The 144179-nt window shown below is 39.4% G+C and overlaps 1 long non-coding RNA gene across 1 annotated transcript; it reads left to right on the top strand.

Moving 5' to 3' along the window:
* Positions 1-36832: 36832 nt before the first annotated feature.
* Positions 36833-134935, top strand: LOC133631389 (uncharacterized). Its single transcript, XR_009821459.1, has 3 exons — positions 36833-37136; positions 88588-88798; positions 133562-134935. It is a non-coding gene; the product is annotated as an uncharacterized LOC133631389 (long non-coding RNA).
* Positions 134936-144179: the final 9244 nt, after the last annotated feature.

Here is a 144179-nt window from a genome sequence, read left to right as displayed (position 1 = left end):
CTACTTCCGGTAGGGGCAAGCCTTTTTTTTATCAGATACCAAAAGTTGCAATCTTTATCGTCGTTGTTCTATACCGGGGGTCGGCAACCCGCGGCTCTAGAGCCGCATGCGGCTCTTTAGCGCCGCCCTAGTGGCTCTCTGGAGATTTTTAAAAAAATGTATGAAGAATGGAAAAAGATGAGGGGAAAAAAAATCTATTTTTTTGTTTTAGTATGGTTTCTGTAGGAGGACAAACATGACACAAACCTCCGTAATTGTTATAAATCACACTGTTTATATTAAATATGCTTCACTGATTCAAGTATTTGGCGAGCGCCGTTTTGTCCTACTTATTTTGGCGGTCCTTGAACTCACCGTATAGTCTGTTTACATGCATAACTTTTTCCGACTTTCTAGGACGTGTTTTATGCCACTTCTTTTTCTGTCTCATTTTGTCCACCACACTTTTAACGTTGTACATGAGTGCACAAAGGTGAGTTTTGTTGATGTTATTGACTTGTGTGAAGTGCTAATCAGACATATTTGGTCACTGCATGACTGCAAGCTAATCGATGCTAACATGCTATTTAGGCTAGCTATATGTACATATTGCATCATTATGCCTAATTTGTAGCTATATTTGAGCTAATTTAGTTTCCTCTAAGTGCTCTTAATTAAATTTACATCTCATGACACATGTAATATGGCTTTTAATTTTTTGCGGCTCCAGACAGATTTGTTTTTGTTTTTTGGGTCCAATATGGCTCCTTCAACATTTTGGGTTGCCGACCCCTGTTCTATACTAAATCCTTTCAGCAAAAATATGGCAATATCGCGAAATGATCAAGTATGACACATAGAATAGATCTGCTATCCTCGTTTAAATAAAAAAAAATCATTTCAGTAGGCCTTTAATATCTCCCTTGACCCTCGTAGTTACTAGCACGACGTGCAGTTTGTGTCAAGTTTTAAGCTGGGGAAAAAAAAAAGTTGTCTTTTACTGACCAGTTCCTCCAACTAAGACCTTGTTTATTCGGTTTTGGACGACTGACTGTGTGAGCTAGGAGGAGTAGTGCTGCAGCCCCGCTCCCCCTGTGCATGTTGCAGGAGGGAGGGACACAAAGATTGATCGGTGACACTTCCGTGTCAAACACTTGTCCATCTGGTTATGGTTATGGTTTAAATTTGTTTCAAACATGCTATGCAGATGGGTGAAAATTTTACTCTACAATTTGGAGGAATTTATTTTAGGAGCAAAATGCGATGAAAGGGTTGAAATTCATATTCGCACATGTGCAATAGTTTTTTTTTTCAAGTTGCCCGGCCTATTTTTAGGCGCAATTGCGGGTAGATTTATCGCACCATACAGCCCTGTTATAACAAACTTGTGATGCTCAACAGTAGTACTTTTTTTCTCAGATGATCTATTGCCTAGCAACAGCTGTTATGTCTCACTAAAAAATACTATTCAGGGGAACTGCGCAATTTTTGGGGAATTTTGCCAGTCGTTCACAATCATGACGAAAGAAAAGAAGACAAACGTTTTCTTTAGGTTATTTTTCCGCTTTGCTAACCTGTAAAAATTAAAGTTAAAGTTCTTGGTGGCGAGCAATCAGTTAAATCTCTAAATCACTTTAAAAATTCATTCAAAAACCTTCAAGAACACTTAATTTACGTTCCGTAACCTGTATAATAACCAAGCTGTAGCGGCATTGTTATTGTAAAAGCGAACACTGAGGAACTCTTTTTTTCTAGCGTACTAACACATCGGCGTGCTACGGTATTAGCTGTAAAAGCTAACTACCGCAAGAAATAAGCTAGCTTTTACGCCAGTACGAAACGCGTTTGAGTTTATAATACGCAACACAATGCGATAATAAGCAAACTGTATTGACTGAAAAACATGAACAATCATTTTACAGTATCTGTAAAGTATTAGCCCACATTTCATGTTTTGTTTGTAAACAGCTAGCCCAGGGGTCGGCAACCCAAAATGTTGAAAGAGCCATATTGGACCAAAAAAACAAAAACAAATCTGTCTGGAGCCGCAAAAAATTAAAAGCCATATTACATGTGTCATGAGATACACGTTTAATTAAGAGGACTTAAAGGAAACTAAATTAGCTCAAATACAGCTACAAATTAGGCATAATGATGCAATATGTACATATAGCTAGCCTAAATAGCATGTTAGCATCGATTAGCTTGCAGTCATGCAGTGACCAAACATGTCTGATTAGCACTCCACACAAGTCAATAACATCAACGAAACTCACCTTTGTGCACTCATGTACAACGTTAAAAGTGTGGTGGACAAAATGAGACAGAAAAAGAAGTGGCATAAAACACGTCCTTGAAAGTAGGTGAAAGTTATGCATGTAAACAGACTATACGGTGAGTTCAAGGACCGCCAAAATAAGTAGGACAAAACGGCGCTCGCCAAATACTTGAATCAGTGAAGCATATTTAATATAAACAGTGTGATTTATAACAATTACAGAGGTTTGTGTCATGTTTGTCCTCCTACAGAAACCATACTAAAACAAAAAAATTAATTTTTTTTCCCCCTCATCTTTTTCCATTCTTCATACATTTTTGAAAAATCTCCAGAGAGCCACTAGGGCGGCGCTAAAGAGTAGCGGGTTGCCGACCCCCGAGCTAGCCAGACAGCATATATAGTTGTACTAACACGCGTGACGTGCTGCGTGTATCATGATCTATTTTAAAGTGACTCACTCAATAGACAATTGTCTAGGTTAGGTTAGGTCTAACTGGCCGGGGAGGTTTTTTCCGGATTATTTGGGGGTAAGCACGCCATTTATGTCGAAATAGCTTGTCTCCAAATTCTTATTTACGTGGCTCACCTTTGATAGCGTCTTCTCCCCATCATCTCTGTTGTACCGGTGTAGCTTACAAGGATGGGAGTGGAAGAAGTGTCAAAAGATGGAGCTAACTGTTTTAACGACATTCAGACTTTACTTCAATCAATAACGGAGCAGCATCTCCTCATCTCTTCACTAGTGCAACAACAACGCCGGAAATGTGTCTTGTGAAAAACCGTCCAACCGGAACTCTGTAAGTTACGTGGGTCAATTATGTAAACCCACTTCACCGGTAGTTTTTAGTGCTTCCATAGCGAGACTACTGACAGATTTAAGTTAGAACTTTACGCTACTTTATATTAGAAACAGCTACAGCGAATGCCCCATAACAAGAAGATAGAGAAAAAGAAGAAGCTTATCGACTACGGTGTCGGCACCGACTACAATGGCGGACGCGAAAACATTTTCAACACTTACGCATATCCCAAATACACATAAGCAGGTACCAGAAGGTAAGAACAGTTGGTTTTGCATAATTTTGCAAAACAAAACGCCAGATAATATGTCTGCTAATAGGTGCCATTTTGCGGTCCTTATACACACACTATAATAATACATGTATGTTGACAATCCATCAAGCGGTGCAGCTTCTTAGCTTACCAAAGTCGTACTAAAACATTTTGACAGATTCTTGGGCACCGTGTTTAAAGGCCTACTGAAATTATTTTTATTTATTTAAACGGGAATAGCAGATCCATTCTATGTGTCATACTTGATCATTTCGCGATATTGCCATATTTTTGCTGAACGGATTTAGTAGAGAAAATCGACGATAAAGTTCGCAACTTTTGCTCGCTGATAAAAAAAAGCCTTGCCTGTACCGGAAGTAGCGTGACGTCACAGGAGCTAGTATTCCTCACAATTCCCCGTTGTTTACAATGGAGCGAGAGAGATTCGGACCGAGAAAGTGATGATTACCCCATTAATTTGAGCGAGGATGAAAGATTCGTAGATGAGGAACGTTACAGTGAAGGACTTGAGAGGCAGCGATGGACGTATCTTTTTTCGCTCTGACCGTAACTTAGGTACAAGCTGGCTCATTGGATTCCACACTCTCCTTTTTCTATTGTAGATCACAGATTTGTATTTTAAACCACCTCGGATACTATATCCTCTTGAAAATGAGAGTCGAGAACGCGAAATGGACATTCAGTGCCTTTTATCTCCACGACAATACATCGGCGAAATGCTTTAGCTACGAGCTAACGTGATAGCATCTTGCTTTAACTGCATATAGAAACAAAAGAAATAAACCCCTGACTGGAAGGATAGATAGAAAATCAACAATACTATTAAACCGTGGACATGTAAATACACGGTTAATGCTTTCCAGGCTGGCGAAGGTTAACAATGCTGTCCTAACGACGCCATTGAAGCTAACTTAGCAACCGGACTGCACAGAGCTATGCTAAAAACATTAGCTCTCCACCTACGTCAGCCAGCCCTCATTTGCTCATCAACACCCGTGCTCACCTGCGTTCCAGCGATCGGCAGAAGGACGAAGGACTTCACCCGATGCGTTTGGCGGCCCGGAGACGTAGGAAGTCAAGGTGAGGTCGGCGGCTAGCGCGGCTAGCGCTCCAACAAAGTCCTCCTGGTTGTGTTGCTGTAGTCCGCTGCTAATACACTGATCCCACCTACAACTGTCTTCTTTGCAGCCTTCATTGTTCATTAAAAAAATTGCAAAAGATTTTCCAGAATACTGTGGAATTATGAAATGAAAACAGAGCTTTTTGTATAGGATTCTACGGGGTACCATAACTTCCGTTACTCGGACTTCGTCACGCGCATACGTCATCATACCGCGATGTTTCAGCCGGATATTTCCTGGGAAGTTTTAAAAGTCACTTTATAAGTTAACCCGGCCGTATTGGCATGTGTTGCAATGTTAAGATTTCATCATTGATATATAAACTATCAGACTGCGTGGTCGGTAGTAGTAGATTTCAGTAGGCCTTTAAAGTTTTGGCGTTGTTTACTGACGTTATTTTCAGTCTACACGTTTCTCTTCTGTGTGATTGCCATCTACCGGTCACCTTTATCATTACACCATGACCAAATAAATTAGCTTCGAGGTCAGTAAGCACAACCAGAAATATTCCGTACATTAGGCGCACCGGGTTATAAGGAGCACTGTCGATTTTTGAGAAAATGAAAGGATTTTAAGTGCGCCTTATAGTCCGAAAAATATTGTATGTGTTCTTCTGTCTCATAATGATTGGGAACAATAAGCAAAATCCCCCAAAAATTGCAGTTCCCCTTTAAGTTTGTTTACATATTTTAACGAGAAATTTGAATTATATACCTGTGAGATTGTGAGTTTTTCCAGTGTGTGATTCCGGGCACAAAACCACTGCACTGTGAGGCACACAATTGGTGGATTGAATTGAATTGTATTTACATAGCGCTTTTCTCTTAAGACTCAAAGTGCTTTACATAGTGAAACCCAATATCTAAGTTACAATTAAACCAGTGTGGGTGGCACTGGGAGCAGGTGGGTAAAGTGTCTTGCCCAAGGACACAACGGCGGTGACTAGGATGGCGGAAGTGGGGATCGAACCTGGAACCCTCAAGTTGCTGGCACGGCCACTCTACAAACCGAGCTATGCCGCCCAAAATGATGAAACATACATGGAAGCACACCAAAGCCTATTTTTATTCTATCTGTGTGTGAATCAAAGTGTGTGTAGCGGGTGTGCTTGTGCATACATGTCCAGTGCGTGATGAGTGTGTATTCCCAAGCCGTGCCATTGAAGTTAATGTGCTCGTAATGACTTAAATACAATAAACTATAAAAGTTTATGGGGGAAAAGTCACACATGTGTAGCATATTTCTGGTCTCTTATTATTATGTCAATAAACGGACCGTCACTGGCCAAGTCTAGCCCGTCCAGAGTGAGCCTTAACAGTTACAACTGCAGCGTTAAAACACACGCAATAAACACGTGCTCACTGCTTACATGGTTGCCATGGATACGCCTCATCAACCTGTCCCATGTTTAAGTTGAATTTGAATTGAATTTTTTTATTTTTTTTATTTTTATTTTTTTATTTATTCCGGCAGACATATATAGCAACACTTCATCACTCTTTGTAATTTGACAGAACCACCGAAAAGGGATACGGGAAAAGAGCAAGAATGCTTATCCATGTCCCGGCCCCTAATTTACAATCAATTTAAATGCTGGTTATATATGTTGGTTATATAGTCCAAGATTCAACAGCAGAATTGATGGATACATGACAATTTCAGAACAAGTATAACATATGATAATGGATGATAATGAATGTTTTTTATTTGTATTTTTTATTTTTTTGTTGGTTTCTGAGTCCACATGATGCCCAATTCATGTTTGTCTTGTTCCAGCCGTCCATCGTGTAGCCGGCCAAAGGTCCCATCAGGACAGGTCGGCTCCCCCGGGCCCACACGCCTGCTGGAAAACACTTTGTCAATAGCATTGAGCGACCATGAGATTAGCTCTATCTTGCCTGGGTTTCTTTCGTCTTCTGAAGCCTTGTCTGGTGTGTTATGTCCCTTATTCCATAGTGAGTTATTTTGCACCTGTGTCCCACAGTTGAGATAGTCCAAACAACTGGTCATGTTTTTGATAGTTTCCCAACAACACATTTTTTACCGCAAGGTTGAACACTCTTAGGCTAGAAGACAGTTTCATTTCTCCGCTCACATTGTCCCACATTTTGACCCCCGCTATAGATAACGTTTGAGCCTTAAAGGCCTACTGAAACCCACTACTACCGACCACGCAGTCGGATAGTTTTTATATCAATGATGAAATCTTAACATTGCAACACATGCCAATACGGCCGGGTTAGATTAGTAAAGTGCAATTTTAAATTTCCCGCTGAAAACGTCTCTGTATGATGACGTTTGCGCGTGACGTCACGGATTGTAGCGGACATTTTGGGACACCATTGTGGCCAGCTATTAAGTCGTCTGTTTTCATCGCAAAATTCCACAGTATTCCGGACATCTGTGTTGGTGAATCTTTTGCAATTTGTTTAATGAACAATGGAGATAGCAAAGAAGAAAGCTGTAGGTGGGAAGCGGTGTATTAGCGGCCGGCTGCAGCAACACAAACACGTAGCGGCTACGTCGTAGCCGGTGTTTCATTGTTTACATTCCCGAACGATGACAGTCAAGCTTTACCATTGGCCTGTGGAGAACTGGGAGAACAGAGACTCTTACCAGGAGGACTTTGAGTTGGATACGCGGTACCGTGAGTACGCAGCTGCGGCTTCCAAACATTTGATTGCTTGCCCGTACGTGCGTGCCGCTATGTGCATGTCTCGTACGTAACTTTGGGCAAATATATGTGCTCTGTGAACTTTGCGGAGGTGAACGGTACTTTGGGCTGTGGGATTGAGTGTGTTGTGCGGGTGTTTGATTTGTATTGGCGGGTTATATGGACGGGAGGTGGGAGGTGTTTGTTATGCGGTATTAATTTGTGGCATATTAAATATGTGCCTGGTTGTGTTGTGGCTATTAGAGTATATATATGTCTTGTGTTTAATTACTGTTTTAGTCATTCCCAGCTGAATATCAGGTCCCACCCGCCTCTCACAACATCTTCCCTATCTGAATCGCTTCCACTGCCCTCTAGTCCTTCACTCTCACTTTCCTCATCCACAAATCTTTCATCCTCGCTCAAATTAACGGGGAAAACGTCGCTTTCTCGCTGCTTGTGGCCATGATTGTAAACAATGTGCAGATGTGAGGAGCTCCGCAACCTGTGACGTCACGCTACTTCCGGTACAGGCAAGACTTTTTTATCAGCGACCAAAAGTTGCAAACTTTACCGTCAATGTTCTCTACTAAATCCTTTCAGCAAAAATATGGCTATATCGCGAAATGATCAAGTATGACACATAGAATGGATCCGCTATCCCCGTTTCAATAAGAAAATCTCATTTCAGTAGTAAATGTGGAATTCACCATGTTATGTTTGAATTTCAGGACACCCCTGAGTTCATGTGGACCATCTCTGAGTTAAACGTGCTATTCTGAAAGAACAGGGTTCTTTATGAAAAGCAGTAGAGCTCATGCTTTCGACACTCAACTAAAATGTCGATGCGCCACAAAACATGAAATATCATTTTGTGAATATGGATGTGATCACATTCTGTACCTAATGAAGTGTCTAGTGGTGTATTTATTTACAGGAATAGTTGAAGGCTGAATCATTACACACACACACCTGCGTTGTGTATACATTAGATGACTCACCATCATCCTCAGCGGAGAGCACGTGCCCCGAACGCGGCGCTACAATGCATTGTGGGCCTGCGCGTCTCACGGGAGCGGCAACAGAAGCGAGGAGGAAATGAACGGCGGGAAGAGATAAGGGCGCCAAGTGTGTGTGTGTGTGTGTGTGTGTGAAAGTGACGTCAAAGGTGATGTCACACCTTTGAACTGTGAGGCTAGTGTGTGTACCGTAGAGATGCACCGAAGAGAACAACTCAAAACACAACATGCCGGCCATGACTTCAGGTGCCTTTGGAAGCTGAGCAACTTGGAATTCAAGCTAACATGAGTTTAGAAACTAAAACATTCCAGAACCTGAACAAAAACGAGACTGGACAGAAGAATTAAAATGACTAGGTAACATATTTTCACACTTACATGACAAATAATAATGCCTTAAAACTCCTGTAAAAACAAGTCTACCGATCATTTTAGATCAGGGGTGTCAAACCTATGGCCGAACAGGTTTGATGAGTTTGTCAAGTATTAAAATTTTTTTTTTTTAATGAAATAAACTGCTGTTCTAAATGTGTCCACTGGATGTCACAATAGCAATTCCGTTAGGCAAGTAAAGGGGGACTCTGGCTCCTCCTCCTCGACCCACATGAAACTTAAAACCTGCCGTTTAATGTCTTCTGCTTCGAAAACATCGTCATTAAACATGAGAAAAGTGAACTTAACCCTTTTGAATAGTTTTTACCTCCGTTTCTTACGGTTTGTTGAGTTAGCCCTGTGTTGATACGTGGACACGACAAAGGAGGCATTTGATACCTAGAAGAGTTTACATGTTGTGTTTTTTGTTCAATCTCAGAAAAACTGTGACTTGAAGTTTGATCCTGGCTTTGTAGATGCACTGAGACCAAGTCTGAGCTCATTGTGTTTTTGAAACTGCACCAATTTCCTCAGAATTTTCAACAAAATAAGTGTTTTCTCCAGAAGATTATTTGAAAAACTCAAAACACAACATGACTTGACCATGACTTCAGGTGCCTTTGGAAGCGGAGCAACTTGGAATTCAAGCTAACATGAGTTTAGAAACTAAAACATTCCAGAACCTGAACAAAAACGAGACTGGACAGAAGAATTAAAATGACTAGGTAACATATTTTCACACTTACATGACAATTAATAATGCCTTAAAACTCCTGTAAAAACAAGTCTACCCATCATTTTAGATCAGAGGTGTCAAACCTATGGCCGAACAGGTTTGATGAGTTTGTCAAGTATTAAAATGAGCTGCTTTTTTTTTTTTAACGAAATAAACTGCTGTTCTAAATGTGTCCACTGGATGTCACAATAGCAATTCCGTTAGGCAAGTAAAGGGGGACTCTAGCTCCTCCTCCTCGACCCACATGAAACTTAAAACCTGCCGTTTAATGTCTTCTGCTTCGAAAACATCGTCATTTGGCACACTTACTCCCCCAAAATGTCTTTGTAAAACATGAGAAAAGTGAACTTAACCCTTTTGAATAGTTTTTACCTCCGTTTCGTACGGTTTGTTGAGTTAGCCCTGTGTTGATACGTGGACACGACAAAGGAGGCATTTGATACCTAGAAGAGTTTACATGTTGTGTTTTTTGTTCAATCTCAGAAAAACTGTGACTTGAAGTTTAATCCTGGCTTTGTAGATGCACTGAGACCAAGTCTGAGCTCATTGTGTTTTTGAAACTGCACCAATTTCCTCAGAATTTTCAACAAAAGAAGTGTTTTCTCCAGAAGATTATTTGAAAAACTCAAAACACAACATGACTTGACCATGACTTCAGGTGCCTTTGGAAGCTGAGCAACTTGGAATTCAAGCTAACATGAGTTTAGAAACTAAAACATTCCAGAACCTGAACAAAAACGAGACTGGACAGAAGAATTAAAATGACTAGGTAACATATTTTCACACTTACGTGACAATTAATAATGCCTTAAAACTCCTGTAAAAACAAGTCTACCGATCATTTTAGATCAGGGGTGTCAAACCTATGGCCGAACAGGTTTGATGAGTTTGTCAAGTATTAAAATGAGCTGCTTTTTTTTTTTTTTTTTTTAACGAAATAAACTGCTGTTCTAAATGTGTCCACTGGATGTCACAATAGCAATTCCTTTAGGCAAGTAAAGGGGGACTCTGGCTCCTCCTCCTCGACCCACATGAAACTTAAAACCTGCCGTTTAATGTCTTCTGCTTCGAAAACATCGTCATTTGGCACACTTACTCCCCCAAAATGTCTTTGTAAAACATGAGAAAAGTGAACTTAACCCTTTTGAATAGTTTTTACCTCCGTTTCTTACGGTTTGTTGAGTTAGCCCTGTGTTGATACGTGGACATGACAAAGGAGGCATTTGATACCTAGAAGAGTTTACATGTTGTGTTTTTTGTTCAATCTCAGAAAAACTGTGACTTGAAGTTTGATCCTGGCTTTGTAGATGCACTGAGACCAAGTCTGAGCTCATTGTGTTTTTGAAACTGCACCAATTTCCTCAGAATTTTCAACAAAGTAAGTGTTTTCTCCAGAAGATTATTTGAAAAACTCAAAACACAACATGACTTGACCATGACTTCAGGTGCCTTTGGAAGCTGAGCAACTTGGAATTCAAGCTAACATGAGTTTAGAAACTAAAACATTCCAGAACCTGAACAAAAACGAGACTGGACAGAAGAATTAAAATGACTAGGTAACATATTTTCACACTTACGTGACAATTAATAATGCCTTAAAACTCCTGTAAAAACAAGTCTACCGATCATTTTAGATCAGGGGTGTCAAACCTATGGCCGAACAGGTTTGATGAGTTTGTCAAGTATTAAAATGAGCTGCTTTTTTTTTTTTAACGAAATAAACTGCTGTTCTAAATGTGTCCACTGGATGTCACAATAGCAATTCCGTTAGGCAAGTGAAAGGGGACTCTGGCTCCTCCTCCTCGACCCACATGAAACTTAAAACCTGCCGTTTAATGTCTTCTGCTTCGAAAACATCGTCATTAAACATGAGAAAAGTGAACTTAACCCTTTTGAATAGTTTTTACCTCCGTTTCTTACGGTTTGTTGAGTTAGCCCTGTGTTGATACGTGGACACGACAAAGGAGGCATTTGATACCTAGAAGAGTTTACATGTTGTGTTTTTTGTTCAATCTCAGAAAAACTGTGACTTGAAGTTTGATCCTGGCTTTGTAGATGCACTGAGACCAAGTCTGAGCTCATTGTGTTTTTGAAACTGCACCAATTTCCTCAGAATTTTCAACAAAATAAGTGTTTTCTCCAGAAGATTATTTGAAAAACTCAAAACACAACATGACTTGACCATGACTTCAGGTGCCTTTGGAAGCTGAGCAACTTGGAATTCAAGCTAACATGAGTTTAGAAACTAAAACATTCCAGAACCTGAACAAAAACGAGACTGGACAGAAGAATTAAAATGACTAGGTAACATATTTTCACACTTACGTGACAATTAATAATGCCTTAAAACTCCTGTAAAAACAAGTCTACCCATCATTTTATATCAGGGGTGTCAAACCTATGGCCGAACAGGTTTGATGAGTTTATCAAGTATTAAAATTAGCTGCTTTTTTTTTTTTTAAAGAAATAAACTGCTGTTCTAAATGTGTCCACTGGATGTCACAATAGCAATTCCGTTAGGCAAGTAAAGGGGGACTCTGGCTCCTCCTCCTCGACCCACATGAAACTTAAAACCTGCCGTTTAATGTCTTCTGCTTCGAAAACATCGTCATTAAACATGAGAAAAGTGAACTTAACCCTTTTGAATAGTTTTTACCTCCGTTTCGTACGGTTTGTTGAGTTAGCCCTGTGTTGATACGTGGACACGACAAAGGAGGCATTTGATACCTAGAAGAGTTTACATGTTGTGTTTTTTGTTCAATCTCAGAAAAACTGTGACTTGAAGTTTGATCCTGGCTTTGTAGATGCACTCAGACCAAGTCTGAGCTCAATGTGTTTTTGAAACTGCACCAATTTCCTCAGAATTTTCAACAAAATAAGTGTTTTCTCCAGAAGATTATTTGAAAAACTCAAAACACAACATGACTTGACCATGACTTCAGGTGCCTTTGGAAGCTGAGCAACTTGGAATTCAAGCTAACATGAGTTTAGAAACTAAAACATTCCAGAACCTGAACAAAAACGAGACTGGACAGAAGAATTAAAATGACTAGGTAACATATTTTCACACTTACATGACAATTAATAATGCCTTAAAACTCCTGTAAAAACAAGTCTACCGATCATTTTAGATCAGGGGTGTCAAACCTATGGCCGAACAGGTTTGATGAGTTTGTCAAGTATTAAAATGAGCTGCTTTTTTTTTTTTTTTTTTAACGAAATAAACTGCTGTTCTAAATGTGTCCACTGGATGTCACAATAGCAATTCCGTTAGGCAAGTAAAGGGGGACTCTGGCTCCTCCTCCTCGACCCACATGAAACTTAAAACCTGCCGTTTCATGTCTTCTGCTTCGAAAACATCGTCATTTGGCACACTTACTCCCCCAAAATGTCTTTGTAATACATGAGAAAAGTGAACTTAACCCTTTTGAATAGTTTTTACCTCCGTTTCTTACGGTTTGTTGAGTTAGCCCTGTGTTGATACGTGGACACGACAAAGGAGGCATTTGATACCTAGAAGAGTTTACATGTGTTTTTTGTTCAATCTCAGAAAAACTGTGACTTGAAGTTTAATCCTGGCTTTGTAGATACACTGAGACCAAGTCTGAGCTCATTGTGTTTTTGAAACTGCACCAATTTCCTCAGAATTTTCAACAAAATAAGTGTTTTCTCCAGAAGATTATTTGCGATTTGTACGTTTTCATAATGTGCTTGTTCTATTTTTGGCCAAAGAAAACAACCTGGAATTGTCTTTATTTTTAAGTTATCATGCCATGATTTTCCCCATTTGGTAATAGATTTTCCTCCATGCGGCCCCTGAGCTAAAATGACTTTGACACCCCTGGTTTGGATCAATTAGATGTTGAAAATCCGACATCTTTCTAGAACAGTGGACTGTTAAATATTCATAACTCTATTGTAGCTTCCTTTGAGATAGTTGGCGCTAACAGGAGGGTTACCCTGGCAACCAGAGGCTGTTGTGTGAAAGAATGTCAAAGCAAACCATTTAGCACTGTACGCGCTTTTGCATTTGCACTATTCATTTGATGTGTGTGTGTGTGTGTGTGTGTGTGTGTGTGTGTGTGTGTGTGTGTGTGTGTGTGTGTGAACTGACAAGGGAGTGGTCCCAGCTGATGATGAGTCATCTTCATCTCATGACGGTCGGCTGTGCGCACAAACAGCAGCCCGCCTGCTACTTTGACCGATACACTGTGAAGCGTATCAATGAGCCGCACGTCGCTTGCCAAAGCAGGACGGCACAAGAAAGTCACAAGTTGGACGCTCGGTGTGTTTTATTTTGTTCACACTTCATAAGACACACCCGCACCATCCCACAACGTCTAAGACCAGAATCCCGTCTCCATGCATTGAGGCCTTACATGACTCCATGACTTACAGTGTCGACCGGACGTGTGCAGACACCCAAGTCCTGTAGGTGGCCGCAGGGGTGTCGAAGTTGAAAGGGGGGAGGGACTTAAACAAGTTGAAAAACTTATTGGGGTGTTACCATTTAGTGGTCAATTGTACGGAATATGTACTGAAATGTGCAATCTACTAATAAAAGTTTCAATAAAAAACCCCCCCCAAAAAAACAGAATGGACATCTCGGTTTCAGACGATCCCTAAATGATTGGTCAAAAGTTCCTCAAGTGACTACCAGGCACCATGTTGGGAACTTAATGTTAAAGTTTTCACGGCCCTCAGTGCACAATCATCTGTGCAGTGTGCTGGGCGCACCTACAAGCGGCTGCATTCAATCGGCTCAATCAGCACTCTGCACACCTGTCGCTGATGAGCTTCCTCGCCTTCTTAAGCCAGTGCAAACCTGCATTCCGGGTCAGAACGTAGCGACCTGTTCCGGTACAGTAAGCCAAAAATCTCCAAGCTATATGCACACACACTCTCTCTCTCTCTGTGTTTCTCCCCCTCCGTGTTCATTGGTCTCGTGTCCCCTTGTCGTCTTCCAGCAGCATTCCTCCGTTCCCGCGTTACGAGTTGTGTGTCTCATCTCCCCGTGTTCCTTTCTGGTTCACTGGCTGCCGCTCTTGGATCTCGACCTCCCGCCTGGACACAGACTTTGACGCCTCGCTCCTGCACTTGACCTCACGCCGAGCCTGCCTTGCCCCCTCTTGGACTTCCGCACCTCGCTCGACACTTCCGGTAACACACTACAGATACTCGGTACACATAGTCACACTCATACACCTTTTGGATTAGTCACATTCCATTCTATTGTATATCAAAATAAATATAGAGTTAAACGACGTCCCTGCATTCTGTGCCGTCTTCTTCCCCTGTACCGTAACAAAAGTGGCCAAAAATATTAAATGCACTTGTTTTTAATGAATACTTAAGCCTACTGCGCTACTGTATTTTAACGTTAATGCTTTAATGTTGGTCACTATGGTGGTACTTGGTGAGCCAAGTGGTTTAACTTTCTAAGGTGGTACTTGGTGAAAAAAGTTTGAGTACAACTGTTCTAGGCAGAACCTCTTTTTAATCTTTTAATAGCATGGTTCCTCTTATTGCTATTTAATTTGTGCATGTTTTTTTATATGTGCAATGTGACAGCAAACTGTTTCAAGATTTTATAGAAATGTTTACATGTAAATTAATTAAACTGTTCATAGAAATGTATTTGATTTCACAAATCTTGTTCATCTATAAACTATTTTTTTATTTTTATTTTTTTTTTTAGAAAAAACAACATTGTCTAGATCAGGGGTGTCAAACTCATTTTAGATCGGGGGTCACGTGGAGAAAAGTCTACTCCCAAGTGGGCCGGACTGGTAAAATCACGGCACGATAACTTAAAAATAAAGACAACTTCAGATTGTTTTCTTTGTTTAAAAATAGAACAAGCACATTCTATAAATGTACAAATCATACATTTTCAGCAAATTTACAAAAAACGTTTGTCATCACTTCTGAGAATGAAGAGCATAGAAGAAAAGGTCATTTCCAACATCAGTATTCAAGGACAACTTTAAAACAAATGTGTATATCAGTGGTGGGGGTTCAACTATGGAATTCTCTTTATAATGAGATAAAAGATTGTAAAAATATATTCCAATCGAAAAAAATATATAAAGACAGAACAATAAAATCATATGGACAGCCATAAGTGTTTACATTTTGCCTTATATTTATTAATTTACTTGTTTTTTGCCTGGTTTTGTATTTGTTTTGTATCATCCCGTGAGGTGTATATTACTTATTTTGTTTTTTTGTTCGGTTTGTACTTCATGAAGTTTTCACTTGTGTTTTTTTTTTGTTTTTGTTATATTTGGATGTAATTGTTGGTTCACATATCATTAAGTAAGACTATGTACTATGTGAAGGGGGCAGGAAAATATACGATTTTTCTTCATCCTGCTCCTTCTCAGGCATTGGTGTGTAACGGTGTAACTGAATAATTGTGTTATAATTGTCTATCAAAGATGCACATCAATGAAGGAGATAAATAAAAATGAAATGAAAAATGAAATAATGTTTTTTTTTTTTTTACACTAACATGTTGCAGTTAATAGTATTCTATCTTTATTTGTCGTTATTTATACTTCCTGATTCAGTCAACTCATTGGTGTTAATTTTCAATCCATCATGATGAAAAAATAATATCAAAATCAAATTACAGGATGTTATTTATGTACTTTGATCATTTTCTTCGACCGATGTACTAAATCATGTGGTTTAATTTGTTTACATATGTAGCATCATTTACATAGATACAAATAATTGCTATTGCGACATCTAGTGGACACATTTAGGACATCAGTTTCTTTTATTCAAAAATGTTGGCTCATTTTTATACTTAGCAATTAGAGATGTCCGATAATATCGGGCTGCCGTTATTATCGACCGATAAATGCTTTAAAATGTAATATCGGAAATTATCGGTATCAGTATCGGTAAACGCCACTGTACGGAGTGGTACACGGACATAGAAGTACAGAGCGCCAATAAACCTTAAAGGTACTGCCTTTGCGTGCCGGACCAATCACATAATATCTACGGCTTTTCACACACACATGTGAATGCAAGGCATACTTGGTCAACAGCCATACAGGTCACAGTGATGGTGACCGTATAAACAACTTCAACACTGTTACAAATATGCGCCACACTGTCAACCCACACCAAACAAGAATGACAAACACATTTCGGGAGAACATCCGCACCGTAACACAACATAAACACAACAGAACAAATACCCAGAACCCCTTGCAGCACTAACTCTTCCGGGACGCTACAATATACACCCCCCGCTACTCCCTAGCCCCCCCTCCCCCCACCTCAACCCCGGCCACCTCAACCTCCTCATGCTCTCTCAGGGAGTGCATGTCCCAAATTCCAAGCTGCTGTTTTGAGGCATGTTAAAAAAAAGTAATGCACTTTGTGACTTCAATAATAAATATGGCAGTGCCATGTTGGCATTTTTTTCCATAGCTTGAGTTGATTTATTTTGGAAAACCTTGTTACATTGTTTAATGCATCCAGCAGGGCATCACAACAAAATTAGGCATAATAATGTGTTAATTCCACGACTGCATATATCGGTATCGGTTGATATCGAAATCGGTAATTGAGAGTTGGACAATATCGGAATATCGGATATCGGCAAAAAAGCCATTATCGGACATTTTTATTAGCAATATATTGTCCAGCAAAGTGTGTTATTGGTCCAGGCCTAATGTCTAGCGTACATATTAGTTGAAGTTGCTCATTCTCACACAATTGGGGCAGCGTTCCATTTATCTCCTTCCCTCACTGCCTCGCAGCATGAGGGGATAAATGTGTAAGGACTAAAGCTGAAACATCTGACCTCAGCCGTGCTCCTCTAAAGTGGAATCAATACTTTATCTTCCACATCAAACCGTCCGTCAATGCCTGTCTTGACTCACACTCAGCATCCTGTTGCAAGCGTTGCAGTCGTACCTCTGAGCGCTCGAAAGCATTTCGGAAAACATTTCCAGGCTTCCTAAAACGTGGAGTATCTGACCTGAGGAGCATGCATCCTGTTTTTGAAGCGAGAGAGGAAGCAGCAGCATCCTCTCCAATGGGAAATGCATTTTGGTTATTAATAGCAAAAACAGCTACGTAGATGCAGGAGTTGTTATCTGGCGTGTGTGTGTGTGTGTGTGTGTGCTGTTTGACTGACATCTAGGGATGATGTTTGATAAGAAATTATCGAGTTCGAGTCTATTATCGAATCCTCTTATCGAACCGATTCCTTATCGATTCTCTTATCGAGTCCAGATAGGTTGTTGTATATGGAAAAAAACGCACAATATTTGGTTTAACAAAAGCTCACTTTTATTATATAAGAAAACAATTTAATCTAATAAATAAATAAATATTGACTGTTACCCCCCTAAAAAAATAAAATAAAATAAATAAACATTGACTGTTGTTACCCAAAGTATATTAAGTGGGATTTTTCAGAAAAACAAATATATACAGTAACACAAAAACAACCTGTCTCTGTGATCACTATAGGTGTATAAATAATAATATAGTGTTAAATAAAATCAGTCCCTTGGGCACAAAACTGGAAATAATACAGCTCTCCAAAAAGTGCAATTCTGCTGCTATTTGACATAACTGTTTGTTATGATGCTTTGACATTTTTGCACTTTAAAGAAAGAAAATTCTATGAAGAGAAAAGTTGTTTGCAAATGTGGTTACAATGCTAAAAAATGAAAAGTTAAAGCTAAAAAAAGAAATACACTTTATTGAGTTAACATTATTTCTTTATAGGGGGAAAGATGTTATGAGCTAGGGAATATAACAACTACACTACCCATCATGCAACGGGAGTGACGAGCATGCGCGGTAGCCCCGAAAAGTGTTGTTGCATGCCGTCACCCGTGAAAGTAAACGTCAAGAACTCAGCCAACACGCCTCGCCTGCATTATTTATAATTAGACAGACAACACATATACAGTGTGAAAAACAAAAGTTAAAAAAGGGAGATGTGTTGTATATATATGTATGTGCTGCGGTTGTTTTAAGAACGTTGCGACAGCTGCCGTAAAGGAGGTGAGTTGCTAGCCTGGTTGCTATGTTTCCGGTTGGTGGTAAAAGTGTTCTTCATGTGTTTGTACCCTGCTAAAATCTCTCAGTAAAGTTATTCATTGGATTATACCTTTTGTTTTGAACTTTATTGCACCTTGGAGCGCTTTTTCCCGTCCATTGTTTTCCTGCTTTCGCTATCTGCGCCTAATGACTGAGCTACGTGACTGATTTCTTGTGATGTCACACGGAGCATTTCTGGTCGGGACGGGATTCGTTCCGAGGGATTCGAATAAAGAACCAACTCTTTTCTTTACTATAGTGGTCTTGATAACGGGTACCGGTTCTCAAAAAGGGATTCGAGTCCGAGGACTCGGTTATTTTCTTATCGAACAACCGGGAAAACCGGTTTCGAGTATCATCCCTACTGACATCAGATGTCAAATCAGTTCAGTGGGTCACACTGACAGTGTTTTGTGGTCTAAATGCACATCGTTGGACAAATAACAGAAAAAGTAAAATAAAAACTAGTATATATTTTTTTTACATTTAAGTGGCCAGAAATTTGATCCACTTTTTGTACTATTGCAAGACAACATTGTTTATCGTTTGGACATACAAACACCCTATAGTCACTTTTACACTTATTTAATCCAATATAGCCGGGTTCTGCAACCTGCGGCTCTGCCCTGGCTCCCTTTGGCTTTCTTTAACACAAAGTTTCAATAAATAATGTTTTTTAAATTTTTTATTAATACTATTTTATTTAGTTTACTTTAATGTTACAGTTGTTATTTTTGGAGAGTTCTGTGACCTTGTAATATAAAAATAGAACATATTTTAATATTTTGTCGATTGAAATGTATGTCACACCCCCCATGCGTCATCTTTTGTTGCCAAGCCGTTGTTTTTTAGCGGTCAACGTCCGGTAAGCTAGCAATTGACGGAAAATACAACATTTAATGCTTTATGGACAGAATAATTTGCCTTCACTGTTGACGAGGTTGGTTCATGTGTGTGCTTAATATGTGGTTAATAAAATAGCACAAAAAAAAAAATCTAAATGTTCAAGACATTTCCAGAACAAACACACAGCATTTGCGAAAAATAACCCAGCTGGAGATGACCGAAAAAGAGTAGTTTTGGAACTGATCTGTTAGGTTCAAACACTGATGACATCTATTAAACAAGACAAGAAGCAAGGAATTAAACAGAGACATAATTAAATTTGGCTCAATGAGGAGAAACGCGTACACCTGTACCCTTGTACAGTGTTCCACGCTCTGACGAAAGATTGTACCCCTCCTCTTTTATTTGGACTTTCCCTGATTACATGGCAACAGCTGTTTCTAAGAGACGGGGGTCGTAAACAGCCATCGCCTTTGTCACAAACAGTTCAAAGAAAAGGTTGTAAAACAGTTCAAAGAAAAGGTGCCTTGAGGGGAGTCAGGCCCTGCTTCCTCTGCACTTTGTAGTTCTCGGGTCAAGACAAAATCTTTCTGTGGATTACAATACATGAAAGAAACAGAACACCTTTATGTTGCTTCCCATCCTACACAGTGGAGTTTTTCAAGCCTTCTTCTTGGTAGGATCAAAGACAGCTTTTGTCTTCTCGCCGGGAACTCATGGCAACACAAAGTTTTGTGATAACTTAGATACAATTATTCTAACATGATCAGAGAAAAAAAAAAAAAAATTCATGAGTTGTTTTCTGTCTATTGTTTGAGTTCATAAATGCTATTTCATAAGTGTAGAGAAACTATAAGTGGCGTTATCGGAATTTTAGGGATCAAACAAGGTTTGCCGCTCTCGGTGGGTTTTATTTCGTGGGAAATGGGCTCAAATGGCTCTTTGTATGGTAAAGGTTGCCGACTCCTGCAATATAGTAATGCTGCCTGAAGCTGAGCCAATCAGTGGCCAAGATACTGAACAGCGTGATCTGATTGCTTTGGTCTCATCTAGTGGCCAATAATACTGTAATGTTATTTTTTATGCTTGAAAATGCTTAATAATGGAGAAAATATAAACTAGTCTGCAATGTGGGCAAGCTGCAGTGTTTGAAGCGCAATGTGGCAAGGGACGACTGCAAATTGAAATGTATCATTTAAATTACACAGTTTTTTTTTTACCTACTTTGTCCAATAAATTATTATTTCCATTTAGTGTTCGTACACACGACCTGTATTTTAAGCAGTATTTTTTGTGGATCCCATTGAGTTGAGTTTTTTCTTGCCCAGGGGCCGTACTTATCAAGCTTCTTAGAATTACTCCTAAGAAGTCTGCTAAGAGTTGACTTAAGAGTAAATAAATTCTTCGCTGAAAGCTGCACTTAAAAGTTAGTTATCAAGCGTCTTACTCACACTTTCAGCGAAGTGTAGGACTGAATCTTAAGTGTCACACTCAGAGCTGAATTACGACATTACTATGTGCCGTAAACGGAATTTTAGGTGACGTCATTTCTGTGTCCATAGAAATGACCAATCACGGAAGGGAATCCGTTGTCTAAGAATAAAGAAATATCTTGGAAATATTTAAGTGGACAATGGGAGTGTATATTTTGACAATAAACTACAAAATAATACAAAACAAACTAGTCCCCGCCGGCACTCACGCTACCGCTCCCTCTCTTCTATCGCCCACACACTCACTGACGTCACTCACCTCACGGCCACACACATACGCTACTGTCATAACATTTTCTTTCCAATTCATTAATTAGGCAACTAATTTGAAACTGGTGTGGGTGGCTCTATATATACTAGCCCACTGCAGCCACATGCAGAAATCAACAAAGAATCGAAAAGTATTAAATCTGTGACAAAAATAATATCCGCTCTGTCTAAACGATACCGTTTGATCAGCTGCTCGTCATCAAAAAAAACAAAAAACATTGTTCCGTTCCCTGAACGTTCGCGCACGTCTCTCTCGCCTCAGTGCCATCCCCTGCTGGCAACTCCTAACCACTTAAGACACCTCTGAAGGTCTCTTAAATATCGTGGAGAGTAGGAGTGATTCTTAGACTTAAGAACGTTGATAAAAAGCTTTTATTCTGAAGTTTGAGAGTAGGACTACATTTCGCAAATTCTCAGGACTTAAGTGTAAAATGGCACTCTAAGAAGCTTGATAAGTACGGCCCCAGATCTGAGCCAAGGATGTCGTTGTGGCTTGTGCAGCCCTTTGAGACACGTGTGATTAAGGGCTATATAAATAAACTTTGATTGATTGATTGATTGAGAGTCAAAACACACACATATAAGAGTTGCCGTTCGCCACCACTCGCGCTCAGGCACTACACACACAGACACCGAAACTATTGCGTGACTCAGTTCACTCTGCCGCTCTCGCACATGTCACACCCAACAGCACCACCTCTTAAAAGCCCACAGACACACATCACAAATGTTATACCATTGTCTTGTGGCGTTGGCTGTACACCATTTTTGTTTGGATGACGCCAGAGACGAGAAAATAGACTTAACGTTTACTGTTGATATTATTAAAAGTGCAAGACTTCAGATAAAGTTTTTCCTTTTTATAGTATCGATACAATCGATCTTGGATCAACACCTGTCATTTGGAAGGCAACCTTGCCGAGAACGGATTGATATACTTGAAATGTAGGAATATAAATGGATAAATCGATCAACCGTGACACCCCTACCGTCTATATTCTGTTTTCCCAAAAAAAAAGCAACAAGCGACAAATCTTGCAACTTTTTCTGGTCTTATCGGAACCTCTGCTGTGAGACCCCCCACCATCTCAAAACAGTCACAGAATATGAACATTTGATAATTAAAACATGTAGAAGATTAGGTTTTCATGTTTTTTGCCTCATTTCTTATCTACCAGTTTCAGTTTCAGGTTATTCCGAACATGCATACGATACAATGTAGTCAGGGGCGCCGCTAGGGATTTTGGGCCCCATGAAAAGAATCTTTACAGGGCCCCCAAACACAGCGGCAACATTATAATTTCATCATCATTAGGGGCCTCTCTGGGCCCCCCCTCCATCATGGGCCCCTAGAATCCGTCTCCTTTACCCCCCCTTTTCGGCGCCCCTGAATGTAATGCATCACACAATTCCAGTTGTTTCATTACAGACTTAGACTTAGACTTAGAAAATCTTTATTGTCCCTGAGGGGCAATTTGGTTTGCAGCAGTAGTCATTAAAAAACAAGGTTCAACAGTAAAACGGGGTACAACAGTAAAAACCAAGGTACGACAGTAAAACAAGGTACAAATACATAAAATACATACAACATACAAACCATCATGAAAGCATTAAACTAAAAACTAAAAACATTTGTAAAACAATAAAAACTAATCATCACACGTCGCTTCCCACTAAAGTGACTGCATAGCAGCTAAGCTTGTTTAAGAAGCTCATTTATAAAGGCAGCAGCTGAGGGAAGAAAGGATCTTATGTATCTGTTGTTTTTGGCCTTTCTATTAGTAGGGGCGTACCTGCATCCTGAGGGCAAGAGTCTAAACTCTGAGAAGAGAGGGTGCTGAGGGTTGACCAGAATTGCCTTTGCCTTCTGGATGACTCTGGCCTGATAGATCTGGTTCAGGGGGTTCAATGTAGTGCCTATGGTCTTTTGGCACACCTTGATTATACCACCCAATCTATTTTAACAGCACATCCGAAAAGGAGTAGGAAGAAGCAGAACTTATTTAATCTTACCCCTTTTCATACCATAGCAATTTTATCCCATTTCTACAGAGCCTCTAAAGCAGGGGTGTCAAACTCATTTTAGCTCAGGGGCCGCACGGAGGAAAATCTGTGCACACGCGGGCCGGACTATTACAACCATAGCATTAAAACAAAAAAATAACTTCAGATTGTTTTCTTTGTCTTACTTTGGCCAAAAATAGAACAAACACATTCTGAAACTATTACAATAAAATATGGAAATAAATACAAGCAGCGGTAAAGTTTAGATCAGGAGTATCAAACTAATTTTAGATCGGGGGCCACATGGAGGAAAATCTATGCCCAAGTGGGCCAGACTGGTAAAATCACGGCACAATAACTTAAAAATAAAGAAAACTTCAGATTGTTTTCTTTGTTTAAAAATAGAACAAGCACATTCTGAAAATGTACAAATCATAATGTTGTTGGGTTTATTTACACCTACATGTTGTAGTTAATAGTATTCCATCTTTGTTTGTCGTTATTTATACTTTCTGAATAAATTATTAGATAATGTTCATTAGTCAACTCATTGGTGTTCATTTTCAATCCATCAAGATAAAAAAATAATATCAAAATCAAATTATAGGATGTTATTTATGTAGTTTGTTAATTTTCCTCGGCTGATGTACTAACATCATGTGGTTTATTTTTTGTATTGCGACATCTAGTGGACACATTTAGAACAGCAGTTTATTTCATTCAAAAATTTCGGCCCATATTTATACTTACCAAACTCATCCCGCGGGCCGGTTAAAACCAGTTTGCGGGCCTGATCCGGCCCTCGGGCCGTACGTTTGACACCCCTGCTCTAAAGGGACATGAAGGGAAAAAAAATGTTTTGCGAGATCTCGCAAAAGTTTTTTTTTCCTATGTCAGTGAACCGGAAGTAAAACAGACACCGCGATGGTGAACCAGAAGTGAAACAGACAAAGCAATGGAGGAGCCTACCCATCATCCGTGGGAGAAGTTTATTGATTTCTATTTTAGTATTGGCATAACATTAAAGACATCAAATTGTATTATGGTCCCACAAGAGAGCACAGATGATGGGTAGGCTCCCGCATGCTCCCGCTCCTCCATCGCTGTGTCTGTTTCACTTCCGGTTCACTGACATAGGAAAAAAACCTTCGCGAGATCTCGCAAAAAGTATTGCGAGATCTCGCAAAACGTATTGCGAGATCTCGCAAAACATCCATGTCCCTTTAGGGCAGGGGTCGGCAACCCGCGGCTCTAGAGCCGCATGTGGCTCTTTAGCGCCGCCCTAGTGGCTCTCTGAAGCTTTTTCAAAAATGTATGAAAAATGGAAAAAGATGAGGGGAAAAAAAACAATTTTTTTGGGTTTTAATATGGTTTCTGTATGAGGACAAACATGACACAAACCTCCCTAATTGTTATAAAGCACACTGTTTGTATTAAACATGCTTCACTGATTCGAGTATTTGGCGAGCGCCGTTTTGTCCTACTAATTTTGGCGGTCCTTGAACTCACCTTTAGTTTGTTTCCATGTATAACTTTCTCCGACTTTCTAGGACGTGTTTTATGCCACTTCTTTTTCTGTCTCATTTTGTCCACCCAACTGTTAACGTTGTGCGTGAAGGCACAAAGGTGAGTTTTGTTGATGTTATTGACTTGTGTGGAGTGCTAATCAGACATATTTGGTCACTGCATGACTGCAAGCTAATCGATGCTAACATGCTATTTAGGCTAGCTATATGTACATATTGCATCATTATGCCTCATCTGTAGCTATATTTGAGCTCATTTAGTTTCCTTTAAGTCATCTCAATTCAATGTATATCTCATGACACACTATCTGTATGTAATATGGCTTCTAATTTGTTGTGGCTCCAGACAGATTTGTTTTTGTATTTTTGCTCCAATATGGCTCTTTCAACATTTTAGGTTGCCGACCCCTGCTTTAGGGGCTCCGTACATTTCCTTGTTCTCTGTAACAGAACAGTGAACACATAAATAATAAATAAATAATATACCATAGTAAGCAAACACATATTAAATTCATATATAATCTTTGTCTCAATAAAAAAACCAAAAAACAAACAAAGAGAAAAGGGTTCAAGATGTTCAAGATGCATTGCAAGATATGCAAGATGCAAAATACAGTGGCCATTTTAAAATGAGGACGTCAAGTCTAGCTAAACAGACTTTTATATCACTTAGAAGTTACGTCATTTAACTTTCTAGATCAATAGTTATCTAGTTAGTTTAATAGCTATGAACTAAATGAATATTAATTTAGTTTAATGAAATAGATATATATATATATATTAATGTTAGCTATTTATCTAGTTAGCTTAGTAGCTAATAGCTAAACAACTAATTTATGTAGTTAGCATAATAGCTAAGAGCTAAATAAATATCTATTCATCTAGTTAGCTCCTGATGCTAAAGCTAAAAAATCTAACTGTCATGTCTGTGTTAATCATGTTTTTGTTTGGCCATGTTTTGCTTGGTTTTTGGACTCTTTTTTTTAGTTCCTGGTTTCACTTCCTTGTTTTGTTTGATTTCCATGGTCACCCATTAGTTTTCACCTGTCATGTCACGCACCTGTTTCACGTTTTGAGTCACAAACCTGTTGTTAATCATGTCTGTGTTATTTAAGTCTTTCTTTCTGTTCTCCCGTTCTGCCTGCATCGTCTTTATGTCACACCGGTTCATGTCTCTTTCTGACCAAGTAAGTTCATAGTCCATGCCAAGTAAGTTCATAGTCCATGCCATAGCTTCTGCTAACTAGCAGCTTCATTTGTGTTTTAGGCACGCTTGCCTTTTTTGTTGTATTTTTGTGGTTATGGTAGTGAGTTATTTATGTTAAATAAATCCAAGCCTACCTTCACGCTGTCGTCCGGAGCCGTTTTTGCGTTGGAAGAACAACCCCGCAGCAAGCTGCGACCCCCACCTGACACTAACTGACTAATGAAGTAATAGTAGCTAGTACGGGGGTCGGCAACCCGCGGCTCTAGAGCCGCATGCGGCTCTTTAGCGCCGCCCTAGTGGCTCTCTGGAGATTTTTCAAAAATGTATGAAGAATGGAAAAAGATGAGGGGAAAAAAAATCAATTTTTTTGTTTTAGTATGGTTTCTGTAGGAGGACAAACATGACACAAACCTCCCTAATTGTTATAAAGCACACTGTTTATATTAAACATGCTTCACCGATTCGAGTATTTGGCGAGCGCTGTTTTGTCCTACTAATTTTGGCGGTCCTTGAACTCACCGTATAGTTTGTATACATGTATAACTTTCTCCGACTTCCTAGGACGTGCCACTTCTTTTTCTGTCTCATTTTGTCCACCACACTTTTAACGTTGTGCGTGAGTGCACAAAGGTGAGTTTTGTTGATGTTATTGACTTGTGTGGAGTGCTAATCAGACATATTTGGTCACTGCATGACTGCGAGCTAATCGATGCTAACATGCTATTTAGGCTAGCGATATGTACATATTGCATCATTATGCCTCATTTGTAGCTATATTTGAGCTCATTTAGTTTCCTTTAAGTCCTCTTAATTAAATCTCATGACACATGTAATATGGCTTTTAATTTTTTGCGGCTCCAGACAGATTTGTTTTTGTATTTTTGGTCCAATATGGCTCTTTCAACATTTTGGGTTGCCGACCCCTGAGCTAGTACAACGAATATAACGCTTTGATTGATTGAGACTTTTATTAGTAGATTGCACAGTACAGTCCATATTCCGTACAATTGACCACTAAATGGTAACACCCGAATAAGTTTTTCAACTTGTTTAAGTCGGGGTCCACGTTAATCAATTCATGGTATAAATATATACTATCAGCATAATACAGTCATCACACAAGTTAATCATCAGAGTATATACATTGAATTATTTACATTATTTACAATCCAGGGGGTGGGGTGTGGAGGGGGTTGGGGCGGGGTTAGGTTTGGTCGATATCAGCACTTCAGTCATCAACAATTATATCATCTGAGAAATGGACATTGTAACAGTGTAGGTCTGACTTGGTAGGATATGTACAGCGAGCAGTGAACATAGTGAGCTCAGAAAGTACAAGAACAAGTACATACATTTGATTATTTACATTTGATTATTTACAATCCGGGAAGGTGGGATGTGGTGGGGGAGGGTGTTAGTCTAGGGTTGTAGTTGCCTGGAGGTGTTCTTTTAGTGCGGTTTTGAAGGAGGATAGAGATGCCCTTTCTTTTACATCTGTTGGGAGTGCATTCCATATTGATGTGGCATAGAAGGAGAATGAGTTAAGACCTTTGTTAGATCGAAATCTGGGTTTAACATGGTTTATGGAGCTCCCCCTGGTGTTGTGGTTATGGCGGTCATTTACGTTCTGGAAGTAGTTTGACATGTACTTCGGTATCAGGGAGGTGTAGCGAATTTTATAGACTAGGCTCAGTGCAAGCTGTTTTACTCTGTCCTCCACCCTGAGCCAGCCCACCTTGGAGAAGTGGGTACACTGTAAAAAAAAATCCTATTTTTATGCTTAATTTACTCTAAATTTCTACTGTAATTTTTCTATTTTTTAAAAATAGTTTATAAAACTGTAGAATTGAAGACATTATCTGTAAATAAACAATCCCCCTGTTATTTTAAGTAATATGCCAGTAATGACAAACTATGTATATTTCTATTTATTTTACAGAAAAACACCAAATTAATTATACATAGCATTTTCTGTTTTCTTAAATTACTTTCAAATTCATGTAAAATTACAGTAATTATCTTTCATTAAATATGTAGCTTGTTATATAAAAGTCTATGTCCATACTATCAATCTGTAGAATAAAGGTGTTTTTCTGCAGAACTGTTTGCATCGTCACTTTATTAAAGGTGGTTGATCTTAACAATTCAGAAAAAAATCTGTAAAATAATGTTATTTTTCTGTGGAACTGCCAGCATTGTCACTTCATTAAAGGTGTTTGATCTTAATAATTTGGAAAAACTCTGTAAAATAAAGGTATTTTTCTGCAGAACTGTTTGCATCGTCACTTTATTAAAGGTGGTTGATCTAAATAATTTAGAAAAAATCTGTAAAATTACGATATTTTCCCGCAAAACGTTTCATGAAAATGTCTGTAAATATAATGTTTTTGATCATTATTTGGTTTACAATGTTTTACTTTAATTTTATGGTTTTCGTTTGGCAGCCGTAGCTGCCAGTAGATGACCGTTTTTTTACAGAATTTTTTTTAACAGTGTAGGAGTGAGGTGTGATCTGGGATGGAGATCTAAAGTAACCTAGCTTGTTCTGGGATGTTTGGAGTCTAGATTTGAGGGTTTTGGAGGTGCTGGGAGATTTGACTTCGTTTTTATGTGGCGGATGTCTTCTGGACGCAAGACACCCATTTGTCCGGGCTTGGGAGCGGCACTAAACATCTTTGAAGGCCGGGATAAAATGAAACCCATGCTAAAAAGAATACAAAACAGGAAGTTACGTGAGTTAAACATTCACGTCCTCACGTGTGTAACGCTCCGAATGATTTCCCTTATTTTTGTGGCACTGTACGTCCAATCCAGCATGATGTCATTCGCTCTCTCTGAGTTCTGTGGTCAAGTTGGAGCCTGAGCGTGCATGCCTGAAGGAGTGCATCGTGGGAGTTCTCCGTCCTCCCACGCAGCTCGGCCCCCGGCAGCTGTGAATGCCATGAGAGGCGAGGGAGCGACCCCGGAGGACATCGAGTAACCCGTGCCCCCCCCCTTTATCCCAGCCCCGCCTGCCATCCCATAATGTGAACAAACAGGAACGGGACCCCTTCCTTCCCACTGTAAGCCAGACTTGGAATCCAACCCGCACCCCCCACCCCCACCCGTTCCTCTTTCCTTCCTCCTCCGCACTCCGAGGGGAATCCTCCGCCCGGCTCACGGCATTCCACATCCTGTCCTACACGCTCTCATGAAGACAACGTTGTGCAAAACAAAAGAAGACCCCAGTAGGGGACTCGGAGGCTCCCCCAAGGCTTGAAGACGTGTCCCACGTTAAACTAGTGAGTAGGATCTCAACAGCAAAAAAAGGACATGTTTATGTTATTGCTATTATTTATTAGCCACGCTGTCCCATACAAAATCCAGATTGTTATATTACGCTGTGAACATAGAGCGACCACGGACTTATAGGACGACGTGGTTGTGGTCCTGGACACAACTCTGTTGTCCTCCACAACACAACAACACAAGTACAGTCACTCGCAAGCAGCTCCGCACAGAGCTGGAGGCCAAAAAAAAAAAAGCAAATGTACAAACACATGCACTAGGGAACACTCTGCGGCTCGGTCGTCATGGTTACGAGGATAACAGGAAGTGGAACTAAAGAGTGCGATGCTTTTTTTTTTCAATACTCGCGACTCGTGACTGCGGTCGGAAACTGAGGTTGTATTCACTCGCAAGCGTTATGGCCATGACTCACCCACACCGATACCATCATACAAGATATATATAAGAATATATTATGTCAATGAATCATTTCTTTTTTTTAAATTACATTCATTAATTTATGGTTATATATATATATATATATATATATATAATATATATATATATATATAATATATATATATATATATATATATATATATATATATATATATATATATATATCGTGGTCAAAAGTTGACATACACTTGTAAAGAACATAATGTCATGGCTGTCTTGAGTTTCCGATAATTTGTACGTTTTGGTTGTTTTTACAAATTTATTATGGGTCTACTACAAATGTGAGCAAATCTGCTGGGTCAAAAGTATACATACAGCAATGTTAATATTTGGTTACATGTCCCTTGGCAAGTTTCACTGCAATAAGGCGCTTTTGGGAGCCATCCACAAGCTTCTGGTTGAGTTTTTGACCACTCCTCTTGACAAAATTGGTGCAGTTCAGCTGAAATTTGTTGGTTTTCTGACATGGACTTGTTTCTTCAGCATTGTCCACACACACGTTTAAGTCAGGACTATGGGAAGGCCATTCTAAAACCTTAATTCTAGCCTGATTTAGCTATTCCTTTACCACTTTTGACGTTTTGGGGTCGTTGTCCTGTAAGAACACCCAACTGCGCCCAAGACCAAACCTCCGGGCTGATGATTTTAGGTTGTCCTGAAGAATTTGGAGGTCATCCTTTTTCATCGTCCCATTTACTCTCTGTAAAGCACCAGTTCCATGGCAGCAAAACAGGCCCAGAGCATAATACTACCACCGCCATGCTTGACGGTAGACATGGTGTTCCTGGAATTAAATTGATTGATTGATTGAGACTTTTATTAGTAGTAGTACATATTCCGTACAATTGACCACTAAATGGTAACACCCGAATAAGTTTTTCAACTTGTTTAAGTCGGGGTCCACTTAAATTGATTCATGATACAGATATATACTATCATATATACTATCATCATAATGCAGTCATCACACAAGATAATCACATTGAATTATTTACATTATTTACAATCGGAGGGGGGGTAGGATATGGACAGCAAGTAGTGGACATAGAGAGAGAGAGAGAGAGAGAGAGAGAGAGAGAGAGAGAGAGAGAGAGAGAGAGAGAGAGAGAGAGAGAGAGAGAGAGAGAGATCAGAAGGCATAAGAAAAAGTATCTGCATTTGATTGTTTACATTTGATTATTAGCAATCCGGGGAGGGTGTTAGTTTAGGGTTGTAGCTGCCTGGAGGTAAACTTTTTTTGCCGTTTTGAAGGAGGATAGAGATGCCCTTTCTTTTATACCTGTTGGGAGCACATTCCACATTGATGTGGCATAGAAAGAGAATGAGTTAAGACCTTTCTTAGTTCGGAATCTGGGTTTAACGTGGTTAGTGGAGCTCCCCCTGGTGTTGTGGTTATGGCGGTCATTTACGTTAAGGAAGTAGTTTGACGTGTACTTCGGTATCAGGGAGGTGTAGTGGATTTTATAGACTAGGCTCAGTGCAAGTTGTTTAACTCTGTCCTCCACCTTGAGCCAGCCCACTTTGGAGAAGTGGGTAGGAGTGAGGTGGGATCTGGGGTGGAGGTCTAAAAGTAACCTGACTAGCTTGTTCTGGGCCTCACCTTTTCTCCTCCAAACATATTACTGGGTATTGTGGCCAAACAGCTCAATTTTTGTTTCATCTGACCCCAGAACTTTCCTCCAGAAGGTCTTATCTTTGTCCATGTGATGTCTGATGAAACAAAAATTGAGCTGTTTGGCCACAATACCCAGCAATGAGTTAATTAATCTTGTGAAAATAATTAAAATTAAATATTTAAATATATATATATATATATATATATATATATATATATATATATATATATATATATATATATATATATATATATATATATATTATATATATATATATATATTCACTACACTATCTTCAACATCTGAACTGATACAAGTACCAGGAATCGATACTAGTACTCAGCAGTGCTACTTTTCAGTACTTTTGTGTATGTTTATGTGATGCAAAATATTATTTTGGTTTATAATAAAATATATATTGTTTTATTTAACATTTAAAAGGGAGTTGAAAATGATAGTTGTGATGTACAGTTCTACCTTGTGTCATAATCTCTCATCAGTCACTTTGTTTTATTTCCTGCCCAGCACTCTTCATTGTTCTTCCATTTCCTGTTCGCCTCCATTTTTATACCACTTTTCCTCTGGCCTAAGTGCTTTCAACCTCACCTGTCCCCGATTGGCAATCAGGAATGCTCGTTAGCCAGCTTCGTCAGCGTGATTGTTTTGCCATTGTGTATCGAGCTTTTTCCTTTGTGCTCATCCATGTTGCTCATAGAATTATTTAGCAAAACCAGTTTTTCCTATACCGGTTTTGTTTTTGTCTAGTCATCCGTGATACACTCCTGTCGCTCACGTTCCTTTTTACTTAGGCATTATTAAATATGTTTTTTACCTTCAATTAATTGCTGTTTCTGCATCCTGGGGTCATGTCAATAAAGCCAAGCCAAATCGTTACATCTCGTTTTATTTCTGAGTCTTATTTGCAAGTACGCATTGATTTCAGTTTGTCCTCGGTGTGTTGTAGTCGTCTTTGCAATTAAGATGAATGTGCCAGTGTTGTCTTTTGTTGAGTCCCACAAAGTGTTTATACTGTAGGTATTTACTTATTACACACCAGCTGTTTGATTGTAACATGCGTTTTACTGTAGTTGTAGTTTTTACTACCACATTTTTTAAAATTATTATTTATTAGGGGTGTAGCGATTCGTATTAACAACGATTCGATTCTATTCAGAACCTTAACCTTTGGGCACTAATACACCCCCATACCATCACAGATGCTGGCTTTTGAACTTTGCGCCAATAACAATCTGGAGGGTTCTTTTCCTCTTTGTTCCGGAGGACACAACGTCCAGTTTCCAAAAACAATTTGAAGTGTGGACTCGTCAAACCACAGAACACTTTTCCACTTTGCATCAGTCCATCTTAGATGAACTCGGGCCCAGCGAAGTCGGCGGCGTTTCTGGGTGTTGTTGATAAATGGCTTTCGCTTTGCATAGTGGAGTTTTAACTTGCACTTCTAGATGTAGCGACCAGCTATAGTTACTGACAGGGGTTTTCTGAAGTGTTCCTGAGCCCATGTGGTGATATCCTTTACACACTGATGTCTGTTTTTGATGCAGTACCGCCTGAGGGATCGACGGTCCGTAATATCATCGCTTACGTGCAGTGATTTCTCCAGATTCTCTGAACTGTTTGACGATTTTACGGACCGTAGATGGTGAAATCCCTAAATTCCTTGCGATAGCTCGTTGAGAAATGTGGTTCTTAAACTCTGCGACAATTTGCTCACGCATTTGTTCACAAAGTGGTGACCCTCGCCCCGTCCTTGTTTGTGAATGACTGAGCATTTCATGGAAGCGGCTTTTATACCCAATCATGGCAACCACCTGTTCCCAATCAGCCTGTTCACCTGTGGCATGTTCCAAATAAGGGTTTGATGAGCATTCCACAACTTTGTCAGTCTTTTTTGCCACTTGTGCCAGCTTTTTTGAAACATGTTGCAGGCATCATGAGCTAATATTTGCAAAAAATAACAACGTTAAGTATCTTGTCTTTGCAGTCTATTCAATTGAATATAGGTTGCAAAGGATTTGCAAATCATTGCATTCTGTTTTTATTTACGATTTACACAATGTGCCAACTTCACTGGTTTTGGGTTTGTATATATATATATATATATATATATATATATATATATATATATATATATATATATATATATATATATATATATATATATATATATATATATATATATACACTACCGTTCAAAAGTTTGGGGTCACATTGAAATGTCCTTATTTTTGAAGGAAAAGCACTGTACTTTTCAATGAAGATAACTTTAAACTAGTCTTAACTTTAAAGAAATACACTCTATACATTGCTAATGTGGTAAATGACTATTCTAGCTGCAAATATCTGTTTTTTGGTGCAATATCTACATAGGTGTATAGAGGCCCATTTCCAGCAACTATCACTCCAGTGTTCTAATGGTACAATGTGTTTGCTCATTGGCTCAGAAGGCTATTTGATGATTAGAAAACCCTCGTGCAATCATGTTCACACATCTGAAAACAGTTTAGCTCGTTACAGAAGCTACAAAACTGACCTTCCTTTGAGCAGATTGAGTTCCTGGAGCATCACATTTGTGGGGTCAATTAAACGCTCAAAATGGCCAGAAAAAGAGAACTTCCATCTGAAACTCGACAGTCTATTCTTGTTCTTAGAAATGAAGGCTATTCCATAAAATTGTTTGGGTGACCCCAAACTTCTGAACGGTAGTGTATATATATATATATATATATATATATATATATATATATATATATATATATATATATATATATATATATATGTATATATATATATATATATATATATATATATATAAATATTGGTACCTTTTAAACGTATATAATTCGTTAACCACTATGCATTGTTTGGCAATATGATTCAAATAATTACTGTAGGTATTACAGTGTATTTGCAAAAATTTGCATATTTCAGACCTTGCAGATTATTGGTAAAAGAACAATAGAATTCAACTACCTTAAAGTCTCCATCCCCTTTATCTTTTTCCTCCACAAAAAATACAATTCTTCCCCTTTAAAATCAACTGGTTGACTGATTTGGTGTTTTTGGTATCTTCTTATACACAATACGAATGAGTCATATCCATTGCGACACAATGGCACAACTTCCTTACATGTGACTTTGCAACAAAGACTCTTTGAAGTCTTGAACGATCAATAAGACGGAGCTACCGTCCATCTTTAAGAAATTACAGGACAACTTTTGTCTGGCGACAGCCTGGCATCCATTTCAAACACGGGAAGCCAATCAGAGCGCACGGGTTTTTAGCGTGAGACGTGAGTGGAGCTTGTGAGTCACTCTGATCCTCAACGTACTAACTTTGGTCATCTCCTTGCTTTCTGGGAGCTTTGTGAGTCATCCTCCAGCATGCTGTGTTGAGGGAAAAGACGCTATATTAGGAATACGAGTGTATGAGTTTGTGTATGTGTGTCCTAGTGACCACTTCGTGTCTGTCAATGTTTGATGTATAACGACAACTTCGGCCAATGCAGCTTTGTTTGCCCACAAAGCCCAAAATATGTGTGTCTGTGTGTGTGTGTGTGTTTGTGTTTGTGTGTGCTTTCTTGTATTTCTACGCTTCTTGAGACACCAACAAGGAAATGTACCTTCCATATGAGGACCGGTGAACAAGTTAGGACCCAAATCATGGTCCCAATACGGAAAACCATTGCATCTAATAGAGAATGTCTCATTTGCACCCCTGGTGGTGAAATCCATCAAAAATAGGGTGGTCTCAAACTGGAGGAATTTTTCAAATGGGTTTTAAAAGTGCTCCCCCTCTGGTCAAGATATGCAATAACAAGTGTGTGTAAAAATTGGAAGTGCTCCCCCTCTGGTCAACATATGTAAAAACAAGTGTGTGTAATAAATTGAAGTGCGCCCCCTTTGGCCAAAAATTATTAAAAATAAAATATAATAAAAATTACATTAAATTCTAAATATTTTTTGGAGTATAAGTCGCACCAGAGTATAAGTCGCACCTGCCGAAAATGCATAATAAAGAAGGGAAAAAACATATATAAGTCGCACTTGAGTGTAAGTTGCATTTTTTGGGGACATTTATTTGATAAAACCCAACACCAAGAATAGACATTTGAAAGGCAATTTAAAATAAATGAAGAATAGTGAACAACAGGCTGAATAAGTGTACGTTATATGACGCATAAATAACCAACTGAGAACGTGCCTGGTATGTTAACGTAACATATTATGGTAAGAGTCATTCAAATAACTATAACATATAGAACATGCTATACGTTTACCAAACAATCTGTCACCCCTAATCGCTAAATCCCATGAAATCTTATACGTCTAGTCTCTTACGTGAATGAGCTAAATAATATTATTTGATCTTTTACGGTAATGTGTTAATAATTTCACACATAAGTCGCTCCTGAGTATAAGTCGCACCTCCGGCCAAACTATGAAAACAACTGCGCCTTATAGTCCGAAAAATACGGTAACTAAAAGCAGTCTTTTTCTCACAATGTGTCGACTTTTTTCTCATAAAATTGGGAACAAAATAATTTTTTTAATGTAAATATTACTTTTCAATGCAAAATGGTGACATTTGTCATATAAAATTCTGACGTTTATCACAATATTGCCAATTTTTTTTTGTTGTTCTTGTAAAATAGTGACATTTTTTTGCAATAAAATTATGACTTTTGTCATAATTTTGCCAAGTTAAATTCCGATTATTATTGTAATAATGCAGCTGAGATAGGATCCAGCATCCCCCGCCACCCCAAAAGGGACAAGCGGTAGAAAATGGATGGATATTACCAACATTTTTAAGTTTTCTTATAAAATTGGGACTTTTGTCGAGTAAAATTACGACTCCTTTTATAAAATTGCCAACATTTTAAGCTTTTCTTGTAAAATTGCGACGGTTGTTGAGTAAAATTCCAACTTTTGTCATACTATTGCACATATGTTGAGTTTTTATTGTATAATTTTGACTTGCGTTGAGTAAAAATTACGACTTTTATTCTAATACCGGCAAAATTCCACGTTTTTCTTGTGAAATTGTGACTTTCTTCCTGTGAAATTCCAACTCATTTTTCACAACAAGATTTTTGTATATTTGCATATAGAGATGTCCGATAATATCGGCCTGGCGATATTATCGGCCGATATATGCGTTAAAATGTAATATCGGAAATTATCGGTATCGGTTTTTTTATTATCTGTATCGGTTTTTTTTATTTTATTTTTTTTAAAAATTAAATCAACATAAAAAACACAAGATACACTTACAATTAGTGCACCAACCCAAAAAAACCTCCCTCCCCCATTTACACTCATTCACACAAAAGGGTTGTTTCTTTCTGTTATTAATATTCAATACAGTCTGCAAGGGATACAGTCCGTAAGCACATATGATTGTGCGTGCTGCTGGTCCACTAATAGTACTAACCTTTAACAGTTAATTTGACTAATTTTCATTCATTACTAGTTTCTATGTCACTGTTTTTATATTGTTGTACTTTCTTTTTTATTCAAGAAAATGTTTTTAATTTATTTATCTTATTTTACTATTTTTTTAAAAAGTACCTTATCTTCACCATACCTGGTTGTCCAAATTAGGCATAATAATGTGTTAATTCCACGACTGCATATATCGGTTGATATCGGTATCGGTTGATATCGGTATCGGTAATTAAAGAGTTGGACAATATCGGAATATCGGATATCGGCAAAAAGCCATTATCGGACATCCCTATTTGCATAGTATGTATATATTATTAATGTTGTAAATACAAATATTTATATATCTAGAAAGGGTTGGCCTAAAGAGGGAGGCATTTTTCGGAGGTCTCAAGAAGGTAACAAATACAATAATGTGTGTGTGTGTGTGTGTGTGTGTGTGTGTGTGTGTGTGTGTGTGTGTGTGTGTGTGTGTGTGTGTGTGTGTGTGTGAGTACAGGGACAACCTTCCTCGACCTTTATAACTGAAGCAAAGTGATTTATTTATTGTTTTTTTTTTAGTGCTGAAGGACTTTTTGGAAGCTGTCTAACCTTCCAAATGCTTGCTGGAGTCTTTCGAAGACGAACACAACATTGTGACCGTCCAAGTGCCTTAGCTCCCTCAGCCTGGAGGTATGTGTTGGATATTCTTTAAAATCAATAGGACTCCTGTTTTACCATTGGTTGAGAAATGTGACTGGTAGAACGATGACGAGGACCATGCGCTAGTTTGCCCTTTGACGGGGCGGCATGGCTCAGACGGAAACTTGATGGTTGCTAGTTCGAATCCAGCTTCCGCCATCCTAGTCACTGCCGTGGTGTCCTTGGGCAAGACACTTCACCCACCTTGCTCCCAGTGCCACCCCCACTGCATGTAGTTTAAATGTAGATTATGGGTTTCTCAATGTAAAGCACTTTGAGCCACTGCAAAAAAAAAGCGCTATATAAAATATGATACACTTCATTTCCCTTCCTAGTGCCTCAGTCATAAATATTCAGGGGGCCAACAGTCACATTGTGGAATAAAGACGTGCTAAAAAGACAGTTAGAGTGACACAGTGTATTAATATCACAACACTACGCTTCGCCAGGAAAAAAAAACTTCTTTATTAATTCTTTAAGCATGCCTCCTTTCTGTGAGCCAGAGTACTGCGCGCTACGCTGATTATGAATCTTGCTCGACCATAAATTGCCCCATAAATTATTGCAGATAAACGTTATTATTGTCAGCATTATTTTGAGACCAAATTAAGCACTAATGTAATTTTGTGGTACCAGAACCTAAGTGCACAATACTTGTGTCCTAAAGCAGCCCAGCCCCATTTAAAGGCCTACTGAAATGACATTGTTTTATTGAAACGGGGATAGCAGATCCATTCTATGTGTCATACTTGATCATTTCGCGATATTGCCATATTTTTGCTGAAAGGATTTAGTAGAGAACATCGACGATAAAGTTTGCAACTTTTGGTCGCTGATAAAAAAAAAGCCTTGCCTATACCGGAAGTAGCGTGACGTCACAGGTTGAAAGGCTCCTCACATTTCCCCATTGTTTACACCAGCAGCGAGAGCGATTCGGACCGAGAAAGCGACGATTACCCCATTAATTTGAGCGATGAAAGATTTGTGGATGAGGAACGTGAGAGTGAAGGACTAGAGTGTAGTGCAAGGTGTATCTTTTTTCGCTCTGACCGTAACTTAGGTACAAGGGTTCATTGGATTCCACACTTTCTCCTTTTTCTATTGTGGATCACGGGTTTGTATTTTAAACCACCTCGGATACTATATCCTCTTGAAAATGAGAGTCGAGAATGCGAAATGGACATTCACAGTGACTTTTATCTCCATGACGATACATCGGCGAAGCTCTTTAGCTACGGAGCTAACGTGATAGCACATCGGGCTTAAATGCAGATAGAAACAAAATAAATAAACCCCTGACTGGAAGGATAGACATAAAATCAACAATACTATTAAACCATGGACCTGTAACTACACGGTTAATGCTTTCCAGCCTGGCAAAGCTTAACAATGCTGTTGCTAACGACGCCATTGAAGCTAACTTAGCTACGGGACCTCTACAGAGCTATGCTAAAAACATTAGCTATCCCCCTACACCGGCCCTCATCTGCTCATCAACACCCGTGCTCACCTGCGTTCCAGTGATCGACGGAGCGACGATCATAGATGCGGTCGGCGGCCCGGAGACGGAGAAAGTCAAGGTGAGGTCGGCGGCTAGCGCGTCTGCTATCCATCTCAAAGTCCTCCAGGTTGTGTTGCTGTTGTCCGCCGCTAATACACCGATCCCACCTACAACTTTCTTCTTTGCAGTCTTCATTGTTCATTAAACAAATTGCAAAAGATTCACCAACACAGATGTCCAGAATACTGTGGAATTATGTGGTGAAAACAGAGCTTTTTGTATTGGATTCAATGGTGTACCAATACTTCCGGTTCAACGATTGACGTCACGCGCATACATCATCATACATAGACGTTTTCAACCGGAAGTTTAGCGGGAAATTTAAAATTGCACTTTATAAGTCAACCCGGCCCTATTGGCATGTGTTGCAATGTTAAGATTTCATCATTGATGTATAAACTATCAGACTGCGTGGTCGGTAGTAGTGGATTTCAGTAGGCCTTTAAATGAATTGAAATCAATTTAATCTGTGCTTGGCTCTCTCAAAACAGCATTTTAACATCTAACATTACTTTTGAATGGAAAAACAAACTTCTAGATTAGAAATATTATTTGAAAATCAATACAATAATAATACAAACAACAACAGTACAGTTGCAGGTAGGGTTGTACGGTATACCGGTATTAGTATATGTGGAGGGGGGCGTGGCCTGCGGGCCTGCCGCGGAACGGGGTGTGTCAGGATCGGCCTTGAAGACAGCGACAGGTGCGTAGATGGCCCAGGTGGACCTTGTTATCTAATCACCTGTCGCCTTTATTAGCAGCAGCCGTGAGGAAACGAGTAGTTTGAGTTGGAGGTGCTGCTGAGAGACGTGGACCCAGAAAAGACCCTGTGCTGAAAAGCAAAAGACTTTGCACCATTGAAGGAAAATAAAACAGTGTTATATCCTGAATTCCTGGCAGTCTGTGGTGGTCTGAAGAACCCACTAGAGGGCAACCTCTACAAGTATAGTACCGCGATACTAGTGAATCATATTCGGTACTACACCACCTCTGAAAAATACCGGCCCGCTACCCCGCCGCGTCCCCGTCGTCGTCATGTCGTGTCATTGCTGGTTTTACAAGCAGAGGAGCATGTTCGGCAGCGCACAATCACAGAGTACTTACAAGCAGACACAGTGTGTAGACAGAAAAGGGAGAACGGAAGCATTTTGGCTTAAAAACTAACGATAAAGGTGACGTTATAACACTGAAACGGCCACCGGAAGAGGTGCTTTAAGACAGTGGTCCCCAACCTTTTTGTAGCTGCGGACCGGTCAACGCTTGAAAATTTGTCCCACGGAACGGTGGGAGAAAAATTTTTTTTTTTAAAATTTATTTATTTATTTATTTATTTTTTACATAAATAAATCATGTGTGCTTACGGACTGTATCCCTGCAGGCTGTATTGATCTATATTGATATAGAATGTATATATTGTGTTTTTTATGTTGATTTCGTAAAAAAAAAAAAAATTAAATTCTTGTGCGGCCCGGTACCATTCGGTCCGCGGACCGGTACCGGGCCGCGGCCCGGTGGTTGGGGACCACTGCATTAAAACATGGCTAGCTAGCGACTAAAGTCCAGCCCCAGTCGGCAGTGTTTTAGCTACTTCTAAATCACTAGTCATCGCCTCCATGGCGACAAATAAAGTAAGTTTCCAACAAGTATTATCCCTGCAGGACGAGGAATATCTAAACATGCTTCACTATGGCTACTGTGCAGCAAACAGAGTGCTAACTATCTTGAGTACGCAAGGGGCCTAGCTCTTCCCCGACTAAAAGCAGAGACGAGCAAAAAGCCAAATTACGCAATAGAATCCATCCCTATAAATTATCAAAAAAAGATTTGTTGTGTGATCTCAAGGATTACCCGTCGGTCGCGTTCCCAGACATATCGCAGTATCTGATGCACCAGATGTCGGTTCTACATGACAAAACAGATGGAAACTTGGTTAAGAACACACAACTTCTTTGTGTGTGGCTGGGTCAAAGACATTGGTACTAAGACTCTCCTAGATAAATATGCATCGTTTTTGCTCGGGTAAGGTTGCATTTCATGTTTTAACTTAACTGTTTGTTGCCCTTTTGTTGTTGCATGCACCGGTACGAGCACGCATGTTTTTCCCTGTCTTTATCAAATATAACTAGAGATGTCCGATAATGGCTTTTTTGCCGATATTCCGATATTGTCCAACTCTTAATTACCGATTCCGATATCAACCGATACCGATATATACAGTCGTGGAATTAACACATTATTATGCCTAATTTTGTTGTGATGCCCCGCTGGATGCATTAAACAATGTAACTTTACCATGAATTGATTAACGACTTAAACAAGTTGAAAAACTTATTCGGGTGTTACCATTTAGTGGTGAATTGTACGGAATATGTACTGTATTGTGCAATCTACTAATACAAGTTTCAATCAATCAATCAGAAACAAGGTTTTCCAAAATAAGAGAACAACTTCAACTCCACTTATGGAAAAAAGTGCCAACATGGCACTGCCATATTTAGGGTCCGCCCTGTACCCAGTACAAAGGAACCTATTGTATTTGTAAGGTTTTATTATTCTTTATTATTATTATTCCGCAGCTTTGCGGAGTTCTTTGCCCCCCTTAACATGCTTCAAAACTCACCAAATTTTTCGCACACATAAAAAAACGCGAACAAAACTCTTTGGTAAAAAAACCAAACCCAAAAATCACAATTGCTCTCTAGCGCCCCCTAGGAAGAAAACTGCCTGTAACTCCCGGTAGGAATGTCGTAGAGACATGAAACAAAAAGCTGTATGTAGGTCTTGCTTAGACCTACTTTTCATTAATTAAGTTCTTCGGGCAAAAATTAACAGGAAGTTGGCAATTCCCCGTTCAAGACAAAAAATTCCCAAAAAACACTCATTTTTGATTTTTGAGCTGTAATTAACAAGTAGTTGGCAATTCCCCGTTCAAGACAAAAAATTCCAAAAAACACTAATTTTTGATTTTTGAGCTGTAATTTGACCCCCTTAAAATACTTCAAAACTCACCAAACTTCTCACACACATCGGGAATGGTGGAAATTGTGATCTAAAAAAAAAACCGAACCCCAAAACTCAAAATTGTGCTCTACATAATTTTTGAAAACAAACAGAGAAAAAACTGCTCCTCAGAGGAAAACTCAGACAAAACTGCTTATAACTTCCGGGAGGAACGTCTTAGAGACATGAAACAAATACCTCTATGTAGGTCTCGCCTAGACCTACATTTCATAGATTGACATCCTTCAGCGAAAATCAACAGGAAGTTTGCTATTCCTCCTTCAAAACAAAATTTTTGTTACAACCGGTCACCAAACATCAAACGTTATCTCCTCTGAGCGCGTTTGTCGTTTCGGCTTCAAACTGCTACAGGAGAGAGATTGAACCCTTCTGATTAAAAGTTGACGAAAGAGTTTAAATACGTGCTACCGTTTTGATTTTACAAGCCTTCAAAGACCCGCAGCACTGATGCTGCTACGGTGCCAAAAATGACAACGGAACATGCAATTTCTTCTTTTTTGTCCTCAAAATTCTACACACAATACCCTATAATGACAATGTGAACTCAGACACAACTTCCTCTAACTCCCAGTACGAATATCGTAGAGACACGAAACAAAAACCTCTATGTAGGTCTCACTCAGGACTACCACTGGACAAAAGTATTGGGACACCTAGGACTAGCACCTGCAAAAATGCGGACCCGACCAACGCTGCTTGCAGCTTTAATTAATTTTACTTTTTGAAACCGATACCGATAATTTCCGATATTACATTTTAAAGCATTTATCGGCCGATAATATCGGATCTCTAAATATAACCATGGATGTCAACATTGTGTATGTGCTGAACGCTTCATTTATGATAGCTGCCTTTGGTAAAAGCTTAACATTTGCTTTCTTTTATTTCGACTCGCTGAGTTGGAGGTTTATTAAGCGCTCAAAGGAAACATTTGTTTTAACAACTCTGAAACAAGATCAAATACAAATAATATAAAGATAATACTTAAATGGAAATACTACATGTTAAAATTATATCAAACAAACTTTTAACGAAGTGGTCACTGCAAGATCGTGCGTTCTTTGACTCTGCTCTCTTGGTCTGGAGTGAGTGCCCCTTTTCTCCTCATCTTTTGCAAACTCTTGACATCTTTCGCCCTTTTTGATTACCTCTTGAGGAACTCTGAAGACACTTTTATACTTTTAGCGATTTGAACGGCTCCAACAGCCTAAAACAGGGGTCAGCAACCCACGGCTCTCGAGCCGCATGAGGCTCTTTAGCGCCGCCCTAGTGGCTCCCCGCAACATTTAAAAAAAAAGGATTGAAAATGGAAAAAGTTTCAGTATGTTTTTTTATTTCAGGACAAAGATGACACAAACCTTCCCAATTGTTAGAAAGCCCATTGTTTAATATGTTTGTGTGTATGCTTCACTGATGACAATATTTGGTGAACATCGTATTGTCCTACTAATTTCGGTGGTTCTTGAACTCACCATAGTGTGAACTGTGATGCAACAGCTTGTTTACATGTAAAATATTCCACTCCTTCTTTGTCTCATTTTGTCCACCAAACGTTTTATGCTGTGCGTGAATGCACAAACGTGAGTTTTATTGATGTCATTGACCTGTTGGAGTGCTAATCAGACATTTTTGGTCACTGCATGCCATTTAGGCTAGCTGTATGTACATATTGCATCATTATGCCTCATTTGTCAGTATATTTGAGCTAATTTATTATCATTTACTTTTATCCTCTGTATATAATTTAGTTTTGCATGTCTCATGACACATTATCTGTATGTATTATCGGCTGCATTTCTGGTAGTTGTTTGTGTGCCATGTTGTTCCAGACCACAGCCAACATTACCTAGCTTGCCAAAGATTGTAATAAATCTATTAAAAGAAGACAGCCTGATGTTTCTTTTAACTTGGACACACACATCTATACCTTTGGCCATTAAAAGCCAGTCATTTCCAGGAGTTGTCTCACCTTCTGAGTAGCCTCTGATTTACTAATGGTTTCTAATGTTGTATAAATATGTAGAATACATATTACATTTCAACATTTCTGTCAACAAAGATTTGTGTCAGCCAGCAACACAGTCATTTTGATAGTAGGCTATTATAGCTAATATAGACACGTACATCATGTGTTGCCTTCATTATAAGACTTATATACGGCTTTTCATTTTTTGCAGCTACAGATTTGTGTTTTGTATTTTTGGTCCAATATGGCTCTTTCAACGTTTTGGGTTGCCGACCCCTGGCCTAAAACAACGCAAGAAAAAGTCAATTTTTGTTCGAGAAAGGCAAAATGCCGCCCGGACTGCTATGATAACAGACGCTTGCTGGCCCACCACTTCAAGCCTCGCATAGTTCATGAGCCAGACGTGACATCAGGTGAGTACAACCTATTACTAATAATTAGGGATGTCCGATAATGGCTTTTTGCCGATATCCGATATTCCGATATTGTCCAACTCTTTTATTACCGATACCGATATCAACCGATATATGCAGTCGTGGTATTAACACATTATTATGCTTAATTTGGACAACCAGGTATGGTGAAGATAAGGTACTTTTTAAAAAAATTAGTAAAATAAGATAAATAAATTAAAAACATTTTCTTGAATAAAAAAGAAAGTACAACAATATAAAAACAGTTACATAGAAACTAGTAATGAATGAAAATTTGTAAAATTAACTGTTAAAGGTTAGTACTATTAGTGGACCAGCAGCACGCACAATCATGTGTGCTTACGGACTGTATCCCTTGCAGACTGTATTGATATATGTTGATATATAATGTAGGAACCAGAATATAAATAACAGAAAGAAACAACCCTTTTGTGTGAATGAGTGTAAATGGGGGAGGGAGTTTTTTTTGGGTTGGTGCACTAATTGTAAGTGTATCTTGTGTTTTTTATGTGGATTTAATTAAAAATAAAAAATAAAAAAAACCAAAAAAAAAACCCGATACCGATAATAAAAAAAAACGATACCGATAATTTCCGATATTACATTTTAACGCATATATCGGCCGATAATATCGGCAGGCCGATATTATCGGACATCTCTACTAATAATGCATGTAAACCTTTAAAACCAATCAATCAATCAATCAATCAATGTTTATTTATATAGCCCTAAATCCCGAGTGTCTCAAAGGGCTGCACAAGCCACAACGACGCAATACAATTTTATTTTTCATTAGTATTTTTTACCATTGAAATTGGAAATTGGAAATAAGTAAACAATCAATAAAATAAAATGGACTCTCAATCTTTCTTGGACAAAATGCATTTTCTATAAATATAGAACATTTTGAATTTCAGTTTTTTTTCCACTGTTGGAAAAACTGGGCCAGGGTTGTTTTTTTTTGTAATTTTTTTTTGGCTCCCGTCACTTTCCAACACATTTGGCGTGCTGGTTTGTTCGTTGTTTGCATTGATAGTGTTATGATCCGTCGCCCGGATCGTAGTTTGTTTACGTTTCATGTCACTTGTTGGCTTAGTTCTGTTTTGTGTCTCCTGAGTTGCCATGGTTGTTTATTGTTTTCACCTGCCTCTGATTAGTGTTTGGGACGCTCACCTGTTCCTGGGCACCAATCAGAGAGCTATTCGCTTCACTCAGTCTGGTGCTTTTGTTGGCTCACATGCAACTGTTACGTGTGTATTCCTTGTGTTTCATACCCTGATTTGAGTAAATAAATCATTCTTCTTACCTGCAAACTGCTTCCTGTCGTTCGGCCGCATCCTGGAAGGACGACCCCCGGCATCGTCATGCCACAACCACGTTACAGACAGGCTCTTGTTTTGCTCATTCGGTTGGAAGCCGAAATATTCCCGCTGTTCCTTCTCATATTTGTCACTTTGCCGTGATCTCACTAGCGAGTAGCAAATAGCGAGGCTAGGTCCGTGCATCCTGTGTGTGTGTAAGCCAGCGGTCTCGCCTCCACTTTCAGAGATAAAGATTGTAAATGACTGATAAGAGGGTTCCCTCTGTTCATCTGATTGTGCTATTTGATAAACGCGCCGAGAGAATTGCACAGAGTGAACCCTCTTGCGCCGCGGTTGAAGACGAGAAACGAAGGGGAGAAAAAAAGCCACACACAGACATTTGCAATTTAGTTAATTTTCATTTCTCATTTGTTTAATTTTTTTCCAGGCTGAGTCATTGTCGTACAAGGTCATGCTGTGTAATAAATATTTCTATGCAGACATGCTGACAAACTCGCCATCCGGCCTAGTTGATGAATGATTGCACAATCAAAGTGTAGGCTCTGCTCAAATTTTTGAGGAAAAAATGTGCAAACTCAGCCGTTTTTTCTTAAGAAAATGCGGAAAAACGATTGGAATATTATAGAAAAATATAACACAATTCAATGCACAAATAGTCTTATTTATTTCTTATCATTTTTTATTTTTTCAGTGAAAAAGCTTCCGCTTTCACACGTCATCGTTCTGCACTAGTGTTGTCCCGATACCGTCATTTTGGTACCGGTAACGGTACCAAAATTATTTCAATACTTTTCGGTACTTTTCTAAATAAAGGGGACCACAAAAAATTGCATTATTTGCTTTATTTTAACAAAAAATCTTAGGGTACATTAAACATATGTTTCTTATTGCAAGTTTGACCTTAAATAAAATAGTGAACGTACAAGACAACTTGTCTTTTAGTAGTAAGTAAACAAACAAAGGCTCCTAATTTAGCTGCTGACCTATGCAGTAACATATTGCGTCATTTTCCATTCTATTATTTTGTCAACATTATTAAGGACAAGTGGTAGGAAATGAATGATTAATCTACTTGTTCATTTACTGTTAATATCTGCTTACTTTCTCTTTTAACGTGTTCTATCTACACTTCTGTTAAAATGTAATAATCACTTATTCTTCTGTTGTTCGAAACTTTACATTAGTTTCGGATGATCCCACAAATGTGGGTATCAATCCGATACCAAGTAGTTACAGGATCATACATTGGTCATATTCAAAGTCCTCATGTGTCCAGGGACATATTTCCTGAGTTTATAAACATAATATACATTTAAAAAAACCGAAAGAAGATGTTGTGATGGCAAAAAATATTGATGTAATCATAGTAGTATGGACTAGATACGCTGCTGTACTTGGTATCATTACAGTGGATGTCAGGTGTAGATCCACCAATGGCGTTTGTTTACATTGTGACCCTGGTGAGCTACGGTGTGTAGTGAAGCATGTTTAGCTATTCCTCGTCCTGCAGGGATGATACTTGTAAGAAACTTACTTTATTTGTCGCCACGGAGGCGAGGATTAGTGATTTAGAAGTAGCTAAAACACTGCCAACTGGGGCTGGACTTTAGCCGCTAGCTAGCTAGCCATGTCTTAAAGCACCTCTTCCTGAGGGCGTTTCAGTGTTATAACTTCACCTTTATCGTTAGTTTTTAAGCCAAAATGTGTTCGTTCTCCCTTTTCTGTCTACACACCGTGTCTGCTTGTAAGTACTCTGTGATTGTGCGCTGCCGAACATGCTCGTCTGCTTGTAAACCAGCAATGTCACGACGTGACGACGACTGGGGCGGTATAGTACCGAATATGATTCATTAGTATTGCAGTACTATACTAATACCGGTATACCGTACAACCCTATTCTACACTAAGGAAAATCCAGGTTATTTCCACTATTAAAGCATTGAATTTTAATCTCTTGATGCAGTAACGTTATAGCTTGTAAAAAAAAAAAAAAGATGCAAGCTCAGCTGTGTTTAAATTGTTGAAGTCGTACAGTAAGATAATTGCGGCTGTGACTTGTTAGTGAAATAATGATTAGCAGCCACTCTAAAAGGCGCTGAAACAAACATCCTGCTGGGTTTTCGCCACCACGAAGCTCCGCCTCCTGCCTTCTAAAAGCAATGTTTGTTGCCCCGCCGCATTCCAGCAGAATGAAACATTTATGGAGTCTGAGCTGCTCATTACTCAGCATCAATGAGTGTTAATTAGTATCGAAGTCACACTCTCACGCCGGAAAATTCATTTTCCCACTCCTGCCGCTCGCCTCCATGCGGCGTTACCCACAATGCAGCAGGGTGACCGTGCCAGAGGCTTACTGGGCCCTTCTGTCACTCACTCTCTTCTCAGCCACGTCTGCTGTCGAACGCTCGAGGTGGCGCACTTCAAAAGTGGCCGCGCCGCTTTTGCACGCGGCGTTACGGCCGCCACCCGCGCCACCGCTCTCTCTCCCCCCAAAACAAACATCAAATTATTCTCAATGGCTTCAGATCCACAAAGTAAACACAATCACAAACACACTAACATGCCTGCGTTAAGCCGTTTGTGTAGTCAGTCAAAAATGTGCACGGGGCGTCAAGACGGGACGTGGCGGCGGCGGCGGCCTGACGACGCCAGCCTCAAGCTGTTCTCGCACCTGCCCGGCCTCGCTGGCTTCATGACATTGGTGAAAGTCACATCGAGCAGGCCGTGTAAACACACACAAACAAACAAGCCGTATCCTTGAGAGGCTAATTAGCCGCTAAGTGGATGTTGTTGCACATGGACGGATGACAGAATTAAGCACGGACGGTTCAAGGCAAACACACTTTGTCAACACGACCTACCGCTAACGACTCGCTGAAAGGTGAGCTCAAGTTAGCGTGCTGCTGAACGACAAAAGAAAGAATGTTGTCAAACCTTTCTGTGCATAGTAAGGTTGTACGGCAGGGGTGTCAAAGTCATTTTAGATGGGGGGCCACACGGAGAAAAATCTACTCCCAAGTGGGCCGGACTGGTAAAATCACGGCACGATAACTTAAAAATAAAGACAACTTCAGGTTGTTTTCTTTGTTTAAAAATAGAACAAGCACAAATGTACAAATCATAATGTTGTTAGGTTTTTATTTTACACATACATGTTGCGGTTAATAATTTATTTGTCATTATCTATATTTTCTGAATAAATGATGTGATAATGTTCATCATTGGTGTTAATGTTCAATCTATCAAGATAAAAATAAGTATATCAAAATCAAATTACAGGATGTTATTTATGTAGTTTGATCACTTTCCTCGACTGATGTACTAATGTGGTTTATTTTGTACATATGTAGCATCATCTACAAAGATACAAATAATTGCTATTGTGACATCTAGTGGACACATTTAGAACAGCAGTTTCTTTCATTCAAACATTTCAGGTACATTTTTATACTTTGCAAACTCATCCCGCGGGCCGGATAAATCCTGTTCGCGGGCCTGATCCGGCCCTCGGGCCGTACGTTTGACACCCCTGTTGTACGGTGTACCGGTGTTAGTATAGTACCGCGATACTAATGAATCATAATCAGTAGAGATGTCCGATAATATCGGCCGATAAATGCTTTAAAATGTAATATCGGAAATTATCGGTATTGTTTTTTTTATTATAGGGATCGTTTTTTTTTTTTTTTTTTTTTTTTAAATTAAATCAACATAAAAAACACAAGATACACTTACAATTAGTGCACCAACCCAAAAAACCTCCCTCCCCCATTTACACTCATTCTCACAAAAGGGTTGTTTCTTTCTGTTATTAATATTCTGGTTCCTACATTATATATCAATATATATCAATACAGTCTGCAAGGGATACAGTCCGTAAGCACACATGATTGTGCGTGCTGCTGGTCCACTAATAGTACTAACCTTTAACTGTTAATTTGACTCATTTTCATTAATTATTAGTTTCTATGTAACTGTTTTTATATTGTTTTACTTTCTTTTTTATTCAAGAAAATGTTTTTAATTTATTTATCTTATTTTATTTATTTATTTTTTTTTAAAAGGACCTTATCTTCACCATACCTGGTTGTCCAAATTAGGCATAATAATGTGTTAATTCCACGACTGTATATATCGGTATCGGTTGGTATTGGTAATTAAGGGTTGGACAATATCGGAATATCGGATATCGGCCTCTATCCCTAATAATCAGTACTATACCGCCTCTGAAAAGTACCGGTCCCCCACCCCGTAGTGTCATTGCTGGTTTACGAGCAGACGAGCATGTTCGGCAGTGCACAATCACGGAGTACTTACAAGCAGACACAGTGTGTAGACAGAAAAGGGAGAACGCACGCATTTTGGCTTAAAAACTAACGATAAAGGTGAAGTTATAACACTGTAACGCCCTCAGGAAGAGGTGCTTTAAGACATGGCTAGCTACCTAGCGGCTAAAGACCGGCCCCAGTCGGCAGTGTTTTAGCTACTTCTAAATCACTAATCCTCGCCTCCATGACGACAAATAAAGTAAGTTTTTCTTACAAGTATCATCCCTGCAGGACGAGGAATAGCTAAACATGTTTCACTACACACCGTAGCTCACCGGCGTCAAAATGTAAACAAACGCCATGGGTGGATCTACACCTGACATCCACTGTAATGATACCAAGTACAGGAGCGTATCTAGTCGATATTACTATGATTACATCGATATCTTCTTTCGTTTAAAAAAAAAAAGTATATTATGTTTATAAACTCAGGAAATATGTCCCTGGACACATGAGGACTTTGAATTTGACCAATGTATGATCCCGTAACTACTTGGTATCGGATTGATACCCAAATTTGTGGTATCATCCAAAACTAATGTAAAGTATCAAACAACAGAAAAATAAGTGATTATTAAATTTTAACAGAAGTGTAGATAGAACATGTTAAAACAGGAAGTAAGCAGATATTAACAGTAAATGAACAAGTAGATTAATAATTATTTTTTTACAGTTTGTCCCTCATAATGTTGACAAAATAATAGAATGATAAATGACACAATATGTTACTGCGTACGTCAGCAGTGTGACGATCCGTCACGTCATTTCTGTTTGTTTTCCTTACTTCCTACCAGTGCTCTTATTTTGGTTTCCACTTCCTGCTTGTTCTGCTGAGCACTGTTCGTTCACTCACCTGCTGTTGATTGGCAGCTGGTCCACAGCTGCGGGGCCAATCAACATGTATCCTATTTATGCTTCGTCTCGAGCACTCCTCGGTGCGCGGAGATCACTTTATGTTTGGAACTGTTTCATGCAAGACTGCATGCTCCTTTAATTGATGATAATTAAAATCATCTTACCTGTTCGTCGGCTCCTGGTTCCTGCATCTTGGGGTCTGAAAAAAACTGCAGCCATGCGAGTTCCTAACAAGCAGACTAATTAGGAGTCTTTGTTTGCTTACTTACTACTAAAAGACAAGTTGTTTAGTATGTTCACTATTTTATTTAAGGACAAACTTGCAATAAGAAACATATGTTTAATGTACCCTAAGATTTTTTGTTAATATAAAGACAATTACATTTTTTGTTGGTCCCCTTTATTTAGAAAAGTACCGAAATATATCGAAATAATTGGTATATATACCAAAATATTGGTATCGGGACAACACTAGTGCATAGCATGCGCTGCCAACGACCATCAGAGCTGACTATACTCCATGTACCACATGTGCATATTTTGTGTTTTACAAATCACATTTCATCTTTCCTACTTGTCACACAAGAGTAAAAAGATGTGCAGCAGTGTTAAAAGAACAAAAGGGTCAATAGCAGCGTCTGTGTGCTGACACGGACAAGTATGTTAAAATGCAATACGCCGTCAGTACTTTAAGCGGTTGGTACAAGTCAGGAATCTATCCAATCACAGTAGCATGCAGAGGGGCGGGGCTAAATTACGGACAGGATCCAATTAGAACTACAACGACTAAGACACAGTGGGCCCAATTCAGCAACTGTTCTTAAGAACAAATTTTGTTCTCAGGCCCACTTACAAAGTTTTTAAGGAGATTTTTGTATCCACCAATGTTTTCTTAGCTGGGATTCTGTCACGATTGTGAATTTAGTTTTTGACATGCTCTGCAAAAATAATAAAAGTGCTTTTAAAACAACTCTAAAGATGCGTTTCTGTTAATCCTTATATTTTAGTCGACAGAATTTACTGGAATATTAGTCGACTAAAATATTGAGGAATTCAGTCGATTTAAACTAGACTAAAACTAAATTAATCTAGATGACTAAAATATGACTAAAACTAAAATGCATTTTTGTCAAAAGCCAATGACTAAAACTAAATTGGAAACTGCTGTCAAAATTAACACAGGGATATACTAGTTGTCCTCCGGAGAGAAAAAAAGAGAGGGACAGAAAGTAAATGAAAAAGAAAGGAACAATAAAATAAAAAAGGAAAAAGGAAAGAAAAAACAAAGAAAAAAACAAAAGAAAAGGAAGCCATTCATCCATTTTTTGCATAAAAAAAAAAAAAAAATTTGAAAAATATAACAAAAAGAATAAAAGAAAAATATAAAAAGAAAAAAAAATACGAGAAACAAGTTCAAAAGTATAAGATAAGAAAAATAAATAAAATAAAAGTTGAGAGAAAAGAAAACACAAAAAGAAGAAAAAGTGAAAAAAAATAAAACATTAACGAAAATATAAAAATAACAATGAAAGGAAAACAAAACATAAGGAAACAAGAAAAATGATGAAAAAATGAACAAATAAATGAATTAAAACATAAACAAAAAGAAAAAAGAAAAAAAACTTTAAAAAAATAAGTAAAAAAACAATAATAAATGTTAAGATAAAAAAAGAAAACAAATGAAAAACAAAATGAAGGAAAAATGAGGAAGAAAAGTGAAAAACAAAAAGAAGAAACAAGAAAAAAATAAGAAAAGGTAAATATTTACATATTGTTATTTAATGTAAGTGTACAACAACAGTAATGGATTTGTGACAGTACAACTCTATCAACATTCACACACTCTGTAGCAAAGTACACAGTGTACTAGGGCTGCGAATCTTTGGGTGTCCCACGATTCGATTCAATATCGATTCTTGGGGTCACGATTCGATTATAAATCGATTTTTTAGATTCAATGCGATTCTCGATTCAAAAACGATATTTTTCCGATTCAAAAGGATTCTCTATTCATTCAATACGTAGGATTTCAGCAGGATCTACCCCAGTCTGCTGACATGCAAGCAGAGTAGTAGACTTTTGTAAAAAGCTTTTATAATTGTAAAGGACAATGTTTTATCAACTGATTGCAATAATGTAAATTTGTTTTAACTATTAAGTGAAACAAAAATATGACTTATTTTATCTTTGTGAAAATATTGGACACAGTGTGTTGTCAAGCTTATGAGATGCGATGCAAGTGTAAGCCACTGTGACACTATTGTTCTCATTTTAAATTTTTTTTATTTTTTATAAATGTCTAATGATAATGTCAATATGGGATTTTTAATCACTGCTATGTTGAAATTGTTACTAATATCGATACTGTTGTTGATAATATTAATTTTTGTTTCACTACTTTTGGATTGTTTTGTGTCGTGTTTGTGTCTCCTCTCAATTGCTCTGTTTATTGCTGTTCTGAGTGTTGCTGGGTCGGGTTGGGTTTTGGAATTGGATTGCATTGTTATGGTATTGCTGTGTATTATTTTGTTGGATTGATTAATTAAAAAAAAAAAAAAAAAAATTAAAAATAAAATAAAATAAAAAAATAAAATAAATAAAAAAAATCGATTTTTTAAAAATGAGAATCGATACTGAATCGTACAGCGTGAGAATCGTGATTTGAATTCGAATCGATTTTTTCCCACACCTCTACAGAGTACACAGTATACTTATTGAAGTGTACTGACGCAAGTATTCCATCTTAGACTTGAAGTGAATGTGATGTGCTAACAAAATGATAATCGAATTGTCCAAACTTTGGATTTTGCATGGAAACACTGCAGCCTTCAAAAAGGTGTCGTTTTGTGTCTTCATGCGTCTTGGTTAGTAGAAGTGCTATCCTGCAGCCGTGCCATTAAAGATACATGCGGTGACGTGAGTGAGTGTTACGTAAGACAAGACTGCTTCAAACATAGAATAAGTGCGTGCTGCACTGAGACCAAAGAGGAGAAGCTGCAGCAAGATGGAACAAGAAGAGCAGCACAATCTCCAGTAAAAGGAGTCAAGTGAACGAGAACACAGGACGTGCTGCCAAAAGCAGGAAGAGAGCAAAGAGAAAGTTACGTAACTTTGCCCTCAGTGGGCCTTGGCAAAACTTGACTTGGCCCGTCTTGTCTTCGCTGCGACGCAGACGTTTTCTCAGGGAGATTTAGAGTCTGGAGAGCAGCACAGGCATGATGGCTGCACCTCCTCCATCTTCACTGCACAGCGACCACACGTTGAAGCTTCTTGGACTTTGTAGACAAAATGTTTTTCTTGATGATTTAGTGTGTGAGAGCCATGCTAAACAACACCAATAAACACGTGCTAATAAATAATAACAATGTTTGGAATGATGCTTTATAATATCTATATTCAACAATAGCAGTTGTATCTCACTGGACACTTATTTAGGTACACAATCCAATGAGATCTAATGCAAAAACGGCAGTTATGTTGACTGCAAGATCACTAATAATGTTTGCTATTGTGGTTGTAGTCTCCTATAAATGAGTGATCTCTTGTTGCATAAAGGCTGATTTTGCTTCTGCCAGTACTTGGCTGCATGTCAGTGGGTGACTTCATGAGAACCAACAACCACGACCATCAAAAACCTTCACCAACAGCTTTCTTGTGTCCTTTGCTGACCTGCACGACTCTGCTGAGTCGTCATTCTTCATCGCAGTGAGACATTTTGGACAATTGTGTGCGTCCAACTTTGTGGAGGTATCTCCATATTTTTGTGTCGATAAAGGCGGTCCTCCTGTTACATTGTATAGTGACATATGCACTTTAGTGAATTATTGGGAGAAAACCCCCCCCCAAAAAACTAGTTATGTGTCCACGATGGAAGAATATGCATTTGTGTGCCGCTACACCGAGAAAGGGTAAAATCAATTGTTTTATTTTTAAGGATGTATATTCTTTTTATTTAATTGATGCCTAATAGTAATTAAAAAGAAAACAAAATTAAAAATGCTCCAAAAAGACAGGATTACCTGTGGTGTAGGTGATAAAAAAAAAAGTTTAAAAAAAAAGAAGAAGAAAAAGATAAAAAGGAAAATGATTAAAAGGAAAGTAAAAGAAAGGAAACATAAGTAAAAAGAAAAGCAAAAGAAAGAAAAAGAAAAAGGCAAATAAAAGAAAAAGAAAAAAAAGAAAAGAAAAGTAAAACAAAACAAAAAGGAAGGAAAAATAAATAAAAAAGAAAACCAAATGAAAAAAACAAAAAACAAAAAATAAAAATAAATTAAAACAGAAAAATAAACAAAATGAAAAAGTAAAAGAAAAAAGAAAATCAAATAAATAAAAAAAAGAACCAAAAAACCAAAAAGAAAAGTAAAGCCAAACAACAAAAAGTAAAGATAAGAAAAAAAGAAAAAAAAAGAAGTAAAATAGAAAAAATAAGAAAAAAAGAAAAGGAAAAAGAAAGGAAAAAAAGAAAAGAAATAAACAAAGAAATAAAAAATACAATAAAATAAAACAGATAATAAAGATAAACAAAAGAAAAAGTAAAATAAAAAAGAAAATCAAATAAATAAAAGAACAAAAAAATCAAAAAGAAAAGTAAGGCCAATCAACAAAAAGTCAAGATAAAAAAAATAAAATCAAAAAGTAAAGCAGAAAAAAGAAAAAGACAAGAAAAGAAAAAGAAAACCAAAGAGAAAATAAGAAAAATAAATAAAATAAAAAGATAAAGAAAAATGAAAAACAAATAGGGAAAGAAAAGAAAAGGCAATTATATTATAAATGATAATGATAAATGGGTTATACTTGTACAGCGCTTTTCTACCTTCAAGGTACTCAAAGCGCTTTGACACTATTTCCACATTTACCCATTCACACACACATTCACACACTGATGGCGGGAGCTGCCATGCAAGGCGCTAACCAGCAGCCATCAGAGGCAAAGGGTGAAGTGTCTTGCCCAAGGACACAACGGACGTGACTAGCAGCCACACCTTAAAAAACAGGTTATTTTGTTTTGCCGTAAAAAAACCCCCGAAGTAATAAAATGTATTGTAGCGTCCAGAAGACGACACAAAAATACTGATGTTATTTTTAGCTTTTATTGCTAATTGTATGGTAACATACAATTGGCCCTATTCCAACAAGTATTTCTTCCTGTGCACATACGTCCGTTTCCGTGGTTCACTCCCAGGCACAAAACACTTCCTAATTCTCGGCCAACACGGTGTGTTCAAGACAATGGGAAAAATGATCATAACACACAAGCATACACCTTAAAACCAGCAGGTAGTTATAGTATGAATGGATATTTTTTTATTTGTGCACTATTGCCTACTGATGTGACTTGTTGGTCACAAAAAACATTCATGAAGTTTGGTTCTTTTTATGAATTTATTATGGGTCTACTGAAAATGTGATCAAATCTGCTGGGTCAAAAGTATACATACAGCAATGTTAATATTTGCTTACATGTCCCTTGGCAAGTTTCAGTGCAATAACACACTTTTGGGAGCCATCCACAAGCTTCTGGCAAGTTTCTGGTTGAATTTTTGACTACTCCTCTTTACAAAATTGGTGCAGTTCATATAAATTTGTTCGGACTTGTTTCTTCAGCATTGTCCACATATTTAAGTCAGGACTTTGGGAAGGCCATTCTAAAACCTTAATTCTAGCCTGATTTAGCCGTTCCTTTACCACTTTTGACATATTTTTGGGGTCATTGTCCTGTTGGAACCCCCAACTGCGCCCAAGTGAGAACCTCCGGGCTGATGATTTTAGGTTGTCCTAAAATGTAAAGAATTTGGAGGTAATCCTCCTTTTTCATTGTCCCATTTAAAGCACCATTTCCATTGGCAGCAAAACAGGCCCAGAGCACAATACTACCACCACCATGCTTGACGGTAGGTATGGTGTTCCTGGGATTAAAGGCCTCACCTTTTCTCCTCCAAACATATTGCTGGGTATTGTGGCCAAACAGCTCAATTTTTGTTTCACATTTAGAACAGCTGTTTCTTTCATTAAAAAATGTCAGGTTCTTTTTTATACTTGGCGGGCCGGATAAAACCTGTTCGCGGGCCTAATCCAGCCCTTGGGCCGTAGGTTTAACACACCTGCTCTAAAGTCCAACACTCCTTGGTCGTACAGAATAATAATGGAAAATCATACTTCTACAGTTGCACAAAAACTTCATTGACACGTTCACGCTACAAATCAATAATATCTTGTGTCGTTTTTGCAGCATTTATTCCAAAAAGAAGGCACTGTTCACATACCGATAGCAACATAATGGACTTCTAGGAATTCTGTGTTCATTCTCATGGGATGAAAACAATTTTTTTTGGTCAAATAAACACACTATTTGACCACGAATATGGAAATGATGCGCGTTCATGCTCGGAACAAGACAAGGGCTCACTCATTCCTGTCTTTGCTTGCTTGTGATCTCTTCCTCACATGCATGCAATTCAGCTCACCCAGGAAACAAAAGCATGACAATCTCTCACAAAGCTCATTTCATCAACATCCAAAGACAAAAGAAAATGAAAACAACTTCCTGCCTCCTGGTAAATGTCACCTGAGAGTCAGTCCAGGTCTTCTTCTTCTCACATACTGGAGGATTCCAACGTTCCCGCTTTGATCCTCCATCCGTGGGGCTGCTGGCGTGGGAGCGTGCCTATCACTTAATATTTAAATCATTTACTTATTACATTTTATTACATTTATAATAGGTCAACACTGCAACATAACTAAACAAAACTGCTCTTGTTATTATTGCCTGAATTTGTAAAGGATAACAAAACGACAAAAAAAGGTTTTGTGATAGCACAAAGTATGGATTTAATCACTGTAGTTTTGACCATCCCTATACAAATACTATACAGTAATTGGTATCATTACTGTAGATATTTGTATCGATACACACCCACCCCTGTTTACATCTAAGAGTTCCAGCTTAGCTACATGTAGTGTAGCACAGTGGTCCCCAACCTTTTTGTACTTGCGGACCGGTCAACGCTTGAAAATGTGTCCCACGGACCGGTTGGGGGGTAAAAAAAAAAAAAAATATTTTTTTTTTTTTTTTTTTTTTTGGTCATAAAGAAATACAATCATGTGTGCTTACGGACTGTATCCCTGCAGACTGTATTGATATATAATGTATATATTGTGTTTTTTATGTTGATTTAATAAAAATAAAAAAATAAAAAAAAGTTTATTTATTTTTTATGTCTTGTGCGGCCGCGGCCAATGGGCCGTGGCCAATCGGTCCACGGACCGGTACCGGGCCGCGGCCCGGTGGTTGGGGACCACTGGTGTAGCATATTTATCTATCCCTTGTCCTTTAGTCCTCCAGTAATAAAGTTAGCTACTACTTACTTAATTAACATACACTATATTGCCAAAAGTATTTGGCCACCTGCCTTGACTCACATATGAACTTGAAGTGCCATCCCATTCCTAACCCATAGGGTTCAATATGATGTCGGTCCACCTTTTGCAGCTATTACAGCTTCAACTCTTCTGTGAAGGCTGTCCACAAGGTTGTGGAGTGTGTTTATAGGAATGTTCGACCATTCTTCCAAAAGCACATTGGTGAGGTCACACACTGATGTTGGTCAAGAAGGCCTGGCTCTCAGTTTCCGTTCTAATTCATCCCAAAGGTGTTCTATCGGGTTCAGGTCAGGACTCTGTGCAGGCCAGTCAAGTTCATCCACACCAGACTCTGTCATCCATATCTTTATGGACCTTGCTTTGTGCACTGGTGCACTGTCATGTTGGAAGAGGAAGGGGCCCGCTCCAAACTGTTCCCACAAGGTTGGGAGCATGGAATTATCCGAATTGTTTTGGTATCTTGGAGCATTTAAAGTTCCTTTTACTGGAACTAAGGAGCCAAGCCCAACTCCTGAAAAACAACCCCACACCATAATTCTTCCTCCACCAAATTTCACACTCGGCACAATGCAGTCGGAAATGTAGCGTTCTTCTGGCAACCTCCAAACCCAGACTCGTACATCACATTGCCAGATGGAAAAGTGTGATTCATCAGTCCAGAGAAGGTGTCTCCACAGCTCTAGAGTCCAGTGGCGACGTGTTTTACACCACTGCATCCCACGCTTTGCATTGGACTTGGTGATGTATGGCTTAGGTATGCTGCTCGGCCATGGAAACCCATTCCATGAAGCTCTCTGCGTACTGTACGTGGGCTAATTAGAAAGTCACATGAAGTTTGGAGCTCTGTAGCAACTGACTGTGCAGAAAGTCTTTGCACTATGCGCTTCAGCATCCGCTGACCCCTCTCTGTCAGTTTATGTGGCCTACCACTTGGTGGCCGAGTTGCTGTTGTTCCCAAACTCTTCCATTTTCTTACAATAAAGCCGACAGTTGACTTTGGAATATTTAGGAGCGAGGAAATTTCACGACTGGATTTGTTGCACAGGTGGCATCCTATGACCGATCCAGGCTGGAAATCACTGAGAGCGGCCCATTCTTTCACAAATGTTTGTAGAAACAGTCTCCATGCCTAAGTGCTTGATTGTATACACGTGTGGCCGGGCCAAGTGATTAGGACACCTGATTCTCATCATTTGGATGCGTGGCCAAATACTTTTGGCAATATACTGTAGTTTGTTCGTTTGCTTGTCGCTGTCAAATCTGCAACATCTAGAATGTGTCATCAACATGTATTATCACGATATGACTACAGTATCAAAAGCTCTATCGTTTTCCAATTTGATATCATTTCTTGTATATCGTCTATATTGCGCAACCCTAGTCACTATTACAAATTGGAAAAAAAGCAACCATGTAACAAATATGAATATTAAAATGTAAACAAAACCACAAAAAAAACTACCATTACACACAGATATATGTGAAAAATAACGTCGGTAGAGCAGGCACGGAAGCGGCAAAGAGTGCCTGAGTGAGCAGAAAGCGTGAGAGAGGTGCGTTGTTTGCACTGACAGACTGGTATAGATCCAATACCAATACCCATCTTGGTATCGATACTATCAGTATGTACACTACCGTTCAAAAGTTTGGGGTCACATTGAAATGTCCTTATTTTTGAAGGAAAAGCACTGTACTTTTCAATGAAGATAACTTTAAACTAGTCTTAACTTTAAAGAAATACACTCTATACATTGCTAATGTGGTAAATGACTATTCTAGCTGCAAATGTCTGGTTTTTGCTGCAATATCTACATAGGTGTATAGAGGCCCATTTCCAGCAACTATCACTCCAGTGTTCTAATGGTACAATGTGTTTGCTCATTGGCTCAGAAGGCTAATTGATGATTAGAAAACCCTTGTGCAATCATGTTCACACATCTGAAAACAGTTTAGCTCGTTACAGAAGCTACAAAACTGACCTTCCTTTGAGCAGATTGAGTTTCTGGAGCATCACATTTGTGGGGTCAATTAAACGCTCAAAATGGCCAGAAAAAGAGAACTTTCATCTGAAACTCGACAGTCTATTCTTGTTCTTAGAAATGAAGGCTATTCCACAAAATTGTTTGGGTGACCCCAAACTTTTGAACGGTAGTGTACATCGATACACCGAGCACCAAGACCAGGACAGACCAATTTAGGGTCACGTGCACCCCATGAATGCTAACACAGATTAAATCAAACGATTCTGTGTCTCAAATGGAATATTTGCATCAGTACATTTCAGTAAGTACACTGTCCAGTGCAGGGGTCGGCAACCCAAAATGTTGAAAGAACCATATTGGACCAAAAATACAAAAAAAAAAAATCTGTCTGGAGCCGCAAAAAATTAAAAGCCTTATATAAGTGTTATAATGAAGACAACACATGATGTAAGTGTCCATATTAGCTATTATATGCCTACTATCAAAGGCTCATGCAAATTTTCGTTGACAAAAATGTTGTATTTTCATTTTTTTTCAACACATTTTTGCAACATTGGAAATCATTAGTAAAATGGAGGCTTCTCACAGGATGAGATGACTTCTGGAAATCACTGGCTCAGTGTCCAAGTTAAAGGAAACGGCAGGTTGTCTTCTTTGAATGGATTTATTACTATCTTTGCAAGCTGGGTATTGTTTGCTGTGGTCTGGAACAATATGGCACACTAACCACTATCAGAAATGCAGCCAATATTACATACGGATAATGTGTCATAGGACATGCAAATATAAATTAAATACACAGAGGACATAAATCAAGGAAATTAAAAGAGCTCAAATATACCTACAAATGAGGCATAATGATGCAATATGTACATACGGCTAGCCTAAATAGCATGTTAGCATTGATTCGCTTGCAGTCATGGATTGACCAAATAAGCTCGCCTTTTGTGCATTCACGCACAGCATAAAACGTTTGGTGGACAAAATGAGACAAAGAAGGAGTGGCATAAAACACGCCTTTCTGTGGCAGCGTCGGAGAAAGTTGCACATGTATACAAACTACGGTGAGTTCAAGGATCGCTGAAATTAGTAGGACAAAACAGTGCTTGCCAAATACTCTCATCAGTGAAGCATGTTTAACATAAACAGTGGGATTTCTAACAATTAGGAAGGTGTGTGTCATGTTTGTCCTCCTACAGAAAATATATTTAAACAAAAAATATATTTATTTCTTCATCTTTTTCCATTTTCACACATCTCTGAAAGGGAGCCACTAGGGCGGCGCTCTAGAGCCGCGGGTTGTGTACACAGTGGACTTACTGTAGTTTCTGAGTGTGTTATGTTGACAGTGTAGTACTGACCTAATACTGTCATTATACACTTATTTTAAAATAACAATATTGCAATATTTACGTGATCTACAAAAGGAGAATACGTGTAACTGTGATGTCATACTACCACTACTAGGTACTTATATACAATAAAATCTGCAGCCTTTGTTCCATTAGCATGCTAGCCAGTTAGCGTGGTTCAGCTACATTCACCCCCTTGTGTGATGATTACGGCGGATCTACAAGCAGCACGTTAGTCATTCCCCTCCCGTGACGAGTCGGCGGCCTCAGGCGCCTTGACAGCTCGTCACTTTGATTGACAGCTCCGAGGTCAAGAGCCCGATCCACATTCGTCAGCGGCGGCGGCAAATTGTGTCTTTCAGTGGGAAACCCTGTCCTGGCGAATGAAAGCTACCGCACGCCTGATAACATTGTGCACGTCTCATTTAACAGGCAAATTGGCCTTTAAAGGAGCGGAAACAAAGATGTTTAAGTTGGTTTAATGAGACGTCACTGCTTTAATTCCTTTTTTTTTTTTTTTTTTTTTTTTTTTTTACTGAACCTTTGGGTGAAACTCAAAGTCAGTCTGCTTTACCTTCACCAAAGCAAAAGTACATGCTACAACCAAAAGTTAACTTTTTATTTTTGCTTTGTGCCAATTCTGTAACTTGCAGGTCTCACAAGTATGAACAGAAAAATCCTAGAAAATATAATTTCAATAAAAACGGCAAGATGAGGCAATTCCTGAAGGAATTGCGTGTGAGTGCTCCAGTGCTGAAGTTGAACTGAAATCCTGGAATTTTTTTTTTAGAATTGTTAAAGAAGAGCACACAATTTTGAACAGGCTGAATATTTTGAATTTGGAACAGTTTAAATCAGATGGAAATTGTGGGAGTTGTGGAACTTTGAAGAATGTCCCATTGATTTAAATTGGAATTTCCCCCAAATTTGGGAATTTCTGGAAAAGCGGGAATTTTTTAGAAAATGGTAAAAAACTTGAATTGTCTGAATGAGTTGAAATGGTTGGTGTTGGAATTTTACAAATCGGTCGAAAAATGTTGAAGTAGTAACAATGTTGAATTGAGAAATGGTATTACGGAATACCTGGAATTTCGGGAAAACCGGGAATTTTTCCAGTTCAAAAAACAACGTTGTTTTTTGTCCTGATTAAGAGGAATGTTTTGACGGTTGAAGTGGGTTGAAAAATGTGGGCGGAGTAGTCACCAGAATAAAGGGTGAAAATAGGGCTTTGGAAAACCAGGAATTCTGGAAAATCCTGGAATTTTTTTGAACTTGGAAAAAGAGTAGTTGGAATTTCCAAGATGGCGGAATGTGTCGAAGGTTGAATGGTTTCAATAGGTTGAAAAATGTGGAAATGGTGAAAGTTAGAAAAATGGCCAATTCGTTTTGAATGGGAAAAATGTCCCGGAAAACCTGGAATTCTGGGAAATCTGGGAATTTTTGGAATTTGTCAAGGAAAAACCCGCGATTTCCCGAATGGGCTGAACAGTTTGAAGTTGGAACCGTTTGAATCGGGTGAAAAATGTGGACGGTAGAGCGCGCCAAAATCTGGAGAAGAACTATAATAATAAGTTGAATAAATAGAAAACCATATATTATTAATATGTTACAATTATTAAATTATAATACTTTTAGATGTACTTTATTACATTCAACTGAATATGAATGAATGCCCCAAAAAGGTTAAATTAACAAACTTTAGAATAAAATGTTTGGCGTAATTGTATTGATATAAGCAATATTGGTTGATTCCGTCATGCTTTGCCGTAGTGCAGGTAAATCCCGGGATTAGCAAGGGAACAAACCAGATGAGTCTTTTATGATTACGACATTCCAATGTTGCGCCACAATAAAATGTCACAGATGTATTTTTCCCATGGCTGACTTCCAGCTGGCGTTATTAGCGCCGCTGTTGGCAAGGGCTCGTCCTCCTTGCGTTTCCCGCTCACAACTCCCGAGCCGATGGAGAAAGGAGATAAAAAGTAAAAAAAATAAATCAGTGCAAGAGCTGACACGCCTCGACTGCTCGGAGAACATTTGACTTAGTTCAACCGATCATCCCGACGTCTTTTTGGCCCGTTTGAATCTCTGTTACATTCACTGCTTAATACCAGAACTTATGTTTGTACTACGTTGTTTTATAGTATCAATAAATGTATTTTATATCCAAAAAATTGACATGAAGTTGAATTCCAAATTTTGTTTAACAGCCTGTTTTGATGTTTAATATTGCTTATTCATTGTAAATCTTATCGATCTTTGTTGTTGTTGTTGTTGTTGTTTTTATCCAATTGATTTTATTGTTTTGATTTTGTCCTTGAGTGCCCATAAAGGCACCTTATAAATGAAATGTATTATTATTATTATTGTCAGGTTCAAACACTGATGACATCTATTAAACAAGACAAGAAGCAAGGAATTAAACAGAAACAGAATTACATTTGGCTCAATTGAGGAGAGACGTCTGGACTAAGAGTACAGTCTCACCACGCTCTGGCGAAAGATTGTACGCCTCCTCTTTTATTTGGACTTTCCCTGATTACATGGCAACAGCTCTTTCTAAGGGACGGGGGTCGTAAACAGCCATCGCCTTTGATTACAACAGTTCAAAGAAAAGGTCGTAAAGCAGTTCACAGAGAAGGTCCCTGGAGGGGAGTGGGGTCCTAGTTCTCGGGTCAAGACAATATCTTTTTGTTGATTACAATACACGAAAGAAACAGAACACCTTCATGTTGCTTCCCATCCTACACAGTGGAGTTTTACAAGCCTTCTTCTTGGTAGATCATAGACAGCTTTTGTCTGCTCGCCGGGATCTCATCAACACAATTATAGATACAATTATTCTAACATTATTATTATTTATGATCACTAAAAATGTACTTTTTGTAAAAAACTCCTGGTGGCCAACATAATTATTCTCTCAAATCTCATTTTTGTATTTGTGTGGATTAAGAAATGTGTCAATGTTTGCATTATAAACCTCCTCCATGAGCAGGTCCACTGTAAAATGTGTTGGTATGGAGGGGCCACATGATTACGGCTGATGTTGTGCTTGTTTGTTCTATTGCGATGGATACAATTACACTTTGTTTCTGATTGACTTTAGTGCAGTGGTGAGTCAACATGTCCTTTGTAATAGTTGTACTTAGTTTTAGCACTGCCCATTCAAAAGCCCATAGTGATAATTGCTAATTTAGCATCGCTTCAAATGGCGTCATTGTTTGAGTTTGAGTTTATTTTGAACATGCAAGCATACAACCTGATACATCACAATTTCCAGTTTCTCTATTCAACATGTTTGAAAAGGAGTAGGAAGAAGCAGAGCTTATTTAATCCTAACCCCTTTTCTATCATATTTAGTCCCCCCCTCCACCATCAAAGTTTAGCTGACGTCACAGACATGCTCAGTAAGGATCATTTCGACCCGAGTGTTTACATGCGCTCCAATCCAAATTAATATTGGCATAAACCACATGTCTCCATCGGAATAAAACTCTGATCCGAATGTGTGTGATCGGGTCAGAATATTCCGAATGACGTGTTTACTTGAAGCATTTTTATTCTGGTTAGGGTTTTAATCCGATTATTTGTGTCCATGTGCACATACAGTAGCTAAAAAAAGCTATTTTTGGGCCTTTTAGTGGAGACAATTGTGTTTTTAAAAATATTTATGAACATGTGGATGTAAGCTTAGTGGTCATCAAGCAGTCATCGTCATCATGATAAAGAAAAATGAAACAAAAGAAAAGAAAAAGAAAACAAGAAATAAAAGAAAAGAAAAAGAAAGGAAAAAGAAATAAAAAAGAAAACGAAATGAAACAAACAAACAACAAAAAATAAAATACAAATAAAATAAAACAGAAAAATAAACAAAATTAAATAGCAAAAGAAAAAAGAAAATCAAATAAATAAAAAAAGAACAAAAAAACAAAAAGAAAAGTAAAGCCAAACAACAAAAAGTCAAGATAAGAAAAAAAGAAAAAAAAGAAGTAAAATAGAAAAAACAAGAAAAAAAGAAAAGAAAAAGAAAGGAAAAAACAAACAAAAAAACAAAGAAATAAAAAATAAAATAAAATATAGTCAACAAAAACCTTCTCTAATGTGTAAGCGTGTAACGTTGGATCCATATATTCCTGAATTTCAAGTATATCCATCTGTGCCCGTCAGGGATTGGAATTGATCAAATGTTTCCGGTTCTGATACCACTTTCAATTTTGCTTCAATTTGGTTCCTTAACGGTTCTCTTATCGATTATTATTTGTAAGAAAGAGGGGGAAAAAAATGTTGATTAACATCAATCAATCTTGTTTAGTTTAGAGGTACCATGACCTTACAGAGCCAACAGTGAGGTCTCAAGAGGCACTCAGAAAAAAACTAACTTTAAAAAAAAAATATACATAAGAAATAAATACTCTTCTGCAGAATTGAACAAAACGGAAATTACAGAAGAATGTTCCATTTAGTAACATGTGATATTAACTCATTACATGCAGAATGAGATATTTCAAGTCTTTGTTTATTATAATTGTGATGATAATTGCTGACTGCTTATTAAAACATTGAATTGAAAATGTCAGAAAATGTGGGGTTTCAAAAACTGTAAGCCAAGATCGTCAAAATGATCAAATTGACATATCTCACTGTGCACGTAGTGAGTTAATATCACTAATCAGTTTCACATTTGAAGTTAATTGCTGACATGAATGGACTTGTACACACAATTTTTGGCGTTTCACCTGTATAATATAATGACTGATCCGGTGGGAGGAAAACATGCAACTCTGACTAAAACTGAACATTCACCTACCGGGAAAAAAGGGAGTGTCGACTGTGGCAAATCGGTGCAAGCCTTTGACCACAGACTTAGTCACTGCACGGTGACATTCGTCTAGCAGCAGACGTGAACTGGAGTGAGTACTGCCCGCCTCGGAGCCAGTCAGAATCTGTCTCTCGCCAGTCTCATCTAAATGAGAAAACAATCATTTCAATTCAACAAATAATAGCGCTAACATCATAGGAGGTGTTAATTAGTACCTGTTGTATTTAGATGAGATCAGCGCGGTTCAAATGTATAATTATTGCATGCTGTATCTTTAAAAGATTTAGCATATTGTTCATATGTCCTCCTCTTGATGAAATAGCAGCCTTGCAGTTATTACAAGTAGCGCTGTTGCAATATTTTGATTTTGTACGGTGTCCTTGAGTGTCCATAAAGGCGCCTTATAAGTGAAATGTATTATTATTATTATTGTCAGGTTCAAACACTGATGACATCTATTAAACAAGACAAGAAGCAAGGAATTAAACAGAGACAGAATTAAATTTGGCTTAATTGAGGAGAGACGTCTGAAATGTACTCTTGTACAGTTTTCCTGTAAACGTAGCCAGACTTTATAGGGCACAGGTGTCAAACTCAAGGCCCGGGGGCCGTATCTGGCCCGTCACATCATTTTATATGGCCCATGAACGCCTAGGAAAATATGCATCAATGAAGTACCTTATCTTTTCGTACTAAATATATTTGTTCTTTCCATTTTGACAAACAAAAAATTATTGCATACCTTTTACATGTTAAGATTATGCAACATTGCAACAAATAATATAGTACCATAGTTTCCACACATTTGTGTTTGTTAAAATTAAAATAATTACTTCAAAATATGCTTGACTTATGGTTTCAAAGCAAGTCATCCACCAAATTGTACACTTTAACAAGGACAATAGATATTCCGTTAAAATTACGATGCAGCATATACAATTGAAAACTGTAAATTTAAAAAACTCTACCACTGTTTTTACTATAAAATGTTGCCGATTACACTGCTTTTTTTTTTACTGTTAAATCTACGGATGTTGTTACTGTATATGGAAAAATGGTACCGCGGTTATTTTACGGTAACACACTGGCAGTTCAGTTGCCAGAATTAAAAAATAACAGTGGTACTGTTTTTTTTATTTACAGTAATACACTACCGTTCAAAAGTTTGGGGTCACCCAAACAATTTTGTGGAATAGCCTTCATTTCTAAGAACAAGAATAGACTGTTGAGTTTCAGATGAAAGTTCTCTTTTTCTGGCCATTTTGAGCGTTTAATTGACCCCACAAATGTGATGCTCCAGAAACTCAATCTGCTCAAAGGAAGGTCAGTTTTGTAGCTTCTGTAACGAGCTAAACTGATGTGTGAACATGATTGCACAAGGGTTTTCTAATCATCAATTAGCCTTCTGAGCCAATGAGCAAACACATTGTACCATTAGAACACTGGAGTGATAGTTGCTGGAAATGGGCCTCTATACACCTATGTAGATATTGCACCAAAAACCAGACATTTGCAGCTAGAATAGTCATTTACCACATTAGCAATGTATAGAGTGTATTTCTTTAAAGTTAAGACTAGTTTAAAGTTATCTTCATTGAAAAGTACAGTGCTTTTCCTTCAAAAATAAGGACATTTCAATGTGACCCCAAACTTTTGAACGGTAGTGTATGTTAAACAAACTACCTTCAATTTTACAGTACGATTCTGGCAACTAAGCTGCCAGTATTTTACCGTAAAATAACTCGGGTACCATTTTAAAATGGTAAATAAACAGTGGGTACTGTTTTCCATCTACTGTAATATAATGTTAAAAAAAATCTGTAGATTTTGCATTTAAAAAATGGTGACCAGAATCTTAATGTGTAATATACATTTGTTTTTTTTTTTTACAGCGTACGTAAAAAGCTAAATTCGTAAATTATTTACTGTTAAACTACCATAACTGCTATGTGGCCCACAATGAAAACGGTTGCATCAGTTGGTGGTGTTTCTGCGCTGTTGACTTGTCTACATGCAAGAGGATCCCCTGCAGGCCCCACTAAGGACTGGACTCCCACATTAACCGTATCCACTCGGCATCCATTGCATCTGCGGTCCCTTCCAAGGGTTCCTCGTTGTTCCCATTGGGTTGAGTTTTTTCTTGCCCTAAAGTGGGATCTGAGCTGAGGATGTCGTTGTGGCTTGTGCAGCCCTTTGAGACATTTGTGATTAAGGGCTATAGAAGTAAACTTTGATTGATTGGTTGATTTTGCAATGATATTGATACACTGGGGACTGGTTCTGAACAAGAATCTGTGTTCGATCCCCATCCTTATTGCTCTGTAAGTTTGATTCCGGAAGATAGGTATTGTAGCGGCTGGCTACGGGGTGTTAGCCAATGGCTTTGGCTGGGGGGCAGGACTTCCGGGGAAGTTAGGGAAGTGACGTTCACCACGTTGTTGACAGGAAGTGGGGGTTCGAGTTTTGCCGGGAAAGGGAATAGACGCACATTGGAGCTGTTGTGTGGTTACATGGCATCTTGTATAATAAATACAAGACAAACTAAGAAGTCTCTGAGCCTACATTCCTGGGATTACTACAGTATTGATCCAAGATCTTTTGAAAAGGGAGTTGATCAATTTTATTGATTCTAGACCAGTGGTTCTTAACCTTGTTGGAGGTACCGAACCCCACCAGTTTCATATGCGCATTCACCGAACCCTTCTTTAGTGAAAAATAAAAAAATTTTTTTTTCAAATTCAAGACAAAGTTACATGTTTTTGGTAACATTTTAGTATGGGGAACATATTCTAAGTAACAAAGACTTAATTTACAGTTTTTGGACACTAGGGGAACATATTCTAAGGACCAAAGACTTAATTTAGAGTTATTTGGACACTAGGGGAACATATTCTAAGTAACAAAGACTTAATTTAGAGTTATTTGGTTAGGGTTAGGGTTATAATAAGGCCATGCCGAATAAGGCATTAATTAGTACTTAATAATGACTAGTTAAGAGCCAATATGTTACTAATTTGCATGTTAATAAGCAACTAATTAATGGTGAATATGTTCCCCATACTAAAGTGTTACCATGTTTTTTTTTACTGGTGCATAAAATGAACTGTGCATGAACATCACCTTGTTCAAAGAACAAAACCAACACAGTGCATAAACTCACAACAAATTACACAACTGCAAATCAGTGTGACTTCTGCTGTTGCCGTATCCATAATACGCCGATAGGGAGAAGTTTTTATTTACACGCTGAGTCGGGTGTGTCTTGACCTCCGCCGAACCCCTGAGCCCGACTCACCAAACCCCTAGGGTTCGATCGAACCCAGGTTAAGAACCACTGTTCTAGACAAAGGAAACATTGGATTTAAGAACGGCAAACTATATATAAAGTGTAGCACTTTTAATGATAAGGATGTTAAACGTTAAGTCTATTTTCCCGTCCTTTGCGTCATCAAAACAAAGATGTCTGTTACCTCGGGTGGCCGAGAAAAGGTCATAACAAACGCAAACGCCACAAGACAATATAAATTACAACACAACAACTTTCAGCTACAGCACGATTGCAAAAGCCACAACAAAAACAAACGACACAACACAATAATAAAGACTTCTGGAACACAAGGAGAAGTCATTTGATGAGAAACAAATACATACAGGAGATGGGTGAAGGAGGACATGGAAACTACGAAGTGAGGGGCCAACACCATCAATAGGGATGACGGCGAATACATGCTTCCGCACACCTGGGACGCTGTCCTTCATTGGCGAAGCCAGGGTGAAGGACAGATACTGTATGGGCGGGTGGGGGAACTTTATTTAGCAGGTAACTCTACTCTTGAAATGTTGGTTACTGTGCTTTAATTTAAAATGTTTCCACTTGTTAATACCACCTAAAGTGTTGGTTGCACTTCATTCAAATAAGATGTATTGTAAATGATTGTAAATAATGTAAATAATTCAATGTATATACTCTGATGATTAACTTGTGTGATGACTGTATTATGATGATAGTGTATATGTGACCTGTGCTGGCAAAATGAGTCACAATGAGGACATTTTCAAAACTGAGTTATTGTTATTTACACATTCTCCATCTAAAGACCTTCAGAATGATATATGGGTTGTTGGAATCGGACAGAAAATGACCGAGTTACATCCGATTGAAGTCGACCAAGTTTGAGGGTCCGTTTTGAGAAAAACCATCTTAAAGTTTACTGTTCCAGAACAGAATGTTCCAAAACAAAACTCCATAGCAACCATACCTTAAAAGTCCTTGTAGCAACACCAAAATTGGTACAATTAAAGTCAAATCCCATGTCTAAAGGAAAAATATATATTCAACTGTATTGAAAACGGTTATGTACAAAAATTTCAACACTGTTATGTCACAGTTTTTTTGTTCACTGGTCAGTTTGTCAGCTGGTCAGCTGTCCGTAATATTCCTGACCAGCAGCACTAAGAAGATTCGCCGACTGCAGTGAATTTAGCGCACCTGCAACCGCCTGTGTACCCTCTCCACCTTCTAAATCCATTACGGAATGTAAAACAGTCTAACTTATCCACAAAAATAATAATTAAATGTTCGAAAATCACCTTTTTTCACCAAATATTCCGCTCGAATTACTGTGTGTTGTTTTTCATCAGGGCGCTGCCATGATACCACAATGCACCGCGCGGGGGGGATTCAACCAATGAGGGTACGCCTCACAGCGACCGCTTAGCAACAAGCCGGATTTGTTTACGTCGGGACAGGTTTAAAAACTCGAATTATATTGATTCGGAATGGCGTCATCGGGAATTCCATGCTCATTTTTTAGAAAGAACGTAAACTTGGCGTCACAATAATACCAAATATGGCTAGGGCGGGGGTCGGCAACCCGCGGCTCTAGAGCCGCATGCGGCTCTTTAGCGCCGCCCTAGTGGCTCTCTGGAGATTTTTCAAAAATGTATGAAGAATGGAAAAAGATGAGGGGAAAAAAATCTATTTTTTTGTTTTAGGACAAACATGACACAAACCTCCCTAATTGTTATAAAGCACACTGTTTATATTAAACATGCTTCACTGATTCGAGTAATTGGCGAGCGCTGTTTTGTCCTACTAATTTTGGCGGTCCTTGAACTCACCTTAGTTTGTTTACATGTATAACTTTCTCCGACTTCCTAGGACGTGTTTTATGCCACTTCTTTTTCTGTCTCATTTTGTCCACCACACTTTTAACGTTGTGCGTGAGTGCACAAAGGTGAGTTTTGTTGATGTTATTGACTTGTGTGGAGTGCTAATCAGACATATTTGGTCACTGCATGACTGCGAGCTAATCGATGCTAACATGCTATTTAGGCTAGCGATATGTACATATTGCATCATTATGCCTCATTTGTAGCTATATTTGAGCTCATTTAGTTTCCTTTAAGTCCTCTTAATTAAATCTCATGACACATGTAATATGGCTTTTAATTTTGTGCGGCTCCAGACAGATTTGTTTTTGTATTTTTGGTCCAATATGGCTCTTTCAACATTTTGGGTTGCCGACCCCTGGGCTAGGGGGATTCCCCCTTATTGCCGCGAGTGAGCGTTGAAAACACTTGATTTTCTCAAGGAATTTGAACACAAAGGACTCATTTCTGAAGACATACCTCGTACAAAACCTTCAAATAAAGGTGATTTAAGATGCTTTCTTGCTATTTCGATGATTGGGATCGCTAGATTGTGGCTTTATGGACTCATTTTTGTGAAAATCTCAATTTCAACCAAGATACTTTTTTTTTCCACTTATTTGCCTGTAGGTCAAAATTAGCCTGTGCGTATTCCGACGGGTCACATATTTGTACCATGAATTGATTAACGTGGACCCCGACTTAAACAAGTTGAAAAACGTATTCAGGTGTTACCATTTAGTGGTCAATTGTACGAAATATGTACTGTACTGTGCAATCTACTAATACAAGTCTCAATCATTCAATCAAACATGTGAATGCATTGGTCATTAGTTGTTTACTTGCTTGTTTGTATCCATAATTCATCTATACATAATTCCCATACAATAAATAACAGAAATAGAGGAAATTCCACCTGCAGTGTCCAATATCCAATATTTATTTCACAATCCCCCTGGTTAATTTAGTTTTTCTTTTGTCAAAAGTTACTGAATTGATTTCAACCAACTGAATTGTTTCGGAGCATATCGTTCAAAACAAAAAAAAATGATGTCATCTCTGAATCGTAATGAGACAAATCATGTCCACGCTCGTCACTGTAGTGTGTGTGTGTGTGTGTGTGTGTGTGTGATAAATGTGTGTGTGTGTCAGTGAGTGTAAAGAAGAAGAAAAAACAGGTCATTTGGATGGTGTGAAAAAAAAGATCAAGTTGTCACCTTAGGCTTTGAGCACTGATACAACTCAGACAAGCTAATTCATGCACACAGTGCTGCTGCAGGCTCTTTTGCTGGTGCTGTCATCACTTTGTGTGTGTGTGTGTGTGTTGTGTGTGTGTGTGTGTGTGTGTGTGAGAACTCAGCTCCTCACACGTTGTGTTTATGAGGCGATAAAAGCAGCAGGGGACACGTTTTCTTTCGCTTTTTAGTTCAACTGGAAGGAGCTCAACTTTCTCATCTACAAGAGTTGAAGTCAAAGAGTCAAAGCCGGACTGCAGGTAGTCATTCATAGCTTGTCCACAATTGGCATGGCGAGCATGAATCCAAGCCTGAACAATGCGGAGCAGCTCTCAATTAAGACGTGTCCAAATGTACCCAGTAGGAGGGTTGGGTATCATTTAAATAGTATCCTATACCTGTGCCGGTCCTTAGACGGTGCCCAAACTTGTGCCCTTCATGAGGAAAACAAACATCTGACGGATTTTGTATTAATTTTTGTACATGCACGTTGAACAGAATAGTAAGAATGTGCAGATCGATCGGCCACCGATCAGTACCAGCTGTTTCCTGTGACCGACCAATGCTGAGTATTGCCTTTCAATGCCGATCCGCTCTGGGTGATATTGTATTTATGGCTGACAGAGGTGGCATCAATGTTATAATGAATTATTGACCTATTCAAGGCTCCAATTATTTCAAATATTTCACTTTAAAATGTTTTATGTGGAAAATAGAAAAACATCAACATTTTATTTGACAAAAGAGCATAAAACAAAAAAAATAATAGTTCAAACGTAAAATCGACAGATATATCTGAAGTTGAGCTCGTAACTTAAAGGCCTACTGAAAGCCACTACTACCGACCACGCAGTCTGATAGTTTATATATCAATGATGAAATCTTAACATTGCAACACATGCCAATACGGCCGGGTTAATTTATAAAGTGACATTTTAAAATTTCCGGGAAATATCCGGCTCAAACATCACGGTATGATGACGTATGCGCGTGACGAAGTCCGAGTAACGGAAGTTATGGTACCCCGTAGAATCCTATACAAAAAGCTCTGTTTTCATTTCATAATGGGGGGGGGGTTACCCACATATGCGGTCCTCTCCAAGGTTTCTCATAGTCATTCACCGACGTCCCACTGGGGTGAGTTTTTCCTTGCCCGTATGTGGGCTCTGTACCGAGGATGTCGTTGTGGCTTGTACAGCCCTTTGAGACACTTGTGATTTAGGGCTATATAAATAAACATTGATTGATTGATAATTCCACAGTATTCTGGACATCTTTTGCAATTTTTTTAATGAACAATGAAGGCTGCAAAGAAGACAGTTGTAGGTGGGATCAGTGTATTAGCAGCGGACTACAGCAACACAACCAGGAGGACTTTGTTGGAGCGCTAGCCGCGCTAGCCGCCGACCTCACCTTGACTTCCTACGTCTCCGGGCCGCCAAACGCATCGGGTGAAGTCCTTCGTCCTTCTGCCGATCGCTGGAACGCAGGTGAGCACGGGTGTTGATGAGCAAATGAGGACTGGCTGGCGTAGGTGGAGAGCTAATGTTTTTAGCATAGGTCTGTGCAGTCCGGTTGCTAAGTTAGCTTCAATGGCGTCGTTAGCACAGCATTGTTAACCTTCGCCAGCCTGGAAAGCATTAACCGTGTATTTACATGTCCACGGTTTAATAGTATTGTTGATTTTCTATCTATCCTTCCAGTCAGGGGTTTATTTTTTTGTTTCTATATGCAGTTAAATCAAGATGCTATCACGTTAGCTCGTAGCTAAAGCATTTTGCCGATGTATTGTCGTGGAGATAAAAGGCACTGAATGTCCATTTCGCGTTCTCGACTCTCATTTTCAAGAGGATATAGTATCCGAGGTGATTTAAAATACAAATCTGTGATCTACAATAGAAAAAGGAGAGTGTGGAATCCAATGAGCCAGCTTGTACCTAAGTTACGGTCAGAGCGAAAAAAGATACGTCCATCGCTGCCTCTCAAGTCATTCACTGTAACGTTCCTCATCTACGAATCTTTCATCCTCGCTCAAATTAATGGGGTAATCATCACTTTCTCGGTCCGAATCTCTCTCGCTCCATTGTAAACAATGGGGAATTGTGAGGAATACTAGCTCCTGTGACGTCACGCTACTTCCGGTACAGGCAAGGTTTTTTTTTATCAGCGAGCAAAAGTTGCGAACTTTATCGTCGATTTTCTCTACTAAATCCTTTCAGCAAAAATATGGCAATATCGCGAAATGATCAAGTATGACACATAGAATGGATCTGCTATTCCCGTTTAAATAAAAAAAAATCATTTCAGTAGGCCTTTAAGTGTTAAAAGTAAAAAAAAAATAAAATAAAAATGTATCACTTTCTGAGTGGGGCACCTTTCGGATCCCAAATATATTTAATGGGATTTTATTTATCTTTTCACTGTGATTACTCAAAAATAACAATGAATTAAAATCAATGGTGTCCTGCATTATTGATATTTTTAAGGCTCTAATTACTTCACATCAAACATTGCTTTCTGAATGTTTTGGGCAGTGGGAGAAATACTGCATATTTCAGTTTTATTATAAAAAAACTAAGGTGTCTTTGACAGAAAAGGCATAAAACCTTTTTGTTTTTTTAAACTTTATATCAACCTGAAGTTGATATACTGTAGAGATTTACTGTAAGCGTTATATAAATAAAAAAAATAATAATTTGACTTGTTTTTAACATTTTAATGACTTAGACCCTTTATGGCAGGGGTGTCCAAACTTTTTCCACTGAGGGCCGCACATGGAAAAATTAAAGCATGCGGGGGCCATTTTGATATTTTTCATTTTCAAACCATAACAAAATATATATATATATTTTTTTACCTTTAGGGCTCCCGGGGACCATAAAGGGTCTCAGTTATTAAAATGTTAAAAATAAGTGAAATTATTTTTATTTTTTTTATTTAACGCTTACAGTAAATCTGTATATTAACATCAGGTTGATATAAAGTAATAAAAAAAGGTTTTATGCCTTTTTTTTATGCCAAAAGACAACCTTGTTTTTTTTTATAGTAAAACTGAAATATGAGGTATTTAGTAATTAGAGCCCTAAAAGATCAATAATGCAGGACGCCATTGATTTTAATTATTTAATATTTTTGAGTAATCACAGTGAAAAGTTAAATAAAATCCCACTAAATATATTTGGGATCCAAAAGGTACTCCACTCATAAAGTGATACATTTGTATTATTTTTTTTAAACTTTCAACAGATATATCTGTCAATTTTACATTTGAACTATTATTTTGTTTGTTGTATGCTCTTTTGGCAAAGAAAACATTGATGTATTTATATGGCAACCAAACAATATATGCAATATTTTCCACATAAAACATTTTAAAGTGAAATATTTGAAGTAATTGGAGCCATGCTGGCACGGCCACTCTCCCAACTGAGCCACGCCGTCCCCATATTACACACCAAGTAAGAACAAGCAGGAACAGACAAGGAAGGCATGCTAATCGCTAAGTGAGCCGCTAAACTGTCTTGAAACAACAGAAGAAATAAGTGCTCAGTAGGTTTTAAAAAGTGTATATGGAACCATGTTACATCAGAGAGTAAGTGCCGTATTTTCCGTACCATAGGGCGCACCGGGTTAAAGGGCGCACTGCCGATAAATGGTATATTTTTGATCTATTTTCATATACAAGGCGCACCGGATTATAGGGCACATTAAAGGAGTCATCATTATTTTTTTCTAAATTGAAAACACTTCCTTGTGGTCTACATAACATGTAATGGTGGTTCTTTGGTCAAAATGTTGCATAGATTATGTTTTACAGATCATCTTTAAGGCGCTTTCTGTTTGGTGAGGTTTTTAATTGCCCAGGAACACCACACCTACCGTCAAGCATGGTGGTGGTAGTAGTATTATGCCCTGGGCCTGTTTTGCTGCCAATGGAACTGGTGCTTTACAGCAGTGTTTTTCAACCACTGTGCCGCGGCACACTATTGTGCCGTGAGATCCAGTCTGGTGTGCCGTGGGAGATTATCTAATTTCACCTATTTGGGTTAAAAATATTTTTTGCAAACCAGTAATTATAGTCTGCAAATGATGTGTTGTTGTTGAGTGTCGGTGCTGTCAAGAGCTCGGCAGCATAACCATGTAATACTCTTCCATGTCAGCCTGTAGCTAATTGCTTTGTAGATGTCGGAAACAGCGGGAGGCAGCGTGCAGGTAAAAAGGTGTCCAATGCTTAAACCAAAAATAAATAAAAGGTGAGTGCCCCTAAGAAAAGGCAGTGAAACTTAGGGAAGGCTTTGCAGAACGAAACTGGCTACAAAGTAAACAAAAACAGAATGCTGGACAACAGCAAAGACTTACTGTAGAGCAAAGACAGCATCCGAATGTACATCCGAACATGACAATCAACAATGTCCACACAAAGAAGGATAAAAACAACTGAAATATTCTTGATCGCTAAAACAAAGTAGATGTGGGTAATATCGCTCAAAGGAAGACATGAAACTGCTGCAGGAAAATACCAAAGAAAGAGAAAAAGGCCACCAAAATAGGAGCGCAAGACAAGAACTAAAACACTACACACAGGAAAACATAAAAAACTCCAAATAAGTCATGGCGTGATGTGACAGGTGGTGACAGTACACCTAATTTGAGACAAGAGCTATAGTGATGCATGCTTGGTTATGCTTTAAATTCATATCCAACAACTGCGACAACGACTTTTTACTGTCAACTGAGTTTTGTTTTTTTATGATTTCTGCTGGTGGTGTGCCTTCGGATTTTTTCAACGCAAAAAATGTGCCTTGGCTCAAAAAAGGTTGAAAAACACTGCTTTACAGAGAGTAAATGGGACAATGAAAAAGGAGGATTACCTCCGCTCGGGATGGTTCCCTGCTGGTCCCACTATGGACTGGACTCTCACTATTATGTTAGATCCACTATGGACTGGACTCTCACAATATTATGCTAGATCCACTCGACGTCCACTGCACCGGTCACCCAGGGGGGGGGGGTATGGGGGGGGGTCCCCAAGGTTTCTCATTGTCCCATTGGGTTGAGTTTTTCCTTGCCCTGATGTGGGATCTGAGCCGAGGATGTCGTTGTGGCTTGTGCAGCCCTTTGAGACACTTGTGATTTAGGGCTACATAAGTAAACATTGATTGATTGACCTCCAATTTCTTCAGGACAACCTAAAATCATCAACCCGGAGGTTGGGTCTTGGTTGGGTGTTCCAACAGGACAATGACCCCAAACACACATCAAAAGTGGTAAAGGAATGACTAAATCAGGCTAGAATTAAGGTTTTAGAAGTCCTGACTTAAACGTGCGGACAATGCTGAAGAAACAAGTCCATGTCAGAAAACCAACAAATTTAGCTGAACTGCACCAATTTTGTCGAGAGGAGTGGTCAAAAATTCAACCAGAAGCTTGTGGATGGCTACTAAAAGTGCCTTATTGCAGTGAAACTTGCCAAGGAACATGTAAGCAAATATTAACATTGCTGTATGTATACTTTTGACCCAGCACATTTCCTCACATTTTCAGTAGACCCATAATAAATTCTTAAAAGAACCAAACTTCATGAATGTTTTTTTGTGACCAACAAGTATGTGCTCCAATCACAAAAAAATAAGAGTTGTAGGAATGATTGGAAACTCAAGACAGCCATGACATTATGTCCTTCACAAGTGTATGTAAACGTTTGACCACGACTGTATACACGGCTTTTTTGGTTTCAAACATGCACTCGAAAAATATCAAATGAGATCATACTGTTGGAAGCATATCCATATTTAAGTGTTACTTCTTTCTAAACTCCTATAGTCATATAAAGAATAGCTAGTATTCTTCCTTCCATTGAGTCTCATAGTAAGGTGTTGGCCTTCTAGATTGGAATGTGTCAGAGTACAGATAACTCGGAGTAGTCTAAACAGCAGGTGGGGGGGGGACAGGAGAAGGAGGAAGTAGACATGAGTTCCGGGGTTTTGGTAGACCGATCTGGACCGGGCTAGGGAACGCTTGGGTGCTGGGTTGGTCTCAGGTTTGTCCTCTAAGCTTGGAGAATAAACCACAAAATACCAACTTCTGCCTGGTGATTGAATATAAACAACAGCATATTGCCATAAAAAGAATCTGGGAGAGACTAGCAATTTGAATTCCCCATTGGAGGAATGCTGGTCAACGCAACAATACGTATAAGTTTCAACATTGAAATTCCCCGCATGAATTCATTCCCTGCACAGTGAAGAGATGAAAAGACACTTTGACAAAAGAGCGTCGCATTTTCATTAGAAAAGCTCCATTAAGGGATTCAGATGGCGTGTGATGCATCATGGGTAAATGCTCAGTTTTCTAATAACACCTGCAACCAGCGATGCTCATGAAGATTTAGATGGCAAGTGAGAGTCGTCTGCGTGTCTTATCACAAAAAGACGACTTTCCTGAGGTGGATTCATTACTTTTAGTCAACCACTGGAAAGTTCTTTGCGAGGCAAAACAAGCGAAACAACAAAAAAAAGTACAATTCATTGTTTTCTTGGTAACAGGAAAATATTCAATAGAATTCAAATTTAAGTTGTTGAAGCACCCCCACACTGCATTTGGCTCAATGTGGAGTTTGACTTGAGTTTTTTTTTTGTCCACTTAAAGAGCAAAGCTAACAATCCCACTGCAAAGTTGTCACATTTGTCAACAAACATTACAGCCAAACTCTGTGCAACTCACTTTTCTAAATCGTTGCTTACGCTGGTAAAGATCACATGACCAGACAAATCGTGCTTAATATGCAAGACGTATCCAGTATTATTGGTTTTTGATTGATTGATTGAAACTTTTATTAGTAGATTGCACAGTACAGTACATATTCCATACAATTGCCCACTAAATGGTAACACCCGAATAAGTTTTTCAACTTGTTTAAGTCGGGGTCCAAGTTAATCAATTCATGGTTATTAATTTGAACGTTTTCCAGGTCATTTTCCACCCCAAAACTGATGGAAGGATTTCATACACTGTACACAATTGTGATTTAAATTCAACTAGTCCTAAGTAGGGATGATACTCGAAACCGGTTTTCCCGGTTGTTTGATAAGAAAAGAACCGAGTCCTCGGACTCGAATCCCTTTTTGAGAACCGGTACCCGTTATCGAGACCACTGTAGTAAAGGAAAATAGTTGATTCTTTATTCGAATCCCGTCCCGACCAGAAATGCTCCGTGGGACATCACAAGAAATGACGTCACGTAGCTCAGTCATTAGGCGCAGATAGCGAAAGCAGGAAAACAATGGACGGGAAAAAGCGCTCCAAGGTGTAATAAAGTTCAAAACAAAAGCTATAATCCATCGAATAACTTTACTGAGAGATTTTAGCAGGGTAAAACACATGACGAACACTTTTACGACCAACCGGAAACATAGCAACCAGGCTAGCAACGCACCTCCTTTACGGCAGCTGTCGCAACGTTCTTAAAACAACCGCAGCACATACATATATATACAATATATCTCCCTTTTTTAACTTTTGTTTTTCTTTGCTTGTAAACAAAACAAAATCACACTGTAGATGTGTTGTCTGTCTAATTATAAATAATGCAGACGAGACGTGTTGGCTGAGTTCTTGACGTTTACTTTCACAGCGTGGCAACATGCAACACTTTTCGGGGCTACCTCGCATGCTCGTAACTCCCGTTGCATGCTGGGTAGTGTAGTTGTTATATTCTCTAGCTCATGAAATTTTTCCCCCTATAAAGAAATAATGTTAACTCAATAAAGTGTATTTCTTTTTTTAGCTTTAACTTTTCATTTATTAGCATTGTAACCACATTTGCAAAGAACTTTTCTCTTCATAGAATGTTCTTTCAATAAAGAAATGAAGTGCAAAAATGTCAAAGCATCATAACAAACAGTTATGTCAAATAGCAGCAGAAGTGCACTTTTTGGAGAGCTGTATTATTTTCAGTTTTGTGCCCAAGGGACTGATTTTATTTAACACTATATTATTATTTATACACCTATAGTGATCACAGAGACAGCTTGTTTTTGTGTTACTGTATATATTTGTTTCTCTGAAAAATCCCACTTAATATACTTTGGGTAACAACAGTCAATATTTATTTATTTTATTTTATTTTTTTAGGTGGGTAACAGTCAATATTTATTTATTTATTAGATTTTATTTTTTTATTATATAATAAAAGTGAGCTTTTGTTAAACCAAATATTGTGTGTTTTTTTCCATATACAACAACCTATCTGGACTCGATAAGAGAATCGATAAGGTATCGGTTCGATAAGAGGATTCGATAATAGGCTCGAACTCGATAATTCCTTATCAAACATCATCCCTAGTCCTAAGGGTACCTTGTTAATGTGAAATACTAAGATAATTATAATTGTTTCATATTGAATTATTAAATATTTAGATAATATATTATAGTGCCACTAAAAGCTATCTGACTACTGAAGCGCTAATCACTAGCTGACAACTGGTGGGTTAATTGCTAGCTGATGAGTGGTGCGCTAATTGCCAGCTGACAAGTGGCAAGCTAACCACTAGCTGGCAGGCAGTGCCTTTAATCGCTAGCTGACAAGTGGTGTGCTAATTGCTAGCTGACTAGAGCTCTAACTGCTACCTGGCAGCTTGCAACGCTAATCGCTATCTAAAAATTGGTGCGTTAATTGGTAACTGACGAGTGGTGCGCTAATCGCCAGCTGACAAGTGGCAAGCTAACCACTAGCTGACAAGTGGTGTGCTAATTGCTAGCTGACAAGAGCTCTAATTGCTACCTGGCAGTTTGCGCCGCTAATCGCTAGCTGAAAATTGGTGCCTTAATCGCTAACTACAAAACTGGCAAGCTAATTACTAGCTGACAAGTGGTGCGCTAATTGCCACCTGACAAGTTGCCCGTTAACCGTAAGCTGACAAGTTGTGCGATAATTGCGAGCTGACGAGTGGTGCGCTAATCGCCAGCTGACAAGTGGCAAGCTAACCACTAGCTGACAAGTGGTGTGTTAATTGCTAGCTGACAAGAGCTCTAATTGCTACCTGGCAACTTGCAACGCTAATCGCTATCTAAACATTGGTGCGTTAATTGGTAGCTAACGAGTGGTGAGCTAATCACCAGCTGGCAAGTGGCAAGCTAACCACTAGCTGACAAGTGTTGTGCTAATTGATAGCTGACAAGAGCTCTAATTTCTACCTGGCAGCTTGCACCGCTAATCGCTAGTTGAAAATTGGTGCCTTAATCGCTAACTACAAAACTGGCAAGCTAATTACTAGCTGACAAGTGGTGCGCTAATTGCCACCTGACAAGTTGCGCGTTAATCGAAAGTTGACAAGTTGTGCGATAATTGCTAGCTGACAACCGGCAAGCTAATCACCAGCTGACAAGAGCTCTAATTGCTACCTGGCAGCTTGCACCACTAATCGCTAGCTAAAAATTGGCGCGTTAATTGCTAGCTGACGAGTGGTGCGCTGATCGCCAGCTGACAAGTGGCAAGCTAACCACTAGCTGACAAGTGGTGTGCTAATTGCTAGCTGACAAGAGCTGTAATTGCTACCTGGCGGCTTGCGCCGCTAATCGCTAGCTGAAAATTGGTGCCTTAATCGCTAACTAAAAGCTGGCAAGCTAATTACTAGCTGACAAGTGGTGCGCTAATTGCCACCTGACAACCGGCAAAAGTATATTTGGTAACACTTTAGTATGGGGAACATATTCACCATTAATTAGTTTCTTATTAACATGCAAATTAGTAACATATTGGCTCTTAATTAGTCATTATTAAGTACTTATTAATGCCTTATTCTGCATGGCCTTATTATACAACCAGTAAGCCATTAACTAAGAGTCTTCCCTCAATAACCTCAGAATTATTGCTTATTAGTAACCCTAACCCTAACCCTATAATGTTCCCCTAGTGTTAATTAAGTCTTTGTTACTTAGAAGATGTTCCCCATACTAAAATGTTACCGTATATTTTTTTAATTTGGTTTTTGTAGGAGGACAAACACGACACAAACCTTCCTAATTGTAAGAAAGCCCACTGTTTAATATGTTTGTGCTTCACTGATGAGAGTATTTGGCGAGCGCCGTTTTCTCCGACTAATTTCAGCGGCCCTTGAACTCACCGTCGTGTGGACTGTGACTCAACAGTTTGTTAACATGTACAACTTTCCCCGCCGCCGCCACGGAAAGACGTGTTTGACGCCACTCCTTCTTTGTCTCGTTTTTGTCCACCAAACGTTTTATGCTGTGCGTGAATGCACAAAGGTGAGCTTTGTTGATGCTATCGACTTGTCGGAGTGCTAATCAGGAATATTTGCAAGATAATCAATGCTAACATGCTCTTTAGGCCAGCTGTATGTACATATTGCATCATTATGCCTCGTTTGTAGGTATATTTGAGTTCATTTAATTTCCCTTACTTACGTCTTTTTTGTATTTAATTTACATTTACATAATCTGTATGTAATATTGGCTGCCATGTTGTTCCAGACCACAGCAAATGTTACCCAGCTTGCAAAGATTGTAATAAATCCATTAGAAGAAGATGGGCCTGTTGTTTTCTTTATCTATACCGGGGGTCGGCAACCCGCGGCTCTAGAGCCGCATGCGGCTCTTTAGCGCCGCCCTAGGGGCTCTCTGGAGATTTTTCAAAAATGTATGAAGAATGGAAAAAGATGAGGGGAAAAAAATCTATTTTTTTGTTTTAGTATGGTTTCTGTAGGAGGACAAACATGACACAAACCTCCCTAATTGTTATAAAGCACACTGTTTATATTAAACATGCTTCACTGATTCGAGTATTTGGCGAGCGCTGTTTTGTCCTACTAATTTTGGCGGTCCTTGAACTCACCGTATAGTTTGTATACATGTATAACTTTCTCCGACTTCCTAGGACGTGTTTTATGCCACTTCTTTTTCTGTCTCATTTTGTCCACCACACTTTTAACGTTGTGCGTGAGTGCACAAAGGTGAGTTTTGTTGATGTTATTGACTTGTGTGGAGCGCTAATCAGACATATTTGGTCACTGCATGACTGCGAGCTAATCGATGCTAACATGCTATTTAGGCTAGCGATATGTACATATTGCATCATTATGCCTCATTTGTAGCTATATTTGAGCTCATTTCAATCAATCAATGTTTATTTATATAGCCCTAAATCACAAGTGTCTCAAAGGGCTGTACAAGCCACAACGACATCCTCGGTACAGAGCCCACATACGGGCAAGGAAAAACTCACCCCAGTGGGACGTCGGTGAATGACTATGAGAAACCTTGGAGAGGACCGCATATGTGGGTAACCCCCCCCCTCTAGGGGAGACCGAAAGCAACGGATGTCGAGTGGGTCTGACATAACATTGTGAAAGTCCAGTCCACAGTGGATCCAACACATCAGCGGGAGTCCAGTCCACAGCGGGGCCAACAGGAAACCATCCCGAGCGGAGACGGGTCAGCAGCGCAGAGATGTCCCCAACCGATGCACAGGCTAGTGGTCCACCCGGGGTCCCGGCTCTGGACAGCCAGCACTTCATCCATGGCCACCGGACCTATGCAACTCCCCCTCGCAAGGGACAGGGGAGAAGAGGAGAGAAGAAAAGAAACGGCAGATCAACTGGTCTAAAAAAGGGGGGGTCTATTTAAAGGCTAGATTATACAAATGAGTTTTAAGATGGGACTTAAATGCTTCTACTGAGGTAGCATCTCTAACTGTTACCGGGAGGGCATTCCAGAGTACTGGAGCCCGAATAGAAAACGCTCTATAGCCCGCAGACTTTTTTTTGGCTCTGGGAATCACTAATAAGCCGGAGTTCTTTGAACGCAGATTTCTTGTCGGGACATATGGTACAATACAATCGGCGAGATAGGCTGGAGCTCAACCGTGTAATATTTTATACGTAAGTAGTAAAACCTTAAAGTCGCATCTTAAGTGCACAGGAAGCCAGTGCAAGTGAGCCAGTATAGGCGTAATATGATCAAACTTTCTTGTTTTTGTCAAAAGCCTTGCAGCCGCATTTTGTACCAACTGTAATCTTTTAATGCTAGACATAGGGAGGCCCGAAAATAATACGTTACAGTAATCGAGACGAGACGTAACGAACGCATGAATAATGATCTCAGCGTCGCTAGTGGACAAGATGGAACGAATTTTAGCGATATTACGGAGATGAAAGAAGGCCGTTTTAGTAACACTCTTAATGTGTGACTCAAACGAGAGAGTTGGGTCGAAGATAATACCCAGATTCTTTACCGAGTCTCCTTGTTTAATTGTTTGGTTGTCAAATGTTAAGGTGGTATTATTAAATAGATGTTGGTGTCTAGCAGGACCGATAATCAGCATTTCCGTTTTCTTAGCGTTGAGTTGCAAAAAGTTAGCGGACATCCATTGTTTAATTTCATTAAGACACGCCTCCAGCTGACTACAGTCCGGCGTGTTGGTCAGCTTTAGGGGCATGTAGAGTTGAGTGTCATCAGCATAACAGTGAAAGCTAACACCGTACTTGCGTATGATGTCACCCAGCGGCAGCATGTAAATACTAAAGAGTGCAGGGCCAAGAACCGAACCCTGGGGAACTCCGCACGTTACCTTGACATAGTCCGAGGTCACATTGTTATGGGAGACGCACTGCATCCTGTCAGTAAGATAAGAGTTAAACCAAGACAAGGCTAAGTCTGACATACCAATACGTGTTTTGATACGCTCTAATAAAATATTATGATCGACGGTATCGAAAGCGGCGCTAAGATCAAGAAGCAGCAACATAGATGACGCATCAGAATCCATCGTTAGCAATAGATCATTAGTCATTTTTGCGAGGGCTGTCTCCGTAGAGTGATTTGCCCTGAAACCGGATTGAAAAGGTTCACAGAGATTGTTAGTCACTAAGTGTTCATTTAGCTGCTGTGCAACAGTTTTTTCGAGAATTTTGGAAATAAACGGAAGGTGGGAGACCGGTCGGTAGTTTACCATGAGGTCAGGATCGAGGTTAGGTCTTTTGAGCAGAGGATGAATAACCGCTTTTTTGAATGCTAGGGGAACAGTGCCGGAGGAAAGTGATAAGTTTATAATATTTAACACTGATGGACCTAATAATACAAACAGTTCCTTGATAAGTTTCCCAGGAAGTGGGTCAAGTAAACATGTTGTTTGTTTTATCCCACTTACACGCTGTAATAATTCCTCTAATGTTATTTCATCAAAAATAGAGAGACTATTTTGGAGGGCAGTGTCCGTCGTATATACAGTCGTATTTGTGTTAATAGAGCCCAGTTGTAGCTGGGATGCGTTGTCTTTAATCTCCTTTCTAATGAGTTCAATTTTCTTATTAAAGAAATTCATAAAATCATCTGCCGAGTGGGTGGAGCTACTGGGAGGAGTCCCTTGTTGGGTTAGCGATGCTACTGTACTAAACAGAAATTTAGGATCGTTTTTGTTGAGGCGGATGAGATTTGAGTAGTATTTAGTTTTAGCTAAGGTAAGCATGCGTTTATAAGTTATTAAACTATCACTCCATGCTTGATGGAAAACCTCAAGTTTAGTCGCGCGCCATTTGCGTTCCAGTTTTCTACATGATAATTTCTGAGCTCTAATTTCTTCTGTAAACCATGGGGTGCGCCTTTTAGGGGCCCTTTTTTGCTTTAGCGGTGCTATACTATCAATAATTTCGCGCAAGGCATCGTCAAAGTTGTTAGTGAGTTTATCAATAGAGCCGACATAATTTGGGAATGGTGCTATTACCGAAGGCAGTAGGTCAGCAAGAGTCATCGTTGTGGCAGCATTAATGTTGCGGCCGCTATAGCAGTTATTATTATTATTAGCTTGTTGACAAAGAGTCAAAACTTCAAATTTTATAAGGTAATGATCGGACATTACTTTAGTATATGGAAGTATCATAACTTTGGAGGTGGTGACACCCCTGACAAGCACTAGATCTATTGTATTACCGTTGCGATGCGTGGGTTCATGTATTATTTGTGTAAGACCACAGCTATCAATTATGGTTTGGAGCGCCACGCACTGAGGGTCCGATGGGGTATTCATATGGATATTAAAGTCCCCCATTATGATTATATTGTCGGCGTGCGTCACTAGATCAGCAACGAACTCTGAGAATTCACTGATAAAGTCCGAATAGGGCCCAGGGGGGCGGTAGATAACAGCCAGGTCGAGAGGTAGCGGTGTGACAGACCTCATAGTAAGCACCTCAAACGATTTATATTTATTATTTAGGTTAGGGGTAAGGTTGAAATTTTCATTGTATATTAGTGCGACACCCCCTCCCCTTTTAAGAGGGCGGGCAACATGCGCATTCGTATAGTTAGGAGGAGATGCCTCATTGAGCGCAAAAAATTCGTCCGGTTTGAGCCAGGTTTCGCTAAGACCAATGACGTTAAGATTGTTGTCTCTAATGACCTCATTAACCAATAACGCCTTGGGAGACAATGATCTTATGTTTAAAAAGCCCATATTATAGGTATTGGGCTGTTTTGACGAGTTTTTGTTAAGATTATCCGTAGTGGCAATATTAACAATGTTGCGTTTATTATGCGTAGTGCACTTTAAATAGTTTCGACCATATCTAGGAATTGATATGACGGGAATTTTCCGATTGTTTGTTTGGTGCTGCAATAGACTGGACATATCATAATTTGCCACCTCAGTAGAATGCATGTCCACCCCTGACACAGACACAACAGAAAAAACATTATGTGAATTGTGTATTATTCTAAGAGAATTGCTATGCGTACATGGATTATCCAGCCTGGCGCTGGCTAGTTCTAGCTTAACTGACTCCTCACCCGGACTAACAGACATTGTAGTTGCCTGTGACCGGGCTTGCTCTAGTGTAGTCAGTCAAGTGAGACTTAAATAGTAGTCTATGTTTCTAGACAGGATGATGGCGCCTTCCTGGTTAGGGTGAAGGCCGTCTCTCATCAGCAAGCCTGGTTTGCCCCAGAAAGAGGGCCAGTTATCAATAAACGTTAGTCCCTTCTGCCTACAGTAGCTAGCCAACCACTTGTTAAGCGAGACTAATCTGCTATATCTCTCATCATTGCCTCTCGCAGGCAGGGGGCCAGAGACAATTACTCGATGCCTGGACATCATTCTGGCGAGATCACAAGTCCTGGCTATGTTTCTCTTTGTAATCTCTGACTGTCTCATTCTAGTGTCATTGGAGCCAACGTGTACAACTATATTCGCATAATTAGTGGTGCGATTAGCCTGTCGTACGTGTTTACTAGGCCTGTTGCGAGTTAGCTCCCTAAGATTAGCTTCAATGTCAGGTGCTCTGGCCCCGGGGATACACTTTATTGTGGCTGGTTTGCTAAGCTTTATGTTTCGGGTGATGGAGTCCCCTATAACTAAGGTGTGGTGCCCGGTAGACTGGGGTGTAGGACTAGCTAAAGAGCTAAATCTATTATGCGTCTCAACCGGTACACCGTAGCTTGTAGGCCGCTTAGGACTGCTACAAGCTGGGCTAGTTAGCTCGCTACAGCTAACGCTAGCAGATGTGTCCGCAACATCTAACGTTACGACATTACTCTGCTCTAACTGGCGGACACGGCCCTCTAGCAGAGCCAACCTCTCCGTGAGTATGGTGCAAGACGCGCAGGAAGCCATTACTCACAGTGTTTTCTGTCACCGAGTGACCACCTTTAAGTCCTCTTAATTAAATCTCATGACACATGTAATATGGCTTTTAATTTTTTGCGGCTACAGACAGATTTGTTTTTGTATTTTTGGTCCAATATGGCTCTTTCAACATTTTGGGTTGCCGACCCCTGATCTATACCTTTGGCCATTCTAAGACAGTCTTTCCCATGAGTTATCGCACCTTCTGAGAAGTTTTACTAATGTTTTCCAATGTTGTAAAAATGTCAAGAACAAATATTACATTTCAACATTTCTGTCAACGAAGATTTGCGTCAGCCTGCGACACATTTTGATAGTAGGCTAATATATCTAATTAGCAGCTTACATCATGTGTTGCCATCATTATAACACGTTTTTACATTTTTTTTGCGCCTCCAGACCGATTACTTGGGAGAGTGGACATGCCAGCAACCTGATGGTTCCTGGTTCAATCCCCACCTTTCTACCAACTTCGTCACATCCGTCGTGTCCTTGAGCAAGACACTTCACCCTTGCTCCTGATGGGTCCTGGTTCGGGCCTTGCATGGCAGCTCCCGCCATCAGTGTGTGAATGTGGAAGTAGTGTCAAACTGCTTTGAGTACCTTGAAGGTAGGAAAGCGCTATACAAGTATAACCCATTTACCATTTACCATTTGTGGTCCAATATGGCTCTTTCAACAGTTTGGGTTGCCGACCCCTCTCTTAACGGCCATCACAGTACAACTTACATAACAGTTGGACAAAAAATAAAATGACAAAGCTGATGCAATGTTATGTTATGAAAAAAAAAATCTTAAAACATCACAATTTTTTGAAAAAGCTACCGCGAAATCATGCCACAACAATGACAAAAAAATAAAAATAAAAAAACCCTGTGAAATCCGGCAGGGACTGACGCTTACAGGCACCACAACTGTTGCCTCTGAGCAGACGGCTGCAGTTTGTCACACTCGTGTCTGCCAAGAGGCGAAAAAGCCCCAAAGTGCTAACAAAGCAACAGATGCACTCGCAATGTGTCGCCTCGACAAATTAACACACACTGCGTGTTTTAGTTACTTTGTCATAGACACTCTACAAGCATCATCTGCATAAAACCAGGGGTGTCCAGTGTTCGGCCAGCAGGTAATTTTTTTAACGGCCCCACAGCACATTTAAAAAAAATACGAATGAAAAAAATACAAAATATTAAAGGCCTACTGAAACCCACTACTACCGACCACACAGTCTGATAGTTTATACACTACCGTTCAAAACAATTTTGTGGAATAGCCTTCATTTCTAAGAACAGGAATAGACTGTCGAGTTTCACATGAAAGTTCTCTTTTTCTGGCCATTTTGAGCGTTTAATTGACCCCACAAATGTGATGCTCCAGAAACTCAATCTGCTCAAAGGAAGGCCAGTTTTGTAGCTTCTGTAACGAGCTAAACTGTTTTCAGATGTGTGAACATGATTGCACAAGGGTTTTCTAATCATCAATTAGCCTTCCGAGCCAATGAGCAAACACATTGTACCATTAGAACACTGGAGTGATAGTTGCTGGAAATGGGCCTCTATACACCTATGTAGATATTGCACCAAAAACCAGACATTTGCAGCTAGAATAGTCATTTACCACATTAGCAATGTATAGAGTGTATTTCTTTAAAATTAAGACTAGTTTAAAGTTATCTTCATTGGAAAGTACAGTGCTTTTCCTTCAAAAATAAGGACATTTCAATGTGACCCCAAACTTTTGAACGGTAGTGTATATCAATGAGGAAATCTTAAAATTGCAACACATGCCAATACGGCCGGGTTAACTTATAAAGTGCAATTTTAAATTTCCCGGGAAATATCCGGCTGAAAACGTCTCGGTATGATGACGTATGCGCGTGACGTCACGGATTGTAGCAGACATTTTGGAACAGCACGGTGGCCAGCTTAAGTCGTCTGTTTTCACCGCAAAATTCCACAGTATTCTGGACATCTGTGTCGGTGAATCTTTTGCAATTTGTTTAATGAACAATGAAGACAGCAAAGAAGAAAGCTGTAGGTGGGACTTGTGTATTAGCGGCTGGCTACAGCAACACAACGCTGTCCGCCGCCGCGCCGCTGTCCTCACCGGTGTCTGGGTTGACTTCCTCCGTCTCCGGGCCGCCGACCGCACCGATGATCGTGGTGAAGTCCTCCGTCGCGCCGTCGATCGCTGGAACGCAGGTGAGCACGGGTGGTGATGAGCAGATGAGGGCTGGCGTAAGTGGAGAGCTAATGTTTTTATCATAGCTCTGTCGAGGTCCCGTAGCTAAATTAGCTTCAATGGCGTCGTTAGCAACAGCATTGCTAGGCTTCGCCAGGCGGGACAGCATTAACCGTGTGGTTACAGGTCCAGGGTTTAGTTCAGTGTCTCCTGATAGTAGAAGTAATAGTAGTATTGTTGATCTTCGGTCTATCCTTCCAGTCAGGGGCTTATTTCTTCTGTTTCTATCCGCAGTTAAGCACGATGCTATCACGTTAGCTCCGAAGCTAAAGTGTTTCGCCGATGTATTGTCGTGGAGATAAAAGTCACTGTGAATGTCCATTTCGTGTTCTCGACTCTCATTTTGAAGTGGATATAGTATCCCAGGTGGTTTAAAATACAAATCCGTGATCCACAATAGAAAAAGGAGAGAGTGTGGAATCCAATGAGCCCTACCTACCTTCACAAATTAGAATCTATGCAAAAGAAAATCATACGGGCCCTATCATGGTCCAAGTTTAATGCCCCCACTCGACATCTATTTCATAAATATAATCTCTTAAGACTGACAGAATTCAATATTCATCAAAATGCTTGTTTAACCTATCAAGTCATTCACAGGCTGAATCCTAGGCTCTGTAGCTTGGTTCCTATCTACCATCCCCAGCATGCCCACAACACTCGTAACTTAGATCTGATATCAGGTAAACATCGTCTACTGGCTTGTACCGATCGAAGTGTTGTATGCAGGGGACCTAAGATTTGGAACCGGCTTAATGAGAGCCTTAAGATACGGTATCCATTCTCCAACTTCAAAAAGAAACTGAAAACTTACCTATTAACCACCTATCTCTAATGCCTCATGTGGGGTTGACTACTGTTGGGTTTTGCATGGTCGAATGAATGTATGTGTGTATGTGTATGCGTGCTTTAGTACTATCATCTTGTGTTTATCCATAGCGTTGTTGTTTTTTTTTAATTTTTTTAATTTTTATTTTTTTGTTGTTGTTGTAGTGCTTGCTACCATTTTTCATCATTCCATATATAAACTGTCCTCTGGACCCCCTGTCAAAAGCTTCTTCTAGCTTATTTGGGGGACCCTTTCACTTACCAATATCTTTAAATGATATTCACTACTATTGCAATTGTTGTATGGTATTGTGAATAAACTTGAAACTTTAAACTTTGTACCTAAGTTACGGTCAGAGCGAAAAAAGATACATCCTGGCGTCCTGCACTGCACTCTAATCCTTCACTCTCACTTTCCTCATCCACAAATCTTTCATCTTTGCTCAAATTAATAGAGTAATCGTCGCTTTCTCTGTCCGAATCTCTCTCGCTGCTGGTGGGAATGATTGTAAACAACGTGCAGATGTGAGGCGCTCCACAACCTGCGACGTCACGCTACTTCCGGTACAGGCAAGGCTTTTTTATCAGTGACCGAAAGTTGCAAACTTTATCGTCGATGTTCTCTACTAAATCCTTTCAGCAAAAATATGGCAATATCGCGAAATGATCAAGTATGACACATAGAATGGACCTGCTATCCCCGTTTAAATAAGAACATTTCATTTCAGTAGGCCTTTAAAAGTGGTATAAAAGAGCAAACAGGGGAAATGTAACAAGAAAATGTTGCAATGTTTACTCTAATAACACAAAGCTGCCATGCAGGCTGTTTCTTTTTTCAAAAAATAATAATGAATCAAAACCAATGTCATTATGAATTATTGACCTATTCCAGGCTCCAATTACGTCACATTAACTATTCCATTTAGAGATATTTTTTGGGAAAATGTTGCATATTTTCTGTTTGCCATATAAAAAACTGAGCTGCTTTTTTTTAAAGAAGGGCCTAAAACGAACAAACAAAAAAAACCATAAACAACATTAAAACTTCTAATTGACGGGTACATCTGAAGATGATCTTGAGATTATTGTGTTAAAAGTAAACAGTAAAAAGGAGTGTAGATTCATGACAGACTGCTCAGCACAATTGCCAGTGAAATAAATGATGCCATTTAAACAGCACTGGAGAACTGCAGTGACTAATTATGCCAAATTATGCACTTCACAGCCAAGCTTTGAAAATTCCTGTTTCCGCATGGCACCGTGAACGCCTCGCTACGCACGCGCAGTAATACGCTTGCCAATTGGAATGATGGCGTCCAGCTCTGCAGGCACTCCTTCTGGAGCTCACACACACAGTTGGCAAATGTTTAAAATGAACATGCACGTTTTTTAAAGTTGGAAATTAAGCACATGTTAATGTTAGCATGGACAGCCAAGTAAGATGCTATTACTCACTTGAAAAAGTTGGAAGGTGTCGTTTGTGAATTTGGATTTTGATTGCACCGGTGAGTTGAATTTTCCCAGGGTAGGCAGAGGCAGGCCCGGCCCTAACCAATCTGGCGCCCTAGGCAAGATTTTAGGTGGCGCCCCCCCCCCACATCGGCAGTGAAGTGTATATACTCACAAGAAACCGAATAGCTTTGTCTTTGACCTTTTTTTTTACTTAAAGAAAGCAAATTAACAATCAGAATAGTTAACAAGATTAAAAAAAATATGGATAAATAAATGAATACAAAAAAGAAAAAATGAATATATGAAATACAATGTTTTTTACATACATAAACACAAAATAAAACGTGTCAACGAGACTTGTTGACACGTTTTATTGCAAGTTGCATACAATAAATTAAAAATACGATATAAATAAGGCACTGCACAAAACAAGATATCAAACCAGTATGACTTTAACAACTATATTACAAAAAAAGGGGATCTACAGAGTTCTCTATTTGTGCTTTTTAATATTGCATTAACTAGAATGACTTACAAATTACTGTACACCAGGGAGTACTGTAATTACCTAACGTTACATTATTATTTTCCATAACAATTTAGCCCCCTCCACAATATTAACCCGACGTTAAAACAGAACTAGCTATTTATTGATTAGCAATTGCCGAATCATGTAGCATTAGCTTAATGCTAAAAAGCCAGGTTACTATCACATTCTGTAACAGACAAATCATTTCATGTAGGCTAATGTTACCTACCTGCTACCTCTGTCTTTTTCTCGTTTCTCCTCCTCTTCTTTTCTCTTTTTTCTTCCTTGGGCACCTGACAGTTTTGGCCGTTTTGACATCTTGTGTTGATTTTTTTTATGTGGTGACGTCCAAAAAGAGTCATGATACGGGAAGGGAGGGGGCGCACCGTGCGGGGGGTGGGGGTTGGGGGTTGGGGGGGGGGGGGGTTGGGGGGGGGGGCGTAATGTTGTAACAAATAATATTTATATTAAATAGGCTTTACTTTGCATTTTAATTAACGTGGGATTATTTGATGTATTTAGAAATAATAGTACCAACTTTTTTTTTTTTTTTTTTTTTTCCTCCAACATTTGTGGCACTGGCGTGGCGCCCCCTGATGGACGGCGCCCTTAGCATTTGCCTATACGGCCTATGCCACGGGCCGGCCCTGGGCAGAGGGGTGCATGAACCAATAAGGAAAGATGGGAACTGTGCATTTAATGTGTGCTCGCTCAAGAAAGCGCGCCTGCTCTTTGGCGCTCATGGTGCTATACGCAGGAGTCGTAATCTAAAACTTGGCTGTAGAAATGCATAATCTGGCATAATTAGTCTCTGCAGTTCTGCAATTTGTCCTCAGTGCTGTTTAAAACTGCCTTCACGTCTCATTGCCATCATTTCTTTCACGGACACTTGCACGGCGTAGTTCATATAAAGTGTTTGTTTGAACTGAATTAGCGCCTAAGTTTTCTGAAGGCAACTTGATGGGGGACTTGCTCTAGTCTGTCATGAGTCCTTGCCCCTCTCAGTTGATGGCAGTCATCCATGCTAAAAAAAAAAAAAAAAAAAAACAGCCAAAAGTGTGAATCTGGAACAAATAGTTGAATCTGAAAAGGAAAGAAACCAAATACAATTTGAAAAACATAACAGAAGTTCAATTATCAATATATATGAAAGTGAAAAATAAAAATAAAAAATCAACTAAAAAAATATATAAGTGTGAATCAAAATTAGAGATGTCCGATATTGGCTTTTTTGTCGATATTCCGATATTGTCCAACTCTTAGTTACCGATTCCGATATCAACTGATACCGATATATACAATCGTGGAATTAACACATTATTATGCATAATTATGTTGTGAAGCCCCGCTGGATGCATTAAACAATGTAACAAGGTTTTCCAAAATAAATCAACTCAAGTTATGGAAAAAAATGCCAACATGGCACTGCCATATTTATTATTGAAGTCACAAAGTGCATTATTTTTTTTAACATGCCTCAAAACAGCAGCTTGGAATTTGGGACATGCTCTCCCTGAGAGAGCATGAGGAGGTTGAGGTGGGTGGGGTTGGGGGGGGGGGGGTGTTTGGGGTAGGGAGTAGCGAGGGGTGTATATTGTAGCGTCCCGGAAGAGTTAGTGCTGCAAGGGTTTCTGGGTATTTGTTCTGTTGTGTTTATGTTGTGTTACGGTGCGGATGTTCTCCCGAAATGTCTTTGTCATTCTTGTTTGGTGTGGGTTCACAGTGTGGCGCATATTTGTAACAGTGTTAAAGTTGTTTATACGGCCACCATACGTGTGACCTGTATGGCTGTTGACCAAGTATGCCTTGCCTTCACTTGTGTGTGTGTGAAAAGTCGTAGATATTATGTGACTGGGCCGGCACGCAAAGGCAGTGCCTTTAAGGTTTATTGGCGCTCTGTACTTCTTCCTATGTCCGTGTACACAGCGGCGTTTTAAAAAGTCATACATTTTACTTTTTGAAACCGATACCGATAATTTCCGATATTACATATTGAAGCATTTATCGGCCGATAATATCAGCAGCCCGATATTATCGGACATCGCTAATCAAAATTATATTGAACTTTTTTAAAATTTTGAATACACCAAATGTCAAACTTCAACATCCAAACTTGAACTCTCTGTCATGATCCTTCACCCGGATCATGTTTTGTTTAAGTTTAGTATTTACTTAGTTGTTGATTTAGTTCTGTGTCTGCACCCGGGTTTGTTTTCATTGTTACCATGGGCGCTGATTATTGTCACCTGCCTCTAATTAGTGGTCGGGGCGCTCACCTGCTCCCGGTCACTAATCAGAGAGCTACACTATATTGCCAAAAGTATTTGGCCACCCATCCAAATCAGGTGTCCTAATCACTTGGCCCGGCCACAGGTGTATAAAATCAAGCACTTAGGCATGGAGACTGTTTCTACAAACATTTGTGAAAGAATGGGCCGCTCTCAGTGATTTCCAGCCTGGATCGGTCATAGGATGCCACCTGTGCAACAAGCCTGCACCAGGCCATTATTTGGTTACAATGGTTACTGTCCAGTATTTTTTTTTCGTACAAAAAATTTTAAATGTAAAAGCTATTGTAAACATACTAACAAAAAAACAAGAGATCAACATGAGATAGGCAATCAAAAGACAAGAGATCCACAAGGCCTCCACATGGCAGTAGTGCAACAATTGTCAATACTAAAAATAAATAACCTTTTTAAATAAAGCAGCCTATTGGGAAAAATATAATTATGGTACCAAGTACTCAAGTATGAAACCCACCATCAAAACAGAACAATAGTACTGTCACTTAAATAAAATAAAGGCTACAGTACTCCAAGCTTTAAAGGCCTACTGAAAGCCACTACTACCGACCACGCAGTCTGATAGTTTATATATCAATGATGAAATCTTAACATTGCAACACATGCCAATACGGCCGGGTTAACTTATAAAGTGCGATTTTAAATTTCCCGCCACACTTCCGGTTGAAAAAGCCTTCGAAGGAGGACGTATGCGCGTGACGTAGCCCGAGGAACAGAGGTATGCCTTCTCCATTGAATACAATACTAAAAAGCTCTGTTTTCATTTCATAATTCCACAGTATTCTGGACATCTGTGTTGGTGAATCTTTTGCAATTTGTTTAACGAACAATGGAGGCTGCAAAGAAGAACGTTGTAGGTGGCTGTAGCAACACAAGGACCACTTACTCGGATAGCAGACGCCTAGTCGATGCTAGCAGACGCCTAGCCGATACTAGCAGACCCACCGCACGGATGATCTGGTGAAGTCCTTCGTCGCGCCGTCAATCGCTGGAACGCAGGTGAGCACGGGTGTTGCTGAGCAAAGCAGATGAGGACTGGCTGGCGTAGGTGGAGCGCTAATGTTTTTATCATAGCTCTGTGAGCTCCGGTCGCTAAGTTAGCCTTAGCGTCGTTAGCAACAGCAATGTTAAGCTTTGCCAGGCTGAGATCTATTAACCGTGTAGTTACATGTACATGGTTTAATAGTATTGTCCATATTCTGTCTATCCTTCCAGTCAGGGATTTATTTATTTTGTTTCTATCTGCATTTGAGACAGATGCTATCACGTTAGCTCATTCTAAATATGCTAAAGAGCTTCGTCGATGTATTGTCGTGGAGATAAAAGGCACTGTAATGTCCATTTCGCGTTCTCGACTCTCATTTTCAAGAGGATATAGTATCCGAGGTGGTTTAAAATACAAATCCGTGATCCACAATAGAGAAAGGAGAGAGTGTGGAATCCAATGAGCCAGCTTGTACCTAAGTTACTGTCAGAGCGAAAAAAAATATGTATTTCACTGCATTCTAGTCCGTCACTCCAACGTTTCTCGTCCACGAATCTTTCATCCTTGCTCAAATTAATGGGGTAATCGTCACTTTCTCGGTCCGAATAGCTCTAGCTGCGTTGAAAACAATAGGAACATATGAGGGAGTGAACAACTGACTACGTCACGCTACTTCCGGTAGGGGCAAGGTTTTTTTTTATCAGAGACCAAAAGTTGCGAACTTTATCGACGTTGTTCTCTACTAAATCCTTTCAGCAAAAATATGGCAATATCGCAAAATGATCAAGTATGACACATAGAATGGATCTGCAATCCCCGTTTAAATAAAAAAAAATCATTTCAGTAGGCCTTTAAATAAAGCAGCATACAGGAAAAATAAAATTATGGTACCAAGTAAGAATAAAAAATATTGATGTAATCATTGTAATATCGACTAGATACGCTCTTGTATCATTACAGTGGATGTCAGGTGTAGATCCACCCATGGCATTTGTTTACATTGTGACGCCGGTGAGCTATAGTATCCTCCTGCGGTGTGTAGTGAAGCATGTTTAGCTATTCCTCGTCCTGCAGGGATGATGCTTGTAAGAAACTTACTTTATTTGTCGCCATGGAGACGAGGATTAGTGATTTAGAAGTAGCTAAAACACTGCCAATTGCGGATGGACATTAGCCGCTAACAAGCCAGCCATGTTTTAAAGCACCTCTTCCTGAGGGCGTTTCAGTGATATAATTTCCCCTTTATCGTTAGTTTTTAAGCCAAAATGCGTCCGTTCTCCCTTTTCTGTCTACACACTGTGTCTGCTCGTAAGTACTCGGTGATTGTGCGCTGCCGCACATGCTCCTCTGCTCGTAAAAGTATAGTATCGAGTAGAGATGTCCGATAATATCGGACTGCAGATATTATCGGCCGATAAATGCTTTAAATAATGTAATATCGGAAATGATCGGTATGTGTTTCAAAAAGTAAAATGTATGAGTTTTTAAAACGCCGCTGTATGGAGTGGTACACGGACGTAGGGAGAAGTACAGAGCGCCAATAAACCTTAAAGGCACTGCCTTTGCGTGCCGGCCCAATCACATAATATCTACGGCTTTTCACACACACAAGTGAATGCAATGCATACTTGGTCAACAGCCATACAGGTCACACTGAGGGTGGTCGTATAAACAACTTTAACACTGTTACAAATATGCGCCACACTGTGAACCCACACCAAACCAGAATGACAAGCACATTTCGGGAGAACATCCGCACCGTAACACAACATAAACACAACAGAACAAATACGCAGAACCCCTTGCGGCACTAACTCTTCCAGGACGCTACAATATACACCCCAACCCCGACCCCCCCAACCTCAACCTCCTCATGCTCTCTCGGGGAGAGCATGTCCCAAATTCCAAACTGCTGCTTTGAGGCATGTTAAAAATGCACTTTGTGACTTCAATAATAAATATGGCAGTGCCATGTTGGCATTTTTTTTTCCATAACTTGAGTTGATTTATTTTGGAAAACCTTGTTACATTGTTTAATGCATCCAGCGGGGCATCACAACAAAATTAGGCTTAATAATGTGTTAATTCCACGACTGTATATATCGGTATCGGTTGATATCGGAATCGGTAATTACAATATCAGAATATCGGATATCGGCAAAAAAGCCATTATCGGACATCTCTAGTATCAAGTATAGTACCATTTTTGATTCATTATTACCACAATACTATACTCGTACCGGTATACCGTACAACCCTTTACTGTATAGGTGTTTAAATAGGGTTTAATATTTCAATATCTTAACCTTTCTCAATGGAAATACAGTACTAATTTTAAACCTAGGCCACACGCACCTTTGTCCAGATCCTCACCAAAATGCAATGGCTTCTTCCTTGGCTCATGCATCGCCTATCACTTTTGCTGCAATCATGTGTTACGTGCCTACTCTTCACCGCCATTAAAGCTACAAGTGGACCTCCTCAATAATGGCTCAATCAACATACAGTAACGGATACTGTAATTATCATCATGTCATCGCTCAGCGTCACTTGTGAGTCCGTGGAGCGGCACTAAAAGTGTAAAACCTTCAAGTATTCCATGGGAAAAGCTGCTGAGTGCGAGATGATGCAAGTCAGGAACCAGCCGGGGCTCGACGACGGCCTGCGGCTGCCGGAACGAGTCGAAACTCATCTTCGCGCGCAGACCGTAAAGGACCGTCATTGTCCCGACTAACACCACCGGGGACATTCCTCCCGCCGGCTGCGTGCGGTAATGAAGCGGGATCATTTCTTGGCACCTTCCAGCTGCTGCGTGGATTTCACTCACATTGCAACATGCACGACCGGTCCTGCTGGCAAGGACGTGACGCTATAAACAACCCGGCTTCAAGTTACCTTGGCATGTACTGGAGTGGCTGCGGTAATGGCGGGCCTTTACCACCGCACGCACGCACACACCACGCAATTGAATTATTAATTGCAGCCTAATGAGGTGTCAAAACTGACAAAACAGGTTAATAACAGCAGCACAGATAATTGGACACATTTGTCCCATCGTGGCCCTCGGTTCCATCTTGTCTACACTCCGTTCTACGCAAGGCAGAGCTTTTTGGAATTCAACGAGAATGTCGCAAACTAACAGACACAACTAATCTAAAGGACGATGTTTCTTTTTAGCTAGAACACTACAGCTGTCAATAGGTAATGGACTCGTATTGAAGGATAGACTCAAATTTCCTTTACTTTGAGCATCCTGAAGTCATGTCACAATGAATAATTTACAGCCCCGTGATTGGACGAAATTAGGGATGGGAAGCTTTCACGTTCGAAACGATACGGTATCGATTACCGATACCTGGGAATCGATACCCGTACTTTAGAGCAGTGGTCCCCAACCAAAAAAAACAAAACATTTTGTATCCCTGCAGACTGTATTGATCTATATTGATATATAATGTATATATTGTGTTTTTTATGTTGATTTCATTAAAAAAAAAAAAAATTTTTTTTTTTTTTTTTTTTTAAATTTCTTGTGCGGCCCGGTACCGGTCCGCGGACCGATTGGTACCGGGCCGCACAAGAAATTAATTTTTTTTTTTTTTTTTTTATAAATTAAATTTTTTTTTTTTTTTTAAATTTCTTAAAGAAATTAAAGAAATTAAATTTTTTTTTTTTTTTATAAATTAAATTTTTTTTTTTTTTTTTTTTAATTTCTTGTGCGGCCCGGTACCAATCGGTCCGCGGACCGGTACCGGGCCGCACAAGAAATTTAAAATAAAATTTTTTTTTTTTATTTTTTAAATTTTTTTTGTAATTTTTAAAAAAAATGAAATTAAAGAAATAAATTTTTTTTTTTTTTTTTTAGAAATTAAATTTTTTTTTTTTTTTTTTTAATTTCTTATGCGGACTGATTGGTACCGGGCCGCACAAGAAATTAAAAAAAAAAAAAAAAAAATGTAATTTATAAAAAAAAAAAAAAAAATTTAATTTCTTTAATTTCTTTAAGAAATTTAAAAAAAAAAAAAAAATTTAATTTATAAAAAAAAAAAAATAAAAATAATTTCTTGTGCGGCCCGGTACCAATCGGTCCGCGGAGAAATTTAAAAATTTAAAAATTTAAAAAAAAAATTTTTTTTTTTTTTTTTTTTAATGAAATCAACATAAAAAACACAATATATACATTACAGTATATATCAATATAGATCAATACAGTCTGCAGGGATACAAAATGTTTTTTTGTTTTTTTTAATACCCCCCCCCCCCCCACCCCCACCGGTCCGTGGGACAAATTTTTAAGCGTTGACCGGTCCGCAGCTACAAAAAGGTTGGGGACCACTGCTTTAGAGTACCAACTTTCGTTGCTTTTGTGTGTGTTCATTAGGGTTGTACGGTTATACCGGTATTAGTATAGTACCGCGATACTAATTACCGTATTTTTTGGACTACAAGTCGCTCTGGAGCAAGGGTGCTCATTACGTCGATCGCGAGCTACCGGTCGATCGCGGAGGGTGTGTCAGTCGTTCGCCAGCCAGGCATTGAAAAAATAGTCCTAAAAAAGAGCGATTATAAATCTTCACTATGACGTCACTTTCGTCACATGATTGACATTCACGGCACCCGAGGGTCTTCTGAGAGGACGCTGGCTGCTGCCAGCTCATTATTAAGAAAAAATTACCGACAGGAAGGCGAGAAACACTTTTTATTTCAACAGACTCTGGCGCCGTACCTGTCGTCAAAACTCCAAAGGCCGACTGCACAGTTCCTGCCTTCACAATAAAAGCTCTGCTTCATCCTGCCTGCGCTAGGAGTCTCAGAAAGCTGGCGTGCACAAGCTAGCAAGCTATGGAGTTTGCCGCCAATGTATTTCTTGTAAAGTGTATGCAAAGGAGTATGGAAGCTGGACAAATAAGATGCCAAAAACCAACCACTTTCATGTGGTATAGGACAGAAAGGAGGACTTTTTTTCTCCTCCATTTGAACATGCGGACGTTATCAGCACTTCTGTCTGATTCCAATCAATGCAAGTCATCAGAATCAGGTAATACACCAATTTATATTCTTGTCTTCATGAAAGAAAGGAATCTATATGTGTTAAACATGCATGTATTATCATTGAACACCTTTATCTTGTTAACAATATTTACTATATGTGTTAAACATGCTTGTATTATCTTTAAACACCTTTAACTTGTTAACAATATTAACTATGTGTTAAACATGCTTGCATTATCTTTAAACACCTTTAACATGTTAACAATATTAACTATATGTATTAAACATTCTTGTATTACCATTAAACACCTATAATGTATTAACAATATTAACAATATGTGTTAAACATGCTTGTATTATCATTAAACACCTTTAACTTGTTAACAAAAACATATATTTCATAAATAAGTAAATATAAATTATATATATGAATGAGGTAGATCCCCACGACTTGATCAATTGAAAAGTAGCTCGCCCGCAGAAAAAGTGTGAGCACCCCTGCTCTGGAGTATTAGTCGCACCTGCCGAAAATGCATAATAAAGAAGGAAAAAAACATATATGAGTCGCACTGGAGTATAAGTCACATTTTTTGGGGAAATTGATTTGATAAAACCCAACACCAAGAATAGACATTTGAAAGGCAATTTAAAATAAATAAAGAATAGTGAACAACAGGCTGAATAAATGTACGTTATATGACGCATAAATAACCAACTGAGAACGTGCCTGGTATGTTAACGTAACATATTATGGTAAGAGTCATTCAAATAACTATAACATATAGAACATGCTATACGTTTACCAAACAATCTGTCACTCCTAATCGCTAAATCCCATGAAGTCTTATACGTCTAGTCTCTTACGTGAATGAGCTAAATAATATTATTTGATATTTTACGGTAATGTGTTAATAATTTCACCCATAAGTCGCTCCTGAGTATAAGTCGCACCCTATGAAACTATGAAAAAAACTGCAAATTATAGTCCGAAAAATACGGTAATCATATTCGCTACTATACCGCCTCTGAAAAGAGGACACATCCTGTAACGACTTGGTATTGGATTGATACCCAAATTTATGGTATCATCCAAAACTAATGTAAAGTGTCAAACAACAGAAGAATAAGTGATTATTACATTTTAACAGAAGTGTAGATAGAACATGTTAAAAGAGAAAGTGAGAAGATATTAACTGTAAATGAACAAGTAGTTTAATAATTCATTTTCTACCACTCGTCCTTAATAATTTTGACAAAATAATAGAATGGAAAATGACACAATATGTTACTGCATATGTCAGCAGCTAAATTAGGAGCCTTTGTTTGCTTACTTACTACTGCTTACTACTTACCTACTACTTTTTTAAATCTTTCTTTTACCATTTGTATTACTAAATTATTGTGTATGCACCTTAGGGCAGTGGTCCCCAACCTTTTTGTAGCTGGGGACCGGTCAACTCTTGAAAATTTGTCCCACGGACCGGGGGACAAATAAAAAAATAAAAATAAAAATAAAACATTTTTTTTAATTTTTTTTTTTCATAAAGAAATACAATCATGTGTGCTTACGGACTGTATCCCTGCAGACTGTATTGATCTATATTGATATATAATGTATATATTGTGTTTTTTATGTTGATTTAATTAAAATATATATATATTTTTTTAATTTCTTGCGCAATCGGTGGTTGGGGACCACTGCCTTAGGGGATCTGCTCCAATTTCGTTGTTCTTAGAACCTTCCATCCATCCATTTTCCACCGCTTATCCCCTTCGGGGTCGCGGGGGGCGCTGGAGCCTCTCTCAGCTACAATCGGGCGGAAGGCGGGGTACACCCTGGACAAGTCGCCACCTCATCGCAGGGCCAACACAGATAGACAGACAACATTCACACTCACATTCACACACTAGGGCCAATTTAGTGTTGCCAATCAACCTATCCCCAGGTGCATGTCTTTGGAGGTGGGCCTGTTCTCTGTAATAATGACAATAAAACTCTATTCTTTTCTATTCTACTAAAAGACAAGTTGTCTTGTATGTTCACTATTTTATTTAAGGAAAAACTTGCAATAAGAAACATATGTTTAATGTATCCCAATACTTTTTTGTTAAAATAAAGCCAATAATGCAATTTTTACCGAAAATACGGAAAAGTATCGAAATAATTTTGGTACCTGTACCAAAGTATTGGTATTGGGACAACACTAGTTTTGATTATACTGTAAATGATTATACTGTAAATCTTGTTCAAATTTCCTTTACTATGAACACCCTCAAGTCATGTCACGAGGAATAATTTTATGGCCACGTAATTGGACAAAATTAGGGATGGGTAGCTTTCACTACCGATTCCCGATACCTGGGAATCGATACCCATACGTTACAGTACCAATTTTTGTTACTTTTGTGTGTGTTCATTAGGGTTGTACGGTATACCGGCATTAGTATAGTACCGCGATACTAATGAATCATATTTGCTACTATACCGCCTCTGATAAGAGGACACATCCTGTAACGACTTGGTATCGGATTGATACACAAATTTAGGGTATCATCCAAAATTAATGTAAAGTGTCAAACAACAGAAGAATAAGTGACTATTACATTTTAACAGAAGTGTAGATAGAACATGTTAAAAGAGAAAGTGAGCAGATATTAACAATAAATGAATAAGTACATTAATAATAAATGTTCTACCAATTGTCCTTAATAGTGTTGACAAAATAATAGAATGGAAAATGACACAATATGTTACTGCATATGTCAGCAGCTAAATTAGGAGCCTTTGTTTGTTTACTTACTACTAAAAGACAAGTTGTCTAGTATGTTCACTATTTTATTTAAGGACAAACTTGCAATAAGAAACATATGTTTAATGTATCTCAATACTTTTTTGTTAAAATAAAGCCAATAATGCAAATTTTACCGAAAATACCGAAAAGTATCGAAATAATTTTGGTACCGGTACATTTTGAAAATTGGAGCGTTAATGTATCTTTCGGTACTTTTGAGTGCATTCTTCTTGCTTTGTTGGCATGGAAAACTGTAACTCGAAGCAGTCCGCTCTGAGGGCTCGATTGCTTATTTAGGTGGGGGACGGGGGGGGGGGTAGGGGGTAGCGGGGGGTGTATATTGTAGCGTCCCGGAAAAGTTAGTGCTGCAAGGGGTTCTGGGTATTTGTTCTGTTGTGTTTATGTTGTGTTACGGTGCGGATGTTCTCCCGAAATGTGTTTGTCATTCTTGTTTGGTGTGGGTTCACAGTGTGGCGCATATTTGTAACAGTGTTAAAGTTGTTTATACGGACACCCTCAGTGTGACCTGTATGGCTGTTGACCAAGTATGCCTTGCATTCACTCGTATGTGTGAAAAGCCGTAGATATTATGTGATTGAGCCGGCACGCAAAGGCAGTGCCTTTAAGGTTTATTGGCGCTCTGTACTTCCCACTACGTTCGTGTACCACTCCGTACAGCGGCGTTTATAGATACTGATCATTTCCGATTTTTCCATTTTAAAGCATTTATCGGCCGATAATATCGGCAGCCCGATATTATCGGACATCTCTAGTCGGTACCTATAAAAGTACTGAATTTAGGAACCATCCCTACACAACAGCTAGTAAAAGTTTGTCGTACATGTAAAAAAAAAAAAAAGATATGTTCAATTACTAAGACGAAAGTAGCACTTTGCTGTGTTTTGCATGCCGTTTCTCATAAGCAGCAGCCAACCGTCGCTAACTCCCGAAGACCACGTTTCGCCACCGGTGACGTTAATTGGTTTTAAATTGCGGGCTCTTTGCAAAAAGGCCCATCGCGGTGAGACGTAAGCGTGCTCTTCACATTACTCAAATTCTGAGCCGGGCGCTGACGCCATCAATCTCAGACCTGCTAGCGACAAGCTAAACAGGAACATATTACAGTTGCCACCCGTGCCCACGCTGCCACATAGAATCTAAGACCCCCCCCCCCCCGACGTGTTTATTGAATTATATTTCTTCTGGGCTACGTTCAAATTTGCCGCTGTCACCGCCATCGATCGATAAGCTGGCGCTTGGTGAGGCTAACAAGCGCCCGGGTCCGCAGCGGCCGGCACTCCCGCCTGTCACGCCTCGCTATTTACTACGTGCTTTGTTTTAACATCCATTCAGGATGAGTGGAAATCAATTTTTCATTTGGACTTAATTGTCTGTGTGCGCTGGCAGCTCAAAGCTCGGCGGCCCGGGGCCTCGGTGCCCCTCGGCGGACCCTCACGCGGCTGTATTTTATAGCTAATTACACATGTCTGCGGCCCTCAGCGACCACCACGACGCTTTGGGGAATTGTTCTCGCCGCTGCCAGCGCTCTGGTGCTGATGAAGTCATGTGACTGAACGCTACGGGAAACCAGACACAGTGACCCAGAAGACAGGCGCTCATATTTCGCTTGTCCTAGTGCTGCCATCTTGGCATCAAAAGAAAATATTATTATTACCAGGAATCTGTCTTGTCCTATTCATCCTCATCAAACCCACATTTACATTGTTTCAATTTTCACTTCATCTAATAGACATTCCTACTTTGGAATATTTTTTTTCGGTCCCTTGATTTTTTTTATTCATTCATATTTATTATTTTTTATTTTTTGTCCTGTCCAGCTTCTCAGGCAAATCAAATAGTTGATGTAGATGCCCATATCGGCTGTACATATTTACTTTACAAAAGAGAAGTGTGGGATACTTCTCTTGTTGCCTTATTTGTATTTTGACATTAGTAAATGTATTTATATTATCATTTGGTGCAGCTGGGCCGGAGCAGGAGGGGTTAGAAAGAGAAGAAAAGGAAGACAGAGGGGGAAATTGTGGGGACACGAGGGGGATAAGACAGGGAGATAAAAACAACAACAGCAAACACAACAATAACAACAACAACAACAACAATAGAACAACATCAGCAAATAGGATATGTACAAATATGATAGTAAACGTGATAGCAAAGAAGCAGTTAGTGAAATAAATAATATTAATACAGAAATGACAATGAGCATTATTACACTACAAATGGAGCAATACAAATACCAATAAAATAGCGCTATTGATAATGAATAATAATAATTTACCACTATTATCAACAATGCAATTGTTCAATTGCAATAATACATATATGTAATGATAACTAGAGATACAAAAGAATGCAGATGGGAAGAAAGAGAAGCCAGCTATATTAACCTTGTAGATTGTTATAGTAACAATAGGTTAAGTTTGTCAGTGTGACAAGTGCTACCCAGTTTCCCCTAGGGCAACAATGTTAATATATGTTTGATGAAACGTGATTATGTGCATGAGTGTATGTATGTATATGTACTTGTATATGTACAGTATGTGTTCTTGATTTTTGACCACTGATCAGTTAGTTAGTTAGTTAGTTGGACCCCGACTTAAACAAGTTGAAAAACGTATTCGGGTGTTACCATTTAGTGGTCAATTGTACGGAATAGGTACTGTACTGTGCAATCTACTAATAAAAGTTTCAATCAAAGTTGGCAAAGGGAGCTGTACATCCAAAGAAAGGCATTTGTTAAGGAAAAAGATGAAGAAGAGCAAGGAAAAGAAGAGGAAGAAAAATAAAAAGTGGAGGAGAAAGAAGAACCAAAAGAACTAGAACATAGGTAAAGGAAGAGAAAGAATAGAAAGAAATGAAAAAAGGAAGTTAAGAAGCAGAAGAAGAAAAAATAATAAAAATAAAAAGAAGAACAAAAGCAGCAAGAAAAAAATAACAAAAATAATAAGTAGAGCAATAATAAGAAGAAGAATAACAAGAAAATGAACAATAAAGAACAAAAGGAAGAAGAACAATATTAAAGTACAAAAAGGAGAGCAAAGAACAAAAAGAAGAAGAAGATCAAAAAACAAAAAGTGGAGAAAAAAAACAAAACAAGAAAAAGAAGTAGACGAAAATAAAAAAAGAGTTTAAAGAACGAGAAAAAGAAGATGAAAAAGTAATAAAAAAAGAAGAAGAACAAAAAAGAAGAACAAGAAGTAGAAGAAAAGCCAAAAGATCAAAAAACACAAAAAAAAGAAAATGAAAATGAGGAAAAGAAGATGAACAAGAACAAAGAACAAAGAAGAAGAAGAAAAACAACAACATCAAGAAAAAAGAAGAAGAAAAACAAGAACTATAAGTAAAAGAAGATCATAGAAGAATAGGTTTAACGAACCAGAAGAAGAAGAAGCAAAGCACTGGTGAGAAGCACTGATATATACAAGTAATTAAAGAATACAAATACTAATCTACCATTTGAAAGTGATGTTTAGTAAATGTTAACTTGAAATAAATGTATTACAGTATTCAGTACACCAATGATACTTTTACTGTAGAACGAAGTTCATTCATTCATTTCATTCATTTATTTCAGGCAATGACACAGAAAAAGTACAATCTGAATTAATATCATGCAAAAAGTAATGTAATGTAAGTAATGATGCTCTAATGTTGCCTGAAAGGGAGATAGATACGAAGATAAGTTATAACCTGTAAGAAGATCATTTATTTAATCCCACCCCGAGTTCTCCATTCAGTGATTAATACATAGAGCTTCACTGGTATTTTGTTCACAAATTACAATACAAATGGTATATCATGGTGGCATTACCACAGCTAACAATAATTATTACACCGTAACAATGACAAGTAGCAATGTAAGAAGAATGAGCAATACCAACAATGGTAATAGACAACATATCAACGATGGAGTTATTAACAGTAAATGAACAAGTAGATTAATCATTAATTTTCTACCACTTGTCCTTAATTTGACAAAATAATAGGATGGAAAATGACACAATATGTTACTGCATATGTCAGCAGACTAATTAGGCGCCTTTTTTTGTTTACTTACTACTAAAAGACAAGTTGTCTTGTATGTTCACTATTTTATTTAAGGACAAACTTGCAATAAAAAACATATGTTTAATGTACCCTAAGATTTTTTTGTAAAAATAAAGCCAATAATGCCATTTTTTGTGGTCCCCTTTATTTAGAAAAGTACTGAAACGTACCGAAAAATACAGAATTTTTTTTTAATACCGGTACCAAAATATCGGTATCGTTACAACACTAGTGCAAACTTTATATTTTTTATACATAAATGCCAGCCTTTACATCCTGCTGCATGAACCAGGAAGTAGTGTGCAAGCAAACTATAATGACCACGATAACCATGAAGGGGTTACTTGTGCTGCGATTGGTAAACGCTAAAAAAAAAAATAAAGCCTGGTGTTGCCGAGCTGAGGGTGCAAAAACATTCCCGCTCACAGTGAGGTGACACAAGGTGATCTGGAGTGTTACTGGAAACAATCGCTGCATGACATCAGCACTTCCTGCTAAGCCTAAAGAGGGTAGAGGGGTGTTGTCAAGAGAACCTGGATGACAATGTTTCCTGGATGCTGAATGACTGATAGCAACATGACTCAGTCCATGCTGTAAAACACTCTGCCAGTCCTTCTCCGACACCAACGTGATGTTTACCTTCTCCGCTATCGAGCGTCATCGCTATTTAGCCATCAACCCATTAATATTTATTTATTTATAATCTAGTCGAGGTTTCTGTGGTTTATCCGTTATACGGTGCTCAATACGTTAGGTCAGGAAAAAACACAAGAGACTATATCAGTAGAAGCATTTAAAGGCCTACTGAAAGCCACTACTACCGACCACGCAGTCTGATAGTTTATATATCAATGATGAAATCTTAACATTGCAACACATGCCAATGCGGCCGGGTTAACTTATAAAGTGCAATTTTAAATTTTCCGCTAAACTTCCGGTTGAAAACGTCTATGTATGAGGACGTATGCGCGTGACGTCAATCGTTGAAACCGAAGTATTCGGACCCCAGTGAATCCTATACAAAAAGCTCTGTTTTCATCTCAAAATTCCACAGTATTCTGGACATCTGTGTTGGTGAATCTTTTGCAATTTGTTTAATGAACAATGAAGACTGCAAAGAAGAAAGTTGTAGGTGGGATCGGTGTATTAGCGGCGGACTACAGCAACACAACCAGGAGGACTTTGAGGTGGATAGCAGACGCGCTAGCCGACGCTAGCCGCCGACCGCATCTGTGATCGGGTGAAGTCCTTCGTCGCTCCGTCGATCGCTGGAACGCAGGTGAGCACGGGTGTTGATGAGCAGATGAGGGCTGGCTGGCGTAGGTGGATAGCAAATGTTTTTAGCATAGCTCTGTGAGGTCCCGTTTCTAAGTTAGCTTCAATGGCGTCGTTAGCAACGGCATTGTTAACCTTCGCCAGGCTGGAAAGCATTAACCGTGTAGTTACATGTCCATGGTTTAATAGTATTGTTGATTTTCTGTCTATCCTTCCAGTCAGGGGCTTATTTCTTTTGTTTCTATATGCAGTTAAGCCCGATGCTATCACGTTAGCTCCGTAGCTAAAGTGTTTCGCCGATGTATTGTCGTGGAGATAAAAGTCACTGTGAATGTCCATTTCGCGTTCTCGACTCTCATTTTCAAGAGGATATAGTATCCGAGGCGGTTTGAAATACAAATCCATGATCCACAATAGAAAAAGGAGAGAGTGTGGAATCCAATGAGCCAGCTTGTACCTAAGTTGCGGTCAGAGCGAAAAAAGATGCGTCCTGCACTGCACTCTAGTCCTTCACTCTCACTTTCCTCATCCAAGAATCTTTCATCCTCGCTCAAATTAATGGGGTAATTGTCGCTTTCTCGGTACGAAACGCTCTCGCTGCTGGTGTAAACAATGGGGAAATGTGAGGACGTCACGCTACTTCCGGTACAGGCAAGGCTTTTTTATCAGCGACCAAAAGTTGCGAACTTTATCGTCAATGTTCTCTACTAAATCCTTTCAGCAAAAATATGGCAATATCGCGAAATGATAAAGTATGACACATAGAATGAACCTGCTATCCCGGTTTAAATAAGAACATTTCATTTTAGTAGGCCTTTAAAGACATTAAAAGAGCAGAGCTGATGCAACCAGCCACTTCTGCACACAGCCACAAAAGTAAAACAATAACAACAACAACAAAAAACCATTAACACTGTGGTGGCCTCTGCGGTGTTCCACGCTATCATTTGTTGGGGTGGGGGGAGCATGGCCAGAGACAGGAGCAGACCCAACAAAGCAACCAAGAGAGCCGACTCCACCCTCGGCCGCCCACCAACTCTCGGCCAGTGTCCAGTCTACATGGATGAGCGGGGATGCGTCTAAGGAGACCGAGGTGTCCGATACCTGCAAAAAAGCAACAATCATAAATAAATCTTTCAGCACATACACAATGTTGACATCTATAGTTATATTTTCATAAAAACGGGGAAAAACATGCTACTCGTAAAAAAGGTGCGTGCAACAACAACAAACACGGCTGCAGACGCGAAGTTAAATCATGAAATGCAACCTTACACGAGCAAAAACGATGTATATCTATCCAGGAGAATCTTGATACCAATTTCCTTGACCCACCCACACACAAAGAAGTTGTACACCTCCATACCTTTCCAAGTTTTCATCTGTTTTGTCGTGTAAAACGGCGTCTGGAGCACACTAGTTCGATATGTCTGAGAACGCGACCGACGTATAACACTTAATATCACTTAAAGGCCTACTGAAATGATTTTTTTTTATTTAAACGGGGATAGCAGATCTATTCTATGTGTCATACTTGATCATTTGGCGATATTGCCATATTTTTGCTGAAAGGATTTAGTATAGAACAACGACGATAAAGATCGCAACTTTTGGTATCTGATAAAAAAAGGCTTGCCCCTACCGGAAGTAGCGTGACGTAGTCAGTTGAACATATACGCAAAGTTCCCTATTGTTTACAATGATGGCCGCATGAAGTGAGAGAGATTCGGACCGAGAAAGCGACGATTTCCCCATTAATTTGAGCGAGGATGAAAGATTTTTAAATGAGGAAAGTGCAAGTGAAGGACTAGTGGGGAGTGGAAGATGCTGTGAGAGTCGGGGGTGACCTGATATTCAGCTGGGAATGACTACAACAGTAAATAAACACAAGACATATATATACTCTATTAGCCACAACACAACCAGGCTTATATTTAATATGCCACAAATTAATCCCGCATAAAAACACCTAGGTGTTTGTTATGCTAGCTCCTAGCTACTAGCTCGAGCTAGTTATAGCTCGAGCGGGTAATATGGACGGGATCCTGTATATATAACCCGCCAATACAATTCAAACACCTGCACAACACACACACTCACTCAGCCCAAACAACCGTTCACCTAACCCAAGGTTCATAAAGCTTATATATTTAATCAAAGTTACGTACATGACACGCACGTACGGGCAAGCAATCAAATGTTTGGAAGCGCGCGGGTGGGACCTGATATTCAGCTGGGAATGACTACAACAATAAATAAACACAAGACATATATATACTCTATTAGCCACAACACAACCAGGCTTATATTTAATATGCCACAAATTAATCCTAATGCTAGCTCCTAGCTCCTAGCTACTAGCTCGAGCTAGTTATAGCAAGCGATCAAATGTTTGGAAGCGCAGCTGTGTACTCACGTTATCGCAACTGTGTATCCAAATCAAAGTCCTCCTGGTAAGAGTCTCTGTTGTCCGAGTTCTTCCATCTTGACTGCATCTTTCGGGAATGTAAACAAAGAAGCGCCGGCTGTGTACTGTTGTTGCTGACTTCCCTCGCAAAATAGACACTTCGCACCGACAACTTTCTTCTTTGCTTGCTCAGCTTCTTTCTCCATAATGCAATGAACAAATTGCAACAGATTCACCAACACAGATGTCCAGAATACTGTGGAATAATGAGATGAAAACAGAGCTATTTCGTATTGACTTCAATGGTGTCCGAATACTTCCGTTTCAATGATTGACGTCACACGCATACGTCAACCCTCAGAGGCGTTTCGAACCGGAAGTTTAGCGGGAAATTTAAAATTGCACTTTATAAGTTAACCCGGCCGTATTGGCATGTGTTGCAATGTTAAGATTTCATCATTGATATATAAACTATCAGACTGCGTGGTCGGTAGTAGTGGCTTTCAGTAGGCCTTTAATATCACTCTACAAATCTTTTTTTAATAAAGTATAGGGATCTTTTCCATTGCAAAGTTAGATTTTTTGCAGGAAGATTTAAGTCTCTTTTGTACTCAGTTTGCGTGCTGCTTGCTATATACAACAGTCATCTGGGCCGGGTTGACCACCACTGGTTTTTACGTCCGGGAAGAAATCACTTGCCGGATTACGAGCATTAGCTGACGCAGGTAGCTCAGCTGGGCTGGTGCTTTTAGATTTGACAGTGGCATTTGGCACTGTTGACCCCAACATTTTAGCTTTCTCGTCTTGAGTCTTGTGCAGGTTTTGAAGACACTGTCCTGAAGTGGTCCAAGTCTTATCTGACGGAAAGGTCTTTCGCTATCCTTCTAAAAAGGATCTCTAACCTGTGCGGTACCCCAAGGATCACTTTTGGGCCTAGTTTTATTCTCCCTTTACATGCTGCCACTGGGATCAACTTAAATTATCATTATTTAAAAGAATATACTGTATAAAATCCATTTTCAATTCTTTGCAGGGGATGTGCAGATGTGTCCACATTTCAATTACAAAACTGACTCACCTAAAGCACTGTATCAGTTTCTACAGGAGGTAAAAGACTGGATATCCATTAATTTTCTTAATTAAAACAACAAAAAAACTAAGTCATTCTCTGGTCTGAACAGTGCCCTTTGGTCCATTAAGGTCCTACTGCCGCCCTTTTGCAAAAAGTATTGGTGTTTCTATTGATCTTTCTTGTTAAACTTTACAAGAAAAAAAGGTCAGTGGTAAAAATGGCCTTCTTCCAGCTCAGACTGCTTCAGAAGGTTAAATCACACCTGCCCATAAACCAGTTAGAAACAGCTGCGCATGCAATGATAACATCTCACTTCGACTACTGTAATTCTCTCTACTTGTCATTAATCAGTCCTCCAGTAGCCATTTACAACTGGTCCAAAATGCAGCCGCATGCCTGCTCATAGGGACGAGAAAATACGAGCACATCACTCCTGTACTGGTTTCTCTCCACTGGGTGCCTGTTGTTTTTAGAATTCAGTTTAAGATTGTAAATTTGTTTTTAAATCACTCAATGTGGGCTGGCTCCACCATATTTATCTGATTTACTCATTTTGCACATCAGAGCTCCAAGGTCATCTGACAAGTGCTTTTTAGAGTGCCCAAAGGTCAAGACTGAAGACCAGAGAAGACAAAGCTTTTGTGGTATTAGGCTCTAAAGTCTGGAACGCTCTCTTTCTGAGTCTCAGAGCTGCTATCTCCCTCAAGACTTTTAAACTTTCTATAAAAACACACCTATTTTCGCTGGCATTTAAACTAAACTAAGCTGGAAAAGTTATGGACATTTTAATGTTTTTATTTATACTTTTTACTACAGTATTTTCTGGGCGATATTTAAGCTGAACCCACACAAATTTAGAAGAAAACATATTTTTATATAATAGCTGCAGATATGTACCGGTATGGGAGATGTTTGTAAATGTTTATTTACATACCTTGGATGTGTCCAAACAGTGCCTGTAACACGGCAGTAAAATGGCTGATCAAACAAAACAGAACTCATTGTCTTGGACCCACCAGCTGTAGAAGCTAGCTCTCCAATTAGCTAAACAGACTATATAAGTCCACAGTGACATTTTGGTGAATTTCCAAAACTGAAACAATACAAAAAGAAAGCCATTGTAAGTTAATTAAAGTAACACAGACACGTGTAAACGTGTTAGCATATTCGCTAATGCTAACGATGCTAGATTGATTACATTTTGATGGCACATCCACATATGGATGAAAACACTCCTACAGGCATCACACATGGGATGGAAATATGAATTGATTTATTTGTACTATAAAACTTACAAACATTGCTTGGAGTAATGAATGAAGAATCTTTTCGAGCAGGAACACTATGGACGAATAAACACGAAACAGGAAGTACATTGTCAACCCGCAGCAGTGACCGAACTCGTCCAAAATATGGCACCATAGTATGAACAATAACATACATTTTTAGTGTCTGTCGGTGTAATATGAAAAGTATTTGTGTGTACAAAACATTATGGCCATTAGCGAAGGAAAATCCATAAATTAGCCGCACCGTTTCATAAACTGCAGGGATCAAAGCGTTGGAAAAAAGTAGTGGCTTATAGTCCAGAAACAATGAAAAAATAAAATAAATTAATCGTCTTATTTTATTTTATTTATAGTGCTTATTTATAGTGCGTAATTTGTTGGTTATGTGTTTTTAATCATTTTATTGATTGGTTTGTTTCGCTATGTTTTATATATAGAATAGTCTGTACTTATTGGGATTGTTATTCTTTTTTTTTGTACCTTTCTGTTTTTAATTTTTACAGCACTTTGGTGCAGGAGTCACTGTTTTTAAATTATTATTTAACGATATTTTGAGGATGAATAGTTCCCATACTTCAGAGCAGTTTCGCAAACTAATAATGGATAATATAGAGATGTACATGCTTCAAAGACATTTCAATCTGCTGCGTGATTACAGAGACAAACACGCTGCATGAGTGCTGGAACATCTCAATTATACAATAGTTCCCATAGCAAAAAGTCTCCTGCGGTGATCAGGTTGTGTTAAACTTCCACACGTCTCAACAAGAAAACTGAGTGTTTGACAGATTGGATGAAACCAAGTAATTCAATCTTGTTTCTGCTGGAGGCCAGCAGCTCAATTTCATAGATATAGAATACGTAGACCACTGCTTCTGTATTGTGGGTGACACAGGTGCAAAATTTGGACGAAAAGAAACATGTCCAGTGAACAATAAATGAATGCTGATTAAAGGCCTACTGAAAGCCACTACTACCGACCACGCAGTCTGATAGTTTATATATCAATGATGAAATCTTAACATTGCAACACATGCCAATACGGCCGGGTTAACTTATAAAGTGCAATTTTAAATTTCCCGGGAAATATCCGGCTGAAAACGTCTCGGTATGATGACGTTTGCGCGTGACGTCACGGATTGAACGGAAGTATTGGGACACTATTGTGTCCCAATACAAATAGCGTCTGTTTTCATCGAAAAATTCCACAGTATTCTGGACATCTGTGTTGGTGAATCTTTTGCAATTTGTTTAATGAACAATGGAGACTGCAAAGAAGAAAGCTGTAGGTGGGATCGGTGTATTAGCGGCCGGCTGCAGCAACACAACCAGGAGGACTTTTAGTTGGATAGCAGACGCGCTATCCAACGCTAGCCGCCGACCGCACCGATGATCGGGTGAAGTCCTTCGTCGCGCCGTCGATCGCTGGAACGCAGGTGAGCACGGGTCGTGATGAGCAGATGAGGGCTGGCGTAGGTGGAGAGCTAATGTTTTTAGCATAGCTCTGTCGAGGTCCCATAGCTAAGTTAGCTTCAATGGCGTCGTTAGCAACAGCATTGCTAGGCTTCACCAGGCTGGACAGCATTAACTGTGTGGTTACAGGTGCAGGGTTTGGTTCGGTGTCTCCTGATAGTAGAAGTAATAGTAGTAATAGTAGTAGGGGCATGTTTCTTATGTTTCTATCCGCAGTTAAGCACGATGCTATCACGTTAGCTCCGAAGCTAAAGTGCTTCACCGATGTATTGTCGTGGAGATAAAAGTCACTGTGAATGTCCATTTCGCGTTCTCGACTCTCATTTTCAAGAGAATATAGTATCCGAGGTGGTTTAAAATACAAATCCGTGATCCACAATAGAAAAAGGAGAGAGTGTGGAATCCAATGAGCCCTTGTACCTAAGTTACGGTCAGAGCGAAAAAAGATACACCCTGGCGTCCTGCACTGCACTCTAATCCTTCACTCTCACTTTCCTCATCCACGAATCTTTCATCCTCGCTCAAATTAATGGGGTAATAGTCGCTTTCTCGCTGCTGGTGTAAACAATGTGCAGATGTGAGGAGCTCTTCAAACTGTGACGTCACGCTACTTCCGGTACAGGCAAGGCTTTTTTATCAGCGACCAAAAGTTGCGAACTTTATCGTCGATGTTCCCTACTAAATCCTTTCAGCAAAAATATGGCAATATCGCGAAATGATCAAGTATGACACATAGAATGGACCTGCTATCCCCGTTTAAATAAGAACATTTAATTTCAGTAGGCCTTTAAAGATGGCAGACCTGCACAAGACTGGAGTGGACTACAATTGCGTCAACAAGAAACTTTGTGAGAACTACAAGAAACTACACAAGAACTACAAGTACAAGACACAAGTACATCATGACAAATACTACACAAAACTACAAGTACAAAACTATAAGTACTAAAAGTACAACAAAAAACTAGAAGAACACAACTGCAAGTACTATGAAAAACTACAAGTAAACTACACTTTTTGAAGAAATAACATTAGAGGGACTCCCGCGACTCGTAAATGGGACAAAACCAACATGTTTACTTGACTCGACATGTTGCTGCTACTTGATCTCAGCGCTGCTTTTGATACCGTCGATCTTAACAGTCTTTTAGCATGTATCAAAACAACACGTATTGGTATGTCAGACTTTCAAGGTTTCTCGTTGTTCCCTTTGGGTTGAGTTTTTTCTTGCCCTGGTGTAGGATCTGTTGTGGCTCATGCAGCCCTTTGAGACATCTGTGAGGGGGGCACAGGTCCGGTGGCCATGGATGAAGTGCTGGCTGTCCAGAGTGGGGACCCGGGGTGGACCGCTCGCCTGTGCATCGGTTGGGGACATCTCATAGCTGCTGACCCGTCTCCGCTCGGGATGGTCTCCTGCTGGCCCCACTATGGACTGGACTCTCACTATTATGTTGGATCCACTATGGACTGGACTTTCACAATATTATGGTAGACCCACTCGAAGTCCATTGCATCCGGTCTCCCCTAGATGGGGGCAGGGGGCGTCACCCACATCTGCGGTCCTCTCCAAGGTTTCTCATAGTCATTCACATTGACATCCCACGGGGTTGTGAGTTTTTCCTTGCCCTTATGTGGGCTCTGAACCGAGGATGTCGTTGTGGCTTGTGCAGCCCTTTGAGACACTTGTGATTTAGGGCTATATAAATAAACATTGATTGATTGATTGATTGATTGATTGACATGTAGGTGTGAAAATGCCAAAAAATTAACAATTTGAGAAATCAGACTAATGTAGTGCATTGAAACATAGTCAGTTATTCCGTCCGCGATTCCAATGACACGTAAATCTCTGATTCTGTTTACTTCCACATACCTTGTAACCGTAAGTGGGACAGTAAAAGGTGAACTCCGATTGGTTGTTGTCCCGGGTTTTTTTATGCATTACATGTACACTACCGTTCAAAAGTTTGGGGTCACCCAAACAATTTTGTGGAATAGCCTTCATTTCTAAGAACAAGAATAGACTGTCGAGTTTCAGCTGAAAGTTCTCTTTTTCTGGCCATTTTGAGCGTTTAATTGACCCCACAAATGTGATGCTCCAGAAACTCAATCTGCTCAAAGGAAGGTCAGTTTTGTAGCTTCTGTAACGAGCTAAACTGTTTTCAGATGTGTGAACATGATTGCACAAGGGTTTTCTAATCATCAATTAGCCCTCTGAGCCAATGAGCAAACACATTGTACCATTAGAACACTGGAGTGATAGTTGCTGGAAATGGGCCTCTATACACCTATGTAGATATTGCACCAAAAACCAGACATTTGCAGCTAGAATAGTCATTTACCACATTAGCAATGTATAGAGTGTATTTCTTTAAAGTTAAGACTAGTTTAAAGTTATCTTCATTGAAAAGTACAGTGCTTTTCCTTCAAAAATAAGGACATTTCAATGTGACCCCAAACTTTTGAACGGTAGTGTATGTATGCAAATTTTAGTAACATTAAGGATTATCTGAGCAAATTTATAAAACTAAACACGATTATTGCCATAACAGAAACATGGACCAACGCTGCAAAAGGAATGGCTTTCGAGCTGGATGGATAAGAACTCAATCACATCAACAGAAAGAACAAAAGCAGAGGAGGTGTGGCTGTATATGTGGACAAAGACTTCAACTCTAGGAAATGGACTAATACACATTTTCATGGACCCAAATATCAATACAACTGATCAAACATGTGATATAGAAAACAATTGTGATTACAATTTATCCATTCCTGTCATTAATGAATGTAAATATTATAATGAAGATCATTTTAATTCTACAATAGGTCCAATGAAGGACAAAACATTATCAATCATTCATTTCAACAGTCACAGTCTAAACTGCAATTTACAAATGAGTTTTTGAACACCATGTACAGTACAGGATTGTTTCCCATGATAACAAAACCAACAAGAATTACAGCACACAGTAAAACTGTTATTGACAACATTTTTACCAACACAAGGAATGATGAAAGACTATTAGTTGGGGGTATTTTTATGACGGATGTGAATGATCATGTTCTTGTATTTTGTGTTTATGAGAACCAATGTCTTACTGTAGTGCAAGACCCAACAGAGATATTTATAAGAAATGGATCAATAGAAGCATTAAACGCTTCCAGAGAAGACATAAAGAAACAAAAATGGGATGAAATGTACAAAGATGATGTGAATAATGCATACAACTCAATTATGAAAATATTGATTTAACTGTATGACAAGAACTGTAAAAACAATCAAAATTGGAGGTGAAATTAAATAACAAACATTGGATGACAAATGGGATGAGGACAAAAAATAATTTGTATAGAACATTTTAAAACCAGGGACCAAAAACACAGAAGAGACATGCAACAAATATAAAGAAACATTGATATGGATTATGAGAAGACATTAAAAAAATATTATAGTCAATTGTTAGACAAAAATAAAGACAACATAAACGGTTCAAGGGGAATATTTAACAGGGTTCTAAAGATGTTTATGACAAAGATGATGTAGTAAATGATTTTAATAATTTATTTGTAAACATCGGCCATGGCTAAACGAATGCCAAAAATTAAAGTTGATAATAAAATTGGAGAAACTATAATAGATAATATAAACAGTATTTTTCTTGATAAAGTAGTCAAGACTGAAATATTAAAAACTGTGAAGCAGTGTCCGTATAAGACCTCAAACCATTATGTAGACATGAATGTGAAAGGGATATTTCCATATATATATGAACATTGCTAAAGTAATACCACTGTGATGATCTGTCACTTCATTTCTGGTTGTGTTTTCTTGTTTAATGTTTATTTCCTGTCAGGGCTCGTATTTTTGTTCCATTTCCTGCATGTCTCCCTGAGCGCTCGTTTTCCTCACCTGTCCCTGATTGGCAGCCGGGCACACCTGGTTGCAGTTGCCAATCGGGCGGCTATTTAAGCCTGCCACGCCTGTTCCTCAGTGCTCGAGGATTAATGATGTTTGACAACCATTATATGCATGACTGCTTTTCATCTGTTTAAATATATTAAAATCATCTTACCTACGCGTCAATCTCCTGGTTCCTGCATCTTGGGGTCACAACTACTGCAGCCTTGCGGGTTCACGACAACCACTTTACAAAGATGGAAACAAACACAAGTACTCGAATCACAGACCAATATCACTGCTGCCACAGTTCTCAAATATCTTAGAGAAATTGTTTGCTTTCAGATTAAATACATTCATTAATAGATCTAACATTTTAAGTACTAGTCAATATGGGTTTCGTCCCAATGACTCAACAACAGCAATAATTGATTTGGAGGAAGAAATTTTAACTGCAATAGAAAAAAAGCAATATTTAGTAAGTGTTTTCGTAGATTTTCAAAAAGTGTTATTAGTTGTGGAGTACCACAAGGATCGGTCCTTTGACCAATACTTTTTCTCATGTATGTCAATGATTTCCAAACGGTTTAAGTATATTTTATTAGCGGACGACACAACCCTATTTTATTCAGGACAAAATAATACAGACGTGTTAGAGGTGGTTGAAAAGGAATCTATCAAAATTAAAAGATTGTTTGATGTAAATAGATTATCCTTTAATACTAGTAAAACAAAATGTATGATTTTTTTCAGTAGTAGAAAAAGTGTGGATGGCTCATTATACGTCGAAGGAGTTGAGATTCGAAGAACACGAGAGAGTTTTTGGGTGTTACGATTGATGAACACTTGTCATGGAAATCACATCTAAATGATACTAAGGCTAGAGTATCTAAAACAATTTCTGTTTTACACAAAGTGAAGGAATTGCTAAATTAAAAAGCATTGTATATTTTGTACAACTCACTGATTGTTCCATATCTAACACACTGTATTGAAGTGCAGGGTAGGGCCTGTAAAATATTTAAATCCAATCTACCTTCTGCTGAAACGATCCGTAAGAATCATTACTGGAAATGCATACAACTGACCCACAAACCCAATATTCAAACAGTTAAATGTATTAACATTTCATGAAGGTTAGAGTGTCCGCCCTGAGATCGGTAGGTTGTGAGTTCAAACCCCGGCCGAGTCATACCAAAGACTATAAAAATGGGACCCATTATCTCCTTGCTTGGCACTCAGCATCAAGGGTTGGAATTGGGGATTAAATCACCAAAAAAAAATACAAAAATTCCCGGGCGCAGCCACGGGCCACCGCTACTGCTCCCCTCACCTCCCAGGAGGTGATCAAGGGTGATGGGTCAAATGCAGAGAATAATTTTGCCACACCTCGTGTGTGTGTGACAATCATTGGTACTTTAACTTAACTTTTAACTTTAACTGGTAGAGTTTAATATCCTAAAATGACAACAATTCTACCAAACAACATTCAAAACAGATTTCTAAAAAGAGAAAGTAATTATAATCTGAAAGGAAGTGAGATCTTTAATACATTTAGATTTAGAACAGTGATTATGGAAGAAGTATTTCAATCAGAGGTGTTAGTTGATGGAACAAAGTTGATAGTGGAATAAAACAATGTAAATCTCTTTCTGTACTAAAAAAGAAAAATACAAAAATGATGATGATGAAAAGATATGACTGAGTAAAAGGATTTCTTCATTTTTGGTGTAATTGTTGTAAAATGAAAATATGGCTTTTGTCGTCGCCAACATTGAAAGTCGATTGTATTTGGGAGAATAGGGGGAAGATATACATTTTTAACTTATTTCCGCTACTTTTCATTCATAATTAACTTAGTTATTTTGATTGTTTTATTTGTATTCATATTACTTTGTTTGATTTTTTTAGGAATGAAATAAATAAATGAACTGAACTGAACTGATGGGCATGGTCGCACAGGGGTTAGTGTGTGTCCCTTACAATACAAAGGTCTTTGGTTCGATCCCCGGGCTCGGGGTCTTTCGCCTCGTGACTGCGTAGTTTCTCTCTGGGTACTCTGGTACTCTGGCTTCCTCCAAAGACACGCACCTGGGGATAGGTTGATTGGCAACACTAAAATTGGCCCCAGTGTGTGAACGTTGTCTGTGTTGGCCCTGCAATGAGGTGGCGACTTGTCTAGGGTGTACCCTGTCTACCGCCCAAATGCATCTGGGATAGGCTCTTCTCCCCTTACTCCCAAAAAAATGAAAAATCTAAATCATAAAAATCTTATACATTTTCATCTCTATACATGATATTATATTCACACATCTACTTTTATCTATAAGTACACTACAATAAGTACCGGAACTACAAGAAATGTCCTTGTACACCAAATACTAAATCACCATTTCTATTGGAATCAAATACTTAACCACCTCAATCTAAAACCAATGAGCCAATGACCTGTGTTTGATGTTTTATCTATGTTAGAATACATCTTGCATTAAAATGAAGTAGTGTTCATATCTTTGTAAGGCTAACATTATAAAATGATCAGGGAATCAAATACTTATGTTCTGCAGTGTACATAAGGCAAATAGTCTACAGTAGATGCTGCTGAGTAAATGTTTAAGAGGCTTCATAAAGGCCCGCCAGGACGCAAGCGAGTCGTTCATCTCAAATGTCATGCAAAGCTCCTTCATCGGAGTCTTGTAAAAATGCAGAGCTAGAAATGAACATAGTAGATCTTCTTTACACCTAAACAGTGCTAACGTATAGACGACAGCCCCGTGCAATTATGTGTGCACAGCTCAGCAATAACCAGCGCTACTGTTATATGATGTAATGCACTGCAATAAGTCCACTTTCCAATTAAAGGGCCAATTGGTCTCCAGGTGCTCGCATAAACTAATATGTTTGGAGACCATCGGCCGTCCTACAGCAGGCTTTACACTGCACGCTACTTCCTACACGTTTACGACACTTATACGTTTACTTAACGATCACTTTTAAGGCTAACCTTTGACATGACACGTTGGGGTACGCTGGGCTTGCCAAACCAAGTAAGAGACGAACAAAACCTCAGAAGGACCCAGAGTGTCCAGATGGTGGAAATCCACTAAAAAGCTACGAAGTGTTTTATGTTCCTGAAAAATAATTTGACAGTAATTTCCCATAATATCAATTAGTTTTTGAGTAATCAATAGATGACTAAATGTAATTAGAACGCCTCCCTTTCTATTGCCAGGCGTATTCTTCTTGGTGTGACGTCATCTACAGAACTGTAACCAATTTCCCTGCATAAACAGTGTAGATAAAGCCATGTAAAACTTTTATTTTTATCATTTAATTGCATTTTTTTGTCGCTCTGGTCCATGATGACACGATCAGGTGCTTATGAAATAGACAGAGGTGGCAGAGTCATGCAGACCTGAGGCCAAAAGCAGATCCTTTGTTCCAGCAAAACACGCTATTCTGTTTACAAGAGCCGTAGAGAACACCAACACAACCCTCTAAAGCAGTGGTTCTTAACCTGGGTTCGATTGAACCCTAGGGGTTAGGTGAGTCAGACTCAGGGGTTCGGCGGAGGTCAAGACACACCCGACTCATCGTGTAAATAAAAACTTCTCCCTAATGGCGTATTATGGATACCCCCAAACAATGTTCCATCTGGTTTGCAGGTGTGTAATTTGTTGTGAGTTCATACACTGTGTTGGTTTTGTTCTTTGAACAAGGTGATGTTCATGCATGGTTCATTTTGTGCACCAGTAAAAAAACATATAACTTTATCTTGAATTTGAAAAAAAAACAACATTTTTTTTTTCACTAAAGAAGGGTTCGGTGAATGCGCATATGAAACTGGTGGGGTATGGTACCTCCAACAAGGTTAAGAACCACTGCTCTAAAGAGAGACAGCAGGTCTCCTCTCACCCGGCAGTGAGTGGTCTATGAGGGTCGACCCTGGAGAAGCAAATACAATTGCCCCGGGAGATTCTAGAAACAAATCTACGGCCAGAAACTGATTGTGTGATCAGAGTCACGCAAAATCCTCATGCTGGTGGAACTCACTGTCCCATGGAAGTAGGGTAAGGGGGCCGCGAACAAGCGGAAGCACTCCAAGTATGCTGACTTGGCAGCAGAGTGCATGGAGGCTGGCTGTAAAACTTACATGCAACCTGTCAAAGTGGAATGTAGGGGCTTCGTTGGGTCCTCAACCATCCGCCTACTCTGCGACATTGGCTGCGTAGGAGCAGCGTATCGAAAAGCCATTAAAGAACTGGCTGAGGAGGCAGAGAAGGGAAGGAGGAAACAGAGGAGTTGGGGGCTGAACAACAGCAAGGGTGGCAAGGATCACTCCGCCATCATGAGATGTACTGGGGCTCACCCCAGCTGATGACCCGGTTAGTCCCACAGATGTGTTCAGAGGAACACACTTGCACTAAGGCACCGGTGGAGGTGCGTCAGGCAGCAATGCCCAGCAGGTAGACCATCAACCTGTATTTTCTTGAGTTTTGTGTCATGACCTTTAATGACATTATTTTATTTCCCTGTGTTTTGTGTTTCTGTGTCATTGCTAGGGATGATGCTCGAAACCGGTTTTCCCGGTTGTTCGATAAGAAAAGAACCGAGTCCTCGGACTAGAATCCCTTTTTGAGAACCGGTACCCGTTATCGAGACCACTATAGTAAAGAAAAAGAGTTGGTTCTTTATCCGAATCACTTGGAACGAATCCCGTCCCGACAAGGAATGCCCCGTGTGACATCACAAGAAATGACGTCACGTAGCTCAGTCATTTGTCACGGTGGGGTGCACCGTGCTGCGGTTCGTTCCTGGGACGCAAAACTGACGGCTCCGGGCGAAAGCGTGCAGGTAGGAGATGATTTATTTCTCATAAATCATACACATTACAACAGACAGGAACGAAACAAAAGGAAAGCGTGCCGTTCGCACGAGAAGCTAAAGCAAAAACGTACTTAGCACAGGAATACTAGAAGCTAAGGTAACTTAGCACAGGAATCATGAGCTCGAAAACCGGAATGCCAACGTAACTGTTGCAAATGCAAACAATGAAGCCACGACGAGTGACCGGAAAAGGCAGGCTTAAATAGAGTCTCTGATGAGCAACAGGTGCGCGGACAAGGCAGGTGAACATCATAAGTAACCATGGTGCCTAAAACAAACCCCCAAAGTGCACAAAACAACTAAGGAAGTCCAAAACTAACAGAACATAACTAAACAAAACATGATCCGACCACATCATAATACATCACAGTTTCATATCATTTCACTTTACAGGAGTAGGAAGAAATAAAGCTTATTTAATCCTAACCCTTTCCCACTTCATAGCGTTTACAAATATACACATCATTTACTGACCTTTTTATGATAAAATATCTGTGAATAAGTATATACAACAGTTTTGTAAAATGTAATTAATTAATTCTGTCATTATTAATATACTGAGATGAAGAATATCTTATTTTCAATAAGGTTGAAAGTATTTCTCATAATTCTTCTTCTTTGCACTTTGTAAGCACTATTCATTTGAACAACCTCTTAAAGTCAATCATATCAGTACAATGTTTAACTTCTTTACTTAATCCATTCCATCATTTAATTCCACATCATGTTAGCTGTTTGCAATTTTACCAAATCATCAAACTTTAATATTTTTGACTCAATAAATAAAGTGTTTGTATGTTCTCTATATCCAACATTATGTATCAGTCTAATTCATTTTTTTTGTAACACGGTTAACGAATATAGCGCACATTTGTAGTTATTTCCCCACATTTCTGCACAATACCTCAGATATGGTAATACTATAGTAGCGAGCAGTAGAGAATGTGAAGTGATTTGTTAAACCAAATATTGTGTTTTTTTCCATACACAACAACCTATCTGGACTCGATAAGAGAATCGATAAGGAATCGGTTCGATAAGAGGATTCGATAATAGGCTCGAACTCGATCATTTCTTATCAGACATCATCCCTAGTCATTGCTCCTTCTTCCTGTGTGCTTCCTCTGCCACATAACAGCCTGTCTGGGGCGCTGATTAACACACCTGTCTCTGGTAATTAGGAGACTCACCTGTGGACAATCACTGATTACAGGGATACATTTGCCAGCGCCGCTTCTCAGACAGTGCTGAAGCAATGCTGAGTGCACACCTTAGTTGTGGAGTGCATGTTTTGTATTTATTTTCCTGCTTATTGCTATCTTTTGCATTTTCACCTGAGGTTGACTGTGTGTCCAACGCTGATGCTCTTGGTTTTTGGTACCTAATAGAGCAGGGGTGGGCAATTAATTTTTACCGGGGGCCGCATGAGCAACCCGAGCACTGCTGGAGGGCCACATCGACAATATTTCAATTAAATTTTGCTTAATATTATTTTTGATATATACATTAAGATAAATAATAATAATAATAATAATACTTTCATTTAACCTAACTTAACTTTATACCAAAATCACTGCGTTTGGAAATCATTTGTACCCTTTCAGAGATCACATTTAGTTCCCCTTAAAACATCCTCATGTTGCACAATGAAATGTAAGCATAGGATAAAGTGTGCATTCCTGTAACTTTCTCTAGTAACAGCATTCCATGATTAATATAAATAAATTAACATTAATTATAAATGACAGTAAAATAAGCACACATATGACTGAGGAGTCATAGTGTAACTTTGTGTGGTGTTTGAGTTGTCCGACTTTTTGTGTGGCCATAAACGCACCAGTGGTTTAGTGGTATGCGTGTTGGTGACAGATGACAAGTTGGTTTTGGCCTGGTTTGTACGGCAGAAAATGACTACTTTTTCAAGATAGAAGTGTTTTATTCATGTTTTTGGTGTGGTTATGGCCGAATATAAACAGTTTTACTCAATAAAGTGATCGATATAATTCCTGGCCTCGAAGCATCTCGATAGACGTTACAATAATTGAACGGTGTTCAATTGAACGGTGTTGACGAACACCGTTAGGGCCGCTTGTTGTCACTGTCACTCAAAGTTGCATTGCAAAATTACACAGAGTAAATGTGTTTATTTTGTTTAGAATTCAGATGGGATTTGATTTGGTGCGCGGCATATATTTGCTGTGCGCAGAGGACGCTTGAGCAGTGCGCAATTGCGCAGGCGCACACCTTAGAGGGAACGTTGCTTGGCAGTCCATATCTTGTTGAAAACACGCCATTCGTCATCAACTTTTCTCTTTTTAGCGTCTCGGGTGTAAACCGTGCATCACTCGTCGCTGTGCACCTTCACTCGCAGGTTACACACGGACATACGCCCATAAATAACACTTTTCAAAATAAAAGCAGCACAGTTGTATTGCGCGCACGACAAAGATGTTTTTTCAACTTTATTTTGTCATTTGTGATTGCAGCTGTTCACATTCACTCACAATCACACACGAGCATACGTCCACACGGAAGTAATACAAATAACGCTTTTCGAAACAAAAGCAGCACCGTTGTATTGCACACTCGACATAGATACTTGTCTAATTTGTTTTGTAATTTATGATTGGCCTCACGCGGGTTGGACAGGGACGCACAAAGGGCCGGGTGTGGCCCGCGGGCCGCAGAATGCCCAGGTTTGTAATAGAGGGATCTTCTGGTTGCACACTGCCTGAATTTTGACTTTTCTGCGTCCGGGATCCCGCTCACAACTTCAACTATGTACCATCGTTTTGCTATGGCTAACCATAACAACTAAAGTTTCCTTAAAGGCCTACTGAAAGCCACTACTACCGACCACGCAGTCTGATAGTTTATATATCAATGATGAAATCTTAACATTGCAACACATGCCAATACGGCCGGGTTAACTTATAAAGTGACATTTTAAAATTCCCGGGAAATATCCGGCTGAAACATCGCGGTATGATGACGTATGCGCGTGACGAAGTCCGAGTAACGGAAGTTCTGGTACCCCGTAGAATCCTATACAAAAAGCTCTGTTTTCATTTCATAATTCCACAGTATTCTGGACATCTTTTGCAATTTTTTTAATGAACAATGAAGGCTGCAAAGAAGACAGTTGTAGGTGGGATCAGTGTATTAGCAGCGGACTACAGCAACACAACCAGGAGGACTTTGTTGGAGCGCTAGCCGCGCTAGCCGCCGACTTCACCTTGACTTCCTACGTCTCCGGGCCGCCAAACGCATCGGGTGAAGTCCTTCGTCCTTCTGCCGATCGCTGGAACGCAGGTGAGCACGGGTGTTGATGAGCAAATGAGGGCTGGCTGGCGTAGGTGGAGAGCTAATGTTTTTAGCATAGCTCTGTGCAGTCCGGTTGCTAAGTTAGCTTCAATGGCGTCGTTAGCACAGCATTGTTAACCTTCGCCAGCCTGGAAAGCATTAACCGTGTATTTACATGTCCACGGTTTAATAGTATTGTTGATTTTCTATCTATACTTCCAGTCAGGGGTTTATTTCTTTTGTTTCTATATGCAGTTAAAGCAAGATGCTATCACGTTAGCTCGTAGCTAAAGCATTTCGCCGATGTATTGTCGTGGAGATAAAAGGCACTGAATGTCCATTTCGCGTTCTCGACTCTCATTTTCAAGAGGATATAGTATCCGAGGTGGTTTAAAATACAAATCTGTGATCTACAATAGAAAAAGGAGAGTGTGGAATCCAATGAGCCAGCTTGTACCTAAGTTATGGTCAGAGCGAAAAAAGATACGTCCATCGCTGCCTCTCAAGTCCTTCACTGTAACGTTCCTCATCTACGAATCTTTCATCCTCGCTCAAATTAATGGGGTAATCATCACTTTCTCGGTCCGAATCTCTCTCGCTCCATTGTAAACAACGGGGAATTGTGAGGAATACTAGCTCCTGTGACGTCACGCTACTTCCGGTACAGGCAAGGCTTTTTTTTTTATCAGCGAGCAAAAGTTGCGAACTTTATCGTCGATTTTCTCTACTAAATCCTTTCAGCAAAAATATGGCAATATCGCAAAATGATCAAGTATGACACATAGAATGGATCTGCTATTCCCGTTTAAATAAAGAAAAATCATTTCAGTAGGCCTTTAACATTCCTCACAAATCATGTTAGGTGTATTTAAAGGATGATGACACAATGTTTTTCAGTGCACTCGCATGTGTGCAGTCAGACTGTGTTTTTGGAGTAGCAGTGTTTCCCAATGAGAATCATGCGATGAAGTGACTCATCCAATGAAACTTTGATATGATTAACTCATCTGTCATGATGTCATGGAGTGGCCCACTGAATTTACACACTACTGCTCTATAAAGATCTCCCAGGACACACACGGTGGCAGAAAAATCATATTTTAACGCACACACACACACATGGGATGATGTCACGGTGCACACTTTAGCTCCTCTCCAGGCGAGGCCAAGTGCAAATGAGTGTGAACGCGGCAAAGCTAAGTGGCTTTGTCAAACTGCAGCTGGGAGCAATACGAGCGCTAACAACATCATTGCAGTAATGTGCCATCAAGAGACACTTCGCGTTAGCGCTCATCTCCTTATCCTCAGGACAACGATTAGCCATAGCGTTCATTCTTTAGCGTTTAAAATGCTAAATAATTAGCATTAAGACAATTTGAACCATGCTACTGGGATAATTACCGAAAGCTGCTTCTGAGGCAGCCTAAGCTGCTAAACTTCATCGTTCAATGGCTCAGCTCTCATTTTTTCACCATTTCAAAACAGTTTGTACTAAAGGAATCTATCAGAATGAGCTTTATATCGACAACGCCAGCTGGAGGGTTACTTTCGACCTCGTCATCATGACAATCACATGAGTTCCCTGCTGCTTGAGGATGGTGCTGACACAGTGGTCTCATTCAAAAGGAAGGTACAGTGTCATGTTTGTTGGGATATTGTTGCTCAATGTTCTACACTGAAGTTTAAGGCACAAAATAACTCAAACAGTCATGGGGGAGGCCAATCGGAGGGAAAGGGGGTATTTGGCCAAGCGCTGCTGATTCTCTGCGTGAATGCCCGCTGCAAAGAAACGGCTCCACTTTGTGAATGTTCTGATTGTTCGTGACTGGGTGGGGGGACGGGACTAAGGGATGTCTGAGGGGGGTGCAAAAAACTTCTAGAGCTTCTTTCTTTCTTCATCTCTTGTCTTATCTTCCCTTTCCTGGCAGAACACAGTCACCCAGCACTCCAAGAATGCTTCTATTCACCGAACATGGAAGTCGTGTCTGCCCTGAGAGTGTGCAGGCGCCGGATGGGGGGGCACGGAACATGGGGGGCGGGGAGGACGCTGCACTTTCAGAGACGGAAGAATGTACAGTATGTGGACAAACAAAATGTCATGTGGAATAAAGGCTTCACACAATGTGACGTGGACACCGAGACTTGATTTGGAAGACATCACTAAAGTACTAAAAATACAACAAAAAAAAGTAAACAACAGTTCAGGAGTGATGTAGATCATATAATGTAACCTGGAATAGAATGTGAGGGTGCAGTAGGGATTCAAAGACGCAGTCTGGACAGATGGAAAGAAGTGCGATGTGTTAAACATTATGTGATGGGCATTCAAATGCGCATTCATCTGTGCGCCTCTAAGCGTGCATTGGCGCACGTCACTCCTGCAGCAGCTACGCCGGTGCACAGCTGGAATCAATCAGCAATCTGCACACCTGAAGCTGATGAGACGCCGGGCTTCTTAAAGGCCTACTGAAAGCCACTACTACCGACCACGCAGTCTGATAGTTTATATATCAGTGATGAAATCTTAACATTGCAACACATGCCAATACGGCCGGGTTAACTTATAAAGTGTAAGTTTAAAGGCCTACTGAAACCCACTACTAACGACCACGCAGTCTGATAGTTTATATATCAATGATGAAATCTTAACATTATAACACATGCCAATACGGCCGGGTTAACTTATAAAGTGACATTTTAAATTTGCCGCTAAACTTCCGGTTCGAAACGCCTCTGAGGATGACGTATGCGCGTGACGTAGCCCGGGGAACAGGGGTATGCCTTCCACATTGAAGCCAATACGAAAAAGCTCTGTTTTCATTTCATAATTCCACAGTATTCTGGACATCTGTGTTCGTGAATCTGTTGCAATCATGTTCATTGCATTATGGAGAAGGAAGCTGAGCAAGCAAAGAAGAAAGTTGTCGGTGCGAAATGGACGTATTTTTCGAACGTAGTCAGCAACAACAGTACACAGCCGGCGCTTCTTTGTTTACATTCCCGAAAGATGCAGTCAAGATGGAAGAACTCGGATAACAGAGACTCTAACCAGGAGGACTTTTGACTTCGATACACAGACGCCTGTAGAGAACTGGGACAACACAGACTCTTACCAGGATTACTTTGATTTGGATGACAAAGACGCAGACATGCTTCTGTGAGTATGCAGCTTTGGCTTCTAAACATTTGATCGCTTGACCGTATGTGCGCAACTTTTTTTTGCGTATGTACGTAACTTTTTTTAAATATATAAGCTTTATGAACCTTGGGTTAGGTGAACGGTCTTTTGGGCTGAGTGATTGTGTGTGTTGATCAGGTGTTTGAATTGTATTGGCGTGTTCTATGGAGCTAGGAGCTAGCATAGGAGCTAGGAGCTAGCATAACAAACACGCAGGTGTTTTTATGCAGGATTAATTTGTGGCATATTAAATATAAGCCTGGTTGTGTTGTGGCTAATAGAGTAAATATATGTCTTGTGTTTATTTACTGTTTTAGTCATCCCCAGCTGAATACCAGGTACCGTGAGTATGCAGCCTTGGTTGCTAAACATTTGATAGCTTGACCGTACGTGCGCGTCACGTACGTAACTTTTTAAAAATATATGAGCTTTATGAACCTTGGGTTAGGTGAACGGTCTTTTGGGCTGAGTGATTGTGTGTGTTGATCAGGTGTTTGAATTGTATTGGCGTGTTCTATGGAGCTAGGAGCTAGCAGAGGAGCTAGGAGCTAGCATAACAAACACGTAGGTGTTTTTATGCAGGATTAATTTGTGGCATATTAAATATAAGCCTGGTTGTGTTGTGGCTAATAGAGTATATATATGTCTTGTGTTTATTTACTGTTGTAGTCATTCCCAGCTGAATATCAGGTCACCCCCGGCTCTCACAGCATCTTCCCTATCTGAATAGCTTCAACTCCCCACTAGTCCTTCACTTGCACTTTACTCATCCACAAATCTTTCATCCTCGCTCAAATTAATGGGGAAATTGTCGCTTTCTCGGTCCGAATCTCTCTCACTTCATGCGGCCATCATTGTAAACAATAGGGAACTTTGCGTATATGTTCAACTGACTACGTCACGCTACTTCCGGTAGGTGCAAGCCTTTTTTTTATCAGATACCAAAAGTTACAATCTTTATCGTCGTTGTTCTATACTAAATCCTTTCAGCAAAAATATGGCAATATCGCGAAATGATCAAGTATGACACATAGAATAGATCTGCTATCCCCGTTTAAATAAAAAAAAATCATTTCAGTAGGCCTTTAAATTTCCCGGGAAACTTCCGCTTGAAAACGTCTATGTATGATGACGTTTGCGCGTGACGTCAATGGTTGAAGCGGAAGTATTCGGACACCATTGTATCCCAATACAAACAGCTCTGTTTTCATCGCAAAAGTCCACAGTATTCTGGACATCTGTGTTGGTGAATCTTTTGCAATTTGTTTAATGAACAATGAAGACTGCAAAGAAGAAAGCTGTAGGTGGGATCGGTGTATTAGCGGCCGGCTGCAGCAACACAACCAGGAGGACTTTGAGTTGGATAGCAGACGCGCTATCCGACGCTAGCCGCCGACCGCATCGATGATCGGGTGAAGTCCTTCGTCGCGCCGTCGATCGCTGGAACGCAGGTGAGCACGGGTGTTGATGGGCAGATGAGGGCTGGCGTAGGTGGAGCGCTAATGTTTTTATCATAGCTCTGACGAGGCCCTGTAGCTAAGTTAGCTTCAATGGCGTTGTTAGCAACAGCATTGCTAGGCTTCGACAGGCGGCACAGCATTAACCGTGTAGTTACAGGTCCAGTGTTTGGTTCGGTGTCTCCTGATAGTAGTATTGTTGATCTTCTGTCTATCCTTCCAGTCAGGGGCTTATTTATTTTGTTTCTATCTGCATTTAAGCACGATGCTATCACGTTAGCTCCGTAGCTAAAGTGCTTTACCGATTTATTTTCGTGGAGATAAAAGTCACTGTGAATGTCCATTTCGCGTTCTCGATTCTCATTTTCAAGAGGATATAGTATCCGAGGTGGTTTAAAATACAAATCCGTGATCCACAATAGAAAAAGGAGAAAGTGTGGAATCCAATGAACCCTTGTACCTAAGTTACGGCCTGCACTGCACTCTAGTCCTTCACTCTCACGTACCTCATCCACAAATCTTTCATCCTCGCTCAAATTAATGGGGTAATTGTCGCTTTCTCGTTCCGAATCGCTCTCGCTGCTGGTGTAAACAATGGGGAGATGTGAGGAGCCCTTCAACCTGCGACGTCACGCTACTTCCGGTACAGGCAAGGTTTTTTTTTATCAGCGACCAAAAGTCGATGTTCTCTACTAAATCCTTTCAGCAAAAATATGGCAATATCGCGAAATGATCAAGTATGACACATAGAATGGATCTGCTATCCCCGTTGAAATAAAAACAATTCATTTCAGTAGGCCTTTAAGCCAGAGCAAACCTGCGTTCCGGGCCAGAACGTAGTTACCTGTTCCGTACAGTAAGCCGACCTATGTGCATTCTCGCTCTCCGTGTTTCCCCACCTCTGTGCTCATTGTGTGTTGTCCTGTGTCTTGTTCCCACAGACCCTCTTCGCTCCCCGGATTCAAGATGTGTGTCTTGTCTCCCTTGGTTCCCTCTGGTCTTTTTGCTGCCTTCCTGTATCTCAACCTCTCGCCTGGACACGGACTCTGACGCCTCGCTACTGCCCTTGACTTAACGCCTGCCCACGGACCTTCGAGCTTTGCCTTGCCCTTCCTGGACTTCCGCCTCTCACTCAACACGCACCTTCAACAACTCCCAGTAATACTCAGACGTCACACCATACACATTTTGGACTAGTTACACGCCTCATTTCATATTGTATATATAATAAATAGAGCTAAACGACGTCCTTGCTTCTGTGCCGTCTTCTTCCCCCGCTGTCACGCCTAATAAAGCGTTTAAAGATAAAAAATGCAATCTGGGATATTGTATGTGATGAATGGGGGGAATCATGCAATGTGGATAAAAGCTGTGATGTATACAAAAGTTGACATTCGTAATAAAGTATTTACAGCTTGCATTTGGCATGAGGTGAAACAAAATTGACAACACCATTTTATGAACAATACATTATGTCATAAGGATTACTAGGATGTGTTGGAGGATTAAGGGGTCCAAGGTGGAACACGGCAAATCATGTGGAATACAAGCTAAAATCTGGAATAAGGGGTGTCATGTGAAACCAATTATGGAAGCAATGCTGAATAAAAAATGACAAACGGAGGATGCCCCATCTTAAAACTAATTTGTATTCGCTAGCCTTTAAATAGACCACCCTTTTAGACCAGTTGATCTGCCGTCTCTTTTCTGCTCTGCCCCCCTCTCCTGTGTGGAGAGGTTATTAGGTGACCACAGATGAGGCGCTACCTGTCCAAAGTCAGGACCCGGGGTGGACCACTCATCTGTGCATCAGTTGGGGACGTCTCTACGCTGATGACCTGTCTCCACTCAAGATGATCCCCTGCTGACCCCACTATGGACTGGACTCTCACACTATTAACTAGATCCACTCGAGATCCATTGCACCGGTTGCCCGGGGGTGAGGGGGGGTCCCCACATCTGCGGTCCCCTCCAAGGTTTCTCATTGTATCCCATTGGGTTGAGTTTTTTTCTTGCCCTGATGTGGGATCTGAGCCGAGGATGTCGTAGTGGCTTGTGCAGCCCTTTGAGACACTTGTGATTACGGGCTATATAAATAAACTTGGATTGATTGATTGATTGATTGATTGAATGCAGACTAAAGGATGTAATATTGACAAAATTATGCAATGTCGAATAAAGGATGTAAAATGGACAGAAGGATGACATCGAGTAAGGGATGCAAAATGGACAAAAGGACACTAAAGGACGTAATATTGACATAATGATGTGTGTGACAAAATGGTGTAATATGGAATAAAGGATGTAATGTGAAATAAAGGATGTCATATTGACAAAATGATGTAATCGTGGGTTAAATGATGTAAAATGGACAGAAGGATGTAATGTGGATGAAAGTAGAGATGTCCGATAATATCGGCCTGCCGATATTATCGGCCGATAAATGCGTTAAAATGTAATATCGGAAATTATCGGTATCGTTTTTTTTGTTTTTTTTTTATTTTATTTTATTTTATTTTTTATTAAATCAACATAAAAAACCACAAGATACACTTACAATTAGTGCACCAATCCAAAAAAACTTCCTCCCCCATTTACACTCATTCACACAAAAGGGTTTCTTTCTGTTATTAATATTCTGGTTCCGACATTATATATCAATATATATCAATACAGTCTGCAAGGGATACAGTCCGTAAGCACACATGATTGTGCGTGCTGCTGGTCCACTAATAGTACTAACCTTTAACAGTTAATTTTACTCATTTTCATTAATTACTAGTTTCAATGTAACTGTCTTTATATTGTTTTACTTTCTTTTTTATTCAAGAAAATGTTTTTAATTTATTTATCTTATTTTATTATTATTATTTTTTTTTTAAAAGGACCTTATCTTCACCATACCTGGTTGTCCAAATTAGGCATAATAATGTGTTAATTCCACGACTGTATATATCGGTTGATATCGGTATCGGTTGATATCGGTATCGGTAATTAAAGAGTTGGACAATATCGGAATTTCGGATATCGGCAAAAAGCCATTATCGGACATCCCTAGATGAAAGGATGTACTATTGACCAAAGGATGTAATGTGAGCTGAAGGATGTAATAGGGACTAAATGATTTAACTCACAATAAAGTATGTAAAATTGACAAAAGGACGTAATGTTACAAAAAAGTAAAAGTTAGCGGTGTCACGGCTGGTTACACCCTTTTGTTGGTGTTCTCTGTGTTTGTGTTTATTTCCTGTCAGCGCTCTTATTTCGGTTCAGTTTCCTGCTTGTGTCCCCGAGGCGCCGTTTCCCCTCACCTGCTGCTGATTGGCAGCCTGGCCAACACCTGGTGTCAATCAGCCGGCTGCTATTCATGCCTGCCTCGCCCTCCAATCAGTGCTTGAGGATTGTATTCTGTAGACTGTTGCATTGTTTTCCTGTTATCCTGGTTCCTTTTTTCCCTGCATTTCCTTTTGACATTAAAGTCATGTTTTCCTGCGATACACCTGCCATCTCGGCATCTTGGGGTTCGTCACCAACAGTTCCTGACAAGCGGATGAGTGTGCAGTGCGGCAGAGCCCGTTGTTTGATTCCCTCCCTCAGTGCGCTGACATGCAGCTCGTCTTCGGAGGACACACGTTGTTGTGGACATAGACTATGTTTACACTGCAGGCCAAAGTGGCCCAAATCTGATTTCTTTTAAATCTAATTTTTTCCACCAGATTGTTTGCACTGCAAGTAAAATGGGATTTTTATCGGACTCCAGTGCAAACGCGCACAGGCCCCAAAGTGAAAACAAAGGAAGTGGTCGCAAAGGAGGTTAACCGTCAGGAAAACAAAATAAAATAAAAGTTGCAACACCTCAAAATGAGTTTTTTTTTACGTGAAAATTAGTTAAAGTAAAATAATGTATGACTGGATGTATATAGTGTACTATATTTGGGAGGGTTCTACTCTTTTATGTTACGGTTTGTACAGGGCAAGAAGACGGCACAGACAGGAGGGACTTAGCTCTATGTTTATTTATATATATATGAACAATATATATAAATAAGAAATAATAATATAATAAACAAGGGAATGGAGTGTGACTATTTCAAAAGTGTATGGTGTGCAACTATGTGTAGGAATTAAATGAGTGTTCCCCGTAGTGTTGAGCGAGAGGCGGAAGTCCAAAAGACGCAAGGCTGGCTCGGAGGTCCGTGAGCAGACGTGAGGTTGAGGGGAGGAGAGAGGCATCAAAGTCCATGTCCAGGCGGTAGGTCGAGATCCAAGAGACAGCCAGGGAAGCAGAGGGAATACGGGGAGACGAGACACGCAGTTCATGACGCGGGAACGGAGGTGATTGATTGATTGATTGAAACTTTTATTAGTAGATTGCACAGTACAGTACATATTCCGTAAAATTGACCACTAAATGGTAAGACTCGAATACGTTTTTCAAGTTGTTTAAAACGGGGGTCCACGTTAATCAATTCATGGTATGCTGCTGGAGGGCGACAAGGAGGACACGAGACAATTGAACACAGCGGGGGAGAAAACATAGAGGGAGAGAAAAGAGTGCATAGTGCTAGATATGTTCGGCTTACTGTACAGGACAGATCTCTATGTTCTGGCACAGGATAGCAGGTTGCGCTGGCTTAAGAAGGCAGGTCTCCTCATCAGCGACAGGTGCGTGGATGTATATAGTGTACTATATTTGGGAGGGTTCTACTCTTTTATGTTACGGTTTGTACAGGGTAAGAAGACGGCACAGACAGGAGGGACGTCGTCTTAGCTCTATGTTTTTTTATATATATGAACAATATATATAAATAAGAAATAATAATATAATAAACAAGGGAATGGAGTGTGACTATTTCAAAAGTGTATGGTGTGCAACTATGTGTAGGAATTAAATGAGTGTTCCCCGTAGTGTTGAGCGAGAGGCGGAAGTCCAAAAGACGCAAGGCTGGCTCGGAGGTCCGTGAGCAGACGTGAGGTTGAGGGGAGGAGAGAGGCATTAAAGTCCGTGTCCAGGCGGTAGGTCGAGATCCAAGAGACAGCCAGGGAAGCAGAGGGAATACGGGGAGACGAGACACGCAGTTCGTAACGCGGGAACGGAGGTGATTGATTGATTGATTGATTGAAACTTTTATTAGTAGATTGCACAGTACAGTACATATTCCGTAAAATTGACCACTAAATGGTAACACCCGAATAAGTTTTTCAAGTTGTTTAAGACGGGGGTCCACGTTAATCAATTCATGGTATGCTGCTGGAGGGCGACAAGGAGGACACGAGACAATTGAACACGGCGGGGGAGAAAACACAGAGGGAGAGAAAAGAGTGCATAGTGCTAGATATGTTCGGCTTACTGTACAGGACAGATCTCTATGTTCTGGCACAGGATAGCAGGTTGCGCTGGCTTAAGAAGGCAGGTCTTCTCCTCAGCGACAGGTGCGTTGATTGCAGATGATTGAGTGGCGTGCGCCCAGCGTAGCGCACAGATGAATGCGCCCGGGACGTGACATTTTAATGGCTGTTAAGTAGAGGAGACATCAGCATGGATCTACGGGAGATTTATTTTACGACTCACATGTAAGCAAACGCGCCAGAACGTCAATTACGGTCGTTCAACCATCACTATTTCTTCGGAATAAAAATATATATTTATATATTACATATAGCTTATTATCTGCGCACTGTTGACAAGCGATGCACAGAAAATGTGTCCGTCTTCAAAGACTTTGCTCACCAAAACCGGATGTTGTGATGAAATGTCCAAATGTCGCAAACACGAGTGACATTCGGATTACATTCAGGTCGCATTGCGTTTAGACCGAAGTTATATTTGAAAAGCTCCGAATCCAATCGGATTTGGGTCTACCTCCTGATGTGGCTTGGATCTGGTGCCAAAAGATCAGATTTGAAGCACGTTGGAGCGTTTAGACTGGCAAAAAAAATGATCCGTGTCACCTGATGGCAAAAAAAAATCAAATTTGGTGTGCAGTGTGAACAGGGCCTAACTCAAAATAAAGTACGTAAAATTGACGAAAGGACGTAAAGTCACAAACAAAAATATGGCAATATCGCAAAATGATCAAGTATGACACATAGAATGGATCTGCTATCCCCGTTTAAATAAAAACAATTCATTTCAGTAGGCCTTTAAGCCAGAGAAAACCTGCGTTCCGGGCCAGAACGTAGTTACCTGTTCCGTACAGTAAGCCGACCTATGTGCATTCTCGCTCTCCGTGTTTCCCCACCTTTGTGCTCATTGTGTGTTGTCCTGTGTCTTGTTCCCACAGACCCTCTTCGCTCCCCGGATTCAAGTTGTGTGTCTTGTCTCCCTTGGTTCCCTCTGGTCTTTTTGCTGCCTTCCTGGATCTCAACCTCTCGCCTGGACACGGACTCTGACGCCTCGCTACTGCCCTTGACTTAACGCCTGCCCACGGACCTTCGAGCTTTGCCTTGCCCTTCCTGGACTTCCGCCTCTCACTCAACACGCACCTTCAACAACTCCCAGTAATACTCAGACGTCACACCTTGAATCTGGTGCCAAAAGATCAGATTTGAAGCACTTTGGAGCGTTTAGACTGGCAAAAAAAAATGATCCGTGTCACCTGATGGCAAAAAAAAATCAAATTTGGTGTGCAGTGTGAACAGGGCCTAACTCAAAATAAAGTACGTCAAATTGACGAAAGGACGTAAAGTCACAAACAAGTAGAAGTTAACGGATGAGTGTGCAAGAGCGGAAGGGCCCGTTGTTTGAATCCCTCCCTCAGTGCGCTTACATGCAGCTCGTCTTTGGAGGACACACGTTGTTGTGGACATAAAGACCTTCTTATTCCTCTTCTGTCAAGTGAGGCAATGCCCATGTGTGGCGGCTCTATGTGTGGCTGATGGTGGTGTTTCGAGTTCGGGGGGGGGGGGGGGGGGGGGCGGTCAGTGATGGTGTGAGACGAGTCAAGAGGAGGAAGTGTGAAGGGGAAAAAGGGGGGAGTCGGCCTGCAGGGTCCTCACCAGAAAACGAAGAAGAAGACGCGCTGTGTGGATTTGTAGGAATGTTGCCTATCAAACTGGATGACACGTACACACCAAACAATGTGTGTGTGTGTGTGTGTGTGTGTGTGTGTGTGTGTGTGTGTGTGTGTGTGTGTGTGTGTGTGTGTGTGTGTGTGTGTGTGTGTGTGTGTGTGTGTGCGTGCGCGTGTGTGTCTGTGGACCGCAAGATAATTAAATGGCTTCTTTGTATACATTACATACAATACATTTCCCATACTAAAGTGTTACTATATATATACATATATATGTATATATGTATATATATATATATTAGGGTCGTGGGAAAAAATCGATTCAAATTCGAAATGCGATTCTCACGTTGTACGATTCAGAATCGATTCTCATTTTTAAAAAATCGATTTAAAAAAAAATAATTATTTATTTAAAAATGTATTTATTTATTTATTTATTTTTAATCAATCAATCCAACAAAACAATACACAGCAATACCATAACAATGCAATCCAATTCCAAAACCAAACCCGACCCAGCAACACTCAGAACTGCAATAAACAGAGCAATTGAGAGGAGACACAAACACGACACAGAACAAACCAAAAGTAGTGAAACAAAAATGAATATTATCAACAACAGTATCGATATTAGTTACAATTTCAACACAGCAGTGATTAAAAATCCCTCATTGACATTATCATTAGACATTTATATATATATAAAAAAAAAAGAACAATAGTGTCACAGTGGCTTACACTTGCATCGCATCTCATAAGCTTGACAACACACTGTGTCCAATATTTTCACAAAGATAAAATAAGTCATATTTTTGGTTCATTTAATAGTTCAAACAAATTTACATTATTGCAATCAGTTGATAAAACATTGTCCTTTACAATTATAAAAGCTTTTCACAAAAATCTACTACTCTGCTTGCATGTCAGCAGACTGGGATGGATCCTGCTGAAATCCTATGTATTGAATGAATAGAGAATCATTTTGAATCGGGAAAAAAATCGTTTTTGAATCGAGAATCGTGTTGAATTGAAAAAAAAAAATCGATTTTGAATGGAATCGTGACCCCAAGAATCGATATTGAATTGAATCGTGGGACACCCAAAGATTCACAGCCCTAATATATATATATATATATATATATATATATATATATATATATATATATATATATATATATATATATATATACATATATATATATATATATATATATATATATATATATATATATATATATATATATATATATATATATATATATATATATATATTTGCTTTAGCGACTAGGAGACACCGAGAGTAACTAGCAGTAGAAAATGAATTAGAAAGGACAGATTAAAAAAAAAATAAAAAAATAAAAATATTATTTTTATTTTTTAACTCTGAATTTCCCGCGGGCTGGATTTTGGACACTAGTGGGCCGGATCCGGCCCGCGGGCTGTAGTTTGGGGACCCCTGTACTAAACTACCTGAACAACCCATTTTAGCGTTGTGCTATAGCTGACAGAGCAAATGTCTAATAATTCTAGTGTCAGGTTCCGTGGTCATGTCTTCTTTGGTTATGTTCTGTTGGTTTTTGGACTCTTTTAGTTCCTGTTTGCGCACCCTGGTTTGTTTTAGTTTCCTAGACAATTCATTGGTCACCTGTCTCACGTGTTGGACTCACGCACCTGTTTGTAATCATAGAGACTATTATTTAAAGGCCTACTGAAAGCCACTACTACCGACCACGCAGTCTGATAGTTTATATATCAACGATGAAATCTTAACATTGCAACACATGCCAATACGGCCGGGTTGACTTATAAAGTGCAATTTTAAATTTCCCGGAAAACTTCCGGTTGAAAACGTCTAGGTATGATGACGAGGTCCCGTAGCTAAGTTAGCTTCAATGGCGTCGTTAGCAACAGCATTGCTAGGCTTCGACAGGCGGCACAGCATTAACCGTGTATTTACAGGTCCAGTGTTTGGTTCGGTATCTCCTGATAGTAGTATTGTTGATCTTCTGTCTATCCTTCCAGTCAGGGGCTTATTTCTTTTGTTTCTATCTGCATTTAAGCACGATGCTATCACGTTAGCTCCGTAGCTAAAGTGCTTCACCGATGTATTGTCGTGGAGATAAAAGTCACTGTGAATGTCCATTTCGCGTTCTCGACTCTCATTTTCAAGAGGATATAGTATCCGAGGTGGTTTAAAATACAAATCCGTGATCCACAATAGAAAAAGGAGAACGTGTGGAATCCAATGAGCCCTTTTACCTAAGTTACGGTCAGAGCGAAAAAAGATACGTCCTGCACTGCACTCTAGTCCTTCACTCTCACGTTCCTCATACACGAATCTTTCATCCTCGCTCAAATTAATGGGGTAATCATCACTTTCTCGGTCCGAATCGCTCTCGCTGCTGGTGTAAACAATGGGGAGATGTGAGGAGCCCTTCAACCTGCGACGTCACGCTACTTCCGGTACAGGCAAGGCTTTTTTTTATCACCGACCAAAAGTTGCGAACTTTATCGTCGATGTTCTCTACTAAATCCTTTCAGCAAAAATATGGCAATATCGCGAAATGATCAAGTATGACACATAGAATGGACCTGCTATCCCCGTTTAAATAAAAAAAAATCATTTCAGTAGGCCTTTAAGCCTGTAGTTGCCAGGTAGTCAGCCTGGCAACATTGACATCGGATGACATTTTCATGCTTATTATTCATGCTTGGTTCATGCTGCTCTTTTACTTGCCACGTAAGTTTTTTGTTTATTCAAGCCACAGTTTAGTGCGTTGTTTAGTTCATGTTTCATGTCCCTAAGCTTTTTGCCTTTACTTTTACGTGCGTTAGGCACGCTCGCCTTCGGGTTGTTTTTTTTGTTTCCTGCGTCAAGTTTTTTGCCTCCGCTGTGAGCGCCTTTTGTTTGTACCCCTTTTTTTGTATAGATAAATTTAAATCATGTATTTACCTTCAAGCCGATTTGCATTCCGGGAAAACAATCCACGTCATGACATCTAGTCAACAATACATTTTTATTTTTTTAAATAAAAGGCCAATAAAAAATAGTTTTCATGTTTTTTTTGCGTACTTTCATAAACACTTTGGTGAAGAATGAATCTTGTTCAGTTCATGCAGCACGACTCAAGTCCCCTTACGCCTTTGGTCTCGTCCGTCACGTTGATGACATCACAGACGAGGCCTGATAGACATCGTCCGCGGACGACAAAAGGTCCTGAAGGCTTTTAACTGAGCGGACTCACTTCCTGTCAGCGGCCGGTGGGCTTGTCGTGTTTTACGCACTCAGCAGGAAATGTGATGATGATGATGATGATGAGGGCCTAACATCTAGTGTGTGTAGGCTGCACCCCCTCCACACACCCCCCACTGACCTCCCCGACCCCCCATGCCTCTTTTGAATGACTTCATCACAGCAATGGATGCATTGTGTTGGGAATCAAGCCGGATATGTTGCCTCTACTGTCACTACACGCGCCAGACACTGCCTTGTCCATCCGTTTGTGTGTGTGTGTGTGTTCTGGCAATGCTTACTTAATGGGGACATCGCTCTGTTTACACAGTCGCCTTTAAGGGACCTCTGACGGTATGGGGACAAAAAAAACAGGTCCCCTAAAGGGAAACCTTTTTAAATGATAGTCAGATCCATTCTGGAGATGCCTAAGTGATTTTTAAGCTTTAGCCCATAAAACATGTTTACTGGTTAGTTTGAGTGTGAGACATTTGCACAGCAGCCCCCTCATCGGGCCGTATGCTGGTACTGCACTCGCTGCTCTGCTCACAATTCTTCCGTGTATAGTTAATCACATCCACCTGGTCCCCATAACGAAGGTGAATGAAATGAAATCATCCTGGCATTAATAGTACTGTGATTCTGTATGGTATCCATCCTTAGTTAAAACTTATATATTTTTCCAAAAACAAAATCTGGTTTAGTGTTCCTTAGGATGACATTTTCATACAGCATGATTGTAAAATATTATTACCTCAAAGTATGATTTACATTCAGAATTTTCCATCCTTCTATATATGGTAGTTGGAGTTGCAGACAACTTCATTACTGCTAAATAGCAGTTTTTAGTAATGTCACAGAAGATGCAGGATTTGCTTGAACATTTAAGTGGTGAAACTTCCTATAAGAGGACAACTGTAGTGCTGTATTCTGAGGATCATGTCATATTTCATTTGAACTTTTTTTTTTTTAAATGGTCCTCAGTAGTCACGTACAAATTTGTGTGAATTATGCAAAATTATTTAAATTTGGTCCCCGTGAACCACATTACTTCATCAATCCAGAGATTTAAAGACGTGTATGAGCTAACTGGGCAGTGGCCATATTACCTTTTTTTTTTTTAATGCCTCCACAACCTGTAGAAAGGGTGGTCCCCACAAGTGATGATCAAAAATTTGGTCCCCATTCCAAATGATAACCAGTATGTGTGTGTGTGTGTGTGTGTGTGTGTGTGTGTGTGTGTGTGTGTGTGTGTGTGTGTGTGTGTGTGTGTGTGTGTGTGTGTGCGAAGACCTCATGTTGTTGTTCCCTCGT

Source organism: Entelurus aequoreus, linkage group LG16 (genome assembly GCF_033978785.1).
Source record: "Entelurus aequoreus isolate RoL-2023_Sb linkage group LG16, RoL_Eaeq_v1.1, whole genome shotgun sequence".
Taxonomy (NCBI): Eukaryota; Metazoa; Chordata; class Actinopteri; order Syngnathiformes; family Syngnathidae; genus Entelurus; species Entelurus aequoreus.
Note: the sequence above shows the minus strand (reverse complement) of the source record. Positions and strands in the feature narration are given on the sequence as shown.